General features: G+C 36.1%; 3 protein-coding genes across 3 annotated transcripts; 2 read left to right on the top strand and 1 right to left on the bottom strand.

The window, feature by feature from the left end:
• Positions 1–29,945: 29,945 nt before the first annotated feature.
• Positions 29,946–68,831, top strand: LOC149787065 (uncharacterized). Its single transcript, XM_089976036.1, has 7 exons — positions 29,946–30,066; positions 34,057–34,821; positions 51,897–52,157; positions 63,871–64,461; positions 65,650–65,798; positions 68,110–68,278; positions 68,812–68,831. Exons 1-7 carry the CDS (start codon positions 29,946–29,948, stop codon positions 68,829–68,831), a joined length of 2,076 nt encoding a protein of 691 aa, XP_089832162.1.
• A 1,422-nt stretch (positions 68,832–70,253) lies between these two features.
• On the bottom strand, positions 70,254–70,760 carry LOC149787064 (uncharacterized). The gene has a single exon (XM_089976034.1). The coding sequence runs from the start codon at positions 70,758–70,760 to the stop codon at positions 70,254–70,256; it is 507 nt and encodes a 168-aa protein (XP_089832160.1).
• A 27,254-nt stretch (positions 70,761–98,014) lies between these two features.
• Positions 98,015–130,700, top strand: LOC149787063 (uncharacterized). The gene is made up of 4 exons (XM_089977598.1): positions 98,015–98,137; positions 100,301–100,552; positions 126,164–126,285; positions 130,322–130,700. Exons 1-4 carry the CDS (start codon positions 98,018–98,020, stop codon positions 130,587–130,589), a joined length of 762 nt encoding a protein of 253 aa, XP_089833724.1. The 5' UTR covers positions 98,015–98,017; the 3' UTR covers positions 130,590–130,700.
• The last annotated feature ends 13,479 nt before the right edge of the window (positions 130,701–144,179 follow it).

Raw genomic sequence — 144,179 nt, 5'->3', positions numbered from 1 at the left:
TATTTATTTATATCTGTACACCGATTAAAGTGTCAAAACAAGTCGTCTGATAAAATTTGATTTTCAGAAAACACGATCCTGCAATTTCTCGAGAAAGAGCGAGACAATATTGGAATTCCATGTTCTTAGGCAGATTTTCTCTAGAAACGACTTATTCCAAGTTGTTGTCCAATGCGCAAAACAAAGCGACTTTGGAGGTCACTGCGATTAACAGTCTCAGAGAGAGAGAGAGAACATACTAGGAAACTAATATTTTAAGGGATATATAGATATTCTGTAAGTATATGTCTACAATAAGATTAAAATAAGCAAATTTGTTCTTGCACAACCTTTCTCGTCCGAGGACCAAATTGCATTTTCTAAAACCACTCGAGGGCCGCAAACACTAATTTCTTTAAAGGAGACTAGAAATCAAAATTTTCCTTTTACGTATGTAATTCTCTACAGATTTTAATTCGACTGCAATGTTTATAAATTAAATATCGTAAGCGGGTAGTGATTATATTGCGTGGAAGATACCACGATTCCGTAAATTGCCGAGTTTTTCCGAGTTTTGATGAGACGACAGATCACGTGGTACCGTGACGCTATACTAGCCAGTCCTCGAATACAAACATAAACATTGGCGAGCGAGACAGACAGGAGACCAGATTTGGGTTGTACATTCAAAAGTTGAATCTGCAGTCTGATATAACAGTTTATGTACTGTACTGGTAAGTGCTAAAACAAATTTGTTAGGCACAGGCCCCGGGCTGGTGACTTAAATAAACTAAAGTCCTGAATGAAATTCGACAAGCCCGGACAGTTCATACCTGTCAACTCTCAAGCCGGGAGAAAAACATCCCGATTTTGGGGGTATTTCCTCATCTACCTCCCGATCTCGTAATATCTCTCAATTTTGCGCAGCGAAGTCCCGATTATTACATTATGTCTGTCAATTTTCATTTGTCAGAAGGAAAAAACCCAAACTCAAACCATTTTTAAATATAACGTATGCAATCCACAGTCTAAACTGCCACACTGCAGACATCGTAGCGATATGACTGAAAAATTGTTAAAGCTACGTTAAAAATTCAAATCACACGCACACACGTCTAAACCGGCACTGGACGAAATAATTAATATCATACAACAGTTTTTTTCTTCTTCAGTAAATAGAACGTGAAGATTAAACATTATTCAAGTAAATTTCAGATTTTTTAAACAACTACAACAGTACTATAGTATTAAAAAAAAATTAAAAGAATAAAATTGTCACCAATTAGTTTAAATGAATGATCACTTTGAAATTTTCTCTGCAAACAAAATCGCATCTCCATTTCCGCCAAAGAAACTCGGCCAGTTAACACCTGACCATTCTCTACCGTATATGAAAAGTTTAATTATCATGATTACATTACAAGGAATAAAACAAAATATACCATGCAGTATATGTAGGCCTAAATAACTAATTCTGAATAAATATTTTATTCAGCAAACTGTTACAGGCATTAAGACTTAAACCTAAGGAAATAAGGTGGGGCATAAAACGTGAGAAAAACAGTTGCCACAAGTACGGTAACTTGTGACTGCAGATTTGAACTGTTAAAATGAAGTCCATGGCATCGTAAGTAACAACAAAATAGGCATCGTTTGTTTGGTAATCAATTGCTGGTGCTTACGCATACACACACTGTCGAACATGGTTTCTTTGAAGTATGTCCGAAGGGAAGTCCTTTTCACAAGATCAATGCAAGGATAAGGATTATGTTCATTAGTCACACCGGCTTTATCGTTTGCGTACTTAAATCAAAACTTTAGCTATTTTGCAATTTAGCCAGAACTGACCAGAATATGCAAAAGGGGCTTGTCATGGGGGGAATAATAAGGCGTATCACAGGGAGAAAAGGCACGTCAAATGGGCGGTCGCACATTGGGGCAAGGGGGGGGGGTCAGTAGTCCCCCCCCCCCGCCGTTCTATTGTCAGACAGTTAATGTAAAACTTTTACCCCTTTTTTTTAATCGCTGCTTTTTAAACTGCCCAAGGAATAGTTTTACATCAGTTCCAATTATTACAGATTACCGTTTATGCATACTACATGTATACAATGCATTTTTTTAAAATTTTTAATTTTTATAAGATTATTGAAAATTGTGTTTTCTCGAAACACGACAGCTTTAGACTATTATTTTTAGCAAAGCTTCCATTTGATTAAAATCAAATCTAAATTTCACCTAGGACAGTGGCGATTTGATTTAGATTGTGCCGTGTTAAGGCATGTATGTCAACATCTTGAAAATACATTTACTCATTTCACCAGCGCAATCAAAGTTTCCTCAGGCAAACAATTTTTGTTTCGACAAGCCTGACAGGCACCTCACTTTGAATACAGGATTTGCCGGAACTGAAACCAGAAGGAGCCCAGGGTGTCGGGCTGTCAGATTTGTTTTTAGCACTGCTGTTTTTAGATAAAAGATATGTGGATTGATTGTTGCATTTTGTGGTCACTTACTCGTCCTTCTGCCTATTTTCGTAACTCACACATTTAACACTTTTCCCAGGATTTAAAATGTCCAAAGGTATGTCTGGAACAGCGCCAACTTTTAGTCTAGGCCTAGCATTTGCGTATCTTTGAGCTGCTATTTTTTCATGATCCCTCTCGTATAATTCCTTTGAGAAATGTAACGATCACATAGTGCTGTATGGTGTTGCTTTGAAATCGACTCGTTTGTAATAATGTACCCATTCTTTCATTATGCCTTTATCTTTCGGAAAAGATTTTTTTTTAATTTATGTCAACAGGCTTTTCTTAATGTTCTATTACACCCGTAAGCAACGCAAAACGGTATTGTCTTTTACTCTGGCAACTCCCACTTGGGCTGCTGGAGTCGCTACTATGACGTCACATCCCGAAAGTAACCGAATAGGCGCGGAAATTTTGCATATGAGGTCACGGAAATTCAGCTCCTAGAAGATAGGCCAATATTTAAATATTGGCATTACGGTCGCAGATGATACTTCAGAATAAGGTTTTCTACTATAGTACTTTTATTATTATTCTATATTTCCATTGGTTTCTGGTCTCCTTTAATATAATTAATGTGAACGGGCCAGATTTCTGTGTTGTTTTAATTAGCCCTGAGGGCCGGAGAGAATACATTTGTGCTTAGGTCCGGCCCGCGGGCTACAGGTTGTGCACCCCTGCTCTTGCACAAATGCATACACCTAATAGTCAGCCATATTGATTTCCAAACGCGGCGCCTAACGCAAACAAATGAGGTAGTAGTTTATCACTTATGGGCTCCGATGTGTTCAAACGATTCAAGATAAAACGCTAATTAATTGTCATTTTATAAAACATTTTTTTTCTTCTTTTTTTATCCAGTGTCATTAACTTCAGTTGTAATGCTTTCAGTGATGTCGGGCATTTCTGCGCACATAAGATTACCGTCACCAAGAATGGAGCAAAACGCATACCGAATTCTATCTATCTATAAATACGTTGACGCAGTCATACTTGACTATTAAGCAACGGGTGGTATGTGGTCAAAGATAAAGTAAAGATGGAAGTGATAGGACACTCAGACGAATAATGATAGGAAAGGCAGAAATAAGCAAAAGTGTCGGTGTACGTTTTCATCCCTTCATACTTGGACCAATCCGGCTACCGTAGCGGCAGTGAGATATGGAACCTCAACCGGCATAGCCCTGAGAATCACTAGGTCTTACTTGTAGCTGACTAGTTCATTAAAATGTGATTGTAGAATTCGACTGATTGACGAAAATAATATATTGCAATGCTAACCATTTGAAAAGAGGCAGTTGTCACCAGAATATTATGTTCAAAATGATATTGGTTTTGGACACACGGGATACCACCCTTGTGTTTTCATGACTTGCGATTTGTCGGTATATCCTCCACATAGCTTTAAAAAAATGTAATGTTTATCCATTGGGTCATGGAAGTGAAATACATTGCTTTGGACCGTTTCTTTCAGCATTTGAGTCGATTAATTAGGTCAGGTAGCAGCAGAGAGGGTGAACAGACCATAGAATTCTGACAAAACAAATAAAACAAACAAATAAATCATCTCGTAGAAAGGTCAAGATTTTACAAATGAACTTTTCCTTGAGATGTTTTATTTCTGTAATGGATGATTGTACTAATAAAACCTCAGTTCGAAATAGTAACTGAAAAAATAAAGTACTCTACGTGTTTATTATTTCTTGTTTATTTTTTTGACGACCAACGTTGGTAGGCACCCTCTCTGCTGCTATTAATTTACCACCATACCAAGTTTGATGAATATTTTTCAACGCGTTCTCGCTGTCGTTTTTCCTCATCTGTTTCGTCTTCATCTGAATCTTCGGAATTTGTTCTATGTTTCAAGTAATATTCAAGTTCTGATGGTGGTTTTTCTATTTTTGGATTTATGTTCTTTCTGTGTTTATAATATATCATCAAACTTCTGTATCGATCTCCACCGCAATTTTTACAAATCTGATATAATCCTCTAACGCCGTTGTTACAACCAACACAACCTCGTGGACCAGCATGAGGGTTTTTCTTTATAAGATAATTATGTTTCTTGCAATATTCTCCACGGCATTTTTTATTACAATTGTTAGTGGTTCCTTGACGTAACCACGCACAGTTGTTCATTATATTAATGATATCTGTTTAATTCAATTTAATTTTATCATCACCCCTGTTACCCAAATATTTTATCAATACCCACACGATATCTTGTTCTTGGATCATGTAAATTTATTGTTATAAATCCATGCGGAGTAGCTTGCGCTCGTGAGAAGAAATTTTTGAATTTAATTATATCCATGTCACCACCACACCAAGTTTGATGAATATTTCGCAACGTGTGTGTGTTTACGCCATTAAACACAACTAAAATGTTGCAGTTGTCTCTGATCACCTTCGGAATTTGTGTATATCGTTGAGTAACATAGATCACGTCTGTATTTTTATGTCTCCCTCGGGAAAATATTCTGGCTGGATTTGATTGTTTATCTAGCATCACATCGTCGTATACAACTAAATTATTAATAAATCCGTCTATGGAATCTACGGATGGTGCTTCATCAATATCGGTTATAAACTCTATAACATCATTATCTTCATCCAGTAATCGTGTGTTTTCATTGAAATCTTTAAGTACATCATAACATCGCTGATCATCAATGGATGGTGCTACTAAATACAACTTATCCCATTTCAACCATCTCATTATCAGATTAAGTAATAATTGCGTCTTACCCGATCCAGATGGTCCTATGATAATCATTCTGATGGAGTTCGGTAGCGCAGGATGATGCTTAACTGGCTCTCGCTGCCGTGTTGCTGAGAAATCAATTATATCCATATATATTATAACATGAATTTATATTGTTTACGCTGTAGAGTTAAAACTCCAACTACTGATTTAGCTACGGTTATAACAAAAAATAAAAAAATAGCGTACGGTGGAAAATGTTCTGTATGCGGTAGAAAGAAATTTTCATTTTTACCTAATAAGCGCGGTGGTGATATTGCTAATTTGATGTCAAAGTTTCCAGGTGCTCCATGGGCTAAATACAGTGGAGAAAAACATCTACCAGGATATAATTATTGCGGTCCTGGTACTCGACTTGATATCAGGCTCGATGATCAAGATCAACCAAAACCAGGCGAGGAACCAATAAATGCTATTGATCGAGCTTGTCATGCTCATGATGTAGCTTATAAAAGTCAAAATCTACAAGATAGGCATATTGCAGATGTAAAATTAATTCATTCATTAAATTCTATAAAAAATAAAAATATTAGAGAATCATTAGCTAATTGGTTAGTAAGATCCTCGATGAAAGGTAAATTAGCGATTGGGGCTGGTAATTAATAATGGAATCAATTTATTATTCACCGAGGGGATACTGGAGAGGCAAAGCAGCAATTGGTAAACTTGCTGATGCAGCGGCGGTTAAACATTCTACTGCTAAAACGTGGTTGTCCAGGCAGGCAATATGGCAAATTTATCTACCACGTCCTAAACAAATTCAGTACTCGTATTTCGATGTCAGTGTTCCTAATGAAGTTCATCAAGCTGATATTCTGTTTTTACCGCATGATACTGTGCGTGGAAAAACGTACAAATACGCGCTAACCGTAGTTGATGTTGCAAGTAGATATAAAGAAGCAGAGCCGCTATCAGCGAAAACATCATCTGAAGTAGCCGATGCGTTTGAACGAATTTATCAACGAGGTGGTGGACCACAAGGTGGTCTACGATGGCCACAGCTACTACAGGTTGATCCTGGTAAGGAATTTCTTGGTCCAGTATCATCGTTGATGAAACAACATAATACCAAAATACGACGAGGTCATACTGCAATTCACCGTGATCAAGCAATTGTTGAGCGATTTAATCGAACACTTGCTGAACGGTTATTTGGATATCAATACGCGAGGGAATTTATTCAGGATAAAAGATCTCGCGAATGGGTGGCAAGATTACCAGGTGTGATAGCTGCATTAAATAATGAGATCACACGAACAACCAACATGAAACCCATTAGCGCGGTCACAAAAATAAATATACCAACACAACGAAAAGATGCTGGAAAACAAAAAATATTAGGTGATGTCACAGTCAGATATTTATATGAGCCTGGTGAACTTGAAGGTGGTAGCGCGAGAGCGACTGACCCTATTTGGAGTGTTACCACACACAAAATATCCACCGTGACAAGATCACCAGGTAGACCTGCAATCTACAGATTAGATTCGGCTGCTCCTCAACGTGGATTTGTACGTGAACAACTACAAATAATCCCCGCGGATATACAACTACCACCGCGATCACTTAACTAGCACTAGCGCCAAGGGTGCCTGCACCGCGACGTCGATTACACTCGAGACAGGTCAGCATAATATTTTCTCGTGTATGACCGCGACTATTATCTTTTCTATCTACGGTAAATTGTCTTGAATCATTACTGGAATACCTCCACAGCATTATACAATTGCAACTTGTGCAATGATTATTCTGCTGCTGTTTTAACTCAATAATAAATTCAACATCAACATCAAAGTCGCGTTTATTTTTTTTATCAGATTGTTTATATCCGATTAATTTTTTTTTTATTATATCATCATCGATGATGTTAAATTTATCAACGATTTCAGGAATTATAATTCTACGTAATTGAGATATTTTTCTGACCCTCGATACCGCTAAATAAACTAAATTTGACCACGCGATGTGATCGTCTACAATCCAGACTCGTGTGTCAGAAATAGTTAATCCCTGAGATGAGTGGATCGTCATAGCGTATCCCAACACCCATGGAGATTTGTCAGCGCATAATGCATCTTCGACCACACTGATATCGACGGCGACAATATCATTTAATACGAGATTCTGTTTTCTTGACTCTATCAAGGGTCCTGGAATATCAACATTAATATTCTGTTTTCGTGTATCTGATGGTCTATAACACAACGGTACGGGTAATTCTGAATATTTTTCTTTATGCAGCTGAAATAACTGCTGTTGTAAATCGTCCCTGATTATTTTTCTGCTTGCTACGATCAAATCGTTGGGTCTCCATAAATTTAAAAAATCGCTCATTGAGGTCTCTGAGATCACTCCACGTAATATTTCACACTGAATTTTGTTTGATTGTAATCTGATTAATTTTTTTAATTCCTTTAAATTTGCATCAAGAGCTCTATGATCATCATCTATTTCTTCGTAATAATCAACGAAATTTTTTAACCAATCATGTGGAGATGGTCCAACAAAAGGCGGAGGTTGACCATGATCGCCACACATTATTATGGCGGTATTTTTTGTCAACAACCAATCAAGAAACATTTTTAATGTATCCAATGACACCGTGCATATCTCATCCCAAATAATTATTTTAGGTATATATTTTTCTCCCATCTGTTCAGGAGTCCATGTATCTCCGCGCCACCGAAAGAAACTATGATACGTGCACGATTGTACTTGCCGCTGTTTCATCTCACGTGCAAGTCTATGTGTGGGTGTCAGCACGATTATATCTGAATTTCTAAAAACATTAATCGTTCGAGTTGTTTTGCGGCATCCACCAGGTCCATTGAGATATACTGTCTTATATCTGGTTATTGGATCACTCAACGATGGTGCCTTCGACATTTCTGATATTTTATTACCCTCACGATAAAAATCTCTCACTGGAACATCTGCTGATTCTGTATAATTGTGTAATAGTTCCTTTTTTATTCTCCACGAACCCCATCGTTCATCATTACTTGTAAATTTCATAACAGGTTCTAAATATTTACTTGAAATGTAAAACGAATCTGTTGCGACTCTGACTGCGGTCTCAGGAAATCTATTAATCATCGATAATAAATTTATAGAAACATAAGCCAACATGGAAGATCTTAGATGAGTATATTGTGGGGATACGTCATTTATGTAACTAACGATCGTACCTAATTTTGTTCCGTCGGATAAATAAACACTCTCTCGATTTACAAACGTATTTTTCGCCGTTGTATCAGCGATTATAAAATCGTACTCGGCATCATCTAGAATTAATAGTGCGTGATGTCTTTTATAATCATATGCACCACCTTGAGTAAATTTTCCTATAATTTTTCTACCGAGATCTTTTGCGGTTTTGAGTTTATTAGGAATATCATCCTTAAACTCGCTGATAACTTCAGAATCTGACATGGGCAACCAAACTTTGGTCTGTGCATGATATGATATAATTGCCTCACTGACCACCAACGATGTCAGTATCACACAATCTAGCATATATCGCAACAAAACTATAGGTGCCCAACGTTTTTCACAAAAATGTCTGCCAAACCAAACATAACAAATCTTGTGAAGATTTTCGTTAAATTCGAATGATTCAATACAGGCGAATCCAGTCAGATCAAAATCAGGTAATGGTCCATTAATTGCCACTCGCGTCATCTCGTTTGTTGGGTGACCAAATCTTTCAAAGTACGTAGAACAATCTCCGTATCCCAGAAAACTTCCTGGATAACATGCAACCATATCAACCGAAATAACATCATTGTAATTGTATTTGGTATTCCATAATCCGCCATGTCCATATTCAACGCAACTTGCGCGTACGTCCTCGAGTAAATCAAATCGTGTTGGTTTCCATGAATTTCGTTCTCTGGCGAAATGAGCCGCAACAGATGGAACGGTAAAGCAATTAGTTAGTAATTTGTCAGTATTTTCCGTGTGCTTGCACTGTAAAAACGTCGCGAGATTTTTCATCTCGTCATGGAGGGATTCTGTGTGATATATTTCACCGTTCGGTTTGACAAACTGATCAAATTCACCCTCCTCATTACTTTTAAATAACCATACCGATACAGGATCGGTTTTACTTATTTCGTTGGTAAAATCAAACATACTATCTGCCCCAGAATTATCTGCACCAGAATTATCTGCCCCAGAATTATCTGGGGAGTAAAATCTAACAGTTCGATCACGTGGAAATATTGTTACTGCGTTAGTCCATGCGTGCGCGTTATGATCGATAATATTTATTGGAGCTCCCTTCGATTTATATTTCGACTGGTACAGTACTTCTCCCGTTATTGTCACTACGGTTATTGGAAATTTTAATATTTTTCCTAACTCAGCAACATCTTTTATTGTAGCACCGGTATTCTTAACTGAATCAGCCCACGAGTTTATTTTTTCACGCCTTAAATCAGTTAATCCATTTCCACGCATCGCGTTTGTAAAGTGTTCTATTACTCGTTCAGCCACACAATTTAACCTTGAAAATTTCATCGGCGCTAGTTTATCAACGTTGGGTTTTTTATTTATCTCATAGATTCCATAAATAACCGCCGTTACAGGATATGCTCGCTCATAATACGGTTTGTCAATACCTGTCAGTAGACCCGGTCTGGAATTTTTACTTAATATGATAGTTTTATTATTGCCAAGGACAGGATCATATTTGTCACGGATAATCCAACTATCTGTTTCTGTTAATACAATAAATTTTACTCTAAAGAAATATTTTTGATTGCCCTCGTATTCAGCGATGTAGTTAATGATAGTTGCCGCTCGCTTGTCGTTCATTGTGGCGTCCGTGACAGCTTCCTTGACTTTGTCGACACTGACTTTGCCAGTGTTGCGTATAATCTTGAACATTGACCATGTATGAGATGCACCATCCGTGTAAAATTCTTTCTTGGCGTCGTGAATTTTCGAGATCAAACTTTTATTTTTCGGATCAACCAGATCTCGCACTGGCAAGTCAGAAGATAATCTGTCAAGGTTGAATTTATATTTAACAGGCCTAGTTTGGGATAATCTCTCAAACTCGTTCATATAATTAAAACAAATATTTAAATAAAGAAAATTATATATATATACAATGTCCCAATGCAGATGGTTGATGATCGGCTCAGTAAATCGATGCAACAAATCCTGTAGAAAGGAATTTTGTTGGATGCACTCAAAAAACATACGACGAGGAAGTCTAGGACCAATACCATGTCTACGGTGTGGTATTGGAGTGCGAGGAAAGACAGAATTATGTGGAAAGTGCGGCGGGAAACGGTTCAGAGAACTTAAAAGATATTATGACAAAAAAAATAATAGCGGTGAAAACGCTATAAAATCCGTGAGGGATTATATATCAAGATTTCAGACAGACAATGATTTAAACGTATAATATTATTATAATGGAGCAAAATATATTTGTCCCACATCCTGTCATAACAAACTATGAATCAAATATTAATGGTATCATCAGACACTGCAAGTTGAAGAGACCAGTTGGCGTTGTTTCTAATACTGGCTATCTAATGTTTACTGTTGGGAAGAAACATTATCTGTGTCATAGATTTACCTATGAGTGTCATAATGGGATGATCAATGACGGTCTTGTTATTGATCATATTGATGGAAATCCTCAAAACAATAATTTATCCAACCTTCGTGTTGTCACACGAAGCGTGAACTCTGCATGTGGGAATACGGGAAGATGTAAGACAGTTTCTAGAAGGGCGGTAATTTCCACAAACATAGAAACCGGCAAAGAAATTATGTTTCAGTCTATGAACGCGGCTGCGACATATTTTGATATTGACTCGCGTATGGTAAAATACGTCGCAGAAAATATAACCAGATCTACTTTATCGAAAAAATCTAAGCAGAAAATTATCTTTAAGTATCAATAACTATCATCACCACATTATTAACTATCATCACCACATTGAATTAATTTTTTTAATTTATGTCACAGTAGGTCCTCCATACACTACTGAATTTTTGATTATATAAGGGGAGATTACTTTGTAATATATAGTTTTCTTCGTAGATTTTTGGTTTTTTATGATCGTAATTAGTCAGTTTAACTAATTACATCGTAATTAATTACTTGTAGAAGTATTATTTATGTTTTTTAAATATTTCCCCATCATACAACATTACGAGAGATCATGATAATGTTATTGATCCGTAGGAAGCTGTGTGTGGAACAGAAACCGTTGTCATGGTAATCGACCTGCAGGTGTGTGTTCATGCCACTGTTATTATTGATTCTCAGTCTGCTTAGGAAAACCGCTGTTATAAATACAGAAACTGTTGTTATTGATTCTCAGTCTGCTTAGGAAAACCGCTGTTATAAATACAGAAACTATTATTCAGAAACTGTTATAAATACAGAAACTGTTATTATTCAGAAACCGCTGTTATAAATACAGAAACTGTTATTATTCAGAAACCGCTGTTATAAATACAGAAACTGTTATTATTCAGAAACCGCTGTTATTATTCAGAAACTGTTGTTATTGATTCTCAGTCTGCTTAGGAAAAACGCTGTTATTATTCAGAAACTGTTATAAATACAGAAACTGTTATTATTCAGAAACTGTTATAAATACAGAAACTGTTATTATTCAGAAACCGCTGTTTAGTGTAAATATTGGTTCCTTAGCTATATAGCTAACTATATATTAACTTCCAAAACATATGTTCGTAACAAGGTTTGATAGCTCGATCAGTATGGTATTGGACTGTGACGCTCGCGGTCCAGGATCAAACCCCCATGGCTGACAATTTGTCGGTGGTGTACGCATAATTGCGATTTTTATAATAGTGGGGGGAACCGCAAAAACCCCCCCGCTCAGCAAAATTCACCCACAATATTGACTTGTGGTTGATACCTATTTTTCGTATCACCCACTGGATTAATTATTATGGGTGGGTTTTTGCTGAGCGTACCTTAATTAAGTTATATGTTTGTGCTGTCCTTGAAACATCCCGACGAACTCGAAGGGGTTCTAGGGATATTTTTTTTTATTTTAAAGATTCATATATTATAAAATGAACCATGAAAATATCAATGATGTAATTGTCGCTATTAAAAAATTGAAAAAAGATGGAATTAATATATCTGATGAACTTAATCCTGAAAAAATAGTTTCTGACTTTGAGATTTTACAAGAACGTAAAACCATGGGGACACACACACTATCATCTGAATACAGGCTCATGAAACGGATTCAATCGGCAATGTTTCAGTCGCTAGCTACCGTAGAAGATGATCATGTGAAGGAGTTCGTTCCTCTTTCTACCGCCGTAGAAAGAATTAAATCGTTATTATCCCACGAGTATGAGGCAAAGAAAACGATTAGTACCCGTATAAGACTATTAAGAAAAATAATGTCAGAGAGTAACCTCGTTACTGGTGAAACGATCCAGAGTAGTAATTTTGAAGATGACTGAGATCTTTGATCAGAAATAATATTTCTGAATTTGATGGGTTAGTAATTTGTTTCTTTTTACTGAAATTTAACAAATTTGTACAAATTTCTTAATTTTGACTACCATTTACCCCATCAAAAGCATAAAATTGTACAAATTTCTTAATTTGAGTACCATTTACCCCATCAAAAACATAAAATTGTACAAATTTCTTAATTTTGACTACCATTTACCCCATCAAAAACATAAAATTGTACAAATTTCTTAATTTTACAAATTATTTATTTCTGAATTAATTTATTTATTTACTGAATTAATTTTTTTTTTTTTTTACTAAAATCAAGAAAAATGCACGAATTACTTGATTCTGACGGGGTAGTTGGTAGTCAAAATCAAAGAAAAATGCACGAATTACTTGATTTTTGACGGGGTAGTTGGTAGTCAAAATCAGGAAAATTGAGCAATTTCGTTGTATTTTAGTAAAAAAAAATAAAAATCTCGGTAAAAATAATATTATTAATAAATAAAATTAATTTATAATAAATAAAATTTATTAGGAACAATTTGACAAGGTTAGAACTTTCTTGATTTTGACGGGGTAGTTGGTAGTCAAAATCAAGTAATTCGTGCATTTTTATGTTTCTGACGGGGTAGTTGGTAGTCAAAATCAAGTAATTCGTGCATTTTTATGTTTCTGACGGGGTAGTTGGTAGTCAAAATCAAGTAATTCGTGCATTTTTATGTTTCTGACGGGGTAGTTGGTAGTCAAAATCAAGTAATTTGTACAATTTCAGTAAAAATCAGGAAAATAAATAAATCCTATTTTTTTTTTGTGATAGAAATTTTAATTTTACTTTCATCGACCAGCTTCTTTAGTTGCCTAGGCCGATTAATTTGTACCAAACACAAATTTGTGCCAGTAATAATAAAATATTTTTTTATTTATTTTTTTAAGTTGATCGAATTTGAGTCTGATCTCTGTTACAAATGTTCTTCTAACTGTTAAGAAATCCTCGCGTGTAAAAACCCTCCATTACATGAAGATCTACGACAAAAGTCCTTAGGACAGAAATCCTTAGGACAAAAGTCTTAGGACGGAAGTCTTACGACGGAAGTCCTTAGACAGAAATCCTTAAGATTTCACATACAGATTTATTACAAGATCTTCTTCACGTATGTCAATCAAGCGATTAAGGTGGTCTGTGAGTTTAAAATTGATTCGTGTTAACATATTATTGTGACACCGTAAATACACAGGATTAGTTGGTTCTTGCACGATTAAACTTCCAGGGGGAACTTGTGGTGTGAACGTGTACAGGATGTATCCTTGTTGAGCTTGATTTGTTCTTCCGAGATCTATTTGATAGCTGCCATCGATTACGTCACAAACCAGATTGACCGCGACCGTCGGTGTTATATTAACGATCCCCGGAGATACGTGTCTTCCGCCGCCGTGTGGATCATTATCATATCTGAGAACAACTGCTAATGGTGCTAGTTTTCTCCATGCATGGAGTATTTTTGGAAAAAACTCATCAATGACATCACTGACAGATTTTCTTAACTCGGTTACACTATACCCGGGAAATTTAAAATTTGATACATCTGCTTCTGTTAATTTATATCTTTCTAACCATTTATATGCACTAAATTTTTTAAATGATTCTAAACTAACCATCGCTTGAACTATTCGGCTATTAAAATATTCCATATCTGATATAAGCTGATTTAATATTTCCACACGCGTGATGATTTTTTCACGCGATGACACTGATATGTCTAAAATATGTTCGTTAAAATATTGATTCAGTTGATCTAGTTGTTTTTTACATTCTTGATTGATTTCCTGAAAATATTCAATAATATCACTCCGATGAAGAGCAAAAACACGTCCTGTTTCCCCCTCCCGACTTACAAAAATCCATGCCTCAATATCGTCGTCAGAGATAAAATAGCTGAGCATTAATTTATTTTTAAAAATACGTTGTTTTTCCCCGTATGATGGATTAATTTCATAATATGATTGCCTATCCGTGACATAATCAGACTTTTTCGGTTCTGGTGGTCCTTCATACACCCTGGGAATTTAAGGCCAACCTAGTACGGATCTTATTGTGGATTGATAAATATCAACGGCATAATCAGGCGAGTTTATTTCAATCGTCGGGGACAGGGTGGGTTCATGAACATTAATTGATATTTTTGATTCTTTTCCCGTTATTGATTTTATTCTACGCGCAAATTCCTCACCGATCTCTTCAATCTCGTAACTGCCGGTTGGTATTCCAACAACAACCCAGTCAGGTGTTCCATCGGGTTTGTTCTTGTTAGTAAATACGAGCGAATTATTTGCTGGTGTACCATTAAATGATTTTGATCTGATATTTGGCCAGCTGTAATATACTCGTAATTGTGCTAGTGCTATTTCTTTTACTGGAATTGCGGTGGGAAAATTAACACTAAATTCAGGATTAATTGAACTTACCGAGATCATCGTTATCTTTGGCGGAGTTGTGTTGGTCACGATCTGCTGGAGTAATTCTGTCATTATTGATACTTGTATCTTTAATACCTTCGTCGTATATTTTGGTTATCATTGAAAATTCGAAATCAGATATAATTCCATCACTGAGACTCGCTGATAACAACGAGGATAATTTCAAGTATGCTACCGTCGCTGTATGTAATTTTATTTTGTAATCGGATAATTTTTCGTTCGTACAAGTACATATTTTTTTGTGATGATATTAAGCACACCTGCAATAGTTGTTGCTGCTGAAATACAGATAGTTACAGCTACTGGTGCCATCGTTGTCAACGCTGATAATATGACACCGGTTCCAGCAACAACAGCGGATACTGAATAAACAATCACATCAACGATAACCAATCGTCGTCGATATTTTTTTACTTTTACTGTATATTGATCGACTTGATCTTTTAGCGCCGCCTGCCATTCACGTGCTTGATTGTATCTGTATTGTGCACCGTCCATATATATTTTTATACAGTAACCAATTGAGGTGTTTCAGCTACAAATTCCAAACACCACCAGAAGGATGTTGCGGTTAATTTCTTATCAGCTGCTTCCAGAATAAATATTTCTTCGGTTCCGCTATTTAATACAACAGATACAACCCCGGAAAACCTGTCTGTGGAATGATGCCATGGAAACGTTGTAAATATTTCAAATTTTGCAGCACTGAACACGGACAACCTGTACATGCCAGTGACTGTTGCGGTATATTTGATAGTATTATTTTGCTGCGACCATGTTGCAAATCCCGATGATACCGTGCATACGATGTTTGTGATATGCCCGGGAGTTATTCCAGCTGGAATTTTAATCAAATTGGTTTTGCTGACAATCTCAGGAATTCCCGCTACGATGTTTTGCTGTTTTTGTTTGATCGTGTCTAGGTCAGTTTTGATATCAGAAAGTTTCATGTCAATGGCGCGTGGAGTACCGAAGAATTTATCTATGGCATCATCGATTTTTTGAAAATTTCTTCGAAATCTTCCAAAAGCTCCTGCATGAACGTCATACTCAGCCCGTAACGTGGATAATTTACCGTCTACGGTGCCATAGTTGACATCGACGTATTTTTTTGTTGCTGCGTCTTCGTCAGATGTTGGATCTCTTAAAACTACTATTTTGTTCCCGTTCATGCTGAGTTCACCCATCATTGTGTCACCGGTGTTTCTCACGCGATTAGTAACACTTTTTGCAATTTCATCTCTGATGGTTTTAAGTGACATACTTGAATCTCTGATTTTGCCGCTATCAGTAAACACGGGAATATTATCTGTAACTGCACCAAGTACTCGTCGAACTATATCATTCCATTTGATATTGCTGGTTTTTAGTTTACCATATCGATCTTGAAAAATAACAACTTCATCTGGGTCAACTCCAGCCAGGTTCATGATATCAGCGAGGTCATCCTTAGTCACATACTTCGACAGATCAACGTCGCCGAGCTTTTTCTTAACGCGTGAAGAAGATCTTCCGTAAATATCAACCATTATAATAAGATCTGTTGTTTAAAACGCCTTACGCGCAACAAATCGGTTGCTTGTATAATCGTGCACGACTTTATGTGGCGGCCTGGATGATTTTGATATAGCGTCGAGTACATTAATTACTTCACGGCCGCATATTGGCGGATCTGTCATTGTTTGTGTGGGTAGCGTTGAATACCAAACTTTGGAACCTCTGGTTGTTGCGTGGAGTGGTGCAACATACTTGATAAATTCAACAGGTGGAGCTAACCCGTACGAATCAAAATAAACAATTCCACGTGGGTCAACCGCGTATGATACCCAATGAGTACCGGGTCCGGAACGTTTGTCAAGATTAATAATACCTGTTTCTAGTTTGTTTGGTTGTTTCGGTAATTGATCTCGCATAAAAACACCTCTAAAGGCGGATATTTTTAATTTTTTAGCGGCATTAAGTAAATCAAAATTTGATGCTGGAACGTCTAACGAAATGACCCTGGAAGCCTTAGGCCTCTCCCCCAACGAGATCCTGGCAATCTTAAGCTGCGTCCCTTTTTTTTGTATCCTTGCCCTGTTGCTTTCTTTAGTGCCATTCCAGCGGCTGTTCCAACAGCACCTAACGCGGCCGCTTTTGCTACGGCTGGAGCAGCTGCAGCTATTAATGCCGGAATGGCCGCAAGTAGTGGAAATATACCACCTGTTTTAACCATGTCTTTGATGGCGCTCGGGGAGAGATGGAATTGAACTCCAGTTTTTGATTCTAGGGCTTTATTGAAATGTTTAATCTGATTATTTGTCAACGATAATTTGTTTGGACCACCACTAATCTGATCTCGTTTTAGTGATATTTTAGTTCCGCATTTGTTGGCGGTTTTTGATTGAAGCTTTTTTACCTGACCCGGGGTCAGAGTAACATTAACATGACTATACGACATTTTTATATAAATAATATTTTTCTAAATAACACGATTAAAGATTTTCCACCGGTGCATCAACGACCCTCATTCGACCACATCCACCTTCAAGTAACATGGCTTTGTCGCTAAGTATGACCGCGATCGCTCTGTAGAAGCCGGGAACAATTGGTGGACCGGGTATATCAGGAGGAGGGTTAGTAACATGAGCTCAAAAGTGTATATCAACAACAGATTGTTTGGATAAATCAAGATGTTCTAGTGAAAAATAATAAATCGGATATAGACCTGTAAAATCTAGTTGTGATATTTGCAAACCAGTATCTATATTTTGATCACGTCCCATGAATGACATTAAACGATGATATGCGCGCGCTACATGATTTCGAACAAAATTTAGTTGTATATCCTCGGCTGGTTCTTGATGTCCATTTATCCGTAAGGAAACTTCATTAACTCCAAGGTTGTCAAATATCATATGTGAACGTTCTTGATTATTCGTCCGAGCATTATCTTGTAGTGCAATAAAAATATGTCGTGGTGCAGAAACACCCTGTTGTGATGCTATATGCCATGTAAATAAACCATTAATATTGCTTTGAGCAGCATCTGTGGTTACTGTTAACCATGATAGCAATGATTTACCGCCTTGATCCATAAAAGATAGTAATTTTTGTTCCTCAGTAATAGATGGAGTCATTACTGGCATCCACAATGAAAGTTTTGATATATTTACTTTACCATCAGCAACACCATCACCTCGCCAGATTGCATCATTATCATCACCTTTTCTTATGAGCACAATTGTGTGTTTAGCTCCAAAGATGACTTTTCTAACATTTCTGCAAAATCCAAAGATGTGAGATAATGGAATTGCACACGAAAAATTTCTATCATTTCCTGACAACGCTGCTCGGCGTGTTGCAAATCCCAGGTTGTAAGTCGCATTAACGCTTCCTACAATATCAAAAGCAGCACCTGGTCTGTCTGCGTGTTCAAAACCAACTGGTTGTGGATCAGATGCAGTACCTACTGGTGTTCGTATTTTAGTATACTGAACATGATCAGCGCTGTCAGTGATATCCTTAGCAAACATCATTGTTGGACCAGCCGATCTTGTAAAGTCGTCAGAATATCTGGCTAGACCAATTATTGTTGTAGCAACGTCGACATCATTCTGAATTGATTCAATATTTTTTCCATCAATCATGTATGTGGCGCCACTAAATAATGCCATGATCCCGTTGTTGACAAAACCAACACGCAAATTAGCAGCATATGGCGTATTAGCTACAACATTCGTTACAAGTCTACCTTCTACTTCAATAAACGCCTCAGCGGGCAAGAAATATCTACTTGTATCATGAATCTGTAATTCGATTCTCCCTCGCTGATTTGGTAGTCTTGCGTCATAAGAATAAAATTGATAATCACGTACTGACTCATACTTAAGGACAGGTGCCTCCATATCAAATGCTGGGTCTGATTCGCGCCTGAACATTTTTATTATAGTTACCATTTTTCCAAATGATGATCATCGTCGGCGAAGACCACTTCCTGCTATTAAATTTGCTGTTATATTTTTTTCCACTTCTTCAGATATCGCCGCTAGTTTTTGATTTGCAGCCTGATTTATTATTTTACTTACGTCTGCGGGCATCACCTCAGTACTTGCCAGTTTCACCAGTGGTTGTTGTTTTCGTCGCAATAATCGTGCTAGTCTTTCTTTGATCGCCGAGAACGCCTTACCAGCAACATTGACAATTGCACCAGGAGCTTTATCACGAACAATATCAATAGCCTTCATCGATAATTGTTTTGCAACAGGCGCTACTTTTGGAGCTATCCTCGTGAATAATCCCCGAATGACATCACCAAGTCCATTTCCGTAAATAACACTATAGATTGGTAATCGTGAGTTTACCGCTCTAACCTGTGTGGGTTTACGATGATTATCATGCACAATCATCTTATTTTATTTACCATTTATCTAAGAACTAGTCATCAACGAGCTCATCAATAAGTTCTCGGTAAACGCCAATATCCATGATACCACCTTGAAATAGTCGCCGACAAATATCAGCTGCTTCATTGGTTATTTCTGGTGAATTATTTCCAGCTCGTTTTCCTCCTATGAGAACTTCTAACCGTGATACGTCATTGATGATATTATCAGGACATAAACCATGTCCTGTTTTAGGTTCATCTTGAGGTGTTTTAAATACTGGTGGTTGCATTACCGGAGTAAGTACTTCAGTGGTGGCCGGGGGTGTCACCTTCTCGAAATCCATGTGGCGAACCTGTCGGTGTAAATGTTACATCCGGTGCAGAAATTTTACGTAAAGGTGAAGAAATTTTCTTCGAGGAGGGTGATTTTTTAAGTGACTCTTTAGTCCTTTTAAGTTCCGACCTCAACCTTTGCTGTGGCGAAGAAGATTGTTGTTGTTCTATTTGTTGCAGAGGTGGAGGAAGCTGATACTGGGAAAATTCTTCTTGTTCTAGTTGTTTCAGTCTCTCTCTATAAAGTCTTTTTACTTCTCTATCAAGACTTTCGTATTCTAGACCTCTAGCTTGTTTTTTGTTGTAATATACGCGATATATCCATTTAATGAAATTATCATCATTTGTTTTTTCATGACCGGGTTTTAAAATACTAGATTTATTAGATATATTATCTAATATCATCTCAGGTAATTTCTCTCTTTCAATATTTCTAATTTCCTCAACAACTCCTTCGTTAAATTTTGCAATTAATTCTAAGTTTTCTCCTGATTTGGATTTAGATGCAAGTTTTTTTCTCACATCGGCGACTTCAGTACGAAGTTCTCCAATACCTTCAAGTATTTCCTCACCAACAGGTGGAGGTTGAGCTGCAGCTATGTCAGTTGGAAGGTCTCGTAAAATCTTCTTTGCCTGTTTAGTTCTTCTTGCTATTTTTTCTGATACCGGAAGAAGATCTTCTTTGATGACAGTTGTAACTTGTTCAGTAGCTGCAGTGACGGGTTTAAATAGTTTTTTAGTTCCTTCTTCAAACTCAAATTTTGCTTCTTGCTGCGCTTGTAGATTTTTTCTGAATGAGTCTTTGACAGGAAGAAATTTTTTAATTGTTTCTAATCGTTCTCGTGCTGTTCTTGCAGTATGAGATTCTGGATGTATCATTTTATTATAACATAATAATTTAATTAATATCAGCAGAAGAGGAGCAGCAGAGAGGGTGCCTACCAACGTTGGTCGTCAAAAAAATAAACAAGAAATAAATAAACACGTAGAGTACTTTATTTTTTCAGCTACTATTTCGAACTGAGGTTTTATTAGTACAATCGTCCATTACAGAAATAAAACATCTCAAGGAAAAGTTCATTTGTAAAATCTTGACCTTTCTACGAGATGATTTATTTGTTTGTTTTATTTGTTTTGTCGGAATTCTATGGTCTGTTCACCCTCTCTGTTGCTCAGGTTTATAGCTGGTTTTACAAAATTCAATGTAACAATAAGAGATGGTCCTGGCTTTTAAAAAGCTGTCATCAAAAAAATTGCTAACCTCAGTATTTTGTCGCCAGTTTTCAAAAAATGTTGCCAGAACAAGTAGTGAATATTTTTCCAAGTCTATTAATGTAATAGGCAATACAAATTGAAAAAGATGGGATATTTACTTTATTGACAACAAACAATACAGCTATGATATTACAAAATAAATCATTGCATGACTGTTTTGCACGATTAAGATGTTATAGAATGTCACATGCTGTTCTGTTGCGATTTTAGTAAGCTGCATAGAAAGTGTTCCTCATGGCACTGATAATGGCATTTTTACTGTTACTAATAGTGGCAATCGTCGCTGCTTCCAAGGTCTTTGTATCCTGCATCACTGTTTTGGTGTTAGTGCATAGGTGTGACTGTTGTCAACTGGAGAAAAAAAATGCATTATCAAGTGTAAAATATCTACATTCCTGACATCTACAGTGTCTTGCTCTTTTTTGTTTATAGAAATATCGGGCATTATGCAGATCTGTATTATGTATATTATTTTCCAAATAAAAGTTTGTAAGCAGCTTTAGTTTGATGACATTTTAATACTAAAACCCTATGATTATACATTGCAATGTAAGATAAGTGGCGTATAATGTGACTGTCAATTTCATGCATTCAGTAATTAAATGCTCCACCCCCACCCCTTTTATGGCTATCTTCACAATGTACATCTCCGTCAACCAGGAGTTCAGACATTTATTTTTGCCGCGCTTTACATGCTTTGCTTATAGTAAATTGCTTCCTAGATCACTGAATGCTGTAGAATTTTTCTCAACGAGCAAACTAGGATCTCCATTCCCACCAATGAAACTTATTACACGAGTGAACTTGACCTGGCATTAATGTACCATGTATATGTATATTAATTACTATCATTAAATTGAAAGAAGCTGTGAAGAAACATATCACAGAGCATATGTGACCCAAAAATAAAACAATTGAGAAGAAAAAAAATTATTGAGTCAACAGTGTTATATGCATATACTAGTTAACAATAAGGAAATAAGGTGGGATATAAAATGTAGGAAATAGTTATCACCTGTATGGTAGCTTGAGACAACATTTGAAATATTAACATAAATTCATACCCATTTTAGGCATTGTTAGTTATAGCAAAAAAGGGCATGTTTTTTTTGTCAATCAGTTGCTAATGGTTTTACTCACTGTAGAACAGGCGGTTTCTTTGAAGTATGTCACATAGGCTTAAGTCTCAGAAACGGCATGTCCTTATTGAGAATTTCATGTGTACTGGACCCGAAAAATCAGAATATTTAGTGAAAACGATGCCTAAATATGCCGCAAAGTCTTCCCGATGGTAGGTCCCAATCTATGTGTTTTCGGATTCAATCTCCCGGCTTGGCTTTTGAAAAGATTTATTTTTTGCATGACACGCTAGAATAACTGTTAGGTATTTACTGAATTTATTCAATGACTATTTGAATTCTTTGGAAATTAATCAATTCTTTCTGTACATTTGAAACTTCAACACATTATTGGGACGTATTCAGATTTCTTGGAACTGTTGGAATTGATAGGACTTTTAGGAAATAGGAATTCATTCACCATGCTGTATGGTAATTTAATTCTTTCACTCCTGCATTTGAGAAATAAATTATTTTCAATTATGCAAAACTTGCTTGTTTTGCTATTTCTTATTGCGTAGGTTGAGTCCCTGCAGTTGTAACACAAGACTGACAGCAAAAGTAAAAGTAAAAGATCAATGAGCAAATTTAACATATATTACTTACCCTGCCTGGATTCATGTTTGGTGGCACACTCCTCCTTCAAAATTTGACAGCCATTTGTAATTGAATTGACAACTTGTGCCTTGTTACATATATCACAGAACATCATTTTTAACTTTCTATCATTTTGGCCACGGACACCCAAGTTTCCAACTGTAGAGAAATTTTCAGGAACTTTTGACTCGTTCATCATGATGTGGTGTTGCACTTGAAGCATTATTACAATCATTACATGAGCCCCGAGTGGTCTAACGTGCTCTCCGTTACGGATCACTGCCATCTCACCTCTGTCTGCATGGATTCGAGTCTAGGATTCAGCCAATGTGGGTATGTGAGAAAGCTTGCCAGTAGCTTCTCTTGGGTCAGTGGTTCTTTCTGGGGTTTTCCCAGGTTCTTCCTCCACCATTAATGCTGGCCGCCATGTATAGCCTATCATGTGCTGAAAAATGGCGTTAAACCCTACTACAACTACAACAACAACCATCACTACATGTAAATGATGTTGGACTGCCAGGTATAGCATCCAGTTCAGTGACTGTGTTTGATGCATTTGCATTAAATCCAAATGCTGTTAATTTTAGATGAGATGATGAACATGCAACGTCTAACTTAAGTTTACCCATGACAATGTTGCACTATTGACAGTATATAATTCTGATTGAGATTGTTTCCATTTGTTTTGTATCTATACACATCAATCGGTACTTCAAAGGTAATCAGTTTTCTCTGAAGTTTCAGCAAAACTATTTAATTAGTATGTTTTTAAAAAACAACAAAAGGATTAGCCGCCGATCAATTAATTGTAGCTGTTTCTGTTTGTGTCTTCAGTGGTCGGTTGATTGTAGGTATAGTTCGTTAGCATGATTGAGTGTCAGTACTCAGGCCAGATGTCAGCATAAGCAATTGTAATGTAACAATGCACTGTAAAGATGGGTTTTTCAATACGAACAAAGAATTTGCTTATGTGACAGATTCCAGTGCCTTGTGTATCAAAGTTTGTGGCTTCCTTTCATGGTCCCTTTGAATTTCTCCACTCCAGATCCATGATTGTACAAATTAAACAACCAAAAATTCTGTCGCCCAAAAAATCATTGTAAATTTTGTCGCCATCTAAGAAAAATAATTTGCAATTTGTGACGTTGGCTAAGCCCAGGATGATCCCTGAACAGTGCAAATAAATGGCAAGAGATATTAAGCAAAGTAAACAGATCTTTTAAAGAAATGAGTAAAGTTGAAAAGTTTGTAAAAAGATATAAGCTATTATGTTGAAGAGAAACAACAATGTAATCTGTTTACAATGTCTCGTTTATGGGGAAAAAAATTACTAAAGAATTTAGAAACAGACTATATGTTGGTGAATTTATTAAGAATCCCGTTCTAGCGGAAAGTTGACATTTTGGATATCAGACAATTTTGTATGTGTGGGACAACTACTTGCAAAATTTGAAACTTGCAGTATTGTTTTAAGGTATACATTTCCATCTTTTATGTGATATATTTATTTGTATGATTCTCAAAGATACATAATAAATAGGATTTTCTGGGTTACAAGTTCAAGAAGGTCATGGAGTGGGTCTTCATGTTGACATTTAGAAAATCACATTTTCATATGCATTTAGAGTGGAAATGTGGGCTATTTTTGTACACTTTATGAATATCATTTCCTTAACTAAAGGATGATTGTTCTTTCTTGATAAAAATTGGATATTTGACCAAAAACAACACATTATCCAGTGTTTACCGGAATGTTGTATCTTTATGTTAGTGATGCCAAGATGTACTCAAGTGCATGCATTTTGTTCAGTTGACATTAATTTGTTAGTATTTAATATTTTGGAGACAGAAAGGAGAAACAGATTAAAATATGTAGTTTTGTGTTTCTGTTAGTTTCAAATTGTTTACCAAGATGTGAAAGATTCAATCTGTCGATCATGTAATCTGTATAGCTTTGGGTGCCTCAAATTAAAACAGGCCAATCAACTATGAATGATGAAAAAACTTGCCAATTGGACTTATTAGATAGCTCTTCAGTTTAAAACTTTGCCTTGAATTGTAAAGGAAATGGACTTTTAAGTACGCAAATAGAGTTGTAATTCTTATGTATGACCCATTTTGTGTGTAGTAATGTGATACAAGTTCATATGAATATCATGTACATCTACTAGTGGACTGAAGCAATTGATGGTTTATGAAGGTTAGATTTCATTATTCCTTTTTATTACTAATTCAGCTTAAAATTTAAAACTTTATTATTATTTCTCAAGTCCAGAGTGTATCAAATTTATGTGGAATTGCCTGATCCATTTTGCATTAAGTTTCTCTCAGTGGTGCCCTATATCTCTTACTACAGATCCATCCTTGATGTAAGCTTCTGAGCAGAGAAAACAAAATAAGCCACATTAGTTTTATTCATCATCGTTCAGTCATGGCCATCCAAACCTTGTCTATTCAGTTGCTTTGATCTTGCATTTCTAGCTTACTTGGCCTTTAAACAGGTGAGCTGAAAGCAAAGTTGTGATACCGATGTGTGCTTATGTACTTGTCCTTAATTTCTGAATCATCTATTTTTGTCGCAATAGTTAGTTCTGAAATGGATTAATTATACAGGAGATTAATTATATTATACCCTTATTAGTGCTAGCTGAATACTTCTCTTTCCTGGCTTGTTTGCAAAGCAGTAATACAGCATGTCTGTATTTGCATTGATACTCAGTGTTTTGGGGACCCATGTGACCAAATAGTGTAAGGTGCTGACCTGCACATTAATCACTGGCATCTCATCTCAGTGTCTCGGGCTTGACCATTGTAGGAATGTCAGAAAGCTTGTCAGTAACTTCCTATTTTTTGGAGGATCATCCAGGGATTTTTCCTCCACAAAGATCCTGGATGCCATGTACAGTCTCTCATGAGCTGAAAAATGATGTTAAGCCTACCAGAAAGATCAGTATTTCTGTTTATAAGTGCACATTAATGCATATTTACTTGATACATTAAAGAAATGTTTTTACAAACAAGATGGTATCTCTACAATAGTTTCTAAATTAAATAGTTGCTGTGTACATGGATTTAGCTGGAAGTGTGTTCTGTCTTTTGCAGCTTGGTTCTGATGTCAGCACTGTGTTAGGTTGACACTCTGGTCACTTAGATAATATGTTTTAATCTGCAGTCAGTCTGAACAGTGTGATGGCCACAACAAGATCAACTGAACCAATCTGCAGTCTGGTCTATGATCGAACTTTTGAACTAGAATCCAAAGGTATGTGGTTGATAATTCGTATATAATAACCTATTTGTTTTTTTATTAACAGAGTACTTTTCCATGGTATTCCAGAACATATTAAACTCAGTATGCGTAAAATATACAATTATCAGTGTATTAATAAATTGGAATCAAGATGACATTGGTTTGCTTTTATTGTTAATTAAGATCTGTCACGAAATCTTTAAGATAATTTTCATTAGCTCGACTGCATATTGATGTCCCAAATGTAAATATGGGGGGGGGGGAGAACGTAAGCCAACAGCAGTGTCCATTTGAACCTTGTGTGCAGATGGATGTATATGGCTATAATATTCAGCTTAATGTCAGTATCTCTCTTGATGATTGTTTGAGATCTCATATGCCAAATACCCTTATAAAAATCTACCCCATTTTGGTAAAAAAAAAAACTTGTATTAAAAATAACTTTAACTGCTTTTGTATTTTGACTCAGCTAAGTTGGACTTATGTCATCGGTATTATTAACAATTTTTCACTCTACCATTAATGTATTTGTTGCAATTTTATGATAGAGGACACATTTTCATTGAGAATACTATTTTTGAGGAGAGGAAAAATCAAAAAAGTTCCTACACTGGCTGTCAAGTCAGTGGTAGAATTTCATTTGTACGAATATATTAGGTGGGAATATGATAATATTTTGAGTTTATTTTTGTTTCATTAACACATGTGCACTTTATTTCAGCTCTCAAGACTTAAACATAATTTATTTATGTTGTCGTTCAGTGATACAATTGAATAACAGTCATTTAGTTTATCCACTACTCTGCCTTTCAGTCTTGTAATAAAAACTAATTGTTTTTTTTTCTGTATGATATGATATGCAGCATCTTCTTTTCATAGAACCTAAAGTAATTCTACCTATTATGCCTAGCGTTTCTAAGATGACACTATCCACCATAATGGTTAGAAACATAGAGGTAGCATTAAGAAGTAGCACCTTTATTTCATTTTAGACCATTTGGTCCTTGAAGGGATTCAAAACTTAAACAAAAATGGTGTTTATGAGAGAATGAAGCTATAAATATGTTGGTATTGTAATAAATAAAAATATATTCTCATGTGCCATCACAATTCACATTCTGGAGAATACAAAATATGATCACAGGAAATTCTACTCACACCCATTAGTATCGATGGTTATTCATGCAATTCATGCAGTGATTTTTCTGAAAGAAAAACTTAAAAGAGTATGCTTTGAAATGAACGTTATGACTCTTCTGATCTTAAACTAGGTAACAGAAAATAGTTAAAACCAACATGTTTGTAAATTTCAAAAAATAATTTATTTCTCTAGAATACAAAAGTGAAAAACTGAAAATAACAGTAATGTGAATGAAATCCTAAATAGTCCTAAAAATTCTATTGCAAGCCCAAAAGTATTGAGTATTACAAATATGAGTTCCAGTGGTATTCTGAATGAAGTTAAGTCTGTTGTGCTCATATGTCAATAGTCTGAAATAGATCGACGTTCTAACAGTTTTTATGTATGTAGTAAAATATGCTCTTCAGCCGTTCTTATGGGACAAATACCCCAAATTGTAAATTATCAGGTGGCCAGTTAGAGGAATGTAAAGTGTGTGAAAATTGTTCTGTATTCCATTCTGTATGAAGCTGTACACTCATTAACAAAATAACAGCTTTGTTTGGTTGGTCCAGAAATCACCAGTCTCATCTGTATCTGCTAAGGGGATGTCTGGTTAGGACTCTATTTTATTACTTGGTAGCCTCTTAAGAGAGTAGGAAGGGTAGAAAATGTCTAATCCTCCCCATTAATGGTTCAGCCATTCGCCATTTCTGGGTAGCTTGAATTAGCTGTCAATAGAGCATACCAGTCCTTTAACTGATGGGGACCTGTCTTCATGAAAATTAAATCAGTTTTAGCAATTGTTACCTTATGGGCCTTTTGATATAAATATTGAGACAATAGGTGAAGAAACGATACAGAACGATACTTACCCAATACAAGTTACATTAATATTTAGTAGTCATAAATAATAATTAGTTGTTTGTCTTTATATTCATTAAACTGAGAATTCATCTGAGATAGCTATAGCAGGCATGCACACTTATGTCTGTAACATAGATAAACTAATGACATTACCCATTTGCCTTTTACAAATTAGCAAACACAAGGTGAAGAACTTTTGCCTTGTGGCCTCCTACTATATGCGTAATTCACATTCAGGGTTTATGTTTGTACATAGTTACACACACATACACAGAGCATTTGATAATAAACTACATTTTAATGTGGACATAAACAGAAAATTTGTTGGAACATTCTCCATCTAGGTACATATCCATTGTTTATAAACAGTACAAAGATGGCGAGGAAACAGTGTGGAAGGTTAGTGAATTTATATGCATACAGACTTGTGGAATAAAACACAACTTACGGAAATATGATTGTTTGTGGTAAAATTTGGATATTGGCTTGTCCGTGCTTGATTCAGCTTCAGGTTTCATATTAGATTCAGTGAAATTAGACAGGGAACCAGTACCTCACATTCATTAAACTGTGCATATTTTATTATGCAAAATGTCTGCATGATCAAGCTATTGCCTATTATTTCTAATCGATACTAATGGGTGTAAGTAGAATTTCCTTTAATCATATGGTCTCCAACAAGTGACATGGCAGGACTAAAGGGACATTAGACTTAAAAAGTTTTAATAATTCAGAAGAATACAAGGGAATATTCAGAATCTTGGGCAACAGTTATGTTTAGTGGACATCATGTGTTGATTTGAGTATGTCACATGGCAGGAAAAATTAGCATTGCTGCAGCCCACATGAATTTTTTTAAAATCTAGAAGCCGTTGAGCTTTGTAGGGTTTGGAATTGAAGTTTGTGAAACTGTACTGGAGGTAATTAAGATTAAAGTAAACTTTAGGACTGAGTTGAACACAATGTTTACTGGTGCTTACTCAGTCTTGAATCACATCAGGGCTTTTAAATGCATGTTTTCAGTTTGACAATAGCAGTACATGATATCTGGTTACCTTAAAGTAATTTTTAAAAAAATACAGGAATCATCATCATAATAATATTAAAATAATAAATTAACAAACCTCTCATGACATTGTTATCTAAGACAACAACAATAATAACATGTTGGTGGCAATGATGGAGGTACTGCTGCTTATGATGATGTTCAGAAATAAGTTAAATCGCTCCTCCCATTATTTCAATGTACACTCCTAAATCTGAAGTTCTTAATATTTTTACTTGTTACGGTTTAGAATTGATATAATTGCTGTGCTAAAAGAGTATAATGTATGTCGTCACTGCAATATGATACACAGTGAAAGGTAATATGTAATCACTGGAAAAGTGAGAGGAAAAAGTTCTGAAACTGAAAACAGCATTAGCTAAGCAAAACAACATATTTTCAAATATTAACAAATCAAGTGAAGATGCTGTTAGGGTAAGTTTCCTAATAAGTGAAATGATTGCTAACTCCTCAAATCCATTAGAAGGCCTTTTTTGTTAAAGTGTGTCTTCTTAAAGCAAGCGTAATTGTATGTCCTGATAAAAAGAAGTTATTTGAAGATATAAGCTTGTCCACTAACACTGTTGTAAGCAGAATTACTGAGCTAGCAATTGATGTGAAGCAACAATTGATTCAAAAGTCAAAAGACTTTGAAACATTTTCAGTAGCTCTTTGTGAGAGTACAGATGTTTCTGATACCACACATTGTGCAGTGTTTATAATAGGTGTGGATGTCAATTTAAACATAATAGTAGAGATGATTGACTTAGTTCCACTGAAGGGCATCACAACAGGACAGGACATATTTCAAGGACTAGAAGTGTGCATAGAGAAAGCTGCACTACCATGGAACAAACTTGTATCCTTGGCTACAGATGGTACACCAGCAATGTGCTCTGAAAACATTGGTGTTCTTGGGTTACTGAAGTCTCACTCCTACAGGAAATAACTTGACAAAGCATCCATTGTATTTTGCACCCAAAAGCTCTATATGGTAAAAGTGTACAAATGAAAGAAGTTATGGATATTCTTGTTAAAACTGTAAAACTTCATTTGTTCAAGAGGATTAAATCACAAACAGTTCACATCTTTTCTAGAAAGTATTGAAAGTGAATATGGAGAATTTCTCTACCACACTGAAGTTATGTGGCTGAGTCGAGGAAATGTTTTGAAGCATTTTTTCACTTAGAAGGAGATTGAAACCTTCATGAAAATGAAAACCAAGGATGTTTCTTATTTCTATGATTCAACCTTTATTTGTAATCTCACATTTTTAACAGAACTTGTTAATCACCTGAATACCCTCAACTCGACACTTCAGGGTAAAATGCAGTTGATAACACAGATGTGTGACTGTTAAGTCTTGCAGAGTCAAGCTCACTTTATGGAGAAACAGCTAATAGTAGGCAACTTCTCTCATTTCTCTACATTGTGAAAGTTTTTTTTAAAAAATCTTGATAATGCAGATATTATTTCTGATTTGTACACACAATTTGATGATCGGTTCAAAGATTCTGAAGCACTCGAACCAGAGTTTCATCTTTTTGCACTATCTTTGCTGTGGACATTGACAAAGTTTCTGAGGACATGCAAATGGAGATTTTTGAGCTTCAGAGTGACACAGTTTTATTGAAACAGAAATAAATGGACATTGGAGTTCCAGAGATCTACAAGTTTCTATCTCAAGAGAGATTCCTAAATTGCTCTCTGTAGCTACCAAGATCTTGGCTATATATGGTATTTACATATGCAAACAGTTTTTCTCTTCTTTGAAAATAACAAGTGTTAAGGCCAAGACTCACTGACGAACATTTGGAGACAACAGTGAGATTAGCATTATCTCAGGATATCAAAGCAAACATTGATGTGCTGGTTGAGGCAAAACGTTACCTGCTGAGTGGCCACAAATAGACTTAAAATGTGAACTTAATGTTCATTTAGAAACCTTTGCTTTAAGGAAAAGTATATGTTTAAAACTTTAAAAGATTAAATATTTCCTATTTTACTAGAATACTAGATGATCTTTTTTTAAAATAATGATGTATGTAGGTATGGTGAGGCCCTTGTGCCATCGAAAATGCCCCAATGCAGCCCTCAGGGTGGTTTGAGTTTGAGACTCCTGGTATATACTGTATATCTTGTACGTTACAGCTAGAAGGCCTTAAGGTAGATTAGCTCTGTAATTAAATGAGTTATCTTCTCTAAAAAAAAATCTTTATTGTTATTATTATTACTGTATTATAACCTTGTTTATGATTTTAGAATGTTCTTGAAGTGAACGTGTTGACAGTTTGATGGAATTTTCCACTCCCACCTTGTAAATTCAAGGGCATTCTATTGCATCATAGGTCATGTGTCATATATCATTTGACAGTTGGTTTATCAACAGAAGTTTTGTAAACAGTCTTCATTTCCTGTTTTATGATCAAATTCTGGAATCATTTATGATTGTGTTCAATTTGAAAGGAATTATTTATTTTAATTATTCATTGGAATTACAAAGGACTCTGACTTTTGGACTAAAACACTGCTTTCGGAATATAGAGGACTCATTTAAAAATTATTCTGGATTATATCATTATCTTACATCAAGGCATTCAGGACTATTGGAATTCATTCAGAACATTTTTTGCTTTTGGATTTGACATCATACAGTTAGGTTTTTTGTGGATTTAATTAACAACACTCTTTTGAATTTCAATTTGTAATTTCAGGAAGTAAGTAATTTCTTGATTTTGTTCATATTCTAAGTTTCATTTCCTTTCTGTTACTTAGTGTAAGACCATAGAATCGTAACGCTGGTATTAGATAGGACCTGATATTTGTCACTTTGGTGGCGCTCACCAGATAATATGTACTTTTGAGAGAGTGACGTATGTAAGGTGAAGTAGTTCGCATTTAAAACATGCACAGTGGAGAGAATGTTTGCATACCTCTATGCTACATTAATGTAATGTGGATGATATTTCTTTTGGATATTGTACTTTTGGAAATTTTACATGATTTAAGCACACTGCTAACTAAAATGACTGCTCCCTTGTGTTAAAAAATCAGTCTGAATTAGTCTAAAGTACACTATACATAGCAGCTATTAAAATAGGGAAAATAAATTTTGCCAGACTAGACAATACCAGCTTCTGAAAGTGCAATGAATGAATTACCAAATATATAAAATGTAAAAAAAGTTATCGGCTCTTTTTTATACAATTGACCTCTGAAGTTCAGGAAGTGAAGATGACCAAGTAGAGCTAGCACTTTTTTGAAAGGTGCACATTTGAAGTAAGGCCAAGCTGTATACTCTATAACCCATAGTACACCCATCAATCATACACCAAAGTAAAGGGAATTAAAGGTTCTTTGCATTATACCTAAGATATGCAAGGTCTTTTTTAAATAGCCAGTATAACCAGTGAGGAAAGCCGGGGACATTCTTTTTCTTTAAAATCCTAACCCTATGCAAAATGCGAAACTGTATAGCGCCACCTTAAAGAAAATAAAAAAATGTTTGCAATTATTTTTTTTTATTTTCATATAATTATGTATGATGTTCTGAATAAAATGGTACATTCATATTGCATTTAAGCATGAAAATAAGATAATTATGATCATTTTTCTCTTGCTTACTTAATTTGCCATGAGGTATGTTTGTGTGAGTAGTGACCTTAATTATGGGGAAATTAGAAGACTTAGAATATAGGAATAGAGTCAACTTAAATTTAAAACTGTTGCAATAAGTGACAGAAATATATGGTGAAAATGTTTCTTTTCATTTATTTGCAATGAAATAAAAAAATAAATGAAGAGAAAGTAAATTCGCTTCTTCCATATTAAACAATAGGCAAATATTTTACACTTTGACCTTTGACCTTTATGAAGCTGATGAATTACCTCCCTTTTCTAATTGTAAAATTCATTGTTGATATCTCAGAAATAATTCTGGCTAGTTTCATGTTCCTGTCATTCAGCATAACACTGGTTGCTATGTTTACAAAATGTAATGTGCATTCTTAAAATAGCTCACTTTTATCATGGGGGGGGGGGGGTAGGCTGGACTTGTTAGAGACTCTGACACTCATAAATACTGTTCTGTGGGGAAAAAGGCAGGAGAATTATTCATAAGGATTGTTTTGATGCTTGCGACTTAAATGTTTCAGCCATATAAACATAATTAAATCATAAAAAAATAATACCTAAATCTTCTTTATGGTGGCGCTCACCAGATAATATGTACTTTTGAGAGAGTGACGTATGTAAGGTGAAGTAGTTCGCATTTAAAACATGCACAGTGGAGAGAATGTTTGCATACCTCTATGCTACATTAATGTAATGTGGATGATATTCTTTTGGATATTGTACTTTTGGAAATTTTACATGATTTAAGCACACTGCTAACTAAAATGACTGCTCCCTTGTGTTAAAAAATCAGTCTGAATTAGTCTAAAGTACACTATACATAGCAGCTATTAAAATAGGGAAAATGAATTTTGCCAGACTAGACAATACCAGCTTCTGAAAGTGCAATGAATGAATTACCAAATATATAAAATGTAAAAAAAGTTATCGGCTCTTTTTTATACAATTGACCTCTGAAGTTCAGGAAGTGAAAATGACCAAGTAGAGCTAGCACTTTTTTGAAAGGTGCACATTTGAAGTAAGGCCAAGCTGTATACTCTATAACCCATAGTACACCCATCAATCATACACCAAAATAAAGGGAATTAAAGGTTCTTTGCATTATACCTAAGATATGCAAGGTCTTTTTTAAATAGCCAGTATAACCAGTGAGGAAAGCCGGGGACATTCTTTTTCTTTAAAATCCTAACCCTATGCAAAATGCGAAACTGTATAGCGCCACCTTATCTCCACAGGCAACCATTTTCCCATCTGCAGAGACCTTGTCATCACTGCAGACAAGTTGGTGGTCATTGACTACAATGAGAGGAAACTCCAACTACACAGTCGCCATGATGGAAAACTCATGGCTACATCACACAAACTGGAGTCATGTCCCATGGGTATATGTCTTATGAGCCGGACAGAAGTTGCTGTGATTCTAGAGAACTCTGCCATTGAAATCCTGTCATTTAGATCAATAGATAACATCAAACGTGTGAAGAGATTAAATGTAACAGGATTTAATAGATGTGATGCGGTGGCAAAAATGGCGTCTACAGACAAACTTGTTGTCAGTGGTTGGAAACTGGGCATGGGTATGTGCTGGTGTGTTGTGTCCATTTTTGATGGATGTGTAGACTCTACTCACAAGGTCTGTGAAGAGGACAGTGTTAGTTACTTGGCCGTAAAAGACAACACAGTTTATATCTCCCTTAATGGAGTGTATGCATATGATATTTTTAATCCCCATACAAGGAAGTTTCTGTATCAACATTGTGATCTGGAGAACCCCAGGGGTATAACTGTGGACCGACATGGCTTTATATTTGTATGTAACATGTATTCAGACTACAGCATTCATCAGCTGACAGATAGTGGTCAGCTAGTGACCATACACAGATTGTCATCATGGCTGCCACAAAGCATATTTTATGAGGATCAATATGAAATTCTATACACAACAAGCTTCCAGAGTAATAAGATCACTGTATACAGACTGGAGTATTTACATCAATCAGGTAAATCTATGTTTGTTTATTTCATTTTCATAAACTTTTACAGGACACAACAAAAAGCTGCATACATATATTATTTTACAATTATCAAGGGTTTCAATTCAGATATGGTAACATTTATTCCAGTATGCAGTGCTTTCATTGTTTTGTCACTGTGCATGACATTCAGACTGCTTTAAATTGGATCACACACCTTGTTGGCAGCATATTAAATTATTTGTATATGTGAACTCCTGTTTAATAATCTTGCAAGAAATATTTATTGACAAGCAGCAAAATAAACTGCATAACCATCATATACAGATATGTCCAATAAAAAAAAATATCCGATCTACATGACTAAGATTTTTACTGAAGGAAAGTCGTGTTGACAGTTAAGTTTAACTGTACACAACATGTCTTTGGTCTGTGGAGTTGCATAGGGAGTAGGACTAATGACTATCATTTTGAACAATATATACAAGTACCATTAGATGAACTAAAAAAACAGCAATAATTTTAAAGCATTTTCAGTTTAAGATTGATCCAGGCTTTGCTCACTTTAGCCTATGATACACATTTCTTTGATAAGAAAATCTGTTGTTATGTGTAACAGGAATTATGAAAAATTAGTTTAGACCAGTCTCTAATACATGTAAAATCAAAGCAGTATTTTTGGGAAATTCAGCCATATGTTACAGCTGCAGGAGAGGGGAGTGAAAACATGTCATCCCTCAAATAGCTTCAAGAAATATTCTTAATCAGAAATATAGAAGAAAAAAAACTCGAAGAAAAATTCTTTCTCCCAGTTAACTGGTTAGTCTTTTAAGTGTATATATGTGTATTGGGTGTATTAGATTTGTCCATCTTGTGTGACCCCTTCCCCCATGCTTGCAAACTCTTGCACACTTTAGCTTTTGAAGGTGAATAGTAAAGAAACTAATCTTATTCTGCATAACAGAATGAAAGAATAGTAATTTATTCAGTTTGAAATTGGTGTTGCATATAGTGAATAATTTTATAATTAAAAAAACCCAAATTAAATAATGAGATGGATAAGCAAGACTTAAATTTTAGGAAAAAGTGATTTCTCCTTTTGGATAGAACAGGGTGAAGTGGGCACAAAACAAGACATGCAGTGTGTGTGTGTGTGTGTGTTGTTTTCATTCTTTTATTTGAATTATGCACACTATTTCTCCTTCCCCAAACATATTCTGTTAGGAATATTAGCTTGCTACCACGCGTATCCAGCTCTATAAAAGATAAAAAAAAAACGCCCATCTTATCCTGTCTATTTTTTTGATAGACAAAGGGCAGTATCTCTTGCCCATTACCTCCCCTTGATACCACCAGGTGTCACCAGTTTTTAGCTTCGCTGTGTGCCAAGACACACGCAGTACAATAGCCTCTGAAAATTCAGTTCTTTTTTTGTGTTCCTATGGACCCATCCAATGGTCATTTTCCATTTATGGTGCAAATTTATCGATCTACTTCAGGTTATATGCTTTATTTTATAATTTCTGCCAGTGTTTTAAGACTTGTGTCACTTGTCAGGACTTTGTCTTGTAGGACCACCATCCCAGCATGCTATCATTGACTTTACACAAGGTTGTTAAGAGTTAGCATACACTTGGCTTTATTTGCTTACTTACTCCATCCATATGGAGCTCTTAATAGCAAAATTCTGTAATGCTGGATTCATGAAGTAGCAGGCTGATATTCTTAACATATTGTGATTGCGTAAGTATTCTCAGAGAAACATAATTTACTTAAAAATCTGCTTTCCCAGTATGCATCTTTATTTGCATTTAACATTGGTTTAAATTTAAGCAATACTTTGTTTTCAAGTAGAACATTTCCTGAGTTCTGTCTATATTATAAACACATTTTGATGTATTTTAAAAGCTATTATATTCATATTCAGTGTAATTTGGCAATATGACTTAAGAAGAGAACAACAGAAGCTATACATTGTAATGAATTTTAACTGAGTAACTTGATTACAATATTGTAATTGCAAGGTAGCACGAATGCTTAATGAACTACCTTAATGAAGAATTTTTCTTTTTACCTTCTGAAAGTTAACTATGGCAGTCTAAAAGATTACTAAAGTTGTTTGAAACAACCCCTGTATTATGTACATGAGAACAAATGCACACGTTTTTCAGATCATACAGTTCGTCCTGATTTCACTTTACTGTAACTGTTCATAGACATCACACTGAAGAATTGAAATCAGTATATGAATGAACTAAACCCTTTTTTCAAACAAACTGACATAACCAACATGCAAGTGCTTCTATTTTTAGAAAGAGGGGATTTTCTTAATATAACCACTCACTTCATTACTACTACTGACTTATAAAGTCAATACAACAGTCCATTGATGGGATTGCAAATATAAGGTTTTATTATTTGTCTACATACCTGATGTAATGTTAGGCATTGGTTAAATAGTATTTGCTTTACTGTTTTTATGTTCTTTGTATTTCCAAAAAAATGAGTGAACTCAGAATACAACCTTGACCTTACAGTATCTCTCTAATAGTCCTGTATGTTTCTGACCTTCATAATAGCATTTTAAAGCTAAATCTTCAATAACATAATATTTAGACTCTGCTTTCTCTGACTTTTATATTTTACTGAATATATTTGCCCAGTGGTTTACAAAAAGAGACAATATAAAGTGGTACTTCCCAGACACAACAATGTTGGCTATTATTCCCTCATGACAGGTTCATTTATGGTACCAAACTGATTTTTATGAAGAAAATAATGTACATGCGGCAGATAAAATATTTATGTTACAGATTCTATTCTTAAAACACATGTTGCTATTTACACAAGTTTAAGATTCAAAGCACACATTTGTATGTTTTTATCATCAAAGGATAGAATGCAGAAATCAGGTAGTAATAGCTGCTTACTTACTTGGGAAAGGGTTACTGGACAATCAGCTATGAAAACAAATGCCTGTGAATGTGCTAGAGTTTGTCAGTGCAATTGATATCAACACAAACTATTTCTTGGCTTGAAGCCTAAATTTCGATTTGAGCTATAACATAACAATGGAACTAACCTGGCCAAGGTGAGGGAGCATCTCAGAAAGGGTGGTCATTCAGTGTTCCTCAAAAAAAAACACAGGGCGAAGACATTTTCACTTTTGTAACAGAATAAGGCAAATTTTACATTTTTTAGGCGACTTAGTCACCCACTTCACCTGGTAGCGTGATCACAGGTTAATCATTTGGTAGAGCATTGAACATAGAGCATTGAATCCAGGGGTCACAGGTTCAATGCCTTTTGGTGTAATCATTACCCTTTCTTTCACTGAATTATGCCTTATGATGACTGTATATGGATTATGTGTTTTCAGTATATCCCCATCCAAAAAATCAATAATTTGTTTTCCCATTAATCTCACAGACCATATTCTAGAAAAGACATCTACGTAACTATGATATAAAAGTATGCTTGTGTGTAGACTTGCATGCACTTTCTAACAGTATTAATATGTTCTATTTATAGCAGCTGTCATATTTCCAAGAAACCTGCTGGTTTCTACTTTCAGACCTTTGATCTCGGATTCATTGTTATGATTCATGTTTGTTAGAGAACCAATCTGTAGTGCGCTATAGGTTATGTACAAAAGAGCTGCATGTACTTTCCTCACACTATCACTATACACTGTTTATAGCAGCTATATGGCTTAGTTAGGAAAAAACAGACTGGTTTTCTAATGTTTATTCTTTGCTCTCAGATTCTTTGTTGTTATTTTTATTTGGTACAGAACCAGTCTTGGTATTAGGTGCTAAAAGTCAAGTCAGATTTATTCTAGTTGATGTGTGTGTTGGAACAAAAATGTTTTTCAAATAATTTCATAGATGGATTAGAAAAGACAAAACTGATACCTCCAAAGATTTAAAGATGAATACATGAACGACATAATACAGCGTTCCATTCTAGGGCAGCATCATGTTCATTGTAGGCTGTGTGGAATGAATTTTAATATTGGTCACAAGGGTAAATTTGATGTGGAAAAACACTTGAAAACAAAGAAACACCTTGAATTAGCTCATCTAATTCCAGTACCAAGGTAACTATTTTTTTAACAGCAGAACTCAGTTGTGGACATGAATGTTATAAATACAGAGGTATTATTTACATAGTTCTTAATAGAACACAGACTACCCCTAGTGGTAGAAGACTATGTTGGTCCTTTGTTCAGACGGAAGTTTCCGATTCGAAAATTAAAAAAAAAATATGCATGTGCAAGAGCAAAAATCATCTAATATTGTTCAGTGTTTAGCTGTAGATACTTCACTTGTAATTGCAGAAGCAATGAAAATTAGGCCGTTTAGTATTGCCACAGACAGGAGTAGTGATTATGATGATATAAAGTTGTACTCAGTCTGTGTAAGATGCTTTGACAATGAAAAGGGCCAAGTCAGAGTGCTCTTCTTTCATTACCAGAATTAACAGTAGATTCCACTGCAGAAAATATTTTTGATTTGCTTGATAATGCTTTGAATAAACATTATGTAAGTTGGCAGAACTACCGGTATATGGGGTTTTCATCTGATAATGCATCAGTGATGACTGGAATTCATAAAGGAGTTGCATTCTTTATTTTGAAAATGTCTCCATTAGTGTACATAACTGGATGTCCCTGTCATTTGATGCTGTGGGATAGGCTGATGATGAATTACGAGGAGAATTCCAGAAGTATCCAGTTGGCATTCTGCCTGACTGTGTACTTCATGCAGACAGAGTTGATGTGCAATGGCACCTTATTTTCCAGCTAAAAGACACAATAACTGGAAGATACACATTTCTTTGTCAGGTTATGAAAGAAATGTTGGTTCTTTTACCATTCTAATGCTGACTGTGATAGACTTTTCAGTATTGTTAACTAAAAAAAAAACGTAGTTCAGTTCCAGGCTCAGTAACCCAGTACTTAGTGGTCTGATGGTTGCTCCGTATGAAAACTTTAAGCAATAACTGATGTTAAAAGACCAGAGGGTTAAATAAATCATTTTGTACATATGCTAATTGAAGTTTTATCATATTATACGTGGATTGCTCTTTTTCTGCTGAGATTACTCTTTTTGTCCACTTGGATAACACTTTGTCCTCAGCAGGGGTTGGCATATATGTAAGGCAAACCAGGGTCAACAATCTCTTTGTCCCTGGGTTAAGCACTTAGTTCCAATTTCTCTGGCATGATATAGCCAATAATATGTTAAAAGTGCCACAAAGCAACAAACATGTCCTAATAACTTTAAATGAATAAAAGTTGAATTTGTGTGTGCATTTAAGTTGGTATTTGTGAATTAGATGGGGCTGAGCAATGTAGTCTTACATTTTGTTGAGCTAGACACTATTTAAAGATCAAATATCATCACCCTTTTGCCTTTTCCATGGTGGATCCAGAAATATCTTTTGGAAGGCGTGAGTAGTAGATAAGTTGGTTCTGTGGAATGGAAACCTTAGGGTAGGCCCATATGATGGAGACCCAAATGTTTCTGCATTTTAAGCATTTCTCCTTCAAATAACATTCCCCAATCACATTACATTAGGGATAGAATCTATTACATACCAAATCGAGCATTACTATAAAAAAAAACCCCCAAAACCCCAATCTTTTCCAGTCTGTTTCATATTGGACATAATTTTAACCATCTAACTGTAAAGAAAATGTTCCTTAGGAAGCTTTTATGTTCTTTTGCACTTGTTCCTTTTTTTTTGTTGGGGGGTAGCTTCCCTCCCATCCCAGTCTCCATACTCATCATAATAATATCTTGTGAGCAGTATTTGTTATCATACAGAAATTATACTTACTGAACATACAGTACAGCTCACATGTATTTTCTGAACCCCACTCACAGTGGGAGTGGAGAGAATGGTGAGGATTAAGAGAAAAAACCTCCACCACTTATCCGCGTGACCTGATGGAGTTGCTGCAGCTTGTACAGAATCGCTCTGTACACCACGGTTTCTTGCAGAGTCGTCAAGATCAGTTTCACATGGGCATGGTTTACTGTGTATGATCTCTACAAGCAATGCTCAGTAGAGGTTCATGAAGAGAGAGGTAGCAATTTATCTACATTGTTATCAGATGATTATACACATTTCCTAATTTGAATGATGAATGTAATAGTTATAATGCCAAATCAAATTTGAGACAATATTAACATATTCGCAGTGGCTCGGAAAACTGTACTACTGCTACATTACTTTTTTCATTGTGACCACACATCATTTGACTAGATTCTTCATAGACCTGATGATAACATTCTACGGTCCTCCATGTTATCCCTTGAACTTGAATCATATCACCTCTGCATTATATGCCACCTTGACATATCAGTCCTTAACCCTCCACCTTTATCTGCTACTAAGAGAAACCTCTGTATGATAAATAGAACCAAACTAATGCATGACATCCAAGCAAACCTAACAACTTGCTTACCTCCTACAGCAGAACAACTTGGTAGCTGCCTGCGTTCATTGCTCGACAAACATGTCCCAGCTACCAAGTGCAGAGTCTCAATTCAAAAGTGTTCTCCATGGTATAGCAGTGTTAGGTACCAGCTTCGCAATGCTAAAAGAGACGTAAAGCTGAATGGCATTGACTTTCCACCAGAATCACTATTCATAAGCAAATCTATGAAGCCGCTAAGAAAAATGTCACAAATGTAGTCCATGTAGCCAAATCGGCCCACTACACTACTAAGTTCATGGAAAGTTCCAGCTGAAAGAGCTCTTCGAGATTACTAACAAGCTAATGCCAAGGAACAAATCTACACCACTTCCAACTAACTTCTCTCCAGTCGACCTTCCGGACATGTTTGCAAATTTCTTCTGTGACAATGTACAAACCATTAGAGATAAGCTTGACACCACAATTTCAATTGGCTCATCATCACCATGCATTTGGGATACAGAATTTTAGCAGTATCCATTAGCAGCATTTGAACCTGTCTCTTTGGATTTCGTACCGTACAGTCCTGATGAAGAGTGCACCAAAGTCGTGTGAACTTGATCCAATTCCAACATCACTGCTGCTTGAGTGCTTAGATCCAGTATTGCCTTCACTAACTGATGTTATTAATACCTCTCTCTCATCAGGGGATTTCCCGTCATTTTTCAAAACTGCCATTGTAAAGTCTCTGCTGAAAAACCAACAGTAGACCATAACGATTTTTAGAACTACTGCCCAGTTTCTAATCTCCCATTCATAACAATCTTAGAAAAGGTTGTTATATCCCATCTTGTATCTCATCTGAATTCAAACAGTCTTTTTAGCAATGTACAATCTGCATATCGCCCTTGCCACAGTAGTGAAACTACTCTTCTAAAAGTAGTTAATGACATTCTCTCTGCTTTGGATAGCGGAAAGATTACAGTCCTCACCCTCCTTGATTTGTCAGCAGCATTTGACACAATAGACCATGGTATATTACTTCACTGTCTCCAGGATGTATTTGGCATTTATGACAAAGCCTTACTGTGGTTCAAGTCCTACTTGGTCAACAGGACACAAATTGTGTCTGCAAATGGAATACCTGCAGCCCAGTTTATCTATGTTGTGGTGTTCCACAGGGGTCTGTTCTTGGACCTGTTATCTTCATTCTATACACTCAGTCGCTCTCAAGTGTCATCGATCATCATCCAGTGTCTCACCAATTGATGACACCCAAATATACAAATCTAGCCACCCAACTGAAGTTGATGCTACCTTCCAAGGTGTAGAGAGGTGCATTTGTGATGTGATATCATGGTTGATATGTAACAAGCTGCAGATGAATGATGATAAAACTGAGACCATTCTGATCACAACACAAAGACTTTCTCATTCACATCCTTTACCTCAAACAATAAATATCAGCAAAACCAACATTAAATTCAAACAGTCAGTACGAAACCTAGGTATTACTCTGGACAGTACTCTCACACTGCACCAACATGTCATGAACATATGCAAGGCTGCATATCTTGAGCTGAGACGTATCAGCTCCATTCACAAATATCTTTCAATTGATGCCAAACACTTGTGTGTTTATTAGTACTTTCAAGACTGGACTATTGTAACTGAATTATGGCTGGTTCATCTCAATATCTACTCCAGAAACTTCAAAAAGTTAAAAACACAGCTGCTCTGATCATTGTTAGAATACCACGATCAGAGCACACCTCCCCACTGCTCTGTACCCAACACTGGCTATCCATTCGATCCAGAATCAAACACAAAATTTGTTCTCTGTGCTACGTTTCACTGACTGACTCTAGTCCAACATACCTATCCGACCTCACCCATTTGTACACACCAGCCAGATACTTTGCTCCTCTTCTGACAATCGTATACTCATTCCCACCATGAAAACAAAATCATATGGATAGCATTCTTTTGCATACCAGGGCCCAGCAACGTGGAATGAATTGTCCACTGAACTTAGACACAAAGACACAGTGATCACATTCAAGAGTGCTCTCAAAACTCACTTAATTCGACTGCAAGAACAAACTTAAAGACCTAATAATGTTTCCTACCTTAAATATTGTCAGCATGTTTTTTTATGTTTTCTAATTTCATGGTGTTTATGTTTGTAATTATATCATTATATGTTTTTTATCTTATAGATGTTGTCTAATGGTGTAAAGTGCTTAGAGCTTCTAAAGATTAGGCGCTATACAAAGTCCTCAAAACAAAACAAAAAATATCATGGTCACGGTAAACAATCTGGCCTCACACATAAATGGCCAGTCCCTTGCAGTACACGTACATTTAAAATTGAACAAGTATACATATTCAGCCTCATGACTGGGTCGTGATGTAATTCGTAAATTCAAATTTTGCTTTTGTTTTTGTTGGGTTCTTTTAAAAGCAAAAGTTGCAGTCAACTAGAATTTAATTGTCCATGTTTAAACAGCAAGATAAGATCAATATGTTGTGCTTCTTGTCAAGTCAATGCGTAAGTTTATTCAGATATCTTTGAATAAAGTAATGTGTTAACATATTGTAAAAGAAGTTTCTTGTGGGACGGTGGTTCTTTCTGGGGTTTTCCCGGGTTCTTCCTCTGCCATTTCTACTGGCCACCATGTATAGCCTATCTTGTGCTGAAAAATGGCATTAAACCCTACAACAACAATCAGACTTAAACTAGTTCATGGTTGCGTGCATGTATATTCAGTCTCATAACTGGGCCATTACTGCTTCAGGACTAAACACATGGTTCACATTTAAGTGTAAATTCAGAGTTTTCTTTCTTGTTGTTTGTGTTTTGAAAAAAGCAATGGAGCAGAGGTGGAGGGTATTAAGTCCCCCACTGCAATACATGGGGTTCTGAAAATACATGTGGAGTGTTCTGTACTAGTACATTGGTCACACCAACAGGTGAAGTGGTTGACTAAATCACCTAAAAAAAAATGTAAACTTTGCCTACTTCTGTTAGGAAAGTGAAAATGACTTCACTCTGTGATCTTTTAAGAGGCAGATTGACTGACCATACTTTTTGAGATGTCCACTCGCTTTAGCCAGGTTAGTTCTAGTATTGTGTTGAAGCAAAATGTATTCATCAAGCCATTAGTAGCTAAGCCTAGTTTTTATATCAATTATGTTGACAAACAAACTCCTGCACATTCATAGGCATGTGTTTTGATAGTTGATTGACCATTTACCCTTGCCCGAGTTAGTTAGCTGCAGCACAAGAGTCTGAGGTTTTATCAATAAAGTACGGCGAAATCTCAGACAACATGAAATCACCTTATTAAATGAACATTTATATTACCAATAAGGTGATTTCATATCGTCAGAGATTTCGCCATACTTTATTGATAAAACGTCAGACTCCTGTGGCTGCAGTATCACTGCCCAATTTCCGCATGTTATCCCTTGATGATAAAAGATACAAACTTGTGTTTCGAAACTTTAACAATAGTATGTAAATAGCAATTTGTGTTTTAAGATCAGAATCAGTGATCTGAATATTTTATCTGCCTCTTGTACACTACTACCTCGTCATAAATTAGTTTGAAACTGTAAGTGAACCAGTAGGCCTAACCACAGGGGCTCATTACAAAGAAAATTTGGAGTATCCGTCCTTAAATGAAGGGATGGGGGTTCTAACCTGTAGCAATATAACAGTTAGAACCCCCATCCCTTGATTCAAGGATGGATACTCCAAATTTTCTTTGTAACGACCTTGTGGGCCTAACAGGGAAATGATGGCAGACATCGCTATGTCTGGGAAGTACCAGTTTATTAAATTGTCTGTTTTCATAAATCATCAGGCAGATACATTCAGAAAAATATACAATTCATAAAAGGCAAAGTCTAGGCATTATGTTATTTAAGATTTAACTTTAAAATGCAATTATGTAGATCAGAAATGTATGAGACCATGCTGTGTTGTGGAATTTGTGAGAACGGAGAAGTGTTGTAAGGTCAAAGCTGTTTTCTGACTTCACTCGCATTTGTGAAAATATGGGGGGGGGTGGAGAGCAGCAAAGCAGATACTATTTAACCATAGTCTGAATTTCTTCTGACCCTTGCCACCCCACTTTTAACTCATTCGGCCCAGATCCCATCTGTAGGCATGATCTGGTTTCTGCATTCATTGGCCGATGCCACCTGTAGTCGTGAATTGTTTACTGCATTGAATTGTTCAATGGCCGATCACGTCTCAAGGTGTGATTAATGTGTGTAAGATACAGTGTCTCTGATTGGTTAGAAATGGGTTTATTCCAAGAACTCAACAACTATTAAACCAATCAGAAATGATTTTACTTTCATTTGTGGAAATTTGAATTGTTCAGAAGCCCAGGGTTATTGTTTGAGAGCGGTTTCACTACACTTATTCTCTTCATGAAGAATCGTAAATGATGACGGATGTAAAAGTGATTTTTGATGAGAGCAAAAATGAGGAGTTTCTCGGGTTTGATCTTGAAAATATTAGCAAGCTGAGGAAAGATATGTTCGGCAGTTGGATATTTTGTGAGATTTTGATTTGGACATAGAAGTTTCTGAGATTGAATCGTCTGAAGATGAGGATGCTGACAGCGATGATGATGGAGTTTTTGCGGATAAACGTTGCACATAATTTTGTAAATACTGTATAAATAAGTTGTGAAAGACTTGGTCAAATAGGAAAAAAAAATACATCACTGTGTAGACAAATTCATTTGGAATAAATGGTGAAAATTTTGTGGAGTTTAATTGGATATAAGAAGAGAAATTAAGGTAAGAGTGAATGCATGTGCACGATGTTTTCAAAATTTTTCAAACAGGTAAAAACTCTGGGGCACAAGCAGCTAGACACAGCTTAGTGCTTCTGGGGCATAGCAGCTGAGATACTGATAACAGTGCTCAGTGGGCCGAATGAGTTAATATTTGGACATTTATGTTGGGGTGTAGGGTCAGAGTCCATTCCCTATCGAAAAGTTGGAATTCGCCGACACGATTTGGTGCACATGGGGTAGCCGCTTATTAGCCGGCCAAGCAAACTTGAATGACCTTTCATCGAGATATACCTGCATGAAATTGACAGGAATATGATTTATTGTCTCAGAAATTGCCATCACAGCATGTCTTTAATTTGCTGATAGACGAGGCAAAAGTATATCGTTGCTGAAATTTGACCTGGATCTGACCAGTTGCATTCCTAGTCATGTGACTACACAAAACCTACATGTCAATGACATCAGTTTAACAAGTGCCGAAATATACTTCAAGTATGTAGACAAATAAATAAATCATAAATCTGCAATCCTATCAATGAACTGTTATAATGAAGCAAAGTGAGTAAATTACACATTACGAAAAACACTCCTTCTAAAAACATATGTACTCGCGTCTGTGTCGATTCGAATGGAAAGAAGGGTTTAGTTTATATACAGACTATAAAGGAGCCAAGTCTGTGATTTTATGCATTTGTGTGTTATGTATGTATAGTTATGGTACTGTTTTATCCTCAACAAAGAAATGAGGAAGAACAGTATGATTTGAAGACACATATGGATTAGCCCTCATGTATATGGTACAGGGATTGTTTCAAATGTGTTTAGAAATCTTTGACATGCCATTATTGAGAAAATATATATAAAACGTAAAGAAAATTTTAAAAAATTGATTAAGGGTAGTTGATTAAGCATTTTTACTAACTTGTATTTACAATAATATAATCTGATTATTCAGTTAAAATTTGTTACAATGTAGTTTCTATTCTCATTTAGAGTCAAATGACCAAAATAACTCAGATAATTTTCGACTTGAAAATAAAGTATTGCTTAAATCCAATGTTAAATGCAAATATGCATACTGGGAAATAGAGGACATGATTCAGATAAGAGAACACACATTATATACACCACTCCCTCGATAACTCGCGCACATCGGGGTCCAGAAACATCGACCGCACTATAAGTGAGGGGCAAGTTATCGAGGGACCTATAAAATAAGCCCAAAACCAAAAAAGTGATTGACGACATAACGGAAAAATAAGGGGGTGGGTAGGCAGATTATACTGTTGAATACTCACTTTATAATTGTTCTGAGATTAACTGTTAATAAATATCTTTTCATAACGGTGTACTTTATTATTTTCTCATAGGACAACATTAATTTCAGGATAAGTTACAGTATATTGAGGCGATCATCGAAAACATTATTCCACGTGGTTTCCATTCGCTTAACATGTACCACTTCACACATTGTGTACTACGTCACTAATCTTTATGTTGAATTGGATACATTCTAGTTTTATTGTTTGATCCAAATTAGACTTTTTTTATATACAAAAGATCGACTCTTTTCAAGAAACAGTGTCGATTTGAACTATAGATAGATTTGAATGTGATAGAAGTAAAATAGAAAACAAAAAAACAAGGGTTAATCAGTACTAACATATTTAATTGGTCTACAAATTTAAAACAATGTAAATTAGAATAAGTTAATACTTGCCATTTGTGCCACGCTTGACAAATATCAATTCACTTTTTGAAAAAATCAGTTAATTTTTTTTGTGTGTGTTACTCCTTGGTTTCTCTGCCGCCGAGCAAAATCCCTCAGATTTCTCAACTGCATGGGCTTTACGTAGTCAACATTTTGGGTCTCCAGCCACCTTATGGCAATATCAAAATATTTGATTGCTTCCTGTGCAGAGGGGTGGGGGTGCAACATCTGCATCTGCATCACTTTCAACACTTGTGTTACTCCAGTTAGAATTGTCTTCTGCTGCAAATTTGTTCGCTATAGAAATAATTATAGTTTCATCTGACATGTATTTGGCTGTGGGGCAATCATTGTCAGCACAAATCCACTCCTCCATATCATCAAGAGAAATGCCCATCACAAGACCATGAGTCTGTACGAATTTCTCCCAAACAGCCTCGGCATTAATGACATCAGTTTCACTGAAACATTCGAAGTCACTATCATCATCGTTGTCTCTGTTACTGTTTTGCTTTACGTCAAAGGCAGCTCCAAGACCCTTAATCCAGCACCCGAGGTCTCTTGTAATCGATTTTTTTTAATGCAACAAACACTTCCCCAAGTTGTTGATCAAAACAAAGCCGGCATGTACATGTAATTAGGTTTTCACAGAAGTACTCACGGGTTTCGATGTAACGGTCAATTGACTCTTTTCATGTTTTCAGTGAACAGAATATGTTGTGATTATAATGTTTACACTGAAATGGAATTAAAGGATTAGAACGTGACTTTCACACAGGAGGACGTTTAATTGGTGTTTATTCATTCTATGTTGCCACCTGTTAGCATTTACCAGAAGTTTTCATTGATCGCTCTTTCACCAAACTGTTTATTTACAGTATAATGACAACTATATATCATAAAAAATTACATAATATATAATATCTTTAAAATGAGGTCTCACTAGGATTTTAAAACTGGGTCTTTCAGCCTCTGAATTCAATCACTAAGTATCAGTACATTTTCTCACTTGGCCGCCAGTCAAAGCCTTTGAACTAGTCGCCTAGCTGTTGCATCATTTCTTTTTTTTTTTTAATGTACTCTTATAAAATGGCAACAGTACATCAAAGAGTCTTTCAGTCACTGAATTCTGTTATTGTAAATATCAGCACAGTTAACTGATCAACACATTTTCCCACAAAGCAGGTGGCTGAAACAGGACTGGCAAATCTTATTTCCCGCACACCTATTACATGCATACGGAGGACTCCCGCCTCAGTGATTTTCTGCGTCCCAGATCAAAAATTGGTGTCCAAATATGCGTAATTAAGCGTTTTCGAGAGATCTGAAATTAATTCTTCTTTAGAACTTGAAAATTTCAAAATATGGATTATATTTTTACAGGCATTGATCACCATTTTCGATGATAAAACGAGCAATGTATCAAGGTTTAATTTATTAATTAGTATCGTAATTTTTTCATGTTCAGCATATTTTAAAGATATTTTAAATACATTTTCTCTGGAAAAAATCGGGAGCCAAGACGGACACCGCGTTTTAAGCAGGATCGCGAGTTATCTGGGCGCGAGTTATCGAGGGAGCGGTGTATATATATATATATATATATATATATATCTATATCTATATCTATAAAGATGTTGTGTTTCTTGTTTCGCATCCACATCTCCCTGTTGAACTCTCACTTCTTCCTGTCCAAAAAGAAGTCACCTAAAATTCAAGTCTAGCTTGACCCCTGCTAGTAGAGGAATCTTGAATGTTCTGATTCTGTGTTCTTTGTTTTGTGCTTTTTGAATTTTTTACCCAAATTTTTTTGAGAATACAAAGCCAGTTCCTACAAAGTGACTTGTAATATCTGTTCATAGCCTGCCTTTAATCCCTGTTAGAAATGTTAATGTTGCTCGTCTCACCAGCGAGATGCTATATATATTGTGACCCTGCTATTACATGGTGGTAGCAGTCCATAAAAATCAACTGTGCTATAAACTGAACTGTGCTGTAACTAACCAAGTCCTTTAGCTGAAGAAACTTATGCTTTTACCTACAATATGGCTGGGGTGTGTAATAAAAACGGGCGCAAAATTGCGTGCTTTTGTTTAAATGAAGATAGACTAGTCTAAAAAAACACCTGTATATTGACAACTTACATTTGTTTAGTACAATCCATAATCTATTAAGTAATGTACATGTATATAAGAAATCCATAAATTCAAACAACAGATCACTTGTTATAAAATTCATGTATGACCGCATCCCATTAGAAAATAATAAAGCAATTGGTAGTCCTAGTTACTGATCTATGTCCAATTGTCACTAAACAATTCAGAGAAACTGACACTTATAGCATGTTGCTATACTTGTTTACATGAACATGCATTTAAATTGGCCTATCATCTTGCCGAGGCTACCCATTGTATGAGGCTATTCATGTACAATAACAATGATGAATATGGTTCATACAACTTTATGTTTTAAAGATAAGTATAGTTCCTACAACAGATGCTTTCAAATGAGTGTGATTCATACAACCATATGTTTTAAAGATAAGTATAATTCATACAACCATATGTTTTAAAGATAAACTTATATGATTCATACAACTGTGTATTGTTCTAATCACAAATCACAGTTAACTGTCCTTTTGCACAGTCAGGAATCCATATCCTTCAATGAATTTCTGTTACAAATTATGCTGCCCCTGCCGGCTAATTTGCCACATGTCCTGTCTTGCTTTTACACATAAGTTGCACCACCATACTGCTGATTGATCTATTGCACCAACAGCTACACAGCTTCACTGCAGGTCACATTTCCAGATGAGCTAGGTGCATGCTGCCAGCCCTTCCAACCTTTTCTAGCCCTTCCAGCCATTTAGCTATAAATATACCAAACTGGCCAGCATATTTACATTGAATCAACATTAACAGTACTAAGATATAAACATCTCTAAATTCATAATCAAAATATGGAAATACACTACACATTGCATTAAAAAAATCCATGAATACTGTACATGTTACTATCTATTTTCTGACCTCTGGATAAAAACTCATTATTAATTCATGAAATTCAATATTTTGCATACTTGAAATCTGATTAAAACCAAAATCTCGGACATGATGGAGTTATGATTGACTCTAATATTATGCCATGTTCTGTTGGCATTAGAGCTTTCACATTTATGAAATTAACAAACTTTATTCAGAATAATAACTGACAATTTCCATAAAACAAAACAATTTTTATTCTGACAAGTTTCAAAAAAATTAATTGACCAGTGAAACAAGCTGGACAGGAACCTTTGTTGGTGCCAGACAGGTCTATTGAATATGAGTAGATGAATATTTTATTCAGAGTTTAAAAAGATGGGATTTGTTGTTTGGACAGTTCATTTCATTTAACTGTTTCCAGTCTAGTCTTGTACATAGTCACCTTTATTAGAATCCACATTGCAAGAAATTTGCTACTTCTACAGTCTATAACATCCTAACATAATCTTTAAATCACACTTACGCCAAACTGTTCTATGGACATAAATCCTTTCGTTTCACAGGTATGCAGTAGCTCTGGTCTATATCAAAGAGAAAACAACAGGCATGTGTGCTTACGTAAATTAATTGAAGAGCTATTTACTTGGGATACGTTTTAAAAGTTGAAAATGTTAATATTAGAGACAAGATAGTAGATTTAGTAGTTCTAATTAGCAGCAATAACTTGTATATATTTTTTAAGGAAATCGATTTTATATGTTAACTGTCACGATCATGGCCACCTAAAGTCTATTTATTGTACATTTACATACATTATGCTGCAGAGGTTGAGTATGAGTGTGATCAGAGATGTAGAAATCATTTTCATGTCAACAAATCAACTTCTGGAAAACTAATCTCCCCATAGTAGCTACATGTACCACCACACCAACAACTACATCACATTTATTTGGTACTCTGTTCTGTATTGTGCAACTAACTAACTGCCAATTAACTATATATGGAGTTTTATTTGCAAAGGATACATGCAAGTTGCATAAGCATAACGATGTAGCTTGATAACTCAAATCAAGCTCTCTGACATATCAGAAAATCCTCATTATTGTATCTGCTTCAATGCCTATAATATATATTTAAGTAATCTTCTATTACATACACAGATGTCCCAGTAGAAATTTTGAACATGGACGACAGATCCATCCAGCTTTATGAAGATGCTCTTAAAGATGGCAAGGAGACTGTTTACAGCATAAGAGTCATGGTTGTCGGACATATGGGTGTGGGGAAGACAACCCTGGTCAGACGTCTTCTTGGAGAGGAGGTTAGCATTTCAGAGAGACGCAGTACAGAAGGCATAGATGTATATGTCAACTGCTGTGATGTTTCTTTGTCAACTTGTGAATGGACACAACGAGAGGAAGGTATGTGACCATGTATAAATTTCAGGCTGAAAATGTTAAGTTTCAAGGTCAGAGGGACTAAACGTGAAAACTTTCCACACAATCGGCAATAACAACATTTTGGACATAAGATTGGTACCAATTTCACTTAAGACCAAGTTGATATATTAGAAAGTCTTTTTGTGAAAATGAAGTTTTTGGGAAGCAAAACTAGTTTTAATTGTGTAACACTTAACTCAGAGATGCTCCCAGTGTGTTTGTGATTCGTGCAAAATTTGTATGAATTCATGCACTTGAAAAGTAGTGATGCATGAGGAATCCCACAAATTAGTTTCAAGTTGTGCATATGAAAATGTACCCAGCGCAATATATAATTTTATTCCGCTTTTCACTCGTAAAGTGCATGTCATGATACAAGTCAGGCTGGTAGAAATATTGTGTCAGTTGTCATGACATATATTTCTTTGTAACTGTTTACATGTTTTCTTCAGCTTGACATGAATGGTTGTTAAACTTAATTTGATTGGCAGATTTGGCCCTTTAACAAACATTCTGTTGTGGTTTGAACCCTGCATCAAAGAAGTTTTACAATTGCAGATTTATAATACAGGCTTTGTTGAAAATCAAAAATGGCTGATTCCCAGTATGGTTCATCATTAGATGATGATTTCGTTCAGCACATACCAGCTGATCATGATGAAGAAGTCAGTTTATTTTTAAAGTTAGGAAGTATATCAAATTATTAAAGCTGGGAAAGTGTTAATGGAGATACCAGTGAGTGATTTTGGACCCAAGATGGTGTTAAATACAAGTCTGATGTACATGCTGGATGGACAAAAACAGCTGGCATACTGGTCATCCCCACATTTCAGTGGTATTTGGAAATTAAATGTAGAAAAGGCAGACAAACAAGCCAAATTAAAATACAAATAATTTAAAAGGAGTGTGCAAGTGCAATTTTTTATATAATCACATCTGCAGAATCATGTGCTACAAAACCATATACCCCTAGCATAAAGGTTAAGATAAATCTCATAAATAAGAATTACAAATGAAATTAAGAAGTAAAGCTGTTTATTTAATCAAAGTATTTATGTTGAACAAGTAGACTGTCATTAATGGACTTTAAATCATAATAGAACATTATGGAAATGTAAGTCTGACATAGTAGCATACATGCCAACCATTATGCTTTTGTCATAATCATTACAATTTTTTTCACCAATTTAAATCTTTTGCTTGACTGTATATGGATTACACTTTTTTGCCTCATTAAAAACTAAAATAAAAAATAAAGCATTAAAAAGTTGTTTTTGTCATTTGTATTACCGTATTTACCATATATGTTGGGACACTGTATTCGTTGGGACACCATAAATTAATTTTAATTGTAATTTTTTGTGCACTGTATGTTCTGGAACACATCGCTTTTTTTCGAGTTGTAAGTTGTGGGACACCTTTTAAATCATTCAAAAATTACATGTCAGAAATTGCACTCAAACTGAAATTTTATTTTGAAAAATATAAAACTATGTACTTGAGATAAAACTCTATAATCCACTGCAGCAGCATCTCATCAACACAACCCTTCTCCTGCACATACGATCTATTCTTTTGGTACATGAATATATTTTTAGCTTTCTCATACCGTGAAAAAAATGTTAGAAACAACACACCACCTGAAGTGGAAACTGCAAGGACAAAAGTCAGATATTTTCAAATCTGCACTAGTCTTGCTAATTCTCACACTTTTGATGCCCATCATATCATCAGTCCATCCAGGAATGTGATCAAAGTACACTAGAGTTTCATCCATGTTAATGATCATATTGTCAGCAAAATGATCTGTTTCTCTTCTGGCTTTCACAAATTCATCACATGATTTTATTTTCTCCAAATCTTCTGGATGATGCTGGGTCATCGATGTTCGCACACGAAGCACTGTATTGTAAACTTTAAAAACTGTTCCATTGTTTTACTTTATTTTAAAAAATGTCGTGAATACTGGTGAAAGAAACCAAAGTTAGCTTCCATATCTCGCCCGTCTTTGTTTTTTGAAGCTCAATTTAAAAAGTCCATACACTTAAAAGAATCCAAGTCGGCTTCTGAGGTCAGCTTGCTTTGCAGTAAAATAACCTTTGTATTGGTATCCTTAAAAAAAAATTCGGCTTCCGAGTCCAAAGTCTGCTTCTGACGTCGGCTTGCTTTGTAATAAAAATAACCTTTATCTCTGATGTGCTGTCAGTAAGTTCAAAGTAGAAGTTTACTGTTGGCTGCCAGCTGTGTTTATTTACCACCAGGACTTATGTGTGCTTGGCATTTTTTGTAATAATTATTACAAAGGTGCACTGATGTCTGCGGATAAATAGTAATGATACTTTTGTAACCCGTGCCGGCGAAAAGATTGTCACTTGCACTCAAGTGTATGTGTTTTTAAATAATGATTTTTATTTGCGAGATACTGTCATACAGTAAACCTGGATATAATTTATTCTTGGCTATTTTGAACCAAACACAGTGCCATGCGTGAATGGCAGTTGTCTTCAATATATCTGTTGATTATTTCCCTCTTGTTTGCAAAATCATATGCTTCTCTTCTGGCCTTCACGAATTCATCACATGATCTTATTTTCTCCAAATATTCTGGGTGACGCTGGGTCTTCGACATAGGTGCACAAAGCACTATATTGCATCACTTCAAAATTTGTTCCATTGTTTCAATTAATTTTCAAAATTCCTGTGAATACAGTTGAAAAGGAACCCAAGTTTGCTTCCATATCTCGGCCATCTTTGTATATTCAAAAGAAAGAAAAAAATTTGGCTCACTTCACAGAATCCAGTCAGCTTCCAATGTCGGCTTGCTTTGCAATAAAATAACCTTTGTATTGATATTCTTTACCACAAAAAAAGGTAACCAAAGTCGGCTTCTGAGATCAGCTTGCTTTGTAATAAAAATCACTTTTTGTCTTTGATGTCCTGTCAGTAAGTTCAAAGAAGGAGTTAACAGCTTGCTGCCAGTCGTGTTTATTCACCACCATGGCTTTTATGTTCTATGTGTTTGGCATCTGTGGTTACAGTTAATACAAAGGATCATTGACGTCTCTGGGTAAATAGTAAGGATAATTTTGTAACCCGAGCAGGTGAAAAGATTGTCAATTACACTTAAGTGAATGTGTTTTCAAATGATCATTTTTATTTGCGACATACTATCATACAGGAGACTTGGATATAATTCAATCTTGATTATTTTGCACCTAACACCGTGTCATGCATGAATGGCGTCTTCAAGATATCGGCTGACTATTTCCCTCTTGTTTGCGATTTTGTTGGCTCCAGTTTTCAGTTGGATAACATGTTCAAACCTTGGAGCACAATCACACACAATTGTTTCTCAATGTTCATGTGAACAACGTGGTGTGTGGTATTGGACATAATTGATACACACTACAATATGGAATCCTACGCTTATGCGGTAAATATGGTATTATCTTTAGTTACACTCATACAAATTTGAGAATATTCTTAAAAAGGTGACTGCTGCATAAGAATAGCACAAGAGACTTTCCTTATTTGCTATTTATAGCAACTGTAAATGACCCATTTGCAAGAAAACAGATGGATTTCTTCAAAAGGGAACTTTGCATAACAGATTCATTTAACCCTTTACCTCATGCAAGCGCCTTTGGACGTCTCTACTCCATTCGCATGGAAGCACCTTTAGATGCCTCTACTCCATTCGCATGGAAGCACCTTTTGACACCTTTACTCCATTAACATGGAAGCACCTTTTGACGCCTGCTGTAAACATCTGCCATTTTTATCAGGTTTTCATAGGCGCCACCTTTGGGGAAAACCCCCATTAGATACTTCTTCATTCATTGCTGTAAATGGCCATTACATCAGATCACGTGGTGTTATTTATGCTCTGGACGAAATCTGCAATTTAAAGTAACTGGGTCATATTCTCCACTCTCCAAAATGGAGGTCGCAGATTTCGTTCAGTACTTTTCATGATTAGAATCACAACTATGAAAGCTTCAATAACTTAGGTAAAGGCTCTGATATTGATGTAGGTAGCAATTAATTTTTATAAATTATTAAATTCAGATGACTTATTGATGTAGATGCAGACAAAGAACTTGTAAATTTCGAGTATCAGAAATGGCAGCTATGGTTGGTCATTCTCTCAAGATTTTAAAGCACATACAAAAAATGCAACGTGAAAATTAATTGTACAGCTATAACAATCAGACTTTACTCAAATTTTTCCATATAAAAATAGATGTGTATCAAAAATGTAAAATGGTTATAATTGCTTTAACCTTTTACCTCATGCAAGAGCCTTTGCACGCCTCTACTCCATTCGCATGGAAGCACAGGGATGGTCCTGGCTTTTAAAAAGCTGTTGCCAAAAAATCGCCAACCTCAATATTTTGTCGCCAATTTTCAAAAAGTGTCGCCAAAACAAGTAGTTTACATTTTTCCAAGTGTTAATTTAGTCTATTAATGTAACAGGCAATGAAAATTACAAAAGATGGGTTAGTTAATACTTTAATTACAACAAGCATTAACAAAATGTTACAAACTGTTACATGAAGATCTGTCGCGATTTTAGAGTTGCCCACTTGTTGAATGCAGTTTCAAAGTCTAATTTTTCACATCTGTACATGCTGATTCTCATTAAATTCTCGAGAGATGAGATGCAGAGCTTATTTCTGATGTCAGTTTTTATGAGGTTCATCTTACTGAATCCACGTTCAGTCTACAGTGCTGACAGGTGACACCAGTTGTCTCTCAGCAGCCCCCCCCCCCCCCCCGGCTAGCATCCCAAAGCTTGCAGTGAATTGCTTCCTAAATCCCAAGAATGATCACTGAATCCGGTATAAATTTTCTTGACAAGCAAAATAGGATCTCCATTCCCACGAATGAAACTTACACGAGTCAACACCTGGCAATATTGGACCGTATATATAAGCATAAATTCACACCCAATTTAGGGATTCTTTCACTCCTGTATTTTGAGAAATAAATAATTATTATTAATTATGCAAAACTGTTTGTGTTTTTTTTTTTGCTATTTCTTGTTGCGGAGTTTAAGTCTCTGCAGCCGTAACACGGAATTGATGGCAAAAGGAAAAGATCAATGAGTAAAATGCTGCACTGGCGACAGATATAATTGTGATTGAGATTTTTTCCATTTGCTTTGTATTTATACACAGTCGGTACTTCAAAGGTTATAAGTTTTCTATGAAGGTTTAGCGAAACTATTGTATTGGTATATGTATAAAAAAAAAACACAGAAGGATTAGCCATACAATTTAATTGTATCTGTTCTATTCGCGTCTTCAGAAGTCGGTCAGTTGTAGGTATAGTGTGGTAGCATGATTGACTTTATCACAGCATACAGTACTCAGCCCGGATGTCAGCATAAGCAGATTATGATGTAACAATGCACTGTAAAGATGGGGTTGTCAATACAAACAAAGGATCGTTTGTGTAACAGATTGATTCCAATGCATTGCTTAGTCAGGTTTGTGGCTTCCTTTCGTTCTCGCTTTTAATTTATCCAGTCCAAATCCATGATTGTATGTACAAATTAAATAACCAAAAAATATGTCGCCAAAAAAATCGCCAGATGGGATATTTTTGTCGCCAATAAGGAAAAAAAATCGCAATTTGCGACATTGGCGAAGCCCAGGACGATCCCTGAAGCACCTTTTGACGTCTCTATTCCATTTGCATGGAAGCACCTTTTGACGTCTGCTGTTTTAAGCTGGTTTTTGTAGCGCCACCTTTGGGGAAAACCCCCTATTAAATGCTACATTCATTTCTGTGAATGACAATTACGTCAGATCATGTGGTCACTGTTTATGCTCTGGTCAGTATCTACTATTTAAAGTAACTGGTTCGTAATCTACACTCTCCAAAATGGAGGTCGCATATTTCATTCAGTACTTACTAAGTTTTCACGAATAGAATCACAACTATGAAAGCTTCAGTAACTTAGGTAAAGGCTCTGATATTGATGTAGGCAGCAATTAGTTTTTATAAATTATTAAATTCAGATGACTTAGTGATGTAGACGCGGACAAAAAACTTGTAAATTTTTCGAGTATGAGAAATGGCAGCTACGGTTGGTCGCACAGTCTCACTGACTTGATGGTGAATGAGTTCTCCCAAGATTTTAAAGTCCATAAATAATTCTTCCATGAAAAATAATTACACAGCTATAACAATTGGACTTTACTCTTAAATTTTTCCACATAATAGATGTGTTACAAAAATGTAAAATGGTTAAAATTGCTGTTAAACGTAACATACACTGCTTAACAGTTAACAGGCAGGCCTATGTGTATGGAGTCAAATAGGTAACAGGTGTTCTATTTATAGCACACTGCACTGGGTAAACTTTGCTTCATGTGTATCGGAGGCCTCAAAAGCCATACACACTATGAGGTAAAGGGTTAATTGATAAGCTAGCTAGTTAGTGAACCAGTCAATACTTTAAAAAAATGGCATCAGATGGTTAAGTGAAACGCTTTCCAGTGTGAGTTTTAGATGTTATATGGTGGAAAATGTTAGAGCAAATGGATCTTTTCAAACTTTAAAACATGTCCGATCAGAAAAAGGACAAATCAGCATCACTTTACAGACTTTAAAGAAGAATATGAGAGTAGTGCAATACAGCACTCTGAGCACCTGACCATGATACTTGAAAAATTCCAGTTGACAATCAATCACTAAAAGTTACACATGTAGACAGTCAAAGTAAGTAGAACTAGAATACAAACACAAAATATCCTGAAAAATTGTTTATAGTCAATAAATAATTTATAGTATATTTTGTTTGTATTCTGGTTCTAATTCAAAGGGATTTTGCCCTTTTTGACAAGAAGTTTGACCAGTTGTACAACCAGGTTAGTAGTAAAAATGTATCTTTTTCATATGTGCTTTAATTCTGGCATGTAATATATAAATTACCAAATGACAGATTTTTGCTACTTATAATAGCAATAATTATGCATATACCTTCGGGGTGTGGGGGTGAAATGTATTTAGTAGTCAGTAGAGTGCTAATTCAAGAAAGTTAGACTTTGGCAGAGCTTATGTTAGTGAAAAAAACCTATTTTGGAAGAAGTATTCAAAAGACAATACCTGTGAACTATGGAAAATTGTACATAACAGCCATAAAGAACAGTTTTCATACTGGTTCCAGTTAGCAAACTATGCATGTGCCCCTTCAGACAGCAGTCTGTGAAAGGGGGTTCTTAGTACAGAACAACATTCATACATAGAAAAGGAACAGATTAAGTTCCAAAGCAATCAACAGATTAATGCTTATACATCTAGAGGCAACATCTTCTAAAGATTTTGAGTTTGGTAGGGGTCTTTGAGAGTGGAGTTGGAAAAAGAGAGATGGACATTGAAGTGTTAGGTATACAGTGACATAAGTATTACCTATTTAAATTAGTTTTAATATCATTAATACCATACCTGTTGCTCTTACTAACCTGTTGCTTCCCATATAAAAATTTTGCCATGTGTCCCATGCCTCCCATATGACATTCATGATGTCACAGTCTGGTTCCCAATAATATAAAAAAAACAACTCATAAACTGTTTGGCAACATTATCATGAGGAAATTATATTCTTGCATTGATGGAAGAGTCTAAAAATAAGCTATTCGTTTCCACCACAAGTTAGTGAAAGCATTCTTTAAAATATTTTAGTGAAAAGTTTCACTGCTGTGCTTGCGTTATATTCTTCGTAATATCAGCCTGAAGCCACAAGTAAATCGGTTAACTGGCAGATGGGTAATAATGGTGGACATCACGGTATCTAGGCCGTAATTCTTCATTAGACTGGCCATATTCGTAATTCCTTGGGCACATACATCAAAGACAATACTGAATTTATCAGGAATGTAATATAAACATTCTGTGATTGAATATTTAGCTATTTACAAGATTTTACTGTCCAAAATATATTAGACAAATCAGAGTTGGAGAATTCAATGTGCTATACAAGGTCAAGGTTGTTTTCATACATCACTTATTTTGTGATAGTAAAATAAAGCAAATCAGGTCTAACCAATAAGCAGCAATATTACAAGTACATACTAATTATTAAAACCTATAATTTGCAATCATTTTTTTAAAATGAAATTAAAACATTTGTAGTCATATTAAAAAGTCCGTTTCTACAAATAGATGCACCCACATGCCATGCATGGCACCATTTCACTCTTGGTCATAGTGTGATTCATTGGAAATGGGGATCTAATTCATTCAAGGATGGAATTTAATACTTCAGTTCATTGTCGCAGGTAAGGTGATGTTTTGTTGACAACAATAAAATGAAACATCAACGTTTTGAGGTTATTGTAAATTTGTACCTTAGTGTGTTACTAATTACAGACTCTTCACGTGCAGTTAAATTGCTTTCACAAAAACATTTTTTCTCAAGTTGTTCATTCCTTCTTGGGCATTTTAAAGGTTATTACAAACATATTCTAAAGTGTGTTCTTGTTATTTGTCATTAATGATGTGGTTACATATAGGTATATCTATCAAGTCATATATGTGTATATAAAAATAAAAATGCCTAATGATTGAATATAAATAACAGCTATTTAGGAAATCTCTTGTTTTCAGACTTTCATATTGAGGAAAAATACCCAAACATGATAAGAACAAAAACTTTCTACAGTTGTATTGGAGCACATCATAAATGCTTTGATGAAACAGGCTGTGACATTCTAAACTGTAGAGATGGATGTTACAAATGACACTTCATCTCTTTTTTCCATGCTTGGTGCAGTATTTTAAAGATCACCGTGACTAGAAAGGCAGACATCTCAGGCAAACTGATGTCTGTCCAGTTTGGATCACTGGTTTCATGATTGAGCTGGTAGCCTCGGGACAATGAGATTTGTCTCAGGCTGACCAAATTCTAGGCCAATTTAAATACATGTACCTGTAGCATATAAACAACTAAACAGCTAAGTGCTACTGGCAACAGTGAATATCATATTGAATTGTTTAGTTTCTTTGTTGACAATGGAATATAGATTGAACTTGGACTTCCATTTTTGTACATGTTATTTGTGTTTTATAATGGGATATGACTAATACATACATTTTCTAACATGCTATCGAAGCTCGAAATTCATGGATTTTTCATATACATGTACAGTACTTAACACATTATGGATTGTACTACACAAATTTAAGTTGTCAATATACAAGAATAGTTTTATCTTCATTTAATCTTGATTTCCATTGCTTATTTTCTCTGTTTAGATCCTACTCTCTTTGGACAGGTTACCTCTTACAAATTTCACTTCAGTGCAAAATTTGATAATTTTTTTTATCAGCCACCTCAGCCACCTCCACCCAAATACTTATCTTGAACCCCAGCTTATGTTGACAGTATTACCTTGGTACTTAGGATGTTGAGATAATCTGGTAGTACTGTGCATACTTAATATGCATTGGCTGTTTAACTGTCAATCACTCTGACCTCTCCCAATTAACACATTAACCCCTAGCGACAAGTTAAGGTGGCAGGAGGTAGTAGCCTACTGCCGAGCTCTGTAGCGTCATGGTCATGCATGATACACTAAAGTGGGTGGTATTATAGAAAGGTAGACAGATCTAGCTCTACAATGATACCAAATAATCTGGAATATCTAGTTGCACTACAAAGTACAGATAAAAAAAACTCATTTTTGGACCCAATTTTTTTCTACCCAAAATTCGCCCGTGGTTGGAATCCGATTTTGTGTCTGGATTTTAGACTTTTTGGTCTCACATCTAAAGCAAACTGGTATGAACTGCAAACAGACAGATGAACCTTTGCAAAAAGTAGGATAAGATGGCATTTGGAATAAAGAGTGGTCTCGATACAAAAATAATGGCTCCGTTTAGCAGAAAGGAAAAAAAGAACTCCAACTTTTATCCTTCTGTTTCTAATACAACTAGGCGGTATGTTATTCAAAGATCACCTGGGATTTGGTGTTTTCAGATCTATTCAGAAATAGCTTTCAAAATGTGTTTCCTACTCGATTTTCAGGTGAAAATGACTAAAACATCCAGGGGTTAATGTGTTAAGAATGTAAAGGTATCTTGATATACTGGTAAATTGCAGTACAAAAATGACCAATACGATCCATCAGGATATGAGTATAGAAATACCAGTATACTTGTGTGTTTTTTCTTTGCCTACATTAGACAGTCAAGAACTAACTTGGAGCACACCACTGTCTTCTTTTAGGTTTAGCATCATTACCAAAATGGTAGCTTCTAAATATTAGCTTGTGATGAACACAAGAGCAAGAGTTCTATTTAGGAAATTTTTTTTCCTAAAAATAGTTTGGCACCAGTATGTTTGACAAAACGTGCTGTGTGTAATATGTGCAAAAGCAAAATCAGACATGCAGATGGTATGACAATCGTCTCTACTCGTTTACAGCATAACCAGTCCTTTCCATCACTACTGTGCAACAAAGTATGACAATACCTTGTACAGCAGCCGAAGGTTTCAGTAAAAACATACCAAACATTTCAGGTTGGCAACCAGCTATTGTGGGTATGCTAGTTGCACAGACGAAAGTACAAATCTTTATCACCAACAGTGACACCTGTCACTATTGCTATTGCCAACTTCATCATTCATGATTTGCATCCATATAATTTTGTGTCAAATATGTTTGTGTTAAATATGGCATCGGTGCTTGATCCACAATATGTTGTACCATTTGGACAAGTTTTCTCTGAGAAAACTATAAGAGATATTTTTTTTTAAGTCAAAGAGGATGTAAAATGCTGCTTGTCCCTAGCATCTAAAGTTGCAAACAGCTGATAATTGGAACAAGTGAGTCATATGTTACTGTTTCTAAATTTGGTTCTTCTGTAAAAAAAATTGTATAGCTGTCTGTTAAGCAGTTAGTCTCTAAGATTGAAACCAACAAAGGTTTGGAATCATTGATGTTACTAATTTGCTATATTATTCATTTTTCAAATCAAAGGAAGACATTTTTCAGTATGATCATGTATGATTACATGTATTTTTACTTATTATTTGTTCCTGTCATGAAAGCACTGCAATATATGAACCTTTTAATCACTTTAGTTTCTTAACCAAAATACCTCTCTGATGAGGCAAGATAATGTAATTCTTTTGCAGATTTTTTGTTTCCTGCTGGAAGAAGTTTTCACTCATATTGATATTTTTTTATTTATTTTCTAAATCATTGATGTAATTATTATATTTAGTGGGTGTTTTTGTGAAATAAAAGCAACAGGTTTTTATTTTCTTGTTCAGATTTTATTACATGCAAGGAAATTGCTCATTACAGTACAGAATAATAAAAATTAACATATAATCAAAAATGTTGCCAATGACCAATATATATTGATATCTATCACAATACAAATATGCTGCATTGCAATTCTAATACTTTTTTTCCACGCAATACTCATACCTGCTCCCAATTTCTCTGGTGGAGGTACACATGTGCCAGCAAAGTGCTGGTGTTGAGTTGCTTGGTATTTACTGCTCCACTGCAGCACTTAAATTTATTGTGAACATGAATTGGTTAGCTGTCCCACCACATTTGGTGAATTAACCAAAGATATTTGGATCTATATTGTGTTTTAAAATTTAGCTACCAGCTTGATTCTCTGTTGCAAAGCAGAATTCATCTATAGTCTCTGTTCCTTCTGATTTCAGATTCAGAACAGGATTATAAACTACAGCGCCTTGTTAAAGTTCTGAATGAGAATTACAAAACGAGTGAGAGCACTGCAGATCAGGAACAGGTTGTAAGCTGTTCTCAACAGGAGAGAGTTGACCACAATCCAACTGGCATTGTTGCTGATGATAACAAGGATACAGAGGTAATATATCAGCGGGCTCTTCAGCAGAATATTGGCCAGAATCTTTCATCTACGGCTAGTCTTCAAGAAGAACCACCTTCCATGGTAGATCAGAGTAATTGCACCCAGTCTGAAAATAACATGATGCCTGGAAGAGAGCCTGGAGAAAGTAATGCCACTGAAAGTCATAAGACAGATCCATTGAGGGAAATGTTAAAATTGTTGAAAGAAAATCCAGACAAAACAAAGCAGGATGTAAGAAAGTATGCACGTTTAACAATCTGGGACTTTGCAGGGCAGTATGCCTTTTACACAACACACCAGATGTTCCTGACAAGACGTGCCATTTACCTGTTAGTTTCAGATGTCAGTGGACAAATTACTGATATTGTAGAAGATGAGTGTTACTTTGACGCTGAGGGGAAAGTGAAATGCAAAGGTCATGGTACGTGCTGAGCTTCATCTCATCTGTAAATTCACTTATCTTGTATTTGACACAGATAAAAGATATTTTTCAATATACAAAAAATAATCACTTTCGTTTGTACAGCTGTAAACATTCCTTGGTTAAGATTGTAAGAACTCTGTTATATTCAGAATATTGAGAGGACTAAAGAATTGATTCCCTATGGCTGGTCTTGAAAAATTAATATAATAACCATATATTTGTCAGTTGCAACATAAAAGCATTTAAAGGAGATAAAACATGACATGCCAAGAAAGAAATGATTGATAGAACTAATTATTAATTGCACCACAAAAGGTGTCATTTTTGACTCCATATTTGATGCTTCTTTAATGATAGTAATATTCTTCTATGATTAAGTAAATTCCTCATGAACTAATTAGTTCTTCATATTATTTTCATTCAGAAATAAGGACTTCAGGATTTTCCCCAACAATAGTATTTTTATGTCACTCCACTGTTTTTCAGTTGTAACTGCTAACAATCAGCTGACTTACTGCTTAAAAATGTGCAATACCTACTTAACAGTCATTTCCTGTAAAGTCAGTTATTGTTGCAAGTACCTGTCTTAACTTAATTTGAGTTTAGGCTTTTCATAATTTATTTTAAACTGTGCAGATAAGCAGTAAGGCCTCTATTTGTCTTGTATTTTGTGGCTATAGAGCCTTTAAATAAACTGGGAAAACAAAATGACCAGACAAGCTTAGACAGTGACACCTTGATTGATTGCCTGACAAACAGAAAACAATACATACATTTGAATCTTAGGTAAGCTTTTTTGGCAACACCTATATTGATTGCCTGCTAAAGAAATAATTTTTAAACTTGACTTAGTGACTTTTGCATTTTACTTCATTAAGATGTTTATTTGGCAGTTAAAAGGACAAATTAAAGACTAACTGATATATGAGATATATCAAAACTCTCAGGATCGACATCTGATTGAGCAGAGTTTGTGGTCACATTCTTTGATCTACTGGGAATGTCTGGCAAAAGCAGGAATTTCAGATTCTTTAGTTTTAAGTCATTTCATTCTGATACACATTCAATTAAGTCTGTCAAAAACTAAGTATTGTTTTAGTAAATATTTTGTCAGCCAGTAGATGTACATTATTCTGTCAATGCTTTGAATGTTTATGATATATTTTGTTTCTTGACTTTTTTTAGAGCTAGTTGAGAGCTGGATGAATTCCTTACATTCGTGTGCACCACCTGACACAGAAAACTTGAATTCTGCACATTCCCCTACAACATCTTACACAGTCATCCCACCACCTGTGATTTTAGTGGGGACACATGTTGATCAAATTTCACAGGTATTTAATTTGGTCAATAACACATATCTACTGAATGTACAAACTGCAAATAATTGAGAGTGAGGAATGTGACAATCATTCCATTCCCATGGCTAGTGATTGTCACAAATCATTAAAACCTGCAGCTATAATTAGAGGAAGCTTTCAGAATTGTTCAGATTGTTTAATATGAATCCATGCAAGTTTTTGAAGTAATCAAGTTGAAGAATAAATATTAATGTTTCTTAATTAAAGCCGTAGCCTAAATCTATGCAAGGTTTCGAAGTTAAATAGTAGACTAATAAATATGGATATCTACACATACACTAGTAAGCCATAATGACCCCACCCTATGATAGAGCTCATACATAACTAGAGTAACATCACTGGCTTGCCAATGCAAACCCACATACATTTTGCTACTCCCTCTAAACTACTTGGAGGCAATTACCTTGATTGCCTTGAAACTTCACATACATACTCATCTTATGGTCTAGATGGAATTAGATGAAAAGGATGCCACTCATATATCCAGTATGGCTACCATAATAACCATCCTGAAAGTATTGCTATTAATATTATATCTTAGTGGATGGTCGTAGCATGGGGTGTTCATTCAAGGACTTTATTTAACGCCTTGTTGGCCCTGACTGAAATTGGCAGCATTCAGTTTCCAATATAGCCATGACAGCATTTGTCATAAATATGTTGTTATTGCTACTTTGTTATGGCTGGGATGGTCATTTCAGCATTGGGTTTTCACTGAAAGACTTTTTATGATTTATGGTTGGTCCCAGGTGAAACTGTGCCAATCTAAGGCCTTGTTATCAATATTTTTTATGGGATGGTAAGATCATTGTGGGTTTTACTAGAAGATTTCTTAGAATGTCTAGTTGGCACTAAATGTAAATGATCTTTGTCTGATATCCAATTTGGCCTCAATAGCAGCCATTTTGAAATCTTAGTATCATTACTCATACTGAATGGATGGTCTTATCAACATGTGATTTTGTTAAAAGACTTATTATGATATCTAGCTGATCCTAAAAAAATAGTGCTGATCTAATATCCAATATGGCTGCCATGGTATCTATCATGCAAATCATGTTATCACAACTCTGCTTGACTAGAAACTGATGTTAGCATGGGTGTGGCTGTTGCAAGACTTCTTGGTTGATCTAGTTAGTCTCAAAGTAAAATGGTGCTTATCTGATGTCCAATATAGCTATCACAGCAGTGTTCTTGTAAATCCTGTTAGTGCTGTGTCTCCTGAATTGTGGTTCTTGTTGTTGTTTAAGGTTTAATGCCATTTTCCAGTGCATGATTAGTTATATAGGGTGGCCACTATAATGGTATGTACATGGTGGCCAGTGTAATTTGTGGAGGAAGAACTACCAACTCATGGAAAGCTACTGGCAAGCTTTTTATGTGTCTACTCCCCTCAAAATTATTTGCTATATCAACATAGGGTTTTTAACAATATACTTTTTATGATTCCTTGATGGTCCTACATGAAAAGGTGACTGTTGTATGGAGTATGGCTTCCACAATGACTACCTTAAAAAATCTTTACGTCAGTGCTCCCAGTTAATGGATGTTTATTATGACATGACATTTTCACTAAAAGATTGTTAGTAGGATTGTTAATAAAAACTACTTTGTAGCAAATAAAAATGGTGCCAAGCTAATTTGTGTACCACATCAGCTGACACATCTTGTCATCAATGAAGATTTTCAGAGATGATTTCAACACTAAGTGGTGAAGTATAGGAAATAGTCTTGTCTTGAATTTGTACATAGTCATTCTTTATGTCTAGTACACTGCCATTTTGTTTGAGGGACTCTTGTTATCAAAGTAAAGGTCACTGATCAATTTTCTTTAGGCCCTTTTTTGCACAGTGCAAAGTCTGGTATACAGCTTGACTTCTTTGAGACCTTGGCAGAAAATGAAAGCAATGTTTCAGTTTTCAGCAGTGTTACAGCCCTTAAGTGACAGACCAACTTATTTGCATTCCCTTAATTATGATTGAATTTCAAATAAATTGCATAGCTAATATTGACCTGCCAACATTTCCTTCTGTGCCTTAATTCCTTTGTAGGACTTGTAGCAATCTTTCTGTGTTTTAGCTCGCTTGATATGCAACTATGCAACGCGATGTTGATGAATTGGAGTTTGCAGTGCTTAGTCTGCATCATCATTTAACAGAGATGTGACAATTGATATTTGGACCATCCCATTGTTTGTTTTTCATTCAGCAATTATCTAAATTATTATTAATGAATTTCAAGTCAGGGAATATCAGTTACTAAATATTGTAATATTTTGTATCAGAGAAAATCAGTCATTAGGTGCAGTGAAGAATATAAACACTCCCATAGAATGCAAGCAGGAAAACAGCCAACATTGTCCATCAGCCAAGAGTCTATACAAACATCTACTGAAAGGCTACAAAGAAAAAGAAGAGCAACGGATCAGGTCTTCTCTAGTTCCATTCAGAAAGGTATGCAGAATAGTTTTAAATGTATCATCAGACAGGTACACTGGTGATAACATCATTGTCAGTATGTGCCATAGGTGTTATAATTGGGATAAGGGGTGTACATTACTGATAACATTACTGTTATGTGTATTGGTTAGAGAGGTTGGTATATGTGGGTAGATTACTCAGAATAAGATGGGTACACTGGTGATAACATACTTGTGCAGTGACTGGACTAACCGGCATAGGATTTTGACATCATTTGTAACGTGTTATGGGTAGACAACTTGACATAAGACTGGTATACTGGTGATACTGTGCTGGTCAGAATGTGTCATGAGTAGACTAATTTGTGTAGGAAGTTTACAGAGTAACAACATTGTGAGCATACACCACAGATAGTCTAGTTTGCATATTTATACAGATATACTGGTGATAACATTATTGTGAACTAGCACCATGTATAGACTACTTTGCATATTAAATCAGATACATTGGTGATAACATTGTGAACATGGGTAGACTAATCAGCTAACTATATTTCTGCTATGCAGTTATCCTCAACTTTATATGAAGAATATTGTCATAATCACTGTCCATCCATTTAGCTATAACTCCATGTCATCCTAAATTCTTCTTGGCATGAGTCCATCTATGGGTGATGATGGTGTAACTCCAGAGAAAGTTGTTGTTTCACCATTTTTCTGGCTCTCTTTTAAGCGTGCTTTATATTCCTGTCATCCTCAGCTTATTAAATGACCTGTCTGACATCTAGGCGCCAGGTGGAATGGTCGTTAGCACAGCTCTCCCAGTCATTGACATTGATGTTGGCTGTCTTCATGCCCTTCTTGCAAACATCTTTGTAGTGCTGACATGGCCATCCAGTCAGTCATGCGCCTTCTGCTAACTCACTGTATAACATGTCTCTGGGAATGCGGCCTGGGTCCATACTCTTGACATGGCTGAGCCTGTGAAGGCGCCTCTCGTTGAAAATGGAGAACATGCTGTTGAGTTTCCTCTCGTGTCTCGCATAAGTGGTCCATGTTTCACTGCTGTAGAGAAGTATGCCGAGCACACCAGCTTGGTAGACGTGCAATTTGGTCTTCTCAGTTAGGTTGGGGTTGTTCCAGACCCTCTGGTTCAGTCTGGCCATCAGTGCTGCTTTCTTGGCAATCCTGCTTTTCACCTCAGAATCAATGGAGAGTGAGCTGGAGATGGTGGACCTGAGGTATGTGAAGTTCTCAATAACTTCCAAGTTGTACCCATCGATGGTGACAGAGGGAGGGGAGTCTGTGTCCTATGCCATGATATTCGTTTTCTTCAAACTGATCGTCAGTCCAAATTCCTTACAGGCGTGAGAGAGGTGCCATACTAGATTAGTGCAAATTCACCAAATTTAGCATATGTTCTGTTGTTTGTCCGTCGAGTTGACGAGGACCACTCTAGTCATCCGAGGTTGGAGGGGCTGGTTCTGTTTTGTGTGTGCACAGTGGCTGATGAGGCCAATCCTTGCACGGAATGTTCGTTTGCACAAGAGACAAGGCATGAGTGGGACATATCCAGGTGGGTTGATAGGACATGCTTTTCTGGCTTGCCTCTTCAGCTCTGCAGCTGCTGCCCTGCTAGATTCACATAACTTGGTGCCTTTGTGCACGGAGGAAGGCCAAGTAACTCGATCGCTTGCTGTTTGCTTCCAGGAATCAGGGTGGATGTTTTACGTTTTCAATTCAGCTTTCTAACTGTCTTTGAAGTGTTTCTTTTGACCTCCTTGGGATCGCTTTCCTTGCTGTAGCTCGCCATAGGAGAGTCTCTTAAGCAGCCGGTGGTCTAGGACTGCATCAGGATGGTGTGAATGCTAGGGAGACCTGCTTGGGTGAATACCTCTGTCTGGAATCTTTTCCTGCCATTTGATGTTGAGGATTTTCCTGAGACTTGTGGTGCGAAAGTGGTTCAGCTTCCTGGCGTGTCGTTGGTACACCATCCACGTTTTGCATGCCTAAAGTAGTGTGGGGAGCACATCTGCCCTGTAGACCTTTAGTTTGGTATGGATGCTAATGCCTCTTCTATTCCAGACTTTGGCATAGAGTCTGCCAAAAGTTGCACTGGCTCTGGCAATGTGGAGGTTCACCTCGTTGTCAATAGTCACACTGTTTGACAGTGTGCTACCAAGGTAGGTGAAGTGGTTCACTATGTTGAGTTTTTGGCCATTGATGGTGATGTTGGGCTCAACATAGGGCTTTCCAGAGGCTGGCTGATGCCGGACTTCAGTCTTCTTGGTGCTGATGGTGTGACCGAAGCTTGTGCTGGAGCTGCAAAACCTGTCAATGCTATGTTGCATGTCGTTTTCTGAGCCAGCGTTGAAGGCGCAGTCATCAGCAAATAAGAATTCCCTGATGGTGTCTGTCATAACCTTGGTTTTTGCTTGAAGCCTCCTGTGGTTGAACAGTTTTCCATCTTTATGGTACCTCTTTATGCTACCTGATGTTGACTCCAACAACACCATCTCTGAAAGCTTTAGTCAGCATGGTGGAGAACAATATATTGAACAGTGTCGGTGCCAGAACACAGACCTGCTTGAATCCATTGGTTACTGGGAATGGCTCAGATGTCTCTCCATTGTCCTGGACTCATGCCTGCATGCCATCGTGGAAATGTTGCACCATGGATATAAATTTTCTCAGTCATCCATACTTGGCCATTACCTTCCACAAGCCTTCTCCGCTGATAGTATCAATGGCCTTTGTCAAAACGACATAGCTGGAAAAAAGGTCAGCATTTTGCTCTTGAAATTTTTCATGTATCTGCCTCGCAGCAAACACCATGCTTATGGTCATACGTTCTTTCCGGAATCCACGGTGGCTTTCTGGCAGGAGTTCCTGCTCAATGTGCTTAGTGAGGCAGTTCAGTAGGATTCTGGCGAGTATCTTTTCTGCAGTTGAGAGCTGGGATATACCCTGTTGGTTGTTGCAGGACTGGTGGTTCCCTTTGCACTCATACATGTGGTTTATGGAAGGATCTTTGAATTCCTGGGCGATCGTCTCTTGCTGCCACATCAGCAAAAACAGATGGTGGAGCCTTTCTGTAAGAACTGCACCCCCTTTCTTGCAGACTTAAGATGGTTTGAAATCTGAACCAGGGACTTTGCCACTGGAGAGAAGACGTATCGCTTTATCTGTCTTGAGCAAAGTTGCAGGGCCATCCAGTCTTTGAAAATGGGTATTTGGGGGAGACAACTGATGGCTTCATCGTTGATGGATGAAAGGCAATTCAGGACGCTGTCAAAGTGTTCAGCCCATCATTGAAGAATCTTCTCTTTGTCAGCAATTAGTGTGTTCCCGTCTGCACTGAGAAGGGGGGATGATGCAGATGATCCATGCACCTCATTCTTGCAAGGTCTTCATGTCATGCTTGTCAGCATAGCACTGGATCTCATCAACTTTGTTTTTCAGCCATGTGTCTCATATCTGATGGAGTTTCTCCTGTACAGGTCTGCATATATTGCTGTACACATCTTTCCTGGAGGTGTACATTGGGTTTTTTAGGTAGGGTTGATGGAGGCAATGTTTCTCATCCAGCAACTACTTGATCTTGTCGCAGTTCTCATCAAACCAGTCTTGGTGCTTTCTGGTTTCTTCCAGGGCATCCATGATATACTGTTTGGTACTGGTGCATTTCAGCTTGCAGATGTTTAGTTGTTTAGGAGCCTTCTTTCCCTGTGGGCGTCTTTTGGGCTGAATGCGAATGTTGAGCTTTGTGATGATGAGGCGGTGGTATGTCCAGCAGATGGCAACATACAAGGACTTGGACACACACAATCCTGCCTGTCCCTTTTGCTGACAGTGATGTAGTTGATGAGATGCCAGTGCTTATAGTGAGGGTGCATCCATGATGTTCAGTTACAGGTAGGGAGGTGGAAGACTATATATGGGATCAGTAGTTCATACTCAGTGCAAGTCTGGAGCAAAAGGAGACCCTTGCTGATACAATGACCCACTCCATGCTTTCCTAGCTCTCCGTCCCAGGCAACGTGATCACAGCCTATTCTTGCAATGAAGTCACCAAGAATGACATGCTTATATGCCATTGGAATGTCAGCAATGACGGAGTGAAGATCCTCATAGAACTTGACTTCCACTCCATCGAGGTTGTTCATGGTTGGAGTGTAGCAACTGATGATGGTAAGGTATTTTCTTCAAGACAAGAGGGGGGTTTCATGGTCATGAGTATATCGTTTACTCCTTTGTGAGGTCTGGCCAATTTGCCAATTAGTGCTGTCTTCTCTGCACTGCAGACACTAGTTTTATGGTTCTGTTCACATTTCTCGGCCACTTGAAAAGAAAGTGTATCAGGGGCTCCTTTCACAGAGTTCGCCTTCTCTTGCAAGCTGGTTCTTGCTCAAGGCAGCAATGTCCACATTGTATCTGGCGAGTTCCGTTCCTATTAGGGTGGTTCTCTTCTGGGGTCTTTCTGCATTGTCTCTGTCCAATAAGGTGTGCACATTCCATGTGCCAAGCGTCTTTTTTTTTGACCGCGGAGGAGGGTCTCTACCGGCCATGATAAGCTGGCTAGGGAGGTTAAGAGCAGGCAGTTTTAGGGCACCTTTTCTAGCCCCTTCCTCATGCAATGGAGGTGAATAGTGCATTCCTGCAGAGGGCTTCTCAGTCATGCAAGGGGCTGCCCGACTCCACTGCTGATCCTTGTCAGTGGTGAACGACCCTAATGGCCTGAGCCACCTGCATGCAGGTTGGCGGATATGGCTGCCAGTGTACCCACACCTGCTGCTTCATCACTTGCCTGTTGCCACATGACTTGACTGGGTGATGAAGTGGGATGGGTGGGTGACAAGAGTGACTTGAGTGGTGACTTTGTTTTAAGTGAGAGTTGCAGAGTTCACCGACCTCACTCTCTTGCCCAAAACCATCAGAGTCCAGCAGCATGACAAATTTGAGGTGGCCAGAGATGGCGTTGAGTGCAGTGGATGATCAGGATGTCCAGCATGTCTTGTTGATTTCTTAGCGCTCCATGGAGCTATGCTGGGAATTGCCTTTCTGCCCATTGACCAGATGGTGGTTCCTCCATGGAGGCTGCCAAATCCAGTCGTCACTTGCTATGTAGACAAATTCTAACTCACCGAGGGTTTAAGACTCGTCATCTACCCTCAGCTTGGTTTAGCCGGCCAGTCGAGGCCATTTTCCGGCATGTGGCTGCTGTACATGCCACAGCTTCTTGGAGCCACAGTTGAGAACTGAGTGCCAAGTGGGGACCAAAGTTGGGTGAGTTACCCCAGAAGGAGGATGACTGCTTCCCCCAACCAGAGGTGCTACCCCTCCCTGAACACCCTATACACCCCTGTGTATCTGCAAGAGAAGTACAGTTGTTCCCCTTTTGTAAGGTCACCCCATCAACAGCAGGAAAGTAGCCTTATAAAGTTTTGTAATAGCTACATTTGAAGCATGAAAGGCATGCATGATTAAATATTTAATATGTTAGTTTAATAAAGATGCAAATACGTCTACATGTATTGTGGAATCAAATGTGATAAAACTAACAATCCTGCATAGCCATCAATCTTGGTACAAAAAAACAGCTTGTCAGTATAATCTGTTTGCAAACAGTAGAATGACATTTAGTGTTTTAGATTTTAATTGCTTATTTTGGTTAAAGCCTGCTATATCCCATGATTTTATGAAGCTTTACCCTCATGTGAGTATTATTTTTGTGTGTGGTGTGACTAAAATTTGGGCAATAAATGTATTCTAACTCTAGCATAACTGATTTTAAAAAGTTTTTTTGTGCTGTGACACTGTTAATATAGATTATAAAAGCAATGTAACAGCTTCAGCAGGTGCAGATATTTCCACCTGCCAGCAGTGGTGTCTTTTTTGAAAACACTCAGTCGATCAGATTTATGTTAAGGTAGTGTGATCATGGCAACCTTTGACAGTAGGATTGGAAGATGGGAAATCTGGGTTTCCTATGACACTTCCCACCCACTTTTGGTATATGGACATTTATGTTGAGGGGTGTAGTCATTGTCAATTGCCTATTGCAAAGTTGGAATTTTCTGCCGCCATGCATGGCAGCATATGGTACCAGCTTACCAGTGGGCCTAGCAAACTTAAATGATATCAGATTGAGTCATATCTGCTTGAAATCAAAAGGAAAAAGGTCTGTTTTATGAGAAATTGTGAATATTGTAACTGCTGTCAGATGTGACTAAACTACAGCAACGATAGGAATTGACCATGTACTCGCCATTTCCATTGCTAGTCACATGACTGCACAAATCTCACTACCCTAGGTCACCACAACACGAGGATGGCTTTGAATCTGACCCCTCACCACAACATTAATGTCCAGATATTAAAAATGGGATGGGACGGGTCAAAGTAAACTATGACTAGACAAGTGTTACCATTTCTTACAGATAGAGTAATAGGTAAAATTTTACGTTCTTTAAAATGTTGAATCCTGGAGCAAAACATTGGTGCTAAATTATTATGCTGTGTAACATGTAGCTTGAAATGCCAGTGTCAGTTTTTACACAGGTCACTGGGGAAATGGAAGATGTGTTGTCCTTTGTGTTTTATAATGTAACCCCGATTTAGCATAATTTGCTCTAGAACAAACTCAGATATAGCATGATTGAGGCATGGCTGCCAAAAATTGTATATTTGTTCATTCATCAAAAAATAAATGTTCTTTTTCCCAAGTATGAACACCAGTGTGTTAAAGCGAATTATCTTCTTTGAAAGAAACAGTGTTTGAACTCAAGATATAACATGATCATAGCATGGTTCTTGAGATTAAACAATCAAGTAATTTCTTGAAGAAGCAAGTTTTGTGCCAAAATAAACATGAGCTTTATTTAATAATTTTGTAAGATGTGATGCATTCTTGGAAGAAAAAAAACTGTCTTATGATTTCATCTTTCAAGATATGAACAAATGTTCAGAGTTTCTACATTTTGTTAATATTCATTTGTGTTAGTAGTTGGTCACAGACCTTTCATCTAAGCTTAGTTTTGAATGCAGTCAGCTCATTAAGAATCTGATTTGTGTGTGTGTGTTTTGGATTTTTAAGGTAGCTTTAACAATTTTTCAGTCTTATCACTACGATGTCTGCAGTGTAGCAGTTTATAGTGATGTTTAGCACTGGGGCATCATGCCACAGACATGTAGCATGATGTTCTACTCAAGTCACATTATCCTGACACCAGGCCGACCAGTCCTAATACTGCCCTCTTAATGCTGAGCGCCAAGTGAGGCAGCTGTTAGTACCATTTTTAAGTCTTTGGTAGACTCGGTCAGGGATTGAATCCATGACCTCCTGCATCTGAGGTGGATGCTCTAACCACTAGGCCAATGGAGCTGTTAATCTTATTATTATTGAACAATGAACAGTAAAAGCCATTGGTCGGCCTGGTGTATGGATAATGTGACTGGGTATTTTCAGCATATAGAAATACAATTTTGCATCAAAACAGTTTGTTTATTACATATGTCTGTATCAGATGTTGTGGGAGTCATGAAATTTTGTATTTGAAAAATGCACATTATCTAAGCTAGAAGGTTCTTTAATTCCATCAATGGTCATACATGAACCTTGAAATATAAATTTCTTTCCTGTAGAAAATGTGGAAAAGACCTGGAATTATTTTTGAAAAAAGCGTTGGAACCATGACAAGTCCATGAACTGTTCATAGCTTTGTACATGTATATTCAGCCTCATGACCTGGTCATTACTGTTTAAGGACTAAATATGTGGTTCACGTTTGAGTGTAATTTCATTGTTATCTGTTTTGTTGCTTGCTTTTTTATAAATTGAAATGGCAGTTATCTGGAATTTAATAGTCGGTACCTCAGGGGATTACTTTTCATGTTTAAATTAGGATAAATGTTCACCTCAACAAGGCCTCATCAACACAATGCACAAGTTTGTTCAGATTTCTTTGAACAAAATAAAAGTATTGAACTGCCTTTTCTAAATAAAAAACCGTACAGTTTTCTATGCAGTGTGACTATGTTAATATTAACTAACATTTGATATCTGTTAATTATCTTAATTAGACTAGGAAATGTGCATAATCGTCATACCTGGTATAATGGTGTCGATAAATTGGTGACTATTGCTATCTCTCTTTCCCCACCCCCTCTGTCTCTTTCTGTCACTGTCACTATCTCTCTGTCTCTGTCTCCCTGTGGACCACTAAAGAGCATTCTTGCAGGAGGCATACACAGTAAACCACTCTGATGTGATAGAGACCACGTTCACTCCATGGTAGTCATCTGCAATGACTCAACAAGAAAGTGTGGTATGCATAGCAGTTCTTTGCAAGCTGCTGCAGCAGCTCCATTAGAATGTATGGATTGATTGTGGATGTTTGTTTTTCTTCACCCTTTCCACTCTCATTCCAACACACCGCAGTGCTTGTGGTTCCTAAAAATAGTGTGAGTCGTTCTGTATTTATATGTCAGGTCAATCTCTAATATACATTTCTGTCATCTGGGTCTGCCTGCATAAGTCCAACACATGCCCATCCTTGTCCAGCATTTTAATGGAAAATACAGAGGTGCCATGACGTAATTGCCAGCAGATCATCTGGCTCGACATTTGTGGAAAACCTGAACAATATAAGACCCTGAGAGGCTATGCTTGCAAAATGTCCACTTTGTGATGGCCACTGATGTCATCACAAGACTGATAAACATGAATCATTGAGGTAACGCTGACAATGTCAGGCACAATATATTATCAAGACACTCAAGATTCCATGTGAAAGACTTACTAGTTCAGAGGACTTGCATTAATATAATCAGGTCAGTGGGAATTTTTATAAATCTTGGCCATGTGATGTCAGTCATATACAGTGCAGATTTAACTGAAATGACACAGCTTGAAGTTGGCATTTGTTTTAGAGTTTATACTAATCATTAATAAACTTGTTCATTAAATCTCCTCGTTTCATGTCATTTGTGACAGTCAAATTTTACAACCTCAGCCACCAAAAACACAAATAAATTGTTTGAGAGATCTTAAGTGTGTGGGATTCCTGCATGGTGATTATTATAGAGAAAGTCACATCAAAAATTGTGGTAAGGATTCAATCATTCAGGAGGGGCCCCCTCGTAGCCAAGTGGTCTAATTTTCTTGCCTTTGCCGATCAATGCCATCTTACCTCTGTTTCAGTGGATTCAAATCCCCAGACTAGGCCAAAGTGGATATATGAGGAAGCTGCATGTAGCTTCTCATGGGTTGGAGTTCTTACCAGGGTTTCTCCTCAATCATTGAGGCAATGTGCATGACAGCAATGATTCTGTGTAAAACATCTATATAGCTCAACAATCATGAAAACCATTCCACTTGCATGTGATTGTACAAAATGTTCTCTTTCTGTTGCAGTCATTGCTTTGATGGTTTTTGCAGCTTGCTTCACTTTATCTGTGGTTTACACAGTCTTGGCTACAATTTCTTTTCTTGGTTTGGTCAGTTTTGCAGGCATTCATTTGATGTCCATGGTGAGGTCTTCCTATGTGGTATTCTGCGACTGTAACATGTATTTGATATGCTTACATGTGTGAAGAAGTTCCAGTGGATTACAAGCAGCATTTTGGCATCAATCAGCAGCCTTTGTTATAGCATCACTTGTGGATTTTATTACTCTATATATATATATATATATATATATATATATATATATATATATAATGATTAAATTGCTCTATCCAAAGGCAACATAATATGTTTTCTGGTTAAGTCAGCTGTGAGGATCCTAAGCTTCCCGTGAAAGACATATTCTAAAACTCATCGGTCATTTAGAGGTCAGCCACAGACCGAGTCCAATATGACTGTTTGCAATACCATGCATGTGAACACCATGAAATGTCATCGATATGTTACAGTTGTGTCTGGTCACTTTACATGCCTGTGGCTATCATTGTGACAAATAGATCCCATATTAATTTTGGTGTCAACCGCAGAAAAAAATATTCACACAGGGATGTCTTGGTGTGTAAGAATCACATCATTATACGCAACAAGATTACTTGCACCTAGATCAAGGCCATCATTGGAGGGGGCTTTACTGATCCAGAAAAAGAATTAAATTGTGAATGACAAAGATGTCTTTGACCTTGCAACAGCTTAAGTGAAGTCCTTGAGTATATCATAACTTAGTTGTTCTTCAGTGGATGGTGCTATCACATACACTGATCCTTGAATAACCGTCTCTTAATCAGATTAAACAACAGTTGAGTTTTCAAGTGTCCAGCTGGGTCATTGATCAGTGCACTAACTGAGTTTAGTAACATGTCACAGAGTTTGGGTGGCCAAGGATTTACCTGCACAGAGAAGTCAGTGATAGTATAATCTTTTAATGCTGTCCTTTTCCATTATGCCATGTTTAATATAAATTGTTGTACAACACAATCATGTCTTCATATTGTGTCTGATGCAAATGAAAACTTGTACTGCAAATCCCACTTGCATTGTAACATGTAATAACAGCTGTGGTTGCTAATCCAGTTTGTGTCACATGTTAAAGGAGGTCTTTAATGTACAGTAAATAGATTACTTTGGAAGGAAGGTTAGGTAATAATATGAAATATTTCTGTTCCAGAATTTTGTTTATAAGTTTGAATATGTGGGAGATATCAGTGAGTAGCAGAACAGACAGGCTACCCACACCTTGAAAAGAAAACCCACTCATATTTGGCATTCACATTTCTGATGGGATACAAACTGTAAGGATCATTTTATTGCATTGCTTTAAGATGATGAATCTACCATATATTATATTGGATCAGCTGTATTGGCAAATACAGTAAGAACAGCATGGCAGAGAGGAAGGTGGTTGAAGTTTCTATTTAATATGCACCAATCTCAAGACTGAGCAAGAAACATGTGAAAGCAAGCTTAAGGCACAGGAGTCTGACATTTTATCAATAAAGTATGATGAAATCTTAGAGAACATGAAATCACATTATTGGTACTACACATGAACACAAGGAGTGCAAGCGTGACCCCAACCATCCGCTCAGTTCATCTTTTCTCACACGTCTTGTATCGCTTCAGAATCACAAGGAGACTGAAAATTTACACATATCCATTCAAATGACACTAATGTTCCAATGCCTAACTCACGGACAGATATTGCATAAATCCAGTCTTACAAATTAACCTTTATTTAACCATTATGGTCACAAACCCTTTCTACAGAAAATTCTCAGAAAATTAAAAAGAAACATTTAACGATTCTTTTATAAGCAATTGTCCGATATCAGAGTTACAAGTAACTTATGCAATCGCCACTTCGAAAATGGAACCATGCTCAGCGAATCGTTACTGTACCGTGTCCTATACTAGAAATAACAGTTTACAAGAAACAGTAATTTAAAAAATATTTCACCTCCAAACTCTGTGCAAAAGCATTAGTACCTTGCAGTCACGGTTTTCTTCAATTTTTAGCCGGTTTTAAACTCTTGATTCTAAAACAACACCATCTGCGTAATCCAATTTTCAAAGCATGTACTCTAGAGGATTATAGTAGCACTAAAATAGAATTTGGCAAGTTCCATTGTCTGCATGTATTATGTCAAAAATTCATTCATTGCAACATGTCATAATGGAGTCAACAACATGTATATATTTCATGTTCGTATGAAGACGAAATGTCTGGGTAAACAGTACAAATCATAACTATTTCCTGCGATTATTTCTCCCATTTATTTTCTTACCCACCCACTCTCCAACAGTAACTGATAATCAGTATAACTGCATATTTTCATCCCCATTACAGATCAATGCATATGAAGAAAACATCACATTCTCTTAAGTGCACATTACAAGTCATGCACATTAAATTTACAGCTCCTAGCCACCCCTCCCCTCAGCATTCAGTTCATGCTAAATAATATCGGGCACAGTCCATGGGCTGTGTGCATCATGTCAGATAAAATCCTGATACCTGCAATCAGCTACATGAATACAGGTTTAAGATCGTGAGAGGACTGAAGGACTGACAAACCATGTAAAATGCTTGCATGACAAACATTTTCAGTGGTTATCTCGCACATTTACTTCCGTCGACCCTCCAGTAGTTAGTCAGGAATAGTATATATCTTAAGCCCCAATACAAATCAATCTCAAACAAAATCATCAAACAGATGTAACGGCTTATCAAGCAAACCTCTTCCCATGAAAAACAAACAACAGAAAAAGCAAAAATTATATTGTGTAGTGGACCATTAGAGGAGCTTCCTGCAAAAGTTAGTTACTTTGAGAATTGCTAGGCAGTTGCTCGTGTATAGTTAATCTTGCTACAAATCCACCAGAACTATTTTGACAGTCAAAACATTATCACATACTTAACTGGTACAAAAATCAAGTAATACTAGTGAGAGAGAGAGAGAGAGAATGCATATGAGTGTCACAGACTGATGGAGGGAGTGATAAAGAATTGCATACTTGTATGAAAAAAGGTAATTGAGATGTGTTGTTGTGTGTCCCAGGCTGATGGATGTTAGAGACAGTGGCCAAAAATCTTCATTTTCATAAATGTGATAATATAGGGAGAGAACAAGAGTGTGTGTGTGTCACTGACATGTGAAGGCAATGATGGTAAACTTTGTGTTTAAATGAGTAATTGAGTGACAAGGTCTGATTGAAAGATACAGGGAAAGTGATATAGAGAACCTTGCACTATAACCAATTGAGCTTCAAACCCTGCAGTATAACCAGTTGAGTTTCAAATCCTGCAGTATAACCAGTAGATCGCTACTTTTTGAGTCTTCATTTAGAAATTAGAAACTGGAGAACAGTTTTTGTGTTTTAATCATAGCTTGTGACCATACATTACATAGAATCCCATTACATGAAATATCAGACTTTGACTCAGTCACTGTATAGTCAGGCAGTAGCATTTATAAAAAGAAATAAGTTTCCTGTCAATAATAAAGATATCCACTCTTCTGGACATACCTGTTTTTGTTGATGTGGAAACTAGCAAAGTGTGCAAAAGGCTCACTAGTGATTGATTCAATATATCCTATTTTAAAACCCTTAAGTCAATAGATTTTACTGAATTGACCTGTATATGGATTGTGCAGAATTGTCTTAAGTACTGCTTGTACCGGGATTATGAATTGTAATTGGTAACGCTAAAAAATCAGGTCACATTATAGCTTTACCAATTCTTGTTCACTTACCATGCCAATAAATTGTTACAAACTAATAAGTCTGATTAAAAAAAAAAATTATAGTTATTTTCTATGCATTTCTACGTGTTTGTATTTTCTAACTTCTCTTGTATGAAATAAACCAAAGAAACAAGGAGCTCACAATTCACAGATCACAGATGTTGTTGTAAGCCTCGACAGTTGTATTGGGTTTTAAATTCATGTTGAGCATCATATTAACCATTCCTCTATAGGATTTTTTTTGGTATTTGAGAGCCTTTATTTTTAGCTCCATTTGTCATCAACCAGAAAAGATTATTCATTGGTTTTTAATCCAAGTTCCATTTTGTGTTAGAACAAGTTTGCTATTACTACTCCTAAACTATTGGTGGGATTGTATCCAAGCTGTACAGATACATTCATGATATTGTCTGGTTCAGGGTGGGCAAAATACGGCCTGTGGGCATGAACTGATGTTGCCTTTTAATTTACATCATATGGTGTGGCTTTAAAAACATTGCTTATATTGACTTTACCCTGTGCATGCATGGCCTAATGAGTTTTCAGTGAAAATGATGGTTGTTGTTATGTTGTTATAGGGTTTAGCGCCATGTTTCAGCACAATATAGGCTATATATGGTGGCCAGTATAAATGGTGGAGGAAGAACCCTGGGAAAACCCTGGAAATAACCACCCACCCACAAGAAGCTACTGGAAAGCTTTTTCACATACCCACATTGGCTGAATCTGAGACTCTAACCCACGCAGACAGAGGTGAGATGGCAGTGATCCATAATGGTGAGCGCTTTAGACTAATTGGCCATTCCGGGCCCTGTGAAAATGATGGAAATACTTAGACATTCAATATGGCTATCACAGTAGTTATTTTTTGTTAACTTTCTTATCATTCATGTTCCTAAAGTAACAGTCATATGAATATTGGGGTTTCACTTTGAAAAGATCTTAGGATGTCTAGTTGGTTGTAAATGAAAGTGGTTGCAGATCTGACAGACAGTATGGTGGCCATTTTAAAAATATGGCTACGAAGGCACCCATATTTAAAATGTTGAGGCACCTGCATAAAGGACATTGGTCTTAACTTAGGAATTTTACTGAAACACTTTTATAATGTCTAGTGGGCCCTAAATGAAAATGGTGCCAATCTGACATTCAGAAGGGCTGAATTGATGGACATTTTGAAAATATTGTTCTCACTACTGCACCCGAGTTAGTTGCTTCATACGTTAAATGTTAACTGCTGACTGGGGATGGTAATGTGCTTCACTCCTTTTGATGTGCTGTTAAAGTAGTACAGTAAGACATATATCCAGCTTTAGACTAATATAATTTGGCTAGATGTTAATTACTGCATGGACATATTTACTCAATCAGTTAGTGAAGTTTAGAAAACTTGTAAAGACGTTTGAGTCTGTGTATGGATTTATTTATGGTCATCAGTAAGAATGCAAGCATTTTCTGTTTGCAGGAGTGACTTGTGCAGATCCTAAATTGTTGTACCTGGTTCTACATAAATCAACACAAGGTGCCTTTTCAAGCCGGTCTACTTTGGAAAGAAACTGTCAAACTGTGGGTCTGCAATTTCATAGAGAAACTCCTGGTAATGGGAACTGCTTCTTTGAGGCTGTGTCTAGTCAGCTTCAGCGACTAAACTGTCCAGTACAAATATCTGCACAACAATTACGCAAGGGCGCTGTTGCCTTCTTGAAAGCTAATCGAGTTCTGGAGGTAAGAACAATTCTATACTGTCTGTACCACGAAGCTGGAATTTGAAAGTCATTATTTTTTAAAAATCATTTCCATATGTAAATTAGTATCTAGATTAAATTAGAAAATAAAACTAGGTGAAAGGATACATATATATAGATAGATAGATAGACCTGCCAACCCTTATGATTGTGCCATAAGAGTTACTAAAATGGCCCTTAAATATTCAAGAATTCAATCACTGTAAATATCATTACATTTTCCGACGTGGCCGCCAGTTAAAGCCTTTGAACTTGCTACCCAGCTATTGCATCATGTTCTTTTTATGTACTCTTATAATGGGAATATGTATGTACATCAAGGGGTCTTTCAGTCACTGAATTCTGTCATTGTAAATATCAACACAGCTAATTGATCAACACATTTTCCCACAAAGCAGGTGGCTGAAGCAGGGCTGCAAATCTTTGAAATTTGCCGCACACCTATTACATGCATACGGAGGACTCCCACCTCAGTGATTTTCTACGTTCCAGATATAAAAAAATTTGGCATCCAGATATGTGTAATTAAGCATTTCTGAGACCTCTGAAAGATGATTGGTTCATCTGTGTTTGATATGGATCCAGATTAGTCAAATTAGTGGAATTAGTCAGAGAACCAGACTAAGTATACAACAGTACCTCAGACGCTCTAAGCTGCATATACTTTTCATGCAAAGTGTCTGCATGATCAAACTGTTGATTATTGATTATTTTAAAAATGGCGTCCAGCAAGTGATGCATGTTGAAGGACTCACAGTACTAATTCAGTTCCCTTAGTAAACCTATGCAAACACTATGATATTAGAAATTCAATAACTGGACCTGTATGTGTTTGAAACATGTGCTTTCTGATTCAGTTCTGTACCAAAGAGTCTGGTGCTAATTTTAGTAATGAGTGTTCCAAACTCAAGACTGTTAAAGGACTGAAATTCCATCAGTAAAACTGTCTCTAGTTTTTTTTCTTCTCACTTACAAATAGGTTACGCTCTCAAACGATTCTTTTTCCTAAAACATAAATTATTACTGGTAACCAATCCTGGACAGCCAACCCCATATATACTCTATTTTATGTTCACCCATTTCCAGGCTGATTCCCATTTTTGCATATAATTATTACCATGTGTCCTGAAGACAAGGGTGAAAATAAGCCTCTTAAAAAGTGTTAATAAGCACAGAAGTATAAAAAGGAATATTGAGATTCTTGTGAAGAAAAGCAGCAAGGGACATAGTTTTGTTTATTGGACATCATGTGTCAATTTGAGTGTCTCTTGAAGGGATATATGATTGCATTGAGTTGAGAGATAGCAACAAGTCATTGAGCTGCATAGGGTATGGAACTGAAGTTTGTGCAGCTGTACCAGTAGTAAACAAGGTGTGTGTGTACTTTACATACTTTTCGGTTGAACATAATGTTTACTGTCACTACAGGATTCGAATACCATACTTTTAAACTTTTAGAAGTTTATGATATTTTGCTATACTTTACTGACAACTGGTAAAACTTTCAGACAGAATAAAAGCAAATGCACTACTGAGACGATCTTGTCAGGGTTTGCAGGTCTGACACACACACACACACACACACACACATATATATATATATACACGTGTGTGCGTGCATTCAGACTTCATTCCCTATGTCTGCTGTTTCCTTTTGATGCTGAACTAGTAGGATACTTGACCAGATGGGTGCAGACAATGATGAATTTTTCTTAATTTGAAAAGTATAAAAGCTTGATTGGAGTACTGATTTTTCTTTTGTATCAAAGAATGAAATTCACAAATCTTTACCATTATGCAATTGAGCTTCATATGCTTTATATACATATTTGTTGCACTAAAACTCCAAAAACAAACATGTCTTCATGTTTTCTGCAAGGGAAAATCTTTTTGGAATAAGCAGACTTCCCATGCTATGAAATTAAAGACACAGCTAAAAATTAGCCACTCATGGTAAAGAAGCACCTGACCACCAGTTTCTGGCTGCGGAGAGATCTGTATTGTATTCCTTAAATCAGGATGTGATGGCATAAGTAAAAATAGAGGCAATCAAGAAAATCGCAAGGTATTCTAACACTAGTATTAACGAAAATGAAAGAAATAAGAATGAATGTTATTAGTAGAAGAATAATAAATGCTACTTGTATAAGACTGAACATATGATTCAAAATCTCCTAATTCACACATTTGTTATGTAAATAATTCTATAGTCGCTGAAGAAAAGAAAAAAACAAACAAGTTCAACATTCTTAGAGCCACATTCAGTCAGGTCTAATCATGAGCTCAGAATATATCAGATGTTCTAACTCTATGGTGCAAGGGTCAGATGGTCTTGTGTTTGGTTCAGATATGGGATGATGACCTCTATGCAAACTGGAATTTGTGTTGAATTTTACCACTCTTGAACCAATGTGATAATGCCATGGTCATCAGAAATTAATTGATGTTGCACCTTTATATACGGTGGTTTAAAATAAGAGACCATGCACAGGTGCTTTACTAACTGATTAACGTGTTGCTGCATTGTCTCCCTTTGATTTTGAATATGAGGGATTGATCTTGACAGGTGTTCATATTGTGGTAGTTTTGTTTTAATCATTGAAACAACCACTGTTTCTTGTCAACATAGTTTTATTCTTTGTACTCTTTTTGGGGGAATTTTTAGAGGTTAATCCAGAAAATTAATTGCCTATAAACATGCAAACTTTAATAGGCAAAATCACGAATTTTAAGTTCCTGGAGGCAAAACCATGAATTTAAGTTCCCTCAAAATGTGTTACTTTACAAAACCATCAAAATTGAGATCCACAAAAATAAAACATACCACAGTATTCCTTTTTCATATAAAATTCACATAGAAAGAATTGGAATGGAATTATAATGTGTTGATAAGAAACTTGCTGACTCAGATGTTTACATCAAGCACACAAAACCATGCAATAGATATTCCACATCTTGTCCCAAACATTCTCTTTTATCATTATTTTTTTACAATTTTCATGTGGAGTCAAATTCAAGACATATTGAGCAACTTCGTGACAATATTACATTAATCTTGACATCATGCTGACCTGGTATTTGTATGCAACTGATCAGGTATCAGGTTTTCATCTAATGACAACATCACATTAATCCTGACATCACACTGACCTGGTATTTGTTTCCAACTGACATGGTAATTTGTTTCCAACTGACCAGGTATCAGGTTTACGTCTGACTAATGACTAATGACAATATCACATTAATCCTGACATCACTCTGACCTGGTATTTGTTTCCAACTGACAGGGTATCAGAATTTGATCTGGCTAATGAAAATACCAGATACGAGTCGATGTTGGATGTTATAACTTCTATGTTTATTATGGATGTGGACATCAGTAGATTGGAATGAACCAATAAGATTAAACGAAAATAACAGACACAAATCATTGTTGGATGGTAAAACTTTTAGAGTTGTTAAGAATGTTGATATGAATATCATGGATCAGAATAAGAAATCTTTTTTTAACTACACAGGTATCTGGTGGCAACATAAACTTTGCTGAATTCATGTACAATGAGAGTTTTGAGAAGTACTGTGCAAGAATGGCAAAGAATGGTGAATGGGCAGACCATGTATTGGTGGTTGCAATGGCTAGGACATTACAGAGAGATATTATGATTGTGACAAGCTCGCCTTCCTCAGGCAGTGATGACAATATTGCGTGGGTTGTTGGCCAGGATAATTTTCAGGGAGATCCAATTCTCCTTGGACACATCTGGGAACACCATTATGAGTCACTAGAACCAATTGGTAAGTTTATTAATAAGCATATATATATATGCCAGTGTGTGTGTGTATGTGTACACACACACATATATTACATGTGTTCATTTTCATGATTATAGAGTGTAGGCTCATTTAGTAAATAACATTAAATACTAACTTTCTTTATGAGTTTGTACATTACGAATTGGTCATCATAGGCAAACACATTGCTTAGTTTATGTATAGAAGTCATCATGTTGATGAGATACAAGTACCGGTCTTGTTTTTTTTGGTTTTTTTTACAGAAAACTAACCTTATTTCTGATTGGCTAGCTGCTAAAGTACTTGACCTTGTTGACAAAGAGTGATTTCAAAATGATTATTTGACCCTCATTCTGGTTCTGAAACTGCATCTTAGTTTTTCATATAAGGAATTTTAACTGAAAATTATTTTTTCCTTGAATGAACATTAGTCGTTTTGGTGACAAATAATTGTGTTCAATTCAGTTGACAGGACCTGGTTTATTTATTTCAATTATTATTTTCATTACAATGTGCTCAGACTTTAGGATTTAGTAGCTATTTTGGAAATACTGTGATTTCATCTAAAGACATGGTGAGTCATCAAATATTGGCACCTCAGCACATTAGACTGAAGAGTAACTCTTCCTGGGTCCGTAAAAATGTAAATAATTGCAACAATACAGCATAAATTGAGTTCAGAAACACACATAAACCCATTTTATGACAAAGAGAACATTTATACCAAGAAATCATATGCACATGTGTTTTCATTTCTTATACTAAATGTATTAAAACAATTTGGTACAGTTTTTTTTGTGTAATGTATTTTTAAGGTTTGAATAGGACTTGTGTTTACAAATGAAGGATGATATCTAGAGGCATTGGTGGGCTTATTTAATTTAAAATTTTCATGTTTAGTATAGGCAAAAAGAGGTACAGTTTAAATTATTTTGAAGAAATAAAACCAATTCATGGCATTTATTGTGAATATCAGTCTATTCTGAATATTGACATTATAAAGAACAAACACTCAATCTGTACATATCACTTTATTTTAAAAATAAAATAATAATAAATATTTCATAAAAACAAAGTGCCAGTTCCTTCTCTTGCACTCTCTGATTTCACAATTTAATACTACTTCATGAGCTGTATGGTATTACTCAAAATTGATTATAATTATTAAGAAAGAAAAAAATATTGACATCCAAAGTTTTATGTTGTAACATTCACAATTTAAACCATATAAATGCTGTAATAATAAATTAGTGGAAAACCTGAACAGTATGAAAGAGTGAATGAGGAGTTTTTCTAGAATTTTGTCCATGTGACTGACATACTTTGTAGAATTGTGGGAGTATTCCATGTAAATTATATTTCTGTTTGCTTAATTTTTGTCATTAATTTTAAAGATGTAAAACCAAGACTATCTTATCATAATTTAATTCAAAAGTGTCAATTTCTGTTTACTAAATTGTGATTTCAGATCAACACATATGTACAAGAATATTGTAATGATTATGCTCTGTTTTAAGAGTAAGATATAATTTCAACTTGTGTATGACTCGTCATTTGGGTATTTTATGAAAGCAATGATTGTGAGAGGTCACTTAAACAAGGTGCAGAAAGGCTTATTAAAGCTGAATGTTAACAACATTTCTATATTACCAAATGCAAGAATTATCACATAGTATTTGTAGTTTTCCTATAGTATGTGCAGTTTCATATCTTTGATATTACCACATGTTAAAATATCACTTTATGTGATTCTGATTGGTCCAAATAAGGCTATGATATTATTGTGCAGTATCCTCTTTACTGATTGGCTGGGATTGTGGGAAAATGTTTTTAACACTGTCTTCTTGAATGTTTGGTTTTGAATGAACATTTTTGGTGGCCATTTTTGAACTCGACTTGCGAAAGGAAATTGAGGAAAAATTACCTCCGCTGTCTGAGTATGGATATGTTACCCGCATAGGGGATTGTTATATCATGTATAAAAATATCATGATGAGAAACATGGCGTAAAACTACAAGACAAGAAAAACAATAAGAAGTAACACTAATGGTATTGCTTACTTGATGGCGGGGTGGGGAGAGGGAGCAGTAAATCTGTAACATAGATATAGAATCCGCCATATATACAAGCATGGTTTAAATGTTAACTTACAGAAGTAAATAAACTCACCTCTTTTCACAGAAGAATTAGGACATATATGGGTCTCCTGCCTGACATAACTTTATCCAACCACAGCATATTTATGCAATATATTTGGGATGCAAATCCAACTCAAAAAGAAATTTATTTACGTTTTCTGTACAGTCTATTGTTCCAGTCAAATACTGTCAATATCCAGTCACAAATGCATTGCAGTAAATGTGGGAATTTCTGCATCCAGTAATCCTATTTCACACATAAAATCACAGCAATGTAAGGTTTAGTTCTGCAACTGACATTTTAGGGTAAATGTACTCTAGGCCTTCTGTTTACTGTATCAATATGGAAGCTTTTTCTTTGATTTATAGTTTGTAAAAAATGTACAATCTACTTTTACTAGTTCAACTTTGTTTGGGACTATATTTTATGCACAACAAATGAAAGGTGTACCATCTGTCAGAATGAACAAATTTATTTGTTCTTCTTTCTATCTAAATAATTTCCACTGAAATAAAAACTATGTGATAAAAAGAATCTCAAATGGGTAATGATTTAATATTAAATTTATGAAACTTGTTTGTCCAGCTTTTGCTCGCCAAGGCTTGCAAAAGCTAGACATTTATCAACTCGTTTAATAAATTCAATATTAAATTGTTCCCCATTTGAGATCCTCTATATATGCAAATTTCAGCTTGAAATAACAAGTCTAGTTGGTCTTAAACAAAATTCATCTTTGCCGGAAGATCCAGTATGGCTACCTCAGTGGCCTTCTCACAAATCTTGTTATTACTACTCCTCAGTGGATGGTCCCATCAAAGGAGAATTTCATATGCAACTTTTTGTACAAGTCTCATTGGTCAAGGTAGATTTCCTAACTATAAATCACACTGGTCCAGGTAGTTATATAAAAAATATATCTTTTCAACTTCTTCTCAAGAATAGTTGAGCCATTTGTACTAATAGTCCAGATTATTCTTTGGACATTCTCTGTCAAGATTGTATGTATGGCATCTTGTTTGTGGTGTCATTTCCACATGAATCTTTTAGAAATCCTTTTTTAAACTTCCCTTAATAACTAAGTTTGATTATAACCTGCAGGGAATGATGTATCAAAGTAGATGCTTTGGTGCAATAGTGTATGCTGTGGCACTAGTATTAGTGGCATAGCTTCTATAGCAGCCATTAGGTAAACATTTTTAATTGTTTCTTCTGATCATCCATGGTAGAAATGTTTCTTAGGACTTACACTATTAAAAACAATGAACAGTGTAGTTTATTACATTGCAGTTTCTCTGATACAGTTCTATGAAATAATCTTCCACTGCATGCGTGTGTGTATGATTGGGATTTTTAACGTAGCTTTATCAATTCTTCAGTCATATTGCTATGCAGTCTGGTGTGTGGCAGTTTACAGTTATGCCTAGCACTGGTAAACACTGGAACATCATGCCACAGACATGTAGAATCATGTTTCACCCAGTCACATTATCCTGACACCGGTCGTTACAGTCCTAACACTAACCTCTTAATCCTGAGTGCCAAGTGAGGCACCTGTTTGTACCATTTTTAGAAGTCTTTGGTGTGACTCGGCTGGGGTTTGAACCCACGACCTCCCACATCCAAGGCGGACACTTCAATCACTTAAGCCACCAGAGTGTTTCCTTTGCATATACAATCTGCAGGAAATTTATTTTAATAGCAATTCATGATCAGCCTCATTTGCCTTTGCCTCTTGTTGAACATTAAGTCCCATTGTTCAATCATAATTTCCACCACCCACCACCCTTCGAGTGTATCAGTTGTGGAAACTGAATAAGTAATAAACAGTTGCTTTGCCAGTTTGATTATAATTGTTGGATTATAATAATTATATAGGACTGGGGGAACACTGGGCTCAGAATGTTGCACAAGATACTCATCCCACATGTTTGTCTTGTACCAAGTGGATATGAAGAGTCTGTTTTGACGTTATAGACAAGCTCTGTTTGGGACATGGCCGTGAGTCACCACACTTATAAACAGATGATGAAACAACCTTCTTCTCCCATATAAACCTCAATGCCATGTATTGGCTCTTCTTCAGATGATCCAGTTGCACTTTGAGATCAGTGAAACTTAAGAATATCCCCATAGTCACATGAAGATTTGGAACCTTTCGCGCCTCAAGTTCTGAAGTGTACATATATGGCATCCATCTTCATTATTATAAGGATCCTTGCAGGAATTTTAATGCTAATAAAATATAGTTTTCTGGGGGTGGATGGTAAAAGTAATTTTTATTATATAGCATTTGCCAGCCATTATTACAAAAATTCCCTGCTAACAGCTCACTTGAATGGTCTGACTTTAGTGTGGGTACAGTTCAGTATCATGAGGAGTATCCTTCATGAACCTATGATGTGGAGTTCAAACTGTAATATGTTTTAGTATGTTGCATGTAACAGGAGGTTTTTAGTAGCTTCTCGTGGGTTGGTGGTTCTTCCCGGGGTTTTCCCGGGTTCTTCCTCCACCATTAATACTGGCCAACATGCATAGCCTATCATGTGCTGAAATATGGCGTTAAACCCCACAACAACAACAACAGGAGGTTTTAAGTGTGAAATAAGACTTTGGGACATGTGTCCTGGAACAGGTAAGCAGTTCAGCAGTGACAGGTGACAGGTGAGTATTACATTATTAAAATCAGTCTTACACAGCAGCCACCATTCCCCACCTTAATAAAGAAAACTATGTATTTAAGGAAAAGGCATTCTTAAGTGATCATGGATATAATAAAATTTAGTATTCATGATAATGAAATAATTTATAACTAAATTGTAATTATTTTTACTTTGTATGATGTAATATGTTCCACATTCTTAAGCTTTTAGGAAGAATGTACTTTGACTATATGAGTAAATCTCACTAAAGAAAGTTTTAAAAGTATTAGTATTATTATTCTAACAAACGCTTTGTTTGTTAATGCCTGCTTATATTGTATTTTTCAGACTCGTCAGGCCTCAAGGTGAAATGTCAGAGGCAAGCTGTGGAAAAGATGGAATTTGATGAAAATGACACAAAGGTTTGTTTTAGAAAACAGTGTAATGTTGCTGTTCCTCTTGGTATACAGATGTATTTATTTGAACTTAAGTATGCAACTTTATGGAACAAAATATACACATTTAGAATAAGGAACATTGTCTTCTTTGACTCTGCAGTGTTTCCCTATTGTTGAATGTAAGATGTTTATGTTGTGAAGATCAAAGTAGTATTAGCTACTTGATGGCACTATGGACATTAATTGACTTATCTTTCTTATTAATGTGATATGGATTGTGTATGAATAACTTGGATGTGCAAGTTATTAAAGTGTTGATATTTTACCAAGGGGTAGGAATAGTCATTGTTGAGTAGTGGAAGGGGAGTGACTATGAATAACTTGGATGTACATACTATTAGAATGTTGATACACATCCAAGGGAAAGGACAGTTTATATTGGGAAGTGTAGGGGGTGGGGTGGATAAGAATAAGTTAGAGGTGTGTTATTAGAATGTTGTTGAGAGAAAAATGTTTATATTCTGAGGACCAAGGTATCATTAGCTAGCATTATGGACATTATATAATTTATCATTCTTATTAATAATGGACTCCTTGTTATATTATATGGAATGATTTTGGATTTGCTTCCTAATATAATCTTGAATATAGTTTCCCCTTCAAATACATTCCCCAATCACATTACATTACAATTATTAGCCAGCTATGCCGCAGATCCAGCCCTAATAAAAGATGAAAAACATCTTATACTGTCTATTTTGAAAGAGACAAAGGGCAGTAACTCTTGCCCATTACCTCCACTTGATGCCACCAGGTGTCACCAGTTTATAGTTTTGTTGCTCAGCAGAGCACACATAGTGCAGTAGCCTCCAACAATCCACTGGTTTTTTTAACATTCCTAGAGATCCGGTGTTTGTTTTGGAATTATTATGTGGAGGGGTTGTGGATGTGAATAAATTGGATGTGCATTTATTAGAATGTTGATACACTTCCAAGGAGAAAAACTGGCTGTTGTTGTTTTGAATTCAGGTTCATTTTTAGGGCAGAACTACTATCCTACTGGAAGCTTCTGGCAGGCTGTTTCACATGACCATACATGCTGTACCTGAGACTCCAAACCCAAACCAAGTGTTGAGATGTCAGTGGTATGTAAAGGCAAGTGTTTTAATGCACTCTGCCACCCTGGGCCCCTGAAGAAATAGTTGATGGTGGGTGGTGGATGGGGAGTGGTTATAAACAACATGGATGTACATGTTATTAAAATGTTGATACACTTCCTAGGGAAGGACAGTTGACATAGGGTAATGGAGAAGGAGAAGGAGTTGCATGAATAACTTAGACGTATTTGTCATTTGAATCTTGATACATCTTCTGTTGGAAAGACTGGTTTATGTTTGTTAGTGGAAGGGGAGTGGTTATGAATAACTTGGATGTGCTTGTTTTTTGAATGTTGATATGCTTTCTGTTGGATTGACAGTTGAGGTTGGGTGGTTGAGGGGTATTGGGTATGACTAATGCCTGTGTGCATGCGAATAGAATGTTTAATACAGTTCCTAGCGGTTTGGTTAGGACAGGTGATATTGGGTAGTAGAGGGGTGGTGGTATGTTTAACTTTGATGTGCCTGTTATTAGAATGTTGTTATCTAACAAAGTGTTGTTTGAAATAATCATGATGTTAGGTTTAAATGACTCTTAGGATTAAGAGTTGCCACCCCTTAGCTCAGTCAGTTGTTCGTAATTCTATTCTTTTTCGGACTGTACTCCAAAAGTAGTGATGTTATAAATTCAACAAATTTTGTTAGTGACTAATCTAATAAAAGCATTCACAGCATTGGCATGCAGATTGATCTGAGTGTGAATGAAGAGTGGCATCAGGCTTTTTTAAGCGGGTCTGAGAATAAAGTATACATTAGATAAAAATAGGACTCAGTTGAATATTGCTGATCAGTTGGCTTGCAGGAATACTTTGAAGGGTGAGCCTGGGTTGAAGACAGACACTTCTGATGCAGATTCCTATATTAATTGGTAAGAATAGGGCATGGACATTTAAAAATTAATGTATATTAGTTATGCCTTTTAAGCAAAATAGTCATCAATGTTAGGCCGAGTACAGCATCATACCTGATGCAAAATGAGGATAGCTTATCACATAAGAATCAGCTACCAAGCTGCTGTATAGCATGGTGTAGGCTTCCTATGTTTAAAATGGTGACATCATGAAATCTTGTAATCAAATGAGATCAGTTGACCTGTGGATGTTGCTGATCAACATGAAAAATGGCAGGGGTTCTCAGCTTGAGAGAGAAATTATATGGCTTTTAATGTGATGATATCCCGCATCCAAGGCTGACACTAACCATCTAGGCCACTGGAGCAGTCAATTTTGATAATAAACATGAACCACAGATATAAATAAGGCTATCTCATTGGTTAACAGTGTCACTACTCTGGAGACCAAATGTATGAATGGATTTGATCAGACTTTGAATATATGCTTATACATAAAAAATTTGGATGTGTTTAATAATGATCAAACTGTATCCATAAAATTAAGGTAGTTGCAAGATTAGTCCCTGATTGGCTGAGCTTGTTACTGTTCTGGGAACCATAGGATAGTCTAATCTGATTTTAATGAAACTTACAATATATTGAAATCTGAGAAGGAGTTAGTAATGAGATTCACACTTAATAATGTTGTAAAATTGTGTCTCATTGACTAACCTCTGGAATGCTCTTTCTTAAATGACATAATCTTGACTAGACTTTAAATTTGACTTGTGTGATCAAGAATTTAGATGGGTTTCAGAAACCAGTGAAATTCAGTTTCATGATAATTGAGTTACATTGCATTGAAATGGCTGGCTTTATCACCGTGCTGGAAAACATGTTTTGTGTGAATTTGGTTTTAGGTTTCTTTGAATACATGCTTATATCTTGCTCATATTTGATAATAAGCCAGAAGCAGGCATATTAATGAAGATATTTTGATTAATTTCCTCATTATGCTAACACCAAGGAAACCATATTTATGATCACTTTTGATCTGCATTGATATATAGGTTTGTATCAACAAGAGCTTAAATGATTTTACTAATGATTACAATTCATCCTTATTAATGAGGTATTCTTACATCTGATTGGCAGAGTTTATTGCCATGAAGTCAGTTATAATCAGTTTTGGAATATGTGCTTATATCATCAAGAGCTTAATTTAAATAAATAGTAAAATTAACAAGTATTAATGAGTATATATTTCATCTGATTGCCTCACCTTGTTATCACAGTGACAGTCATAATGCAGGACAAACTTTGATAAAATGTGTCGATTCTGGATCATGAATAAAATTAATAATGGGTAAGATCTACACAATGTTAATACAGATAATCTTGCATATGATTAGCTTGTTATCATTTAAGACACTCTTTATCTTATTTTAAGCCAACTTTAACCCAACCCAGAACCAGATGGGGTGAGATTTATACATTGCAAGAGTTTTTATGTTTTATATGGTTTTGACCAAACTTAGAAAATAGGCTTATATGTCCAAGATCTTGATTGAGTATGATTGTGAGTAATTCTGTATTATGAAAATCTTGTAACTGTTTTATGTTGATCCAAGATATGAACATATTAAAGCAGTAATCATTTAAACTCTTATTATCAAGGTCATGGACTTTGGTAAAGAAGCCTATATTAGTATTGTTCATGATAGATCCTATAACAAGTGAAGCATGTGCATATTAGTGAGATACATGGCAACTGAATGGCTGGGCTAGTTACCATTCTCTGTCTATGGAAATTCCCGATCCTGCTTACTCAAAGGTGGTAAATGAGTTTTTTGTAGTGAAGGTGTAGATATAGTAGTACGTTAGGTAAAATCAAACAGATGCAAAGTTTGAGAGATAGTTTATATGTTGTGTCCTGACAATAGCAGATAAGTCTGCATATTGACATCATCAGCTGTCATGTTATGTAAGTCAGGTTAGCAATATAAGACCTTCTTGGGTCTCTTATTGCTACAGTTGTTGTATTGTTTATTATCAAGATCTTGGAAGTGTTATTTATTGATCCAAGTTATAAACACATTAAAGTGGTAATCATGTAAACACTTTGGCTGAGCTGGCTACTATTTTGGAAACCAGATTCTAGTTTGATTTTACTCCACCTTGGTAAAGAATATTATTGTCCTGACAATAGTCGATAAGTGTTTATTGGATACTCACCTGGTTTTGGTTGATCTTGATTATCAAGTCTGATATCAAGTCTGGTTCCAGGGCCACAATAATTATATCCTGGGAGATGTTTTTCTCCTGGGTATTTAGCCCTCAGAGTCCCGGGTAATTTTCCTAATTTTGATGCAATATCACCTCCTCGGTTTTTAAAAAAATATTTGACTTTGGCTTTGGCTTTGACTTTGGCTTTGGCTTGTCACCGGGAATAAATTTAAATTTCTTTGTTCCACATCATTCACACTTACCTGTAACTGCTGATCTGTTATTTTTTGCTGTAATAGTTGTTAGATCACTTGTTGGGGTACGCGCCCTGCATTTCACACAATATAAATCCGTGGGTCAGTGGTTCTTTCCGGGGTTTTCCTGGGTTCTTCCTCCACCATTAATACTGGCAGCCATGTTTAGTCTATCATATGCTGAAAAATGGCGTTAAACCCTACAACAACAACAACAACAATATAAATCCATATTATTTATTATATTTCTATAACATGGAGGTCACTGAATTTTGCAACACGAACACGAGAACTGGTCACGCATCATGCTGCGCTACCAAATTCTATCTGAATGATTATAATAGGTCCATCCGGATCTGGTAAGATACAACTGCTACTTAGCTTAATAATGAAGTGGATGAAGTGGGATAAATTATATTTGATTGCGCCATCTGCCGATGATCAGCAGTGCTATGATGTACTTAAAGATTTTAATGAAAATGCAAGATTGTTAAATGAAAATGGAGACGATGTTGTTGAATTTGTCACTGATATCGATGAATCACCATTGATAGGTTTATTAACAATTTAGTGGTGTACGATGATGTAATGCTGGACAAACAGTCCAATCCAGCTAGAATATTTTCCCAAGGCAGGCATAAAAATACAGATGTAATTTATGTAACCCAGCGATATACACAAATCCCTAAAGTGATCAGAGATAACTGTAATATCCTTGATGTACTTAATGGAGTTGATACATACGCTACAAAATATTCATCAGACCTGGTGTTGCAGAGATATGGATTATAATTGTTTTAAAAATTTATTTAGTCAGGCTCAGTTATCCCTGCATGGATTTATAACAATAAATTTACATGATCCTCGAACACGATACCAAGTCGGTCTTGATAAAATTTTTGGATGATAGCAGCAGAGAGGGTGCTGCCTCCAACTTTGTAACCGACGCGATTGCTAACTTTCCTGTGATTTTTCACGATTAGAAAAACTCATCAGCAATAGGCTGGGTAAGTCAATTAGAGTTTACTAAGTTCGTTGACAGGGTTGTCTCATACCAGATACTGAGATAATCGTGATTTTTGGGGGTTTGTTTTTTTTGCGATTTTCAGGAAGACTTATTTTGCGAAACAGAGAGTGAACCAATTAGAGGTTGTTCACCCTCTCTGCTGCTCCCGATTTAACTACATTCAGCAATATTGTTGAGCAAAAACCATACTACAGCACATGAGAAGAGGTGTTTTGTTTATTGGAACTGACTGCATGAACTATATGTTTATGGTTGTATTAAGCAGTATTCTTGAGAAAAACCATAATACAGCGCATGGGAAGAGGTCTTTGTTTTATTGGAACTGACTACATGTGTGTATTGTCTTTGCAGCTGATGGCAGAGGATTCCTCAGAACATTCCCTTTATTCAGAGGATTCCTCAGAACATTCCCTTTATTCAGAGGATTCCTCAGAAGATTCAGACGAATGGTATGATCCAGAGTATCGGATGATGGTAAGTTTGTTTTGGATTTTTTCATATCTTGGTCATATTATGCTGACTCGTCTATCCAATCCATACATCACGAAGTTTGTTTCCACTTGAGAACTGTTCAAGACTGCCTGATACGTAACCAAACAAAAGTTATTTTCCTCCTTTACCTTTACTCAAAAGCAGTTTCTGCCAGGATGATGGCTCTTCATCCTTCAAGTGTCAGTATGTATGTTTGGCATAGTTTCTGATTCACTGTTGTATACAGTTTGTATCATATTTACTATCATCATATCCTATTGTAGCAAACTTAAACTGGTCAAAGTCAGTTATCATAACTAATCAGTATGCAAAGTTGTGTCATTAGCTATCAAAACTGAACTGTGTTGATTTATTGCTTAATGGTTTATCAGTTACATAAGTCTTCATCTAACAAATATGTATATCTGTCTTTATTACTTAATTTAAGATCAATTACGTAAAAAAGAAAGAGAGAGAGGACCTAAAACATATCCTTGAGGGATATTTGATTTAATAGTACTGTATAGGTTCGTGTGCTGCTATTGGAAATTGTTTTTTCTTCTTATCTTTATGAAGGTATGATCCAAACAAGATTATCAGAAGGAAAAAAGAAATCCTGTAACACTTTTGGTTTTAGCAGAGATAGAATGGTCAGCTGAGTCAAAGGGTTTAATGTATTGACAAAAAATAATTCTACTCAAAGAACCATTAACTTTTCGTATAGTGCACGTTCTGTTAATTTGGTGAGTTTTGTGTAAGCAATATATTTTAAGGAATGATAATACCTTTCCTTTTTGTACAACTTGAATATATTTTTATCACATAGATGTTAGACTGTTCTTTTAGTTGATTAAAACATTTCTAGTCAAAGATCCAGTAACATTTCAGATAGATAAAACTGTTAATTTGGTGAGATTTATTTTATAACTTATGAAATAGAAAGTTAGGTCATTTCAAACAATACCAGTGATATAGTTTTTTGGGGTCTTGATATGTAGCTATTTTGGATAGTGAATTTCTCTCAATGAAAATATTGATAATTATTATTATTATTATTATTATTGAAATTAATATCCTTTATTTATTGAGGGTGACACCATTGCCTTACATGTAATTTATATTGTGGCCTTGCAATTAAAAAATCTATACATTCCAATAGTACCAAATGTTCAATGTTAACATGTACTGGATAAATCAATACAGATATAACAAAAGGTAATTAAAGTTTTAGAAGTTTAAATAACTTTTTCAGATAAATGTTAGACTGTTATCACAGCTACAGATGCAAATGTTTGTGGTGATTTCCTTGCAGACTTTAAACCAGTGAGATAATCTGGCACTATGCTTGTTATAATCTTGAATATGAAAAGTTCTTTTTCTAAACCTAGCATATTACTTAATTTGCCTCAATGTTTGCTGAAAAGAGTACATGTAAGAAGAATTCTACATACGTACACAGTACATACATGCAGAAGATCTAATTATGGAAAACCAGTCAAATTTTCCAATACAGCATGCAAATTCTATCCCTTTCGATAATTCTTTGTTTCTTTGATAATTTAGAAGTTGTTGAAGCAAAATGAAATATTTTCAGTTAAGATACCTTAGCATCGGGCACATTTAACAATTTAAATGTTTTGTACTATTTAATTCTGAGGAAAATTCTTTCCATGGGGCTGTTGGTTGCCTTCTTTCACCTACATGTTTTTACATGTATCTTGACATTGTCTGAGAAAATATTATTCATGTTCTATCCATGATATCAGGTTTATACTGTATGGCGTTGGCAATGAATTCAGCCTTGCACATCTTTTGTGAATGGGCTGACAGTATAATTGTCCAGACAAAGTGTTGAGACTAAATCAGTGAAACTCATACGGATTATTAAAGAATGTTGACATGGAAGATCATCATTATAATGAAAATTCTGTGTTTAGGAAATGAGTGAGCAACGTTTGATAATTTCTAAGGAAGACAACCAAATTTTCCAAAATTAACGAATGTGTTAATCATCAGACAACAGTTGCAAATATTTTGACAAAATGGCTTTTCACTAACTATGAGTTTATCATTGTATATATAAAGTATATCAATAATGCTAGTTGCCATTCTTATAAAGGAAATTTATTGTCTCTTACTTAATATGGATTGTATTTTCATTCCTAGAAACATCGTCGTAAACTTGGTCAGAAATACTTAACAGAAATCCGCTCTTATCTGAGGGACAAACCATCCATCGTTCACTTGGTTGACAAGGACTTTGCTATTGACAACACAGTTGATGACAGTGAATTGGAGAAGTTGAAAATGAAAATTATAGAGGTGGCTTCACAGCAGCCATACTGGGGAGAGCAGATACCTACTCGGTGGTTTCTTCTGGAACAGCAGCTGATGAATCTTAGGGATGCTGGAGTGAAGGTACACATTTAAATGCTTGATTACCAACATTAATGCTGTCTCCATGATACCCTTGGATTACTGGTCCTTAATGGCTGATTTTGAGTTGTCATATTGTTCAGAACAATGTATTATTTTGGACCCGTATACTTTGTATCCTTTCAGTCCAAAGTGGCTTGGAATTCTCCAAATATAAACCTTATTCGTGATAATCTGTCCATAGCTTCAACTTTACCAATGCTGTTCATTATGGCTATAACAAAGAACAGTACCAAAATTCTTGCCAATTTCTTCAGACAAGTGACAACAATACTCTTGGTCTAGGTCAGTTTTATTGTGTCTGGATTGACAAGCATTTCTAGAAGTCAGTGTCCACCTTTGTACATGCATAAATAAAAATGTCCAACAAAATCTTTTGATAAATATTATCACTATTCAACCAGTAATTGATCATTTATTTTGAATTTGTAGAATTCTTTTAGAGAAGAGTATTTTCCAAGTTTCCATGTAGTTATATGGTTTTTCTGAAATCTGTTTGACACATAGTTTTTATAATATTAGCCAACTGCTCCAGTGGCCTAGTGGTTAGAGTGTCCACCTCGGATGCAGGAGTTTGCGGCTTCGAACGCTGACTGAGTCATACCAAAGACTTAAAAAATGGTACTAACAGCTGCCTCGCTAGGCACTCAGCATTAAGCGATTAGTGTTAGGACTGGTCAGTCTGGTGTCAGAATAACGTGACTACTACATGTCTGCGGCATGATGCCCCAGTGCTAGATATCACTATAAACTGCCACAATACAAACATCATAGTGATATGACTGAAAAATTGTTAAAGCTGCATTAAAAATCCATATCACACACACACACATTTCACATAAGCCTATTAGCAGAATTCAGAAAAGCTGATTTTGATTAATAATGACCCAGTTTTATTAAAGTCTCTATTAAAAACAAATTTTAACAGAAGTATATGGAACTGGAATGATATCTTCATGTGTAAGCCAAAGGTAAAATGTTATAATTTTTTATGGGGGATATTTCACGCTGATATGATGGAAATAACATCTTCATAATGTTCCCACAGATCGATCTTCCAAATAGTGCAATCCATTGAGATTTTTTGCACGCTAGGGGTATATGTTAAAATGGTTGGAAAGTATTTAGTATAAAAAAAAATCAATTCTTAGGGATACAAAATTTTTTAATTTATGATTTACTGTTGTGCAAGCAAATATATGTTTTCATGTGGTATTCAGTTCACTTGAGGCTGCTGGGTTGTCTTCTGATGAATTATAAAAGGGTTCATACTTCACTCTATAATTCAGTGCCCTCTACAGAAACCTTATATTCCACTGATATTTGATTCCTACATTTGCCTTATAAGAATGATAGTGGATTGAGGGCACTGAATTATTCAAGTGAGACACATCGGCCGATTCTAGTTCTTCATGTATATCATTCTGAAATTTAGTACAGTTGCAAATGTATACATGGGTTAAAGAACTGCACACTGCATTTTCCTGATTTAAAGCATCAAATCATAACCATCTACTTCTTCCGACTGCTGGTTCTGTATGGAGGAAGATGCATTGTCTGTTCTAGTAGCTTTTTACACTGTATATATGCTGACCAATTTTCTTGGTGAGAACAGTGTATTTGAAACATCAAAGGCATTAAGCATACAAAAGCAGTTCTTGCTCACAGATTTTAAGCTGCGAATGTACTATTTGTTGATAAAGGTATCAACAGGTACACAGGTCCTTAGGTACCTGCCCATTCGTAATTACCCAGGTAATAATATTAGCTATAGGATACCTGTTTAGTCCATGTAAAAAAAAAAACAACAAAAAACTAGTGATGTCAGAAGTGAGTGAGACACAGAATAACAAGTATGGTTAAATGCTTATATCATGTGACAATGATCTATCATAGACTTCCTCGTCTGATCTTGTATTTTCGACCTGTGCGACCATTTGGCTATGTGTAACAAACGGTCTCCTTACTTTCTACTTATAGTAACTGTACATGATTCCAAGAAAACAGACAGGTTTCTTGAATTTGAAATCATGTGCCACAGATTAATTATAGTTTTATACACACGTAAGTAGCAGACCAGTCTATATAAAAAAACATTGGCTCCAAATATTGAAACAGGCTTTATTGCTGTGACTTGTGGATGTTATATGAGTAAAATATGTTAGAGGAGAGGGATTTTTTTTAAATTAAAGAAGATGTTGCATCAGGAAAAGGAGCTATAGAGCTTTAGAAATTTTAAAAGATGAATTCGACAGTGATGTAATACAGCATTCAATATTTGTGGACTTGACTTAACGACCTTTCAGCGGAAAGTTAAACATGCAATGTAGACTAGCTAATGTGAATGTTATCGATAAATAATTTGTCATTTTGTTTTGTGTCTGTATTCACATACTGATCTATTTGGACCAAGCTGATTTATGACAAGAGTTTTAACTAACTGCAGAGCCAGGTCAGTAACAGCAATAAAGGTATGCTTTTGATACAGATTTATTTCTTTATTTATGGCATGTAGTATATAGATTACTCTTTTACGCTCCGATTGTGCTTTTTGGCGACATGTATTAGCAATAATTATGCTTATACCTCTTGTGGGATTGACATGTATGAACCTACAACAAAGCAGATCAGGTTCACATTTAAAGCAGCAGGGAGGGCGAACAGACCTAAGGGTTCCAACAAAAAATAAACCTTCCAGGGAAATCTAATCTGGAGAAATATTCTATTTTCCGAATAGATGCTTCCTGAGAGAGTTAATCGTTATTGACCCTCAATCAAAATAAACAACCTTGGTTCGGAAGATCTAGCTGCGGAATAATCTGTTCATGATTTTTTTTGTTTTTTGGTTACGTTTTGTTGACAGACCATACTGAGACGCCCTCCCTGCTGCTGTCGTCTTTAAATGGAATTTTTGAGATTTTCATCGTTAAAAGATTCTATCTAGGCCGACTCGATATCTGGTTCTTGGATCACATAAATTCACAGTAACAAATCCATACGGTGTAGATTGAGCTCGTCCGAAGAAATTTTTAAATTTATTTATATCCATGTCGCTGCTACACCACGTTTGATGAATATTTCTTAACGTATGTGTATCCACACCGTTGAAGATCGCTAGCATATTGCAATTATCTCTGATCACTTTAGGTATTTGTGTATATCTTTGAGTTACATAAATGACGTCAGTGTTCTTATGTCGCCCATGTGAAAAGATTCTAGCAGGATTATATTGTTTATCCAGCATGACATCATGGTAAACAACAAGATTGTTTATTGAACCATCTAGAACATCTGCTGATGGTGCTTCCTCAATATCAGTGATAAAATCAATTATATTCTCGCCGTTATTCAACAGCGCCGTGTTTTCATTAAATTCCTTCAATACCTGATAGCATCGTTGGTCATACACAGATGGTGCAACCAAATATAGCTTATCCCATTTTAGCCATCTCATGATCAGATTCAACAATAACTGTGTTTTCCCTGATCCTGATGGTCCTCTGATAATCAATCTGATCAAATTGGGTAGCGCAGCATGATGCTTTACAGGGACAGATTTCTTTGTAGCTGAAAAATCAATTACATTCATGATATAATTATACCATGAATCTATATTGTGTGCGGTGTAAAACACGAACACCAACCATAGATGTAGCGACTGTCGTTACAAAAAATAACAGATCAGCCGCCACTGGTAAATGCGAAATATGCGGCACAAAGAAATTTAGATTCTCTTCATCTGGCGAAAAACCGATCAAAGTGAAATTGGTTTAAAAAAAAGAAGAAAATATGGAGGTGACATCGCATCAGGATTATCATCGTTACCCGGATTCTTTTGGTCCAAATATCCAGGAGAAAAACATCTACCTGGATACAGCTACTGTGGACCGGGAACACGTCTCGATATCAGATTAAACGATCAAGATCAACCTAAACCTGGTGAAGATCCTGTGAATGCAATTGATCGAGCGTGTTATATTCACGATCTCGAATATCAAAGCAAAGATCTACAACAACGGCATCTAGCTGACATTAAATTAATTCATGCCATAGATTCCATAAAAAATAAAGCTATCAAAGATTAGCCAGCTGGGCGATAAAGGCTGCGGTGAAAAGTAAATTAGTTCTAGGTGCTGGTTAGTATTATATGGAAGAGATTTATTATTCTCCTGTTGGATTTTGGCGAGGTAAATCAGCAATCAAAAAACTAGCAAAGGCTGCTAAAGTAAAACCATCAGTAGCTGCTGCGTGGTTATCTAAACAAGCTATCTGGCAAATATATCTACCGCCGCCCAAATGAATCGAATACGCTCACTTTGATGTCAGCGTTCCGAATGAAGTTCATCAGGCTGATATAATGTTTCTACCACACGATACCGTTAACGATAAAACATATAAATATGTACTGACCGTGGTAGATATCGCTAGTAGATACAAAGAAGCTGAACCATTAGCAACGAAAACAGCAACTGAGGTAGCTAATGCGTTTGAAAGAATATATCATCGTGGTCCATTAACGTGGCCAAGGCTATTACAGGTTGATCCTGGACGAGAATTCCTCGGCGCTGTCACTCAGCTAATGAACAAGAAGAATGTAGCAATACGACGCGGAAAGGTAAATATTCACAACGATCAGGCGATTGCTGAGAGATTTAACAAAACATTAGCTGAGAAATTATTTGGATATCAATACGCGAGAGAATTCATTCAGGATAAATGATCCAGCGACTGGGTCAATAGGCTACCGAGCGTTATCTCGGCGATAAATAACAAAATAACAAGAGCTATAAAGATGAAGCCAGCAATAGCCATACAAAAAAATTTTATACCGATCATCAGAAAAGATTTTTCAATTCGACTGGTCCTCGGTGATGTCATCGTTAGATATCTATATAAGCATGGTGAAGCTGAGGGTGGCAGAAAAAGAGCGACTGATCCTATTTGGAGTGTAACAACACACAAAATAGTATCTGTAACGAGATCATCAGGTAGACCAGCTATCTACACACTTGATGTTTTCGCTCCTCAGCGTGGTTTTACACGAGAATTACAGGTAATTCCTGCTGATACTCAATTACCGCCTCAGTCACTCAAATAATCTACGCCGCGTCTGTTGCACTCTAAACAGGCCAGAGTGACATTTTTTCTGTTATGTCCTAGATTGTTGTTTATTCTGTCCACGGTGAATTGTCTGGAATCATTCTTTTGATACATCCAAATCATAATACAATTACAACCGCTACAATGATTTTTTTGTTTTTCTTTCAGCGATAAAATGAAATCTACATCAGATCGAATTCGTGATTATTTTTTTTATCAGTTTGTTTATAGCTGAATAATTTTTTTTTAATCACGTATTCATTCGTTTTGTCGTTAACAATCGATCTAAGACGATCCTGCCCAACTGAGATATTTTTCTTACTCTAGATGCAGCTAAATACACCAAATTGGACCACTCGATATTATCGTCCACAATCCAAACCCGAGTATCAGTTATAGTCAATCCCTGTGAAGAATGTATCGTCATGGCATATCCCAGAGTCCACGGCGATTTTTCTGCATCTAGCTTATCGTTAACGAAATCAATATCAATAAAAACAATATCATTCAACACAAGATTCTTTTTACCTCGTCCTGATATATCAACGTCGATATTCTGTAATCTTGTATCGATTGGTCTATAACATAACGGAACAGGCATCAGAGGGAATTTTTCCTGGTGTATCTTGATAAGCTTTTGTTGAATAACGTCTCTGATTATCTTTCTACTGGCCACTATCAAATCACTTGGTGTCCATCGTGATAGGAAATCTTTCATTGATGTTTCTTGGATTGCCTCCCTCATTACATCACATTGAATTTTATTTGATTTTAATCGAATTAATTTCTTAAATTCACTCAATCTGCCGTCGAGAGATCTATAATCAGTATCGACCTCTTCATAATAATCAACAAAATCTTTCAGCCACTCGTGAGGCGATTCACCATCAATAGGATTTGGTTGACCGTGATCTCCGCACATAATCACAGCAGTATTTTTCGTTGATAACCATTCCAGGAACATTTTTAATGTACCAGCGAATACTGTGCAAATCTCATCCCAGATGATTTTTTTATTTATGTATTTTTCTCCCATACTGGATGAATTCCACGTACCACCGTTATACTTGAAGAAACTATGATACGTACACGAATTTACTCCTCGCTGTTTCATTTCTCGTGCTAACCGATGCGTCGGTGTCAACACGATCATATCAGAATTCGCGAATAATTTTATCATTCTGGTTGTTTTACCCGATCCTCCTGGTCCATTTATGTATATCATTTTATGTCTTGCAGCAGGATCATAAACAGATGGTGCTGTTGATGTTTCTGATACGCTATCTGAGTGATATTTTTCTTCATCAGCTACGTCAGCATCTTCACAATACCATAATATGTGTTCATCCTTTACTCGCCACGTGCCCCATGATCCATCTCCTGTTAGTTTTTCTAACTCTGGTAGGTATTTTTTGTCAATATAAAACGAATCAGTAGCTACTCTAACCGTGGTATCAGGAAATTTGTTTATCATCGATATAAGATTTATACTCGCATATGCCAGCATCGACGATCTTAGTTGAACATACTGCGGTGATTCTTCTTCGAGATAATTTACCACGGTACCCAGCCTCGTTCCATCAGCAACATAAATATCTTCTCTGGTGCAAAATATACCTCTATCAGCGGTATCAGCTATTATAAAATCCAATTCAGCATCATCCATAATCAATCTGCAATTATGTCGTTGATGATCATAAGCGCCACCCTGAGTGAATTTCCCAATAATTTTTCTACCCAAATCTTTTGCGTCATCCTGTTTGGTTGGTAGCCAAACTTTTATCAAATTACTTCTGATACGAAATAATCACTTCGCTGACCGTCAACGACGTTAACATAGCAGAATCTAACATATATCTCAATAATACTATCGGGGTCCATCTCTGTTCTGATAGATGTCTTCCAAACCAAATATAACATATTTTATGTAATCCCGTGGCGAATTCGAACGATGTGACCTTAGCAAATCCTGTTAGGGGAAAATCCGGCAACGGACCGTTAATTGATACCCTCGTCATCTCTTCACACGGATGACCAAACTGAATGAAGGATTTGTTGCATTGTCCCATTCCGAGAAAACTACCGGGATAACACGCTATCATGTCGAATGAAATCATATCAATAAAATTATATTTTGTATTCCATAATCCGCCGTGACCATATTCAACGCAGCTATCTTGAATATCTTTGAGAAAATCTTTTCTAGTTGGCCTCCATGAATTTTTCTCTCTCGCTGCATGAGCAACGACAGATGGGATTGTGAAGCAATTAACAAGTAATTGTTCATTTACTGAGTATTTCTCCGCTATCGATATCATTGAATCATGCAGAGATTCACTTCGATATATATCTCCGTTGGGCCTGACGAATTGATCGTATCTATCATCGCTGGAAAATAACCAAACAGATACTGGATCTGATTTGCTTATCTCGTGAATAAAATCGAACATATTCTCTGCGGGGGGATAGAATTTAATATTACGCTCTCGAGGAAAAACCGTTACAGCGTTACTCCAAGCATGCAAATTATGATCAATTATCTCGATAGGTGCACCTTTAGATTTATACGCGGACGAGTATAATATCTCACCCGATATCGTTTTTACCGTGATAGGAAATTTTAATTTCGCTGATAACACAGCAACATCACTTATTGATGCACCATCAGCAACAGATTCTGCCCAGTCATTTATTTTTTCTTTCCTCAGGTCAGTCAATCCGTTTCCGCGTTTTATGTTCGTGAAATGTTCTATCTTTCGCTCAGCTACACAATTAATCTTCACTGACATTTTCATCTTGGCGAGATTCTCAGCGACTGGCTTATTCAGCTTGTAAATACCATAAACAACAGCCGCTACAGGATAGGCTCGTACATAATATGGTTTATCTATTCCTGTCAATAATTCTGGCTTGGAATTACTGCTGACAGTGACAGATTTCTTACCATTTATTACAGGATCACGTTTATCGCGAGTAATCCAAATATCATTCTCGTTATTCACAATAAATTTTATTCTGAATATGTATTTGTCGCTAAGTGAATTGAGTATTCTTTTGGCTCGTGTATCGTTCATCGTGTTATCAATATCAGCTGCTTTCCACGTCGACCATACATGAGCTGCACCATCATCGTAAAATTCCTTCTTAGCCTGATCTAGCTCAGGAATAATATATTCTACTTCGTCGAGGTCAAATACCATTTGTTATATTTTAAACAAATATTTGTTTAAATATATAATGAACAATTGTAAGTGGTTGATGGTTGGAATACATTTAGTTTACATAAGACGAGGTGGAATTGGCCCTATGAGGTGCATCAGATGTAATATTGGAATACGGGGAAAGACAAGAATATGTGCAGGATGCAGTGGAAAAAGATACAGAGAACTGAAAAGACATTACGATAAAAAATCGCCCAATAGTGATATCGCTATCAGGTGCGAAGAGGATTATTTAAGTAGATTCTCGGACAAACTTTCATTTAGATAAATGGTATATATATAATGAATCCTATTTACAGGAAGCATCCAATCTACAATAATTATGAAGCATCAACTGATGGTACGATCAGAAATGTCAAAACGAAAAAACCACTCAGTAATATTGATAAATTTGGTTATCTCAAATTTACCATCGGTGGTAATAAATGTTATTACAATCATCGATTCGTGTATGAATGTTACAATGAATCAATTGAACGTGGATTGGTGATCAACCATATCATTGGTAATCCACTTAATAATGATTTATCTAACCTTCAGGCAATTACTCAGAGTGAGAATCTGAAGAAGGGAAACGTTGGTTGTGGACGTAGAGTTTCTAAGGCAGTAAAATCAATCAACACAGAAACTAACGAAGAGATATATTTTCAATTGATGAGTTTGGCTGCGAAACATTTTAGCATCAATCCCAATTCGGTAAGGCTCGTTGCGAAGGGAACATAGAAATCAAGTTTTTCTTACAAATTTGGTAGCTGGATCAAATTCTCTTACTTTCTGCTTATATTAGATAAATAGAATCATTATGAATATGAATCAAGAAAACATCGATGAGATAATAAAATCTATTGAGGCACTAAAAACGAAAAAAATAACGCTATCAGATGATCTAGATTCTGATAGAATCATCGCTGATTTTGATACAGTCACGCAACATAAACAAGAAAACAGATACACACTGTCGTCCTAATACAGGCTCATAAAAAAATACAATCTGCGATGTATAAATCTCTCATCAACGTTGATGAATCTACCATAGGTGATTTTGCTCTGTTGGCACGTGTTGTTGAAAAGATTAGATCATCGCTATCTGATGAATACGAATAAAAAAAAACGATAGATACACGTGCGAGACAATTACGGAGGCTAATAGATAGTGAAAGTCAATGAATGTATTTTCTGTAGAATATTTTATTTTCTGTAGAATATTTTTTTTTCTATTGATTTTTGGCTATTTCGGGTGAAAAATCGACTGTTTTGGCCATTTTTTGACTGTTTTGGGTGATTTTTTTGACTGTTTTGGGTGATGAATAATCGGGTAGGATACCCGATTCTCTAAATGATTTCAGTTAGAAGAGATACAAGAGTCAATAAAATCAATTGATTTTTGATTATTTTGCTCGTTTTCTGAGCCAATTTTTGATTATTTTGCTTGTTTTCTGAGCTGATTTTGCTTGATTTTGATTGATTTTATTGATTCTTGTATCTCTTCTAATTGAAATCATTTAGAGAATCGACTGGGTTGGGTAGCTCATCCAGGGTAAAACAATCAAAAAATCGACCAAAATAATAAAAAAAATCGACCAAAATAGTAAAAAAATCGACCAAAATAGTCAAAAAAACGACCAAAACAGTCAATTTTCACTGAAAAAAATAACAATCTACAGATGAAAAACAAAAATCTACAGATGAAAAATAAAAATCTGATCAAAAATATTTTATGATTTTATCAACAGATTTATGCTCAGCGTTTCTCCGCGTGTATCGAGTAGATGACCAGATTGATCGGTCAGAGAGAAATTCACCTGTTGTAACAATCTATTATGGCATTTGAGATAAACCGGATTGATTGGCTCTTGTACCAACAAGAATCCTGGTGGATCCTTCGGTGAAAATGAATGCAAAACAAACCCTTGTTTCGCCTGATCAGAGACGGATGCATCAGCGATGTAGCTGTTTTCAACGATATCACAATTAAGATTGACCGCGATGGTTGTGGTTATATTGACGATCTCAGGCGAGAGATGCCTACTGGTGCCATCCTCGGCATTGTCGCGCTTGAGAATAGATGGTGGTGGTTGTTTTTTTTCTCCATGCAGCGTGTAATTTAGTAAAATTTTCATTGACGATTTCAGTGAGAGAATCTTTCATTTTATCTGCGGTGTACCCAGGCAATTTATAATTGCATAAATCATCCTCAGTCATCTTATGTTCTCTTAAAAAACTTTTTTTGTTATATGTGTCACTTTTTCCTATCGCTTCAACAAAATTAACATTGATTTGCTCTACCAACAATATAAATGAATTTGCTCCATTTATGACATCAATAATTTTATCGCATGAACTCGATATATCAAAGATACATTCCTGAAAATAATTTTTTAGTATTTGTATTTGTTCATTATATTTTTCTTCTAATTCACTAAACCAACCAGCAACAGTCTCTAATGAATAAATATTATCATCAATCATCCAAGACATCTCTCTGAATTCTTTACTGAATCAAAAGAAAAAATGTATTATCGGGCTAAAAATTAAATTTACTAGGATATGTTCTGGAAGATAATTCACGTTAGAAGTAAAATTCTCTCTCCGTGGCTCTGGTGGTGTTGGTTGTTCCGGTGGTCTGATCTCAGGCCAACCCATTGCGGTTCTTATTGAACTCGCGTAGATATCTATCTGATAATTCGAGCTGATTTCAATGATTAATTTTGATGTTGGTTCGTGCACAGTTATTTTTATTCCAGGATCGGATCCTGTTATATTCTTTATTCTGTGTATCAGATCATCGTTGATCTGATGGATCTGATAACTGCCCGCTGGTAATCCAACCACGGTCCAATCGGGAGTACCATCATCTTTGCTTTTATAAGCAAAAACAAAAGAATTGTTTGAATGTAATCCACCAAATGATTTCGATCTGATATTTGGCCAGCTATAATAAACACGTAACTGAGCTAATGCTATCTCGTCGATGGAAATGGGGGTGGGAAAAACGATGTTGAATTCAGGTTTAGTTGAGCTAGCTGATGTCATCGTTGTTCTTGTCACCGTCGTGTTCGTTACAATCTGTTGCAGTAACTCTGTCATTATTTATATTGATATCTTTAATCGCTTGATTGTAAATCCTAGATATCAGCGCGAATTCTATGTCGGATATAACGCCATCATTGAGACTCTCTGATAGCAACAAGGATAATTTAGAATACGCTGCTGTTGCTGTATTTAGTTTATCCTTATACGCGGTTAGTTTCATGTTAGTACATGAGGATATTTTTTTCGTTATGATACCGAATATACCAGCTAACGTGGTGGTTGTTGAAACAATCACCGTGATGACAACAGGAATGGTCATCGTTAACGCAGATAGGATTATTCCAACGCCGGTTATGACTGCAGAGACAGAATAAACAGCAACATCAATAATAACCAATCTGCGTTGGTATTTTTTTATTTTTATCTGATAGACGTCGATGATACTCTTCAGCGACATCTGCCATGCACGAGCCTGATTGTATCTATATTCCATTATATCTATCTATCAAAAACTAAATGAAGAAGGTGTCTCAGCAATGAATTCTATGCACCACCATATGGGTATTGGCGTTGTTGGTGGCTCATATTTTTTCTTATCATCACCAGCGGCAGTAGGCTCGAATCTAAATGTTTCCTCGACATCTTTATTCAGCAAAACATTTAGCGTGCCGAGAGCTCTTTCAGCGCCGTGATGCCATCGATATCTATTGCAGGTAATTCTAAATCTCTCCGAGGAAAAAATGTTTATTCTGTACGCGCCGGTGACGGGTATTTTATATTTGAAAAAGGTACTTTTTGAATGCTCCCAGATGAATGTCCCTGACACAATAACAGGCGTTAGATTGATGAATGAATCTTTCATTGCTGGTGGAATTTTACTGATATCGATTTTAGCAGCGAGTTTTTTATCGAAATCATCTGAGTTAACCTTTTGAATCATCTGCTCAGACATTATCTTGATGTATCCGCTATTTCTCTTGGCGGCGTTAGTATTTTTCCTAGTATCTTCTTTGATGACGCTAAAATCAGCAACGTGAGCGTCGTATTCGCTTCGTTTGATTATATTGCCTATCTTCACGTTGCTGGTTTTTAGTTTTCCATAATCATCCTGAAAAATAACAACCTCACCAGGATCTGCTTCCGCCAGCGATAGAATATTGTTAACGTCGTCCTTTGTTGCGTATTTTGATAAATCACCTGTATCAAATTTTTCTCTTTCTAGTATTTTTTTTATCATCCTCGTCAGCAGAGATCTACCGTAGATGTCAACCATTATATTGTTGTTGTTGATCTAATTTATCTGACGTATACTCATGTACTGTCTTATGGTATGGTTTTTTTTATCTATATCGCTGATAGAATATTTATTGCCTCATCGCCACATATCGGAGGATCAGTAAGTGTTTGTGTCGGTAGCGTAGAATACCATGTTGGAATATTTAGCTGATTTACATAATCCAAAAATTCTCTGGGTGGGGCTAATCCATATGAATCAGCGTAGATAATCTCGCGCGGATTTATCGCATACGCTACCCAATGAGTGCCCGGTCCGGTGTTGTTATCGAGATTTACAATTCCTATTTCGTATCTATTCGGACGGCGCGGTAATTGATCCTGCATAAATACACCTCTGAAAAATTTTATTTTTCGTTTTTATAGCAGCATTAATTAGATTGTAATTTGACATTGGTGTTATCTTCTGCACCACGTTGCGGGGGTTCCTGGTAAAGTGGTACCTCTCCCGTAATACCATGGAGGTGTCCCCGGTAATCGAAGTCCTTGTCCTTTTTTTTTTGTTGTATTTGCCGCCGGTGACTTTTTTCGCAACCCACTTAGCTCCTTCCCCAGCGGCTGTACCAGCAGCACCCAACGTGACAGCTTTTGCTACAGCTGGAGCAGCAGCAGCTATCAACGCCGGTATCGCAGCCAACAGCGGGAAAATACCACCTACCTTGACCATATCCTTTAACGCAGCCGGAGATAGCGCAATTTGCACTCCGGTGTTAGATGATTTAGCTGCGTTAAAATACCTTTGTTGCGTTTTTGTCAGGGATAGCTTATTTGGACCGCCCTGAATCTGATCGTGTTTTAACGTAAATTTCGTCCCACATTTTTTCGCTAACTCTGATTGTAGCTTTTTCATCTGACCCGCAGTCAGAGTCACACTAACGTGACCATACGGCATTTTATAAAATTACACTGAATCTAAATCACATTTATTCTACACGAGCGTCAATGATCCTCATTCTGCCTTCAATACCCTCGAGGATCATGGTTCTATCGCTGAGTATAACAGCAATAGCTCTAAACGCAGCAGGAGGAGCATTAGCTATTCTAGCCTTAAAATGAATATCAACAACAGATTGTTTTATCAAATCCATGTGTTCCAGTGAAAAATAGTAAATCGGATAGAAATTTCTGAAATCTAACTGAGATATTTGCAATCCAGTATCAATATTCTGATCTCGACCCATGTAGCTCCACAATCTGTGATAACCACGCGCTACTGATCCTTCTGTGTAATTTAACTGAATCTCCTCGATTGGTTCCTGATGTCCGTTTACCCTCAGTGATACATCGCTGGCATTGAATGTATCAAAGATCATGTGGCTTCGAGTTTGATCGTTTAGTCGTTCGGTTTTTTGAAGAGTTATAAAGATATGTCTTTGCGCGGATACACCTTGTTGAGATGCTATATGCCAGGTGAAATTGCCACTGATATTGCTCTGAATACTATCTGTGTATGTCGTCAGCCACGACATCACCGATTTACCACCCTGATTCATAAACGATAACAGATTTCTCTCCTCGTCTATCGATGGTGTCATCGAGGGCATCCACAACGTTAGTTTTTCTAATACAACCTTACCGTCGTCAGGTCCAGTCCTCCAGATAGCATCGTTGCTGTCACCTTTTCGATAAAAGACAACCGTGTGTTTAGCTCAGAATATAACCTTTCTAAAGTCTCTACAAAAACCAAATATATGCGACAGCGGGATAGCGCATGAAATTTTTTTATCGTTGCCCGTTAACATAGCCACACGAGCGGCGAATCCGAGGTTGTAATTTGGATTGGGATCATGAAGCACAGAAAAGGCCGCAGCTGGTTTATATATCGTTCCGGCTACCGCATCAGCAGCAGCATCAGCCTTCAATTGCACGAGCCTAAATGGATTAACATAATCAGCATTCAAGTTATCTTTGGTAAACATCATGCTAGGACCAGCCGATCTAGTGAAATCATCTGAGTATCTCGCTAAGCCTATGATCGTGGTTGCTACATCAACGTTATCACTGATTGTTTCGATCTCTCTGCCATCAATCATGTACGCGGCACTCTTGAATAAAGCCATAATACCGTTGTTGACCAATCCAACCTTGAGGGCTCCATAATTGGTATCATCATTTTTCACGATCTTGCCAACAACCTCAATGAATGCCTCATACGGTAGAAAATACCTTGTTGTATCTTGTACTTGTAATTCTATTCTGCTGGGACTATTTGGTGTTATCGTGTCGTATGAATAATATTGGTAATCTCGTACTGAGTTGTCCCTTTCTACTGGTTCATCTAATTTGAAAGCTTCATTAGATGCACGCGAGAACATGTTTTTATAAAATATCTTTATCGTCTAAAACGAAGACGACCACTGAATGCGCTGGTACTGATTTCCTGTTGTGGTTGTTGTATCAACGATGCTAGTTTTTGATTAGCTGCTTCATTTATGATCTTGCTGACATCACCAGGCATCTCAGCCGTGACAGGTAATTTATCCGCGGGTTTCGGTTTTCCTTTTACCAATCGCACTGTCCTATCCTTGATGGCTCCATATGCTTTACCGGCAACATCACCAGCGGTACCTATGACCTTGTCACAAACAACGTCTATGGCCTTTGACGATAGCTGCCTAGCTAACGGACCGACCTTGGGAATTATTCGACTGAAAAATTTGATAATTGAATCACCTATCCCCGATCCGTATTTGAATTTGTACATGGTAACCTTGAATTCATGACACGAGCCTGTATAGCCCTCTGATGGCTCTTGTGAACAATCATTTTATTTTATAATCCAATTATTCAATCACTGTGATAATCATCAATGAGCTCATCGATAAGATCACGATAGATAGATACATCAATGATTTTTCCCTGAAACAATCTTCGACAGATATCTGTTGCTTCGTTGATTATCTCACGTGAATTATTCCCAGCTCGTTTTCCACCAGAAAGAACCTCAAGCCGAGATACATCATTAACGATGCTATCGGGACAGATGATATATCCGCTACCTGTTTTTTGTGCTTCAGGTGCATCCTGAAATTCCTCCTCTGGTGATTGTGGTCGTGTGGGTTGTACCGATGAAGGTTGTCTGTATCTGTATATATTTTTTCTGAATTCCATATATTCTTTATTGGACAGATCGATTTTGGTATCTTTTCCAGCGAAAAATACCGCAGGAATCCAATCGACCTCAATGACTTTATCTTGATATTTTTTTTGTAAATATCTGTCTTTTTCGTCATATCCGAATGCGGCAATACGATTTATTTAGGATATATCTGCAATTTCCTTTAAAGCAGCAGCGTAGAAAAACCCTTTAGGATTTACTCCTTGCATCGTCGATTGATCAGCTGGCGCAGGTTGTTGTACAGGTAGAGAAACTGCATCAATGAAGCCTAGTTAATCTTGATCTTTTGGATTTACCGTTTCTACTCTCTTGGATGCAGCATATAACAAAGATGGCCATTTCTCTTCTGTAAATTTAAATGTCATGAATTCGGGTCTTGTATATTTTTGTCGATCATTGTAATCCCTAGCTATGCTGATCAATTTATTTGGATCTTTGATATCTTGAAGAGTATCATCAGTAAATAATTCATGTGGTTTGGGTTTACGTGGTTGTATAGGTTGAGGTGTCACAGGTTGAGATTTCGCCGCTCGAACTGGCAGCGCAAGCCTTTTTACTTTATTGAGATAATCAACATAATCACCCTCGATTCTGTTGATGTTGCGATACACATAGTAGAGTAATTTGTACCATTTATCGCGACCAGGGGCGCTATTGGCATATTCAGGTTTCAATATATTTTTTCGATCAGCAAATGATTTATAAGCGAATTCAGCAAGAGCATCGAGATCCGCTATTGCTCTTATTCTTGTTACCTCGTCATCCTTGAATTTGTCAGCGTGAGGAGTCTTCGCGATAGTTTGTTTCTCAATTCTTTTCAACAAAGGTAGAATTCCCTCCTTCGCTACATTAGGGTCTTTTATGTCGCCCAAGATAATTTGTTCTGTTGCTTTGGTTATTGGTTCAAATAATTCTTGTCGTTGCTCAGCGATTCCTTCCTTTGCTTCTTGAGCAACTCGTATTTTCTTTCTGATTTCTTTTTGTACTGGCAGATATTCCTTTATTGCCTTCAATCGCTCTCGTGCTGTTCTTGATCTTAATGATTCTCCTACATCCATGTTATTTTATTTTTATTTGTATCTTGAATAGAAAATTTTTATTTTATTTGATACAATATTTTATTTTATTTTAATGAATCTGAATTCTAAATTCCATTTAAAGACGACAGCAGCAGGGAGGGCGTCTCAGTATGGTCTGTCGACAAAACGTAACCAAAAAACAAAAAAAATCATGAACAGATTATTCTGCAGCTAGATCTTCCGAACCAAGGTTGTTTATTTTGATTGAGGGTCAATAACGATGTAACTCTCTCAGGAAGCATCTATTCGGTAAATAGAATCTTTCTCCGGATTAGATTTCCCTGGAAGGTTTATTTTTTGTCGGAACCCTTAGGTCTGTTCGCCCTCCCTGCTGCTCATTTAATATAACTTCCCTTTGATCGGGAACCTGGGTAGCCAAGCAGTATGTTTACATGGCTGACTTTTTCTTAAGCTTTGACATGTTTGTTCATTGACTAAATGAATGAAATTTAAATTGAATGTGAGTTTGTTAGAATAAACAATTGTTGTTGTTTGTTAACTGAAAGAGACTTGAGGAGTCATGCAGTAAACAGTGTTTCATAAAACTATTGTCTTGTTTGTGTGTTACATTCTATTTTAGTTCCAGTGTATATATATATATATATATATATATATATATATATATATATATATATATATATATATAGATAGATAGATAGATGGAAGTAAATTCTGTTTTGTAAGATCCTGATTTATGATGTATCAAACATTTCCATTTGGATTTTATGTTGATGTCCTGAATTTGCACATTTCAAAATAATAATGAAATAATTGTCTTGAGATAAAGGAAGCACATTTTTTTGTCTTCAGAGTTTACAATGAGAATTTTAATTCTTTTTATAATGATTCAATGGATTTGTGCATCATACTAAAGAATGAAAATTTTTATTCGTCAATTACAATTTTCATGCAAATGTATAGTGGCAAAATGGCTCATTATTTTGCTTCTGGGGGAGATTCACCCCCTTAGACACTCTGCCCACATTTTGGTATTGTGGTTTTTCCAACTTCTGCCTATGAACTTTTTTATTGGTGCATATAACTAAAAATTGCAATTTATCTTCAACTGTATCATTGTGTATTGCGATGTTTATGTGTGTGTGACGTTTTATTACAGATTCCTGATTCAGAAATTGTTCAGATTTGTAAACAGTATTTAGTTTGTGTTTCATTTTAAGTTTTGAATGTTTTAGACTGTTTATGTCTCTTGAATTTACTTTTCATCAGTTGTTTAAGATGAGGGTTGCCTTCAGGCTATAGGTGGCACTATACAGTTTCGCATTTTGCATAAGGGTTAGGATTTTAAAGAAAAAGAATGTCCCCGGCTTTCCTCACTGGTTATACTGGCGTTTTAAAAAAGACCTTGTATATCTTAGGTATAATGCAAAGAACCTTTAATTCCCTTTATTTTGGTGTATGATTGATGGGTGTACTATGGGTTATAGAGTATACAGCTTGGCCTTACTTCAAATGTGCACCTTTCAAAAAAGTGCTAGCTCTACTTGGTCATTTTCACTTCCTGAACTTCAGAGGTCAATTGTATAAAAAAGAGCCGATAACTTTTTTTACATTTTATATATTTGGTAATTCATTCATTGCACTTTCAGAAGCTGGTATTGTCTAGTCTGGCAAAATTCATTTTCCCTATTTTAATAGCTGCTATGTATAGTGTACTTTAGACTAATTCAGACTGATTTTTAACACAAGGGAGCAGTCATTTTAGTTAGCAGTGTGCTTAAATCATGTAAAATTTCCAAAAGTACAATATCCAAAAGAAATATCATCCACATTACATTAATGTAGCATAGAGGTATGCAAACATTCTCTCCACTGTGCATGTTTTAAATGCAAACTACTTCACCTTACATACGTCACTCTCTCAAAAGTACATATTATCTGGTGAGCGCCACCATACATACACATTCATTCAAATGTCTAGTTGGCATGAGATGAAAATGCTAATGGTTGGACATCCAGTATGGCCACCACAGTTGACATCTTGAAAATATTATCTCTATGGATTCCTACCATTTCTTGTTGTCTCTATATGAAAAATCTGGGCATTTATCCATCCAATATGGCCAAGTCAGTGGCCATATTGAAAATCTTGGTATCCCTTTTCCAAAATAGTAGTTAGGGTAATATCAGGCTAATAAGCCAAGTTGGTCTTGAATATAAATCATGTTTATGTAACATGCAATATAGCCACCATAACAACCATTTTTGAACATATTGTTAGTATTTCTACTATGTGGAAATTGATATCAACATGGAGTTTTCACAAAAAAACTTCATATGATGTCATGTTGTTCCTAAAGTGATAATGTTGCTGCATGGACACCCATTATGACCACCACATATGCCATCTAAAATTTTATAATTGCAATTCCTTTTGAATCAATAGTCCTTTTAGCATAGGGTTTTAACTGAATGTCCTCTTGAGATGTCTTGTTGTTCATAAAGGAAGTCATATTCATTTTACATCAATTATGGCCCTTAGAGCAGCCATCTTGAAAATCTTGAAAATTTTGTTGTTACTCCTTTTCTTTTTAAGTGAGTTTTTGGGTATTGTAAATAGAAGGTGTTACTGGCATGGAACTTTCAACAGAAGTCTTCTAATGATCTTTAGTTTGTCCTAATTGAAAATGGTGCATATCATGCATCCAGTATGGCCATCACAGTTGCTTATTTGAAAATCTTGTTGCTCAAGAATATCAGTTAAATCTTAAAACTTGTACAACTTACAACGATGATAATGATAAAGTAAATACTAATAAGGCCCGTACAGATGTCTGTTTCTGTCATCATAAATAACAAAACTCCCCAAAACCAAATGATTGATACTAAATTAGCCATTGCAGTTATTCACATGTCCTTTACACAAAATACTTGTCTCTGATCACTTTATATCCCTATAGTTAATCAAATCAGTCAATCAGATTATATACTTCAAGTATATCAATCAATCTCTCTGATCACTCAGTATCCTTCTTAGTAATCAAACCAATCAATCTGATTATATCCTTCCAATGACTCCAGTCAGTCCATGTGATCAATTTATATCCCTCCAGGTACTTCAGTCAATCCAATTGACTATTTTATAGCCCTCCAGGTACTCCATTCTATCCAGTGACTATTGTTTATCCCTCGAGGAACTCCAGTTAATTCATTGGACTATTTTATATCTATCCAGGTACTGCAATCAATCCATTTGATTATTTTATATCCCACCAGGTGCTCCAGTCAATTCAGCTGATCAAATTATATCCATCCTATTACACCAATATATCAATCTGATCAATTTACATCCCTTCATGTGATTCAATCAGTCTGTCTGCTCAATATATCATGTCCTACAATCAAATTATATCTGTCATGACAATCAACTCATTTAATCGATGTATATATATATATATATATATATATATATATATATATATATATATATATTCACCAGAATGTCATCCATAAAGTTGATGCAAAAGCGCTTGAAGGAATAAATCATGGATATTTTTCTGATCTTCTGTTATGTTAACTATATTTTCTGTGTATTATCCAGAACATTGACAGATTCACTTTTTCATATATATATATATATATATATATATATATATATATATATATATATATATAATAATAATAATAATAATAATAATGAGGACTTTGTATAGTGCCTAATCTTTAGAAGCTCTAAGTGCTTTACAACATTAGACAACACATATAATATAAAAAAAAAATATATAATGATATGATTGCAAAAGACAAACACCATGAAATTAGAAAACAAAAAAACATGCTGAAAATATTTAAGGTAGGAAGCATTATTAGGTCTTTAAGTTTTTTATTGCAGTCGAAATAAGTGAGTTTTAAGAGCACTCTCGAATGGGATCAATGTGTCTTTGTGTCTAAGTTCAGTGGGCAATTCATTCCACATTGCTGGGCCCTGGTATGCAAAGGAATGTTGTTCATATGACTTTGTTTTCATAGTGGAAACAATGAGTATACAATTGTCAGAAGAGGAGCTTAAGTATCTTGCTGGTGTGAACACATGGGTGAGGTCAGATAGGTATGTTGGACTGGAGTCCGTCAGTGAAACGTAGCACAAAGAACAAATTTTGCGTTTGTTTCTGGATTGAATGGATAGCCATTGTAGGGTACAGAGCAGCGGGGAGGTGTGCTCTGATTGTGGTACTCTAAGTATAATCCGAGCAGATGTGTTTTGAAGTTTCTGGAGTAGAGATTGAGATGAACCAGACATAAATGAGTTACAATAGTCCAGTCTTGAAAGTACTAATAAACACACAAGTGTTTTAGGGGCATCAATTGAAAGATATTTGTGAATGGAGCTCCACCTCCATGTACTCCAGTTAATATGATCACTATATATCTCATCCCAAGTTCTCCAATGAATAAACCTGATCTTGAACACAGTTAGTTGCAGTTTTGTTCTAGTTAAAGCAACAGGTTCTTCCATGTAAATGCATTCATTTATGACATTTCACATATTCAGTGCCATTAGTTCCAAATTAATATTTTTTCTTCTTCTGTATTTATAACTTTTGAAAGAAAGAAATGAGATTCTTCAAAATAATGTGCTTTCCACTTGCAAACTTCACATTTTATGATTAAGAAATAAGTGACCTACAAAAATCCTAATGACTTTCGGTATGAATGGTGGGAATTGAACCCACACCTCTGAGCTAACATTACTAACATTGGTGGGAATCACAGTGGTTTACACATTATGACCCCAAGAGGATAATGATAGCCTCAAGAATCCAAAACTCATTACATGAATTAACTCCCTTTTTACTGCCAAGTAAGTGCATAAATACCTGTATAGTGGGTTATGAACAGTTGTGAAATGGGGCCTAGTTCTCATGGCACAGGGAAGTTCATGGACCCAGTTCCCATGGGGAAAACACAAGGGTCAGTCTTCATGCCATAATTGATAACTTTTTCATGCCAGGACATTTTGATATCATCTGTATTGCATTTTTAAAATATTATATATTTTGTGGCAAGAAACAGCATGTTTTTTCTGCCTGAAGATACACATATTTCATTCAGTTTTAGAAGACTAACAACCACAGGCCATGGAAACTAAACCACTCATACAATATTATGATATACATTAAGTCATACAGTGAAGTACCAGTACGTATATTAAAATATAATGTCTGGCAAGTACACCACACACAACATTATGATAAACATTATGTTGTACGGTGAAGTACCAGTATGTATTTTAAAACACAATGTCTGGCAAGTACACCACACACAACATTATGATATACATTAAGTTGTTCGGTGAAGTACCAGTATATATATTAATGTACTATGTCTGGCAAGTACACCACACACAACATTATGATATACATTAAGTTGTTCGGTGAAGTACCAGTATATATATTAATGTACTATGTCTGGCAAGTACACCACACACAACATTATGATAAACATTAAGTTGTACGGTGAAGTACCAGTATGTATATTAAAGTACTATGTCTGACAAGTACACCAAACACAACATTATGATAAACATTAAGTTGTGAGTGGAGTACCAGTATGTATATTAAAATACAATGTCCAGGCAACTGCACCACATATACAGTATTATGATATATTTGAAGTCATAGTTAATGTCACAACCCCACTACTGTATTATAAATAATACCGATCCACTACGGTATTATAAATAATGCTGCAGAAGGTGTGCATTAAAATTTAAGGACTCACAAGCCCCCAGTCAGCAGTTCCGACTCTTTAAATACATATAACAACTCAAGGTTGGATAAATAACAATTTTATCAAATATACGAATGCAAGAACAAATCTTCAGCTCAGTATATCATAATTCAGTAGTGGCCGGGTTGACCAAATGCCCTTACTCTTTACTTCGCCATATAGAAATTACTGTCCTGTTGTGAGAGAATCTCTGTTCAGTGAGTTTTCCCAAGTACTCATCTAATTTCTTTTCTTTCCTCCTTCCTTCCTCTTCCTCCTTCTATACACTATGCCTCTTGTGTATACATTGGAAGTCTCCACGGCTTCCTTCTTATTCTCTCAGTGTCGTCACTTCGTGCACTCAGGAATATCTCGGCACCAACTCTCCCGGCACCCTGGGAGCTTCCTCAAGAAATATAAGGGACGTACACCTTTGTCTCCCTACTCTACTCTTTGAAATTAACCACTCCCTCATGGACCTTCCATCAGACTACTGGGCAAACAATTTTACCAGCCCTTTGTACATATAAATTTCCACTTATTGGATTCATGCCTTCGCTCTATGCACGAATAGCATTACTCAGTGAATTTTTGTAACACAATCACACTGTATCTACCCATCGTTATTATTTAATCATTCCTGTTGCATGCGTCCTAAGAATTACAGAATTATACATATAAATACATATGCACATAAATTCAACTCCGTCTAATTTTGCATTGTACTCAATCTACATTCTGGTAGGTGTTAAGTACATGTCATAATTCAGTTATTTAATAAATTCAACAATATGATGCGATTAAATATTCTAATAAATGCAACTATACATGTGGATTCAGTATTCTAATATATTCAGCTATCTACTCAAATCAAGCACAAAGACTCGTCACTTCATACCCCCTGGAATATCTCAGCACCGACTCTCATGGCACCCTGGGAGCTTCCTTTGAGAAGCTTGTTTATCCAGTTCAATTCCCTTATTTTTTGCAAGTTAAGTCTTGGAATGGCTTTTAGCTAAAATTCCCTCCTCAACATAAGCTTCCTGCTTTACTGGACAATACGTCTCTCTCCCCTGAGAATTAGTGCACTGACGGGTCTGTGCACGTTTATGAATAAAAATGAAGCATTTTCCCGCCTAAAGTATTAGTCCCTCCCAGCGGAAGATCTAGCTTCTCTCATCCCTAATTAGTCAACATGCCTACCGTTTGATGTTCTTTCCACATGGGTCCAGGTTTCTTCACACCATCTTGGCGTGCTAGGGGGTATCTGGCCCAAATATGCTCTACGGCAGAAGCCCCGCTTGCACAAGGATTAAATACCTTTGAAGCCAATTTAAACTAGAAATACTACAAATTGCAATAGCATCTGCATTTCTAGTTTAAAGCATCCATCCATCATACATCCATCAACAAAAGAATGTGTATGCTACAGGCTACAATGCCATACCTCCATCAATGACATCACATGTATGTTACAGGCTACAATGCCAGATATCAGAAATACATAAATAACAGCATGTGTATGCCACAGGCAAGAGTGTCAGACATCAGACTTCCAACAACAACTGTATGATACAATCTACATTGTCAGACATAATTATTTCATCAAGAAGAGCTTGTGTACACATCAGGCAGGCATCATCCATTCTTTTGTTGATGGATAGATGCTTCAAAATAGAAATGCAGATGCTAGTAAAATTTGTAACAAATGTTGCACAGAGCGTAGAGTATATCAGTCACAATCCCTTGATTTATCATCATCAATATTTACATAATTTTGATTATCTTTCACAAATGAGTTGTGCATATAATGTGCGTTTGCTGATAAGGGGATCAAAAGTGATGATAATTGAGCAAAATGTTGTATTCTATTAGGCCATTTATCACTTTGCTTCTGTCAGCTGTATCTAGAACAAAACAGATTTCATCTTCTTGGTATTTTATATTATATTTTGCTGTTGATGCCTGCCTGATGTTTGACACTGTAGCCTGTAGGTGTCCCACACAGTCACATTATCCTTACACCAGGCTGACCAGTCCTAACGCTAACCTCTTAATACTGAGTGCCAAGCGAGGCCACTGTTAGTACCATTTTTGCAAGTCTTTGATATGGCTCTGCCGGGGATCGAACCCATGACCACCTTCATCTGAGCCAAGCGAGGCAGCCGTTAGTACCATTTTTGCAAGTCTTTGATATGACTTGGCCGGGGATCAAACCCACGACCTCACGCATCTGAGGCAGGTTTCTGATGGATGTCTGATGCTATATTATGTAACACACACATGCTGCTGTTGATGTTGGACAATGTAGTCTGTAAAATCAATACAGTATACATGACATATAACTGAGGTGATCAACTCAAACTATAAGCTTGCTTGGATATTGGCAAAGTCATATGTGTTGGATCTGGTATATGCATCCATTTGTTGATGAATGTTGGTTTACTAATCTGCGTAGCTTGTGACATGTATGTCCAGCTGTTGATGGATACAGAATGGACACCTGAGCTAATTAAGCCTGGTTGTAAATTCCTTGAATACTGTCAGCATCTTCAGTGTACCCTGTGGTATACACATGCAGTGGCTGATGGATGCAGGAAATACAACACCTCACTTATGTGAACAGGCAATGTAATAAGTTCACTTGGATACTGGCAAAGTCATTAATGTAACCTCCTATGTACACATTCATTTGCTGATCAGTGCAGAACTCGTTACTGATGTGATCCAGCTAAACTGTAAGCTAAGTCAGAAATAGGCAAAGTTCAATGAAGATACCGACATATACTTGAGTATTGGCAAGGTAAAATTAAAATACCCATATCAAATTGAATATTGGCAAGATCAAATTAGAATGCATACATCAATGTAAATATTGACAAGGTCAGTTATCATCCTATATCTTGTTAAGTGGTGGTTACATAATGTAATAGTGTCACAAAATGACATTTTAAAAGCAGTTGAATATTTTATTCATAAATTCAGCATACTAAACAAGTGCTTTGTCAACTTGCAATTGCAGGTGGTTTCTCGCAGTACCGTGGAAGAGTTAAACAAGGGAGGTGCTGTCCAAATAAAGGAAAGTGAAGAATTGGATCTGTTTCTTAAATATCTGCATGAAACAGGAACAATCATCTACTTCAAGTAAGATTACAAGTCAGGTATCGGTATAATAATGGTATTAATGCTGCAAATACATGTTTGCTGTAGATTTTCTTATTAGCAGTTTAAGCCATCATTTCCAAACAGGATGCAAAATCACTGATACAGGTATTTTCATCGAACTTTATTAAATGTGTGGAGCACATTTATGAAACCTAAACATTTGCCAAAGCTGTAAACAAGAACAAAATCATTTAACACATATTTATTCTAGTTGCCTTCATCAGTGCACCAGTGCACATTATTGCTACAGCATTGGACTCATAATTCTGGATGCATGGGTTGAAAACCTACCAAGTTCAGCTTAATTGATCTGCCTCAGTTTACCCATGGGAGAGGCATTTAGTGTTAGTTTCTTCAACATGATGTAGCCAATAAAAACTGCCATTAACATGAAGAAAATCTTTGGCATATGAGTAGATAGTAATCTTTTTTTATCCATACTGAGAGAAAAAGGATTGGAATCAGTGAGATAAGGTAGCTCTTCCAAAATATTTAGACTTCAAAATATCAGAAGAAACAATAAGCAAGTCTTACTAAAATTTATAAGTTTGCAATGAAAACTAAAAAATGAGATGATTTGCTTTAGGGTGGAAATTAGGGCATCAGAAACTACTGGTGTCCTAGATACAGTAAAATCAACTCTCTTTCAGTAACTCAAAAATGAAGCATATGCTGCAGCAAAGGTAAGCACAGGTTTGCGAGTTTCAGAGTTTGGTTAACAGTTGGGGTGATGATGGGTGGGATGCTTACAACATGTTGTATACATGAGCATTCAGGTCTCCTTGTCCTTCACAAACATTAATTTGATGGACTTTAATATGTATGGTTATTATGCTTGAAGAAGTTAATTAATGTCAATACCGGTGATCAATAGTTGAGACTTTGAACACAGATCAAGTTACCATGCCGTACTCAACAACTTTATGTATAAATATAATCAGAATTGGTCCCCTTTAAGCAAATATATTCAAATGAAAGCTATATAATTATCATAGACTGCCAAAACTCAACCCATCAATACCAGTTAAGTTCTCAAGAGCAGACTTTTAATTTCACTTAATCGACCTGAAATTTCAAACAAAAGTTTGCAGACGTTAGATACCATTCTAATGAGGGTCAGTCACATTGCATCCCATCCAAATGAGGCTTGTACAAAGAGGGATACTTTATATCCCACCTTATTGAGGGTTGCAAACTTTATATCCCTTCCTAATGAGGATTACACACTTTATATCCGATCCTCATGATAGTTGTACACTTTATATCCCATTCTAATGAGGGCAGTACACTTTATATCCCAATCTAATGAAGGTTCCACATTTTATGTCCCATCCTAATGAGGTTTACACACTTTATATCTCTTCTTAATGAGGGCTGCACACTTTATATCCCATTCTAATGAGGGTTGTGCACTTTATATCATACCTGCGTGATGTAACTGGCAGGTGGAGGTGTTTCCAGAGTATAAGGCTTCAGACTTAAAGATATTTTAGTCAAACTTTGCACACATATCATATGGTAACCGCTACTATAAACACCAACAAAAAATTAGATGATTTTTCTGAAACTGCTGATCAGAACCAACCTTGACAAAAAACACCTTAGGAATGAAAAAGCAAGCAAAAAAACCCAGAAACAAATGACATCTTCTCCCAAAATAATGAATACAGTGATCCAACTGTTGAGTGAAAACATGGTCACTGATGCAAAAAAAAGAAATACTGATACCTTTCAACAACTGCTGAAAAACTCCTGAGTAGAACTGGACATTATCTGACAAAGCATCCTGGCATGAATACCTTTTATTTATGAAATACATCATTATAATAAACAGACAATCCTATAACAATTTCTTGCTGAATGTCATTGAATTTAATTTGACCATACTTGATAAAAAACAAATTAATTACCAATTTTTCTTTTAAAAGCAGAGAATTTATGCTGAATTATCCCTCTTACAGAAAGAAAAATATAGTGTTCTCATATATGAGTCATAAATTGCAATAAAACAGATATAAATTAGCAAAATAAAACTTCTTAGGGAATTGAACAATCTCTAGTAATCAAGCTGAACAATAATGCATCACATAACAAATGTATGAAAATGTAACAAGTTAAATTAAACTTGACCATACTTGTTCATTCTGTAGGAATCTTTAATTCTTATTAAAATAAATAGAAACTATAAATACTCCAATAAGTAGAAAATTAACAATGTTTAAAGGATTTTCTTCAAGTTGTGCCCTGACTGTATATTGTTCATTCATACCTAAGACGGTTATTAATCTCACATGATATAGGAATATCTGCTACCCTATTAAGGCTGATGAAATTTTGGGACTCATACCACCATTGCTACAAGCAGAAGTCCCAAGTATTTGCAACTGATCTACTGTTGCCCCCTTTGAAGGGATTACAGTGGTTTCCACAGTTACTCAATTATGAGTGTGTGAATTGGGCCCAAGGGTGAAGACATGGATGGATCCATGGATTCATGGTAACTGCAAAGATTAGCTCCGCTTGTAATGTAGTTGTTTACTTTTAAAAGTTTGATTAAGACAATTCTACAACTCGGGCGCTAACCATGAACCAGAATACAAAATATGATGTGGGTACATATATGTTGTGGGTGTGGCTAATAGCAGTGTCAACGTGTACGAGTAGGGAACTTCTCTCCAGGGACAGGAATAGATCAGAATATAATGTAGATGTATACACTTTAAGGGTGGGACTATAACAGTGTCAAAGTGTATAAATCATCACCAGGGGCAAGAAGAGATCTGAAATATAATGTAGGTGTATATTCTTTAAAGTTAATAAATCAAGTCACCAGGTTGCATACATTGTCTCTTTTATGCAGAGAAAGTAATCATATATATATATACACACAAACACACACACACACACAGACACATATATAGAGAGAGAGAGCGAGATTAATGATGACAGCAATAATAGACAATGTAGCAGCTTTGTGTTCCAATCTTTCCATTCTTCTTGCACAGTTTCATTACATTTGTGAATTTTCATTCACAGCTGGACATATGTCACACAAAATAAGTGTCAGAGTGAGTGAAGAAGGTATTGGTTCTGCATAGAAACTTTAATTCTCCATATTACAGTTACCAGACTTTCAGACTGACTTTGACTTGGCATAAGGAAGAAACCTATAATAATTGACATTGATCGCAGATGGAAGTAACCTCCCAGTTTGGGGTTCAGAAGGTCAAATATCAAATCTCTGCACAAAAGATGAAGTTAGTTATGAACATATAGAAGAATATTAAATTCTGGGAATGCAGATGTTATCTGCACATGACAGAAAATAAGCTTTTGAATGGCATTTAATTTAATACATGATGGTGCTTAGTAATTAGAGTGGCCATGAATTGAAATTATTTTCACTCAGATCATAATGTTGCTAAAGTATATAAAGTTTTGAATAATTTATTCTGATTTATTTATCATAAAGAGAACTTAAATGAATTTATTTAATTGATCCACAGTGAACATAATGTATGTATGTAGGTAGGTAGGTAGGAAGGAAGGTAGGTAGGTAGGTAGGTATAAGTATTAATTGTTATTATCCTTTTGGAAAATTGAAGTCAGAAACAGAAGGGCAAAATAAGGATCAACTCATTTGACTTCGTGACTTAAGCATGGAAGTTAAGTTATATCACATGAAAGAGTCCTTCTTAATTCCATATCATTTGACATGCTAATAATTTGTTGTATACAATAGAAAAGAGTCATTACTTAATTACATATCTTATGACATATTCCTAATATGTTGTATAAAATAAAAAGAGTCATTCCTTAATTTTTTATCTTACGACATGCTGCTAATTTGTTGTATACAATAGAAGAGTCATTCCTTAATTCCAAATCCTGTGAAGTACTGCTGTTTTTAACTAACAGAATAGAATTAAGTAATTCCTAATCAAGTGAATTATAACTTCTACATCAGAGAAGAAGCATTACTTAATTCCACATCCTATGAAATACTATTTTTCAGCATTGAAGTATTGAGAGACAATGTTGTGTTGGATCCAAAGTGGTTGATTGATGCCCTGAAACTCCTCATCAATGCTCATCCTAACTTACCAGAAAGCCATGCTGAAGATGGCCCTGAGACAAACAGCCCTGCTTACAGTGTCATCGCACAAAACTGGTTTGACTTCAAGAACAAAGGAATTCTTACCCCAGAACTTGTCGGTTTGTCCATTTGTCACTGTTTGTGGCCTGTTTTAAAAGTACAGTGTGACCCCGCTATAACACAATAGTTTGGAGCCATAGAACCCGACTGTGTTATACACCGAACTGTGTTATATGCAGCCAAGTCTGTTAGCTGAAGAAAATGTACCCCCAAAAAAATTGTGAGGGTGTGTGGGTAATAAATGCAGGCAGTCAAATACGTGCTTCGTCGGCACAGTTACCATCTTAAATTGATCCATCCTAATAAATGAGAAATACACCTGTAGTGAAAACAGAGAAGACATAATATAATAGTGTACTTTATTTAGAGAAGCATGAATTGATACATACACGTGAATCCTGTTTATATATAAATGTCTTAATGTATAGCATGAATAGAGTATCAACACCATGTACTCACCTGCAATCCTCATCATATACATTGAATCCACAATACAAGTGATTCCATCGAAAATATGTACACACAGCTTTAAAATATTCATTAATTTTGTAGCAGGTCATATTGGTCAGAATTCAGTGGAAAAACATAGCACAATCACGTAACGAATGACGAAGCACATTTACTTTAAAGTACTTTCCAAGTCAGTAAAAGTTAGTTTGCATTTTAAGGGGCCATTGGTAGCGTTCGTAAGCATAAACTTTTTCCCTACAAAAAGGAAACTTTCACAGCACAGTTAACATGTTCCAGTCACGTTGGAAAATGCAAAAATCCATCAGATTCCATCACTTTTACTTAAGTTTGGTACCGACTTCCTTTGAAGAAAAGTTTTCTGCTGTTATTTAAAGATTGTAGTCAGCTTTCTTTGATGAAGGGTGCATGCGCTATTGAAGTCACCGCTAAAGGACAGCTTTGGAGAACCAAACGAGTGCCCATTTCTTATTGTGGTGGCAACATCAAGTAGTTGTACTGCATGATTGAGACTGGTATTTTTCCATTTGCCGAGTACGTTTTCATAACAGTTGCTGCTTCAAAGGTAATCTGTTTCCTTTGAAATTTCAGCAAACTATTTTATCTGGGTACATTTTAAAAAGGAATTGGTCGTCGTTTAGACTATTCTAGTTACTGTCCCTCCATGTCTACTGAATAAACCAATAAGTAAGATGTAATTTTTTTTTTTTTTTTTTTTTTATTTTTTATTTACATTTGCGTGATGCTGCCTTTCCATGCAGGCATCTGAAAATTAACAAAGGGTCAATGGACGATAGAGATGCAGGTGTCCTGATGACAGGGATTATTACAGAAAATGTGAGTGTTCTGAAGGATTTAATTCTGAGTGAAAAGAAGAGGAATTGTACTTACCATCCACATACAAATGTCAGTCTTTGTAAATATATTAATCACTAGCGAGCGGCCGAAAATCTGATGAAAGAAGATTACGAGACAATGCCTCGTCCAGTTGATCTCCGTTACCAGAAATGTCAACAATAAAAAAGCGGATATTTCACAACATACAGAACTCGTGCTAGATGTCGAGATAAGCGGATTATGATATCACAGTGCACTGTTTAGATGGTTTATCAGTATGGACAAAGAATTTGTTTATGTGACAATAGATGAATTTCAGTGCATTTTATATCCAGTTTGCAGCTTCCTTTCATGGAGCCTCTGAATTTGTGCACTCCAAACCAATGGTTGTATATAAAAATTTAAGCAGCCAATAATGTTGCCAATAAATAAAAAAAAAGCCAGATGGTGTTTTGTAGCCAATAAGGAAAAACAATCCAAGTTTGTGACATTGTCGAAGACCTATGCAATCCCAGAATAAACTTTTTATGCGCTTTTTTCTTCTACTTACTTTTAAGAAGAAGAAAACTTTTTCGTGTACAAGAAAAATGCATAAAATTTCAGGAGCCAAGCCACGATCGTCTTGTATTATTGAAACGCGATCTCTTCCTCAAAATGATAAGCAACTTTTTACATTTTTTTTCTCACTTTTTATGATATTTATTTTGGTACACAAGATTAATACATGTATGTGAAATTTTGGGAGCCACGCCATGACCGTGTTATATCTGAATTCACGTTATAATGGAGCGCTCTATAGCGGGGTCACACTATGTGTCTAATTGTTATCCCCTCACCAACAAAACAGAGGAATATATCATTATTTTTCAATTATTTATTTTATCTTAAGTGTTGCAACTTGAATTTCACATAGATTCATTTAACTTAGTATGTGCAAGTCAGCCATACCAAAAGATGTCCAAAATGAATGGTGTGATAGATAGTTTGGTTCTAGCGGTATCACTTAATGTCTCTGTGGCCTCATTTCAGAATACTTAAAATAGATTTAAAGACCACATCACGAATAGGTAATTTTCAACAGATGTCTAACATAAGGAGCTTGTCAGGTAAGATATATATCACAGCAGGTTTAACAAGGAAATGTTTACTAGAGTATACCGAGCTTGCCAACAGATTTGTGAAGAGTTGGCGTTGTAAACGTTTTCCTTCATGATAGGAAGTGCAGGTAATAGTCTTTGAGGTATTTCAAATCCAGTGCATATTATTGATAAAGCTAGCAGCAGGGAGGGCGAACAGACTCTAATTGGTTCACCTGTGTTTTTGCAAATTAAGACCTCCTGGGGGATCACAAAAAATCATTTAAAAAAAATGCACAATCGTCGGTGATGTGCTAAAAGCGTCGCCCTCCCTGCTGCTCAATTAAAAAAATTTATCAAGACCAACTCGATACCGTGTTCGAGGATCATGTAAATTTATTGTTATAAATCCGTGTGGGGTTATTTTAGCACGACTAAAGAAATTTTTTAATTTATTTATATCCATATCACCACTACACCAGGTCTGATGAATATTTCGTAATGTGTGAGTATCAACTCCGTTAAAGACAGTAAGAATATTACAGTTATCTCTGATCACTTTAGGAATCTGTGTATACCGCTGGGTTACATAAATGATATCTGTGTTTTTATGCCTACCTCTGGAAAATATCCTGGCAGGATTTGAGTGTTTATCCAACATTACATCATCATATACGACCAAATTGTTAATTGACCCATCAATGGAATCGATACTTGGTGCTTCATTAATGTCAGTTATTAATTCAACATCATTATCTCCACTTAACGATTTTGCGCTTTCATTATAATCTTTTATTACATCATAACAGCGCTGATCATCAACGGATGGTGCTACCAAATATAATTTATCCCATTTCATCCATTTCATTATTAAATTAAGTAACAACTGCATCTTGCCACTTCCAGATGGACCCATAATAATCATACGAACAGAATTTGGTAACGCTGCATGATGCTTAACTGGTTCTCGTCGTTTTGTAGCAGAAAAGTCAGTGATTTCCATTAGAAAATATATAAAAAGAATATGGATTTATATTGTGTGAAATGTAGGGCGTGTACACCGACAAGTGGTCTAACAACCATTACAACAAAAAATAATAGATCTGCGGTTATGGGTAAGTGTGAGCGATGCAGTACAAAGAAATTTAAATTTATTTTCACTGGCAAGTCAGGTGAAAAACCAAAACCAAAGTCTAAGTCAAAGCCAAAGACAAAGTCAAAATTGAGTTTTAAAAAAAAAGCAACATGGGGGTGATATTGCAGTAAAATTAACAAAACTACCCGGTACTCCGTGGGCTAAATACCCAGGAGAAAAACACCTCCCAGGATATAGTTACTGCGGTCCTGGAACCTGACTTGATATCAGACTTGATGACCAGGATCAACCAAAACCAGGAGAGTATCCGATAAACGCTATTGATAAAGCGTGTCATGCGCATGATGTAGCTTATTAAAGTAAAAATCTACAAGATAGGCATCTAGCAGATGTGAAATTAATTCACGCGTTAAATTCCATCACTGATAAATCTTTCAAGAAAAAATTAGCTAGCTGGTTAATAAAATCCACGATGAAAGGTAAATTAGCGCTAGGTGCTGGTAATTAATTATAATGGAGTTGATTTATTATTCCCCAAAAGGATATTGGAGAGGTAGCACACAATTAGTAAACTCGCTGAAGCAGCAAAAGTTACGCGAGTTACGGCTAAAAATTGGTTATCCAAACAGGCAATATGGCAAATTTATCTTCTGCGTCCTAAACAAATTCACTTTGCACATTTCAATGTCAGTGTGCCAAATGAAGTTCACCAGGCTGATATATTATTTCTGCCACATGATACCATTAAAATCCAAAGACGTCAAAACACATACAAGTACGCGTTAACTGTAGTTGATGTTGCAAGTAGATACAAAGATGTGGAACCGTTAATGACTAAAACAGCATCTGAAGTAGCCAATGCTTTTGAACGAATTTTATCAACGAGGTGGTCTACGATGGCCAAATCTATTACAAGTTGATCCTGGTAAAGAATTTCAGGGTGCAGTATCATCACTGATGAAACAACATAACATCACCATCGACAAGGGCATACTGAAATTCATCGTGATCAGGCAATTGTTGAACGATTTAATCGAACACTTGCTGAGCGGTTATTTGGATATCAATACGCGAAGGAATTCATTCAAGATAAAAGATTGTGCGAATGGGTTGCAAGATTACCAAGTGTGATAGCTGCATTAAATAACGAAATTACTCGAACAACCAACATGAAACCTATTAACGCAATTACCAAAAAACATATACCCGTACGACGTGATTCTTCAGCACAGCCGATACTGGGTGATGTCACTGTAAGATATTTATATGAACCAGGTGAACTTGAAAAGGGTAAAAAGAGAGCAACTGATCCCATCTGGAGTATCACTACACACAAGATATCTAACATAACTAGATCTACTGGTAGACCAGCAATCTACAGGTTGGATTCGACTGCTCCTTAACGTGGATTCACACATGAGCAATTACAAGTAATTCCCGAGGACACACAATTACCGCCCACATCACTTAACTAACACCCTGACTTCGATTACACTCAAGACAGGTCAGCACCACATTCTCTTGTGTATGACCAAGACGATTATCTTTTCTATCTAAGGTGAATTATCTTGAATGCTTATCCGAATGCTGCCATAACATCATACAATTACAGCTCGCACAGTGATTATTCTGCTGTTGTTTAAGTGTCATGATAAATTCAACTTCAAGGTCAAATTTTCAATTATTTTTTTTGTCACTTTGTTAGTAACCAGCTAATTTTTTTCTGATTATATCACTGTTGTTTTCATTATTAATTTCATCAGCCATTGACTCATCCAAGATAATCCTTCACAGTTGAGATATTCTTCTGACTCTGGATACAGCCAAGTAAACTAAGTTTGACCACTCGATTTGATCATCAACGATCCAAACAACTGTATCAGAGATAGTTAGTCCCTGAGATGAATGTATCGTCAATGCGTATCCTAGCATCCACGGGGATTTATCAGCATGCAATGCATCTTCAACAACATTGACATCAACTGTAACAATATCATTCAGCACAAGATTCTGCTTTCCCCCTGACTGTCCTGGTATATCAACGTCAATATTCTGTAACCGCATATCAGCTGGTCTATACCACAATGGCACTGGCAGTGTTGGGAATTTTTTCTTGTGTAATTGAAATAACTGCCGTTGAAGTGTGTCTCTGACTATCTTTCTACTTGCCACTATCAAATCGTTTGGTTTCCACGTTTTCCAAAAGTTGCTCAAGGAAGTTTATGAAATCACCTTGCGCATAATTTCACATTGAATTTTATTCAGTTGTAGTCTAATTAATTTCTTAAATTCCTTTAATTCAGCATCGAGAGATCTATGATCATCAGTCACTACTTTGTAATAATCAACAAAATTCTTCAACCAATAGTGTGGAGATGGTCCAACAAACGGAGGTGGCTGACCGTGATCGCCGCACATAAGCGCAGCTGTATTTTTTTTTAATAACCAATCGAGAAATGTATTTAATGTTTCTAACAGTACCGTACATATTTCATCCCAGATAATAACTTTTGGAATATATTTCTCCCCCATTCGATCTGAAGTTCACACACTGCTGTATTTGAAAAAGCTGTGATAAGTACTAGAATTAACTCCTCATTGTTTCATCTCCCTGGCAAGTCTGCGTGTTGGTGTTAGCACAGTCATATCCGAATTCTGTCGAAATAATTTAATCACACGAGTTGTTTTACCAGATCCTCCCGCCCTGTTCAAATAAACAGTTTTGTGTCTGGATACTGGATCATACACAGTTGGTGCATTCAACATTTCTGATAATTCTGATTTACAATAACTATCTTTAACCACAATATCAGCGGATTCACAATAACAATGTACCATTTCCTTTTTTATTCTCCATGAACTCCATGATTCATCATTGCTTGTGAAACGAGCTAGTAATTCTGAATACTTTTTATCTATATAAAATGAATCCGTAGCAACTCTAACTGCAGTGTCAGGAAATCTATTTACTTGCGATAGTAAATTTATAGAACCATAAGCGAGCACTGAAGATCTTTCTCCTTCGATGTAACTAACAATTGTGCCCAACTTTGTTCCGTCAGACAAGTAAGCGTCTTCCCGATTACAAAGTATATCTCTCGCAGTGGCATCATTAATTATAAAATCTAATTCAGCATCATCCATAATCAGTCGTGAGTGATGTCGTTTATGATCATATGCACCACCCTGAGTAAATTTACCAATTATTCTTCTACCGAGATCCTTTGCGGTGTTTTCACTGTTGTTTAGTTTAATCTTAAAAATATTAACAATGACATCCGTGGACAGGTCCGGATATTCTCGTGCACATTCTTCGAGACTGATACACTCCGGTGTTGGTAACCAAACCGAAGTGTGTTTTCGATATGATATAATTGCTTCACTGACAACCAACGATATCAATATTTTACTATCAAGCATATATCGTAATAACACTATTGGCGCCCAACATTTCTCCGAGAAGTGTCTGCCAAACCAAACATAACAAATCGGATGAAGATTCATAATAAATTCAAACGATGTTACACGAGCAAATCCTGTCAGATCAAAATCGGGTAATGGACCATTAATCGATACTCTTACCATCTCACGACAAGGATGACCAAACCTCGCAAAATATCCGGCACACTCACCCATCCCAAGAAAACTTCCAGGATAACACACGGTCATGTCCACAGAAATCATCTCGCTGATATTATACTTGATGTTCCACAAACCGCCGTGTCCGTATTCGATACAACTATTCTGGACATCTTCAAGGAACTCGGCGTGTGTTGGTCTCCATGAATTTCTTTCTCGAGCGGCATGGGCAGCAACTGATGGAATTGTAAAACAATTAGTTAATAATTGCTCAGTATTTTCTGAACATCTCTGTTTGAGTTTTCTCATTTCTTCGTGGAGAGATTCTTTACGATATAATTTGCCGTTAGGTCTTACAAATTGATCATACTCGCCTTCTTCGGAACTTTTAAACAACCACACTGACACAGGGTCGTTTTTGCTTATTCGGCTAATAGCATCAAATATTCCACTCCAAAAACTCTCTGACGAGTAATATCTCACAACACGATCCCGTGGAAATATTGTGACTGCATTGGTCCAAGCATGAGAGTTATGGTCAGTAATTTCAATTGGCGCTCCTCTTGATTTACTATCTGATTTATATAAAACTTCTCCCGTTAATGTTTTTGCTATCATTGGAAAATTTATTTTACTTGATTACTCAGCAACATTGTTTATTGACGCTTCTGTGTGCTTAATCAATTCGGCCCATCTGTTTATTTTTTCACGTCACAGATCAGTTAAACTATTTCCATGCTTCGCATTTTTAAAATGTTCTGTTATTCGCTCGGCTACACAATTCAGCTTTGAAAATCTCATCTGGGTAAGATCATTTATGTTGGGTTTTTTATCGGATAAATTCCATAAATGACCGCTGTTACAGGATACGCTCGAGCGTAATATGGTCTGTCAATCCCAGTCAGCATTCCTGGTTTGGAATCTTTACTTAACAGAGCAGTTTTTCCACCAGCAAGGACAGGGTCAAGTTTGTCACAGATAATCCAAGTATCATCATCCGAGCGCACAATAAACTTTATTCTGAAATGGTATTTCTGATTGAGGTACTCGATGATTGCTTTTGCTCGTGCATCGTTCATTGTAGCATCAGTGACACCTTCGGTGTCGGGTATAATTTTGAATGTGGACCACACATGAGATGCTCTATCATTACAAAATTCGTTTTTGGCTTCTCTGATAATATCAAACAGATCAGTCAAGGCTCGCCTTCGCAAATCGGGGGTTAGTCTGTCAAGATCAAATCTAGAAGCTTTCCTGGGCTTGATTGCAGATAATCATTCAAACTCTTCCATATTATATTTAAGGCAAACATTTAAATAAAAAATATATATTTAATGAACCATTGCAGGTGGCTGAAATTGGGGTCTGTGACTGTCTGTAACAAATCATGCAAAAAACAATTCTGCGGAGAACATTCCCAAAGTATCCAAAGAGGGTGTTCAGGACCAATACCATGTCTGCAATGTGGTATTGGAGTCAGGGGTAAAACACAATTATGCGAGGGTTGTGGGGGTAAGCGATACTGCGAACTTAAAAGATATTATAACAAAAAAAATAAAAATGATATGCTAAAATGTGAGCGCGATTATATAACTAAGTTTTCAGACAAATATAAATTAGACAAATAACATTATTATAATGAACCAAGAATTTGTCTGACACCCTATCATTAAGAATTACGAAGCGTCACGCGATGGCACAGTTAGGCATTGCAGGTTGAAAAAACCAGTTGGTACTGTTACTAATTCTGGCTATCTAAAGTTCAGAGCTGGGAAGAAAACTTATCTCTGTCATCGTTTTGTGTTTGAGTTATTTAACAGGGTGATCGAAGATGGTCTTGTGAACGATGATATAAATAAAAATAAAACAATAACTTTCTTCAGAATTTACAAGCCATCTCACAGAGCGAAAATTCTGCACGAGGAGGTACTGGTAAATTTGTAAAAATTCCCAGAGCTGTCAGATCTCTCAACATAAACACTGGTAAAGAAACAATATTTAAGTCAATGTACATGGCTAGCAAGTATTTCGGTATTCAGTCGCGTTCGGTCAAACGTGTTGCAGATAAAATATACAAATCATCGTTTTCATACCGGTTTGATAGCTGGATTTTATTTCATTATGTAGATGCAGATAATGGAGATAACGCTGTAGCGGCTGTGTAAAGGTCAATGACGCAGTTATCCCGAATTAAGGTCATTACCTGTAAATCAGCGAGCAGAACTATAGATAGTTTTTTTTTTACACAGCCAGTTGTAGCAGCAGTCTATTTTCACTATGCGTTTGTCAATCCAGGTAAATATTTCGTCAAGGAGATTGCACAACACATATCATTACCTATAAAGGTGCATTATCCAGCGGCAGGCAGAACTGTATACAGTTTTTCACAGCCAATTGTAACCGTCTTATTGTATACACTAGCAGCAGTCTATTTTCGTATTAACACTTCTGCGTTTGATAAAATCAAGAATTGTCAGTACAAATAAATGTTATTTTCACAAAATCAGAACTTAAAATCTATTTCAGAACTTAAAATCTAGCTCAGAACAGAATTCAGCTGCAGCTCTGTCAATAGTTAACCTATATGATGTTTTTTAAATCTTATATTCTCAGATGTGATCGGTGGTGCAGTGCTATGGCGGCTGACTTTGGTCCCTGACTTATCACTGTCCTCAGATCGAATCTCGTCACGGACATATGTCGGCGGTGCTGATATATTATGGCTTTTTTTATATAGGTTGGGGGGCCGCAGCAAAGGCCCTTCATGTACATATCCTCTTCACGTTAAATCGTGGGGTGACGTTTTTCACCCCGGGATTTAATTCACGGGGGGGCGGGTATGTACATGAAAACACAGACAGCCTTCTGAATACTCTAACATTTTGCCTCGATTTCGTTTAGAGAATTCGCTGGAGGTATGTTTGTGAATATGCACCCCCCAAAAAATAAACAGTTGCCTTGGATACAGAAAGCTCTACGTCACATGGGTCCCACAAAAACAAAACATTCAGAAAGAATGCGGCCAAAAAGAAACGGATCATGAAGAATGCCGAGAATCTGTAAGACAAAAGTCTCCGAAGATAAAATCTTGGAACTTAAAGTTTGAAAGGATCTTCGTGGAGACACACAGGCCAGTGCAAGACCCATGATTTGATAACCGCTCATCAAGAAACTATTTTTTGTTTTAAAGATATAATTATATAAATATGAACTACGAAAATATCAATGAAGTAATTGTTGCTATTAAAAAATTACAAGAAAACAAAATTAATATATCTGATGAATTAAATCTGAAAAAATCCTGTCTGATTTTGAAGCACTATATGAGGCTAAATTGGAAGGTCGGTATATTTTGCCTGCTCAGTATAAATTTATAAAGAGAATCCAGACAGCGTTGTATAAATCACTAGCTACAATACAAGAACAGCAACTATATGAATTTGTCTCCCTATCCCTTGCATTCGAAAAAATAAGGTTAGCGCCATCCGAAGAATACGAAGCCAAGAAGGTAATTAGTACGCGTGCAAGACAGCTGAAAAAAATTATATCAGATCGTGAGTTAGATCCTCTTGATGAAATCAAGGATGAAATTACTGGGAAATGAAGTCAAGTACGTGGAAATGAAATCGAAAGTAGAAGTCTCGTACTGACAGAAAAAAAAGTAGTATTTTCCCACATTTTATTTTTTACCCATATCAATCTGACCTGCATCAATCCGATAAGTTATTTTCACTTGTATCATCTGCATCTGGATCCGGATCAATTTGATATGCAGGTTTAAATAATATTTCCTTAAGTTGACTAAGTGTAATGCAAGAGTGCGCGTAATTTAAAATTTGATCTCTATCACATGTGATCACACAAATACGTTTTTGCTGCAGTTCATCTAATTGTCCCTGCGTTAATAAAAAGTTTTCATTACCGAATACATCAGTAACCAAATCAACTGTGCTGACCGAGGACTGCATAAACACCTCCTTGATGTATTTTTCAAGTGCTTGCTTGTCGTGAATAAAAACTTTCACATGCTGGTACATATATGATACTCATTTGATTAATTAGAAATCAGGGTCTGTCAGGAATAAAATTCTTCACAGGTATATTTTACTGAATTTGTGCAGAATTAACAAATCGGACGATTTTCATGATTCTGTCAGGGTAATTACCCTGCAGAATTGAGAAATCTGACAGTTTTTCAGTAAAAAAATCCCTGTCAGATAATCAATATTATTGTTATTAATGGATTTTATTGTGCATGGAAAATGCTGATTTTTCGTTAATTTTTCAGGTATATTACCCTTTTTTTGCAATGAAATCAGATGATTTTTCTTGATTTTGGGATGGTAAAGTACCTTCTTTTTGTAATAAAATCGAACAATTTTCATTGTTAATCATGCAAATCGGGCAAAATCAACAAAAATTCCCTGTCAGGTAAAAAATATTATTGTTATTAAGGGATTTTATTGTGCATGGAAAATGCTTATTTTTCGTTGATTTTTCAGGTATATTACCCTCTTTTTGCAATAAAATCGGACAATTTTCAAGATCCTGTCAGGGTAATTACCTGTGGAATTAAGAAATTTGACAGTTTTTCAGTAAAAAATAAATTTCTTATAATTCTGAGCACCCTCGGCTGTCTGAAGATTGGAAATCCTTAAGACAAAAGCCTTAAGATTTCATAAGCAGATTAATATGCAGAGTTTCATTTTTTAAATCCAGAAGGTGGTTAGATTGGTCAGTTAGTTTGAAATTTATTCTTGATAATAGTGGATTATAACACTGCAACTAAACCTGATTAATCAGCTCTTGCACAATCAAATATCCAGGTGGGTCTTTTGGGGTGAATGAATGAAGAACAAATCCTTGCTGGGCTTGACTTGATACTGTTGTGTCCGTGCTGTAGCTGCCATCAATGACATCACACAAGATTGACCACGACCACTTCGGTTATATTTATGATACCCAGGGATACATGCCTGCATGTCCCTTCGGGGTCATTGTTGTGCCTGAGGGTAGTTGCTGGTGGTAGTGTTTTTCTCCACGCAGCAAGTATGTCAGGAAAATATTCATCAGTGAGATTGTTGACAGATTTTTTTTGTTCGTCTGGGTTATATCCGGGAAATTTAAAATTTCCCAATTCAACTTTGGTTATTTTGTATGCAGTTAAAAATTGTTGTGTAGAAATACTCTTCTCGGTAATTATTGCTCCAAGTAATCGCTGGTGAATGTATTCCATGTCGGATACAAGCTGATTTAATACTTCCACGTGTTTAATGATTTCACTGCATGAACTTGTTATATCAAAAAGATGTTCTTGGAAACCTTGCCATAGTTGTTGCAGTTGTGTTTTATGTAATTGATTAATAATTTTAGAATACTCAGTGATTTGACTTAAAGTAATATGAATACTTGATTCTCCAGCTTGACGTTTTTCAGAAACAAACTCCCATTCCATATTATCTTTGTCGCGAAATACAAATCTATCATCCAGTTTTGTTTGTTTTATGCAATCCATCGCCGTCTTGTACAATGATTCCAGATCGTGATATGAAGTCTTATCCGTAACATAATCAGACTTTTTTGGTTCTGGCGGTATTGGTGGTGCCGGTGGTGGTATTTCAGGCCATCCTAACACTGTTGTGATCGAACTCTGATATATATCTACGGCGTAGTCTGGGGTGCTTATTTCAATCGTAGAAGACAGGGTTGGTTCATGAACAGTTATTTTAATTTTGGATTCTTTTCCTGTGATATTTGTTATTCGCCGTTGTAATTCCTCATCGATTTCTTCAATTTGATAAGACCTGGTTGGTATCCCAATAACATCCTACTCGGGAGTATCATCTTCTTTATTTTTATGTGCAAACACGAACGAATTATTCGCTGGTAATCCACCGAACAATTTTGATCTGATATTGGGCCAACTGTGATATACGGTACTCGTAATTGTGCTAGTGCGATTTTTTTTATGGGAATCGCAGTTGGAAAATTAATACTAAATTCAGGGTTAGTCGAACTTACCGTTATCATCGAAATTCTCTTCGGGGTTGTATTTTTGATTATATCGAGCAGAGCTCGATGAAGTAATTCTGTCATTATCTATCTTGGTTGTTTTTAAATGGCGAGTGCAGTCTTCGTATATCTTAACCATTAACGCGAATTCGGAATCTGATATTGTTTTATCATATCAGCGACGATAATTTTGAGTATGCGGCTGTGGCTGTGCTTAGTTGCATGACGTAATTGTGCAATTTTGTGCTCGTGCACGAGGATATTTTTTTCGCGATTATATTAAAGAACCCTGCGATGGCAGTTGATGAAGAGACGATTGTTACTACGATTGTTACTGGTGTTAACGCTGATAATACTACTCCGGTGGATGCAACTAATGCGGATACCGAGTATGCTAGCGCATCCAGGATGACTGCTCGTCGTTTATATTTTTTTACTTTTAGGTTGTATTTGTTGATGAGGGATTTTAACTCTGATTGCCATTCACGCACTTCATTGTATCTGTATTGTTGCGCATCTAATATTGTTGTTGATGCTATCGTCATTGACTTCGTCAAGAGGGTCATTTATTATCTTACGCAGTTACCAATTCAGGTGTTTCTGCTACGAATTCCAAACACCACCAGTAAGATGCTGGGTTTAATGTATT

The sequence above is a fragment of the Sinohyriopsis cumingii genome, chromosome 12 (genome assembly GCF_028554795.1).
Source record: "Sinohyriopsis cumingii isolate HCF-2022 chromosome 12, ASM2855479v2, whole genome shotgun sequence".
Classification (NCBI taxonomy): Eukaryota; Metazoa; Mollusca; class Bivalvia; order Unionida; family Unionidae; genus Sinohyriopsis; species Sinohyriopsis cumingii.
Note: the sequence above shows the minus strand (reverse complement) of the source record. Positions and strands in the feature narration are given on the sequence as shown.

What these genes read in the sequence shown, in the direction of transcription:
- LOC149787065 (XM_089976036.1), top strand. Translation starts at nt 29,946, where the DNA reads ATGATTGACTTAGTTCCACTGAAGGGCATCACAACAGGACAGGACATA. An exon ending in ATGGACACAACGAGAGGAAG is followed by an intron (nt 52,158 to 63,870) that starts GTATGTGACCAT and finishes TTCTGATTTCAG; the next exon opens with ATTCAGAACAGGATTATAAA. An exon ending in ATGTTGATCAAATTTCACAG is followed by an intron (nt 65,799 to 68,109) that starts GTATTTAATTTG and finishes ATTTTGTATCAG; the next exon opens with AGAAAATCAGTCATTAGGTG.
- LOC149787064 (XM_089976034.1), bottom strand. Translation starts at nt 70,760, where the DNA reads ATGGTGTTGTTGGAGTCAACATCAGGTAGCATAAAGAGGTACCATAAA.
- LOC149787063 (XM_089977598.1), top strand. Translation starts at nt 98,018, where the DNA reads ATGGCAGAGGATTCCTCAGAACATTCCCTTTATTCAGAGGATTCCTCA. An exon ending in TTAGGGATGCTGGAGTGAAG is followed by an intron (nt 100,553 to 126,163) that starts GTACACATTTAA and finishes TTGCAATTGCAG; the next exon opens with GTGGTTTCTCGCAGTACCGT. An exon ending in GGAACAATCATCTACTTCAA is followed by an intron (nt 126,286 to 130,321) that starts GTAAGATTACAA and finishes ACTATTTTTCAG; the next exon opens with CATTGAAGTATTGAGAGACA.